This window comes from Bufo gargarizans, chromosome 4 (genome assembly GCF_014858855.1).
Source record: "Bufo gargarizans isolate SCDJY-AF-19 chromosome 4, ASM1485885v1, whole genome shotgun sequence".
Lineage (NCBI taxonomy): Eukaryota > Metazoa > Chordata > Amphibia > Anura > Bufonidae > Bufo > Bufo gargarizans.
Genome location: NC_058083.1, coordinates 324,511,326 through 324,655,504, shown reverse-complemented (window position 1 = coordinate 324,655,504; position 144,179 = coordinate 324,511,326). Strand labels below are relative to the sequence as shown.

Genomic DNA, 144,179 nt, shown 5'->3' with positions numbered 1-144,179 from the left:
AGCATCGTAGTCTAGGGTCGAAACATCCGAGACCTGTTTGCAGGAGATGAGGCAGAACAGGGATACCAGTTTTGCAGGCAGTTTACAAAGCGTGAGGTCCGAGTTGGGAGGCCAGGAAGAGAAAAGAGACAAGACGCAGGAAACATCCCAAATAGCTGAATATCTAGGTCTGGGGGGACACGCTAGGCACAAACCTCTGTGTAAGCGGCACACCACTGGGTGTTGGCCTGCAGGTCGGCCATCAAAACCCTGGTGGGCTGAAGATATAGCTGATCTGAATAGATTAATCGTGCAATACACTCTACCAGCCTCGAACAATGAAGGAAGGCCAACAGTGAGGAATTGGAGTATCGCTGTTACAGGTGCCGAAATGGGATCCAAGTCCCGAGCCAGGCACCAGCGAGACCAAGTTCTCCAGGCTTCCCCATAGTCTCTTCGAGTGCCGGAAGCCCATGCGTCCGCCAAAAGGCATCGAGTTGAGCCCCGTCTAGAAGTAGAGGATGTAGTTTGCCCGATGGACCCAAGAGAAGATCCTGGTGGGCTGGTAGGAGTCTGGGCACATCTATCGCCAGTTCCAGGAGCTGTGGGAACCAAATTTAAAAAACTACACATATTAGGTATCACCGCGTCCGTAACGACAGTCTCTATAAAGATATCACATGATAGACCCCGTCCGATAAACACCATAATTTTTTTAAAATAAAAACTGTGTAAAAAAAAAACTATTTTTGTCACCTTACATCACAAAAAGTGCAACAGCAAGCGATCAAAAAGGCATATGACCCCCAAAATAGTACCAATCAAACTGTCACCTCGTCCCACAAAAAATGATACCCTATTTAAGACGATCGCAATAAAAAGACAATAAAAAAGCTATGGCTCTCAGACTATAAAGACACTAAAACATCATTTCTTTGGTTTCAGAAATGCTATTATTGTGTAAAACTTAAATAAATAAGAAAAAGTATACATATTAGGTATTGCCACGTCTGTAACGATCTTCTCTATAAAACTATCACATGACCTAACTCATCAGATGAACGCTGTAAAAATAAATAAATGAAAACTGTTCCAAAACAGCCAATTTTTGGGTCACCTTGCCCCATAAAGTGTAATAATGAATGATCAAAAAATCCTATGTACCCAAAAATGGTACCAATATAAACCTCCACACTTTCTGCAAAAAACGAGCCCCTGCACAAGACAATCGGCAGAAAAATAAAAAACATATGGCGTTCAGAAAACCAATCCAGCACAATCTGCCTTCCAAAAACCGTATGGCATTCCTTTCATTCTGCGCCCTGCCGTGTGCCCGTACAGCAGTTTACGACCACATGTGGGGTGTTTCTGTAAACCGCGGAATCAGGGTACTAAATATTGAGTTTTGTTTGGCTGTTAACCCTCAATGTGTTAAAGAAAAAAATTTAGAAAATGGAAAATCTGCCAAAAATGTGAAATTTAGAAATTTCCTCTCCATTTTCCTTTAATTCTTGTGGAACGCCTAAAGGGTTAACAAAGTTTGTAAAATCAGTTTTGAGTAACTTGAGAGGTGTACTTTCTACAATGGGGTCATTTATGGGGAGTTTCCACTATGTAAGCCCCACAAAGTGACTTCAGACCTGAACTGGTCCTTAAAAAGTGGGTTTTGGAAATCTTCTTAAAAATTGTAAGAATTGCTTCTAAACTTCTAAGCCTTCTAACGTCCTAAAATAATAAAATGACATTTCAAAAATGATGCCAACATAAAGTAGACATATGGGGAATGTTAAGTAATAAATATTTTATTAGGTATGACTTTCTGTTTTAAAAGCAGAGAAATTGAAATTTGGAAAATTGTAAATTTTTCAAAATTTTGGGTAAATTTGGGATTTTTTCATAAATAAAGGTGAAATATATTGACTCAAATATATGACTATCATGAAGTACAATGTGTCACGAGAAAACATTCTCAGAATAGCATGGATAAGTAAAAGTGTTCCAAAGCTATTACCACATAAAGTGACACATGTCAGATTTGTAAATTTTGACCCGGACATTGGGGCATCAATGACCCTTGGTCATGAAAGGGTTAACAAAGGATTCTCCAAATAAAAAGCCCTGGGCATCCTTGCCCGCCTCAGTGAGGGCAAGGTTGGACAGCGTGGGTTCAATTTTAAAGAGGATGGCTTTACGCCTCTCTATAAAAAGGGAAGTGTTAACAATACCGCAATACAGTACGCAATACAGGCAATACAGATTGCCCTTTGAATCCAGCCCTGGAGCTCTTCCGGGTCAACCTGTTTGTTTTTAGCTCTGGCTATTTCGGCCAGATTAAACAATTTTGCCAACGGACCGAATATGTCCAAAAGTTTGTTCTGGCAAGACTTTCACGTGGAATCCAGACCTTTACGAGTATTCCATCCTAATTTAGACAGAAACTGGGTCATTTTGGGACCCACAATGGGGGTCTCGCAGACCTTGCTGGGGACCAGGGGTCTGGGACATTCTGCCCTGAGTTTATTGCGTGCCGACTTGCTAAGAGGGTGCCGTACCCAATTTTCCAGGTATTTGGTTACATGGTCCACTGGGAACCATTCTGCGGACCTCGGGTGATGGAGAGCGTCTGGGTCAAACATAGGTTCCCCCGTAGGATCTAGCAGGGTGGAGCCCGTAGAAGAGGGAAGGTCATTGCAAAAGCTGCTAATAGCTAAACCCGATAGGGCAGGGGCAAAGGGAATCCTGTCCGCCCTTATCCTCATAGTAGTCACGTATGGTCTCCGCATCAGCCTCCTCACCAGACCCAATTTCTGAGTCGAAGTCGCTCTCCAGTTGTGCTCTAGCACTCTCCAGTTGTGCTCTAGCACATTTCCAAGCTTGTTCTGCTTGGCGCAGAAAGGCTCTTTTGCGTGACATAGGCACGCTGTCATGGGTGGATAAGGTCACACCGATCGTATCATTTCTGAAGGCAGTAGAGCTTGAGAGACTGTGTTGGGCTGGAGCAATAGCAGGGGTACGCCCTGCAGAGTTTAGAGCAGGACACGGTGAGCGTGTTTATGCATTAGAGCCTTTATCGGCCTCAGGGCGTGCCAGCAAGGCATCAGATATAGTCTGGGACAGGGCAGAAGACATAGAGCCCATGGCAGCCAGGATGGCGTCCGAGACTGAGCGCTGTAGCGCCAGAGTTTGGGCATCTAATGGGGCAGCCCTTGGGTCATCTACAGGGGAAGGGGGACCTGAGATGGCCAGGGAATTATCGGACATCTGAGGTAGATCCAAATCCTCAGGGGACAGGGGGAGTGGTAGGCCTTTTTGATTTAGGCATTGCAGTAGGAAGAAACAAAACTATCTGCAGGGAAATGTAAACCAAGGGGGTAAGGAGAGCGCAGGCCAGTAGGGGAGATTCGCCTCCAAGCTAGCCGCCTATATTGTACGGAAAAAACAGGGAGTTCACCAGGGCCCAGAGAAAATGAGGGGAGAGAGAGGAGACAGCGGACAGAAGCAGAAAGATGGCCGCCGAAATCCCGTGAGCGGAACATGCCGAAACAAGAGCGCGAAGGAGAAGACGGCCAAACAGAAGGGATATGGCGGAGAGGCAGGGAGGGCAGAGAGGGAGGTACAATATAGAGTACAGCAGAAGGGGAAAGAGGCGCAACGCGCCGAAGGGGAAAGAAGGGGCAAGGGAGGAAAAGAGCTAATTCCACAAGGACTGGGGCCCTGGAGATAATGGTAGAATGTAATAACAATTACACAAAAGTGTAATACATAATGAACGACAAGGGTTGTACTTATCTGTATGGTAGCAGCAAAGAAAGAGCAATAGTGTGGGGAGGTAATGCCTATTATACTGGGACTTGTGAGGGGAGTGGTCTATCACCATGGTTTCTATTTTTTCCTACTGTTGTATTTTTTTGCTGCTATTGGTGTACAGTAAAGAAAGGGTTAAGCAATATGAGCCTTTGTGTCTTGATATAAAATCCAAGATTATGGATTGTGGATTATGTGGCTGGATCTTTAGTGTTAGCAACCTTTAAAGTGTTTATTACTTGTCAAATATCATCCTTATAAAGATGGTCATATGCACTAGGTATGTAACTGCCTTCTGTCAATTCCCCATAAACATACATTCAAATCATATCAACCATTGTGCATGTCTATTTCAATTATGAGAGGACAGTAAACCATTCCAAGGTGGTGGCTGATCTCCCAGGGAAAAAAAAAGATTCAGACATTAAAATTGAACATGCCCAATTCTTAGTTCACCTTAACTTTGCTGATGGCAACAACTTTTCAGTTGCCTCCATATTCTCATCAGATTTTTTTATACCAATGACATTGGTAGCTCTATCTAATGTCTATGGTCAGTTTAACTCGGAGCCATATTTTAGCCTGAAACAAGATTGTTAATTATGATAAGGATTAAATGCTGTCTTTGCACTATATGTTGCACTCATTTTATTATTTTGTAAATAACATGCTAGACCATGTAGCCATTATAGGGGTTTTCTGATTTGGAATATGTGCTGTGGCTTCTTCAGTGTTTAATTGCATGCTATCTAATTAGTAATGACAGTGCAGGGTATTGCAGATTCCTCCTGTCCTGTTCAGATGGCTAATTATGGCCTATATTAACATGAGCTGCACAGTATTGACTAGATGGACTGTATTTACTAGACATGCAGCAAATTTGCCAGTGTCACACATTTTCTGACAATAGCTACATAAATGCAATCACATTAGTAACTTTGGGCCAACCTTGGCATGAACATTGTCCACTGGTCACGCTTGAATGTTGCCATGTTCTTCTTGGTAAAGTCTCAGTTGAGAAGCACTGGTTAATGCAGTTGTCGTGTAATCCATGCATAGAACATTATCTGTTCATTTTCTTAAATAATCGTTTTTTAAGAACAAATTTTGTCCCTCTAATTGCGGACTAAGTATTAGATAAAGCCAGTTATACAGATTTTGACATCAAAGTCAAGAAACAAACCCACCAGAAAGCGTGTCTGAAATCTGCAATTTATTTTTCTCTTATCAAGCAAAAGGAAATTGCAGTATTTACAAAGATAACATATTTCCCAGATGTAGACTACAGTTTTCTGTGTACATCTCTTTAGATGCACAAATGATATAACAATGGCATATATTTCAAGCAATTGCAGACATTTGTGTGCTTTAATTGAACAGCTTTCTAATATCTTGCAGCCAACTTGTCAAGCATGCACATATAAGTTAATTTATGAACAGCTGATAGCCTGTTATGTATTTGTGAGAGCTCAATGCTAAAAACAGAAGAGTAAAATCAAGAAAAGATCATGAATAAACATAAGACAGGGACACGTAAACTTCTAAGCTGCCAAAAATAAGAAAAACATAATGGAAATATGTTGAAGATCAGACCTGGGTTAGAGAAGACCAGGGTCAGATCCTGCTAGATGTTCTTCCAAACTGTTTGCTTTAAATGCTAATAGTCACTAAAATATATAGCCTAACTATATGAGGGGTCGTGCAGAAGATAGGAGTGGTAGTGGCTCTGAGATGTTGTGTCACAGTGTACTCCCTCAGGCCATAGCTCCCTTGGGATCGGTGCAGTGGAAAGCTGGTATGAAGAAATGATCATAACATGTAGGCTGTCTTGTCATTTTTCCAAATCTTTGTCAGTTCATATTTTTTACCTATGATTTTTCCTTTCTGCCTTTGCTTTTGAGTTATGGAAAAACACAGTGCAAATGTTTTAAGAGGAAAATGATTAATCACATTTTTATAGCTATGCATATAAAGTAATTTGAGCAATCAGTCAGTCGCTGGCCTAGCTGTTTTGCTTGCATTAACTAAATTATAGCTTGCTGTAAACATAAATAATAATTGAAATCTACAGAATCAGACAATAAATGATTTGTTTTATTCAAATAATATATTGAATTTCTTTACAATTGTTCTTAAAGATTAACTCAATTCCAACCACCTTGAAACGAATAAATGAACTATAGAATATCATACTTACCAACATATGTTTTAATTAAACAGATAACGAGATGGAGCTAAGAGTATGAAGTCCAGTCACAAGCAATCACTATAATATTAGTTGCACATAGATATGGCAGCCCCAAACTGGCTGCGACATTCACAATAACCGTTAAAAGTGTCATTAAAGCAACCCTACAATTCATGAAAAGAAAATTCAGGAAAGGAAATTCCGGCACTCTGGGTGGAATGAAATATGTAATAACAGAAACATATGGATCATCAACATGGATAAAAGCTCTCATAATTTTGTTTATGTGTTTCGATACACATGCTTAATCATAGCAAAAAAAAAATCACATTATCTGTAAAACGAACAGTACACTTACCTGGTACCCTCCTTTCCATCTTTTTAGCTGCAGATCTGCCAATTCCTGTCTAATTCCTGTGTTGCTCTTCTGCCATCCATGCTTCTCAGACTGCGTGATGTATATTGTGTAATCACAAATAAATACAAATTATTGCTTATTGTTAACAAAGGAATGGTACAGGGGGGGGGGGCAAAAAGAGTCAGCGCTCTCTCAAATGTTTAAACACAATGGTGGACAGCAGCTCACCTGGTGAATGTACAAATATTAGGCCCAACTCTAATCAATGCATTTTAACTCCAAACTGGGGTCTTTGTCATGTACATAATCCAATTCTGAAAACCTGAAACCTATAGAAAATAATAAATAGTGAAAATCTAATGTGGCAGAAGTATCACCCTAACAGACAGAATCATCTCCTCCAAGTGTCCCCACCTGATCAATAAAGCATTTACTAGTATAAAATACAAATTACACATATTTAAAATAACACTTTATTCATATGCAAGTGCTCTGTAATACAGGATCTGCAGTTATTTTAAAAATTCATGCAATAAATAATACAATACCAATAAATACCAGATATTGTAAAACGTTCTGGAGGTTTACTGCCCGGCTTGCAGATAGCAAGAAGGGCGCAGGCTAGTAAGGTAAATACAAAAATACTAGTGAAATTATGTTTGACTCTTTAGTTTTAGTTTTTCTTTCACAACCATATATTCCTAGCCTTTATTATGACACAATATAATATCAAGTTTTGAAATTAAACCCTTCAAAATATTTATTTCTAACTAAAAACCCACTTATTGGTATCACTCCTGTTCCACGTGTGCAGTGTCCCCTCGTGTACGTGGGTACTGCAAAGTTGTTATATTATATGTTGTATCATGCTGTATTTCACCCTTATGCAAAATCCCTATTAACAGGCTGTCAGGTGCACTACACATATTTCACCACTAGATGAGGATAGCACTAATATATATATAGCTCAGTTCAGGCCTAAAAATAGTAGAACCGCAGCACTCTCTTGTCTCATTAATTCCTTTATTCCATCAAATCCATGCGACGTTTCGACCTGGACGGTCTTTTTCAAGCAAGGACCCTTGCTTGAAAAAGACCGTCCAGGTCGAAACGTCGCATGGATTTGATGGAATAAAGGAATTAATGAGACAAGAGAGTGCTGCGGTTCTACTATTTTTGGTTGCCTGTTTGGAGGGACGCTACGGACTGGCGTTCAACACCGAGTGCACCACCACACCAAGGCCTGTATACCCTTTAGTGCTGCTACACCGTCTATCTTATGTTGTCAGTTCAGGCCTAGTCTTGGAGTAGTAGTTGTAGGAGTGAGAGTGCAGTTGCTAGCAGTGTTAGTGGAAGTCAGCTCAAAGGAGAAAGAGTGGGTAAAGTCACAAAGGACAATAGCCATTTTACCAGGCTTTACGGACCTTTGGATTCAAGGTGAAGGATTTATTAGCTTCGGGCAGCCTCACCATTAATCAGCTGGAGAAAAAGGACCAGATTCAGGACTAAATACCAGTGAGTACACAACCTCCTACCATATCCTGAGATACAGCCACATATATAGCCTGTTACTTGAATTTACAGCATTCAGCCTCCATATACATGGGAGACTGTTTATATCTGGATGTAAATTGCTGTCACGTCCCTGCTTACAGACTACAGTAAAGTTCTTAGTTGGATTCGAACCCTGTCTCATTGTTCCATCTCCATACTGCAACCACTCTCATCTCATTTTGCACCACCGAGGTGCTGGCGTCACGATTCTACCTAATTCAGGGGCCCAGCAGCACAAGCACCCAGAAATCCAATCACCATCAAGGGCACCTCAGTCACCACCTGGCCGGTGTCCCTTGTAGAAGAGTGTCCCCCGGAGAATTTGGTGCTGTTCTCCCCTTCAATGCAGCCCGGTCCAGGGAGCGTCAAAACTGTGAGAAAAGAACTAACTGTTATTATTCCTCGGTACACCGTCACCTCACAAGTTATCCCCTGTGGCCGGAGCTCTGCACGTGTTGTTAATGAAAAGCACACTCCTGGCCCAGCAGCTGCTATTTTTACATTCAGCCACAGAGATCTGCTGTCACTGAATACATTCTGTTTATAGAGGAATAATAAATGATTGCTGGTTAAATCAATACAGTTGCCCAATAAGCCAAAATAATATTCATATGCAAATAAATCTACAATTACAAAGAGGTTTGGAAACATCTGGTCTGTCTAGTCTACGTCTAATGCATCACTGTTGTACTTTTCATCTAGGAGACTGCTTATAATTTGCAAATACAGCAAGTGTTTGACTTCAATGCTTTTGTTGCATGATTGCTTTAGCAATGTAAACTTTCTTAGTAGAAGCTGTGACGCTGTGATGTAATAACTATTCTTATCATTTAAAATTACTGCCAACTTGGCAAAACTTCAGGGATCAGAGATGATTCATCCACAAGAAAAAGGACTGGAGGATGGAGTAGTTCTCCATGTACATATAAATTGTACTTAAAGGGGACCTTTATGGCATATCACTAGATTATACTATAAATGCCTGATAGGTGCGGGTTCCATTTCTGGGATCCATTCCTAGTTCAACAATGGGACCCTGAAGTGAAGGAAGAAAAATATTTGCATGTAGAGGTGTCCACCCGCACCTATCTGACATATATGGCATATGCCATAAATGCTCCAGGTGTAGCAACCACTTTTAAAGGGGTTTGAACCCATTTTCAAATAGGTCAGAATTGAAATCTGAGTTAATAGAGTGGACTATCCAATTCAGTATATTCATCTATTGCAGGGATACTCAACCTGCAGCCCTCTAGCTGTTGCAAAACTACAAATCCCAACATGCCCTGATAGCTATGGGCTGTCCAGTCATGTTGGGAGATGTATTTTTGCAATTTGGGCTTCCCTGATCTATTGTAAGAGTGTCTGCAAAGGGTGCCTAATTAGAATAGCCAGTGGGGAACAGAACACTTGCTGAGGTTAGAGTCCCAGCAGAAGCTACTTCCTCATTCTCTTCTGTCAAGCTGTTGTAAAAATGTTGCATAGCAGCAGGGCCGTCTTTAATATTGATTGGACCCTGGGCAAAAATTTACTTGGGCCCCCTGGATCCCGCCTTCCCACACCTTAGCAGGCAATCACGCCCTCCACCACAACACACACACAAAAAATCCACACATCTGGTAGAGTCCAGTGAATGACTGTAAATACTTCCAGTTCTGAAGACTCCAGCGGCTCAGGATCAGTGCTCTGGGCTCAGGCTGGAAGTGGGCACCGCTCTGCAGGAAGGAGACCAGGGCTCGGCTCACCCTAGTGTTACAGTGCACCCCAGCACCCCACAGTATGCAGTATAGCACCCTGTAGTATACAGCACCACACAGTATGCAGTATAGCACCATACACTATACAGTACCCCACAGTATATAGTAGAGCAGTATAGCAGCCCACAGTATACAGCACCTCACGGTATACAACACCTCACTGTATACAGCACCCCAAACTATACACGATACAGCCCCCCACACTATACAGTACAGCAGTATAGCACTCCCCCCCACTATACAGCCCCCCCCCCCACACTATACAGGCCCCCACAGTATACAGACCACCACACAGTATACAGCCCACCACACAGTATACAGCCCACCACACAATATACAGCCCATTACACAATATATAGCCCACCACACAATATACAGCCCACCACACAATATACAGCCCACCACACAGTATACAGCCCACCACACAGTATGCAGCACCCCACTATACATACAGTAGTTTACAGTATATTAATAACAGCCCCTGTCACCTTTTTCTGATGTAATCTTTACACAAAAAAGCTCCACAGTTAACTTCTGCAACACTCAGTAGGACCTGTGATGACCTCATAGCCATGTGACCAGTAATTGCTAGGTTACTGGTCACATGGTAATGATGTCATTAAGGTCCTAGATCAAAACTCATTAAAGGGGTTGTCCGGGATCAAATTTTTTTTTTTTTAACTGCTTACTCACTGTTAGTAGCCAAATCTATCTTCCTAAGATGTTTTTAGGTAGCTTTTGCACTGCTGCATGGCTCCCACAGTCCCCAGCAGACTGTGTACATATCTGTTTCTGTATGCCATCACTTCCTGCTGCAGTGCATTGTGGCTCTCAGTGCAGATCAGCAGCTCCTGGTTTCTACAGTGTAAGATCACCTCCCTGCACCCGCCCCCCTCATACATATTCAGCCTCCTCCATAGATCCACCCCCTTCATACATATTCAGCCTCCTCCATAGATCCACCCCCTTCATACATATTCAGCCTCCTCCACTCCTCCATAGATCCACCCCCCCTCTTACATATTCCTCCCCCATAAACCCCTCCCTGCTCTGGCTCTTGCACATGTCTTGTGCTCAGTGTTTGCAGACAGTGAACTAACAGGGAGCAGCTCCATCTTTCCACAATGGTAGATCATTTTTAGTTGTGTGTGTACATTCATCATTACAATAACCAATTACTAGTAATATATCTTAGCATTGCTAATGTTTTACAATTTCAATAGTTTTGCTCTGCTACACAGTAAGGCTATTTTCACACTCACGTTTGGTGTGGATCCATCATGGATGGATCCGCACCGATAATACAAACTGCTGCATCCGCTCAGAATAGATCAGTTTGTATTATCTTTACCTTAGCCAATATGGATCCATCTTGAACACCATTAAAAGTCAATGGGAGATGGATCCATTTTCTATGGTGCCAGATTGTCATAAAAAACAGATCTGTCCCCATTGACTTAGGGCTCTTTCATACTGGCGTTTTTGCTTTCCATCCTAGAGTTCCGTCCTCTGGGCTCCAGGACGGAAAGATACTGATCAGGATTATCCCCATGCATTCTGAATGGAGAGAAATCCCTTCAGGATGCATCAGGATGGCTTCCGTTCAGTATGTGAACGTTTTTTGGACGTTGACAAAACCGTATCATGCTGCACATTTGTCTCCGTCCAAAAATCCGGAAGACATGCCATAACGCCGGATCCGGAATTAATGTCCATTGAAGAGCATTAATCCGGACCCGACGTTTACCTTTTATGAATGGTTACCATGGTAGCCAGGACGCTAAAGTCCCGGCTGCCATGGTAAAGTGTAGTGGGGAGGCAGGGGACAAGTATACTTGCCGTCCGTGCGGCTCCCGAGTCCCGGGGCGCTCCACAATGACGTCAGAGCGCCCCATGAGCATGGATCACGTGATCCATGCAAGTGGGGTGCTCTGATGTCATTGTGGAGCGCCCCAGGACCCGCACGGACTGTAATTTTACCGCTCCCTCGCTCCACACTACTTACTATGGCAACCAGGACTTTAATAGCGTCCTGGCTGCCATAGTAACACTGAAAGCATTTTGAAGACTGATCAGTCTTCAAATGCTTTCAGTTGTCTTGCGCTGTGACAGATCCGGCGGGCATTTCCGGCGACGTAAGTGCACGCCGGATCCACACAACACAATTGTGAAAGAGCCCTACATGAGCGCTTGGCAGCTGTAGACATCTCTGTTGGTCCCATGTTCATATGTGCCCGCATTGCTGAGAAAAATGATGTGAAAGAGGCCTAAGGCTACTTTCACACTTGCGTTCAGGTGTCCGCTCGTGAGCTCCGTTTGAAGGGGCTCACGAGCGACCCTGAACGCAGCCGTCTGGCCCTAATGCATTCTCAGTGGAGGCGGATCCACTGAGAATGCATCCGCCTGCCAGCGCTCAGCCTCCGCTCCGCTCAGTGAGCGGACACCTGAACGCTGCAAGCCCCTATAGTGCCCCCCATAACGTGTAAAAAAATAAATAAGCCCCTTTAGAGCCCCCATAGTGCTCCTCTTCCACATGGTTCCCCCCCCATAATGTGCCAGTAAGAAGTGCCACCCAAAAATAAATATACCACCAGATGCCCCATAGTGCCGTTCTCCCCTTTAGTGCACCCATAGTGCCAGCTCCCCCCTCCCAAAAAAAAAAAAAAATACACTGATACTTACCTCCATCAGCAGCGATGCGATGCAGGCCTCTTCCGGACTGTGTCCCTGCTGTGTGCTGCCCGGCTCAGGCGGCGCGATGATGACGTCTTCGCACCGCCTGAGCCGGCCTCTGATAGGCTGCAGGCATTAGTGCTTGCGGCCTATCAGAAGAACAGGGGAGGGACACACCTCTCCCTCCCCTGCTGCAGCACAGGCATCTGTATCGCTGTCCTAAGGACGGCGATACAGATGGATTAGATATGGAGATGAGCTCATCTCCTACTGCCCCCCGCCCCCCCCCCCCACCGCTGCCACAAATGCCCGCATTACATCCAGACCCACTGGACCCCCCCTGTAGGTGCGCCACTGTAGGGATAGCAGACTGCAACAAACTATAAAGGCCACGCTCCCACATCTATCCATAAACATCGCTGACAGCGTCACACTATAAGGGCCACACTCCCACATCTATCCCTAAACATCGCTGACAGCGTCACACTATAAGGGCCACGCTCCCACATCTATCCCTAAACATCGCTGACAGCGTCAAGCTATAAGGGCCACGCTCCCATATAGATCCCTAAACATTTTTGAGAGCTTTAGGTCCCTTTCACACGAGCGAGTTTTCCGCACGGGTGCAATGCGTGACATGAACGCATTGCACCCGCACTGAATCCTGACCCATTCATTTCACTGGGTCTGTGTACATGGGCGTTGTTTTTCATGCACCATTTCTGCGTTGTGTGAAAATCGCAGCATGCTCTATATTTTGCGTTTTTCATGCAGCCCTGGCCCCATAGAAGTGAATGGGGCTGCGTGAAAAAGGCATTGCATCCGCAAGCAAGTGTGGGTGCGATGCGTTTTTCACTGATAGTTGCTAAGAGATGATGTTTGTAAAGATTCAGTTTTTTATCACGCGGGTGGAAAACGCATCAAAACGCATTGCACCCATGCGGAAAAAAGTGAACAACTAAACGCAATTGCAGCCAAAACTGACTGAACTTGCTTGCAAAATGGTGCGAGTTTCACTAAACGCACTCTGAACGCATCTGGAACTAATCCGCAACGCCCGTGTTAAACCAGCCTTACAGAATTATAGCAGCTTTGAAACAAAAAAAATATTGTTTTAGTGTGTCCATAGTCTGAGAGCCACCGTTTTTTTATTTTTTGACCGATTGTGTGGCTACTTTCACACTAGCGTTCGGCTGTCCGCTCGTGAGCTCCGTTTGAAGGGGCTCACGAGCGTCCCCGAACGCTTCCGTCCAGCCCTGATGCAGTCTGAATGGATGCGGATCCGCTCAGACTGCATCAGTCTGGCGGCGTTCAGCCTCCGCTCCGCTCGCCTCCGCACGGACAGGCGGACAGCTGAACGCTGCTTGCAGCGTTCGGGTGTCCACCTGGCCGTGCGGATCCGTCCAGACTTACAATGTAAGTCAATGGGGACGGATCCGCTTGAAGATGCCACAATATGGCTCAATCTTCAAGCGGATCCGTCCCCCATTGACTTTCAATGTAAAAGTCTGGACGGATCCGTCCGAGGCTAATTTCACACTTAGCTTTTTTTTGCCAATTTAATGCAGACGGATCCGTTCTGAACGGAGCCTCCGTCTGCATTAATATGATCGGATCCGTTCAGAACGGATCCGATCGAACGCTAGTGTGAAAGAGTTATTCATTTTTTGCGGGTTGAGGTGACGGTTTGATTAGTACTATTTTGGGGGACATGCGCCTTTTTGAACGCTTGTTGAAGCACTTTATGTGATGTTAGGTAAAAAAAAAATAAGGCTTTTTTTTTAACAGTTTTTATGATATTTTTTAAGGTGTTTTTCGGACATGGTGTGCAATGTGATATATTTATGGGGCCGGTTGTTACGGACAAGGCAATACCAAATATATATATATATTTTTTTTTATTCATTTAATTTTTTTAAGGAATAAATGAACGAATAAAAGACAATTTTTATTTTTTATTAAAATTTATTTGTTACAGTTTGAATTTGTATGCACGTTCCCTTTTTTTCAGTTAAACTTTTTTTTGCTGTCACTTTTACTTTTTTTTCATTACTTTTTTTAATACTTTCACTTTAATACAGTGCATTGCAATAGTCATCTATTTCAATGCACTGTATTGTCAATGCTACTTTTGCACTAAGGCTAATCAGACCCGGTCTGATTAGCCTTAGGTCCATAGCAACCAGGACGCCTTTGTTAGGCGTCCGGTTGCCATGGCAACGGCCGCTACAGGGGCGCAATAGTAGAGAGAGGCAGCTTCACATGGATGCGGCACCAGCAGAGTGTTAGCTGTTATAGTTACAGCTAACGCTCTCTGCTGCCATCAGGAATCAGCTACACAAGGAGCGGAAGGAGCGGACGGATCGAGGGAGGGGGGGGGGGGGCGATCACTCTGCTGCCATCAGGAATCAGCTACACAAGGAGCGGAAGGAGCGGACGGATCGAGGGAGGGGGGGGGGGGCGATCACTCTGCTGCCATCAGGAATCAGCTACACAAGGAGCGGAAGGAGCGGACGGATCGAGGGAGGGGGGGGGGCGATCACTCTGCTGCCATCAGGAATCAGCTACACAAGGAGCGGACGGATCGAGGGAGGGGGCGATCACTCTGCTGCCATCAGGAATCAGGTACACAAGGAGCGGACGGATCGAGGGAGGGAGGGGGCGATCACTCTGCTGCCATCAGGAATCAGCTACACAAGGAGCGGACGGATCGAGGGAGGGGGCGATCACTCTGCTGCCCGCACCAATCAGATACACAAGGAGCGGACGGATCGAGGGAGGGGGGGAGGGGGCGAGGGGGCGATCACTCTGCTGCCATCAGGAATCAGGTACACAAGGAGCGGACGGATCGAGGGAGGGGGGGGGGGGGCGAGGGGGCGATCACTCTGCTGCCATCAGGAATCAGCTACACAAGGAGCGGACGGATCGAGGGAGGGGGGGGAGGGGGCGAGGGGGCGATCACTCTGCTGCCATCAGGAATCAGGTACACAAGGAGCGGACGGATCGAGGGAGGGGGGGGGCGAGGGGGCGATCACTCTGCTGCCATCAGGAATCAGGTACACAAGGAGCGGACGGATCGAGGGAGGGGGGGCGGGGGGGCGATCACTCTGCTGCCATCAGGAATCAGCTACACAAGGAGCGGACGGATCGAGGGGGGGGGGGGGGGCGGGGGTGCGATCACTCTGCTGCCATCAGGAATCAGCTACACAAGGAGCGGACGATCGATCTGCATTTGTCATAGTTCTCTGCTGCCATCACTAAAGGAGCGAACGGATGGGGGGGGGGGGGCGATCGCATTGGGGGAGCATTTTACACATGTCGCATCCATGTGGTTGCGACAACAGCAGGGTGTTAGCGTTAGCTGTCACACTGTCACAGCTCACATGAATGCGACACCAGCAGGAGCAGACGGATCGAGGGGGGACTTACTTGAATTACATTAGACTCTGACTGCAACTGAATGCCGGCAAGGGACTACTCTGATTGGTCCCTTGTCGGCGCCCGGTGACGTCTGGAGGGGCGGAGCTTAGCACAATCTTGGCCTGGAGAGTTACTGCCCCTCCCAGACTTTGCATAATTAATTAGACTGTCAGTGACGTCACCGGGCTCACTGAGCAGCGGAAGAGGAAGCTTTCCTCCCCTGCAAGGGACCCGGTACGTCACTGACTGAAAGGAATCAGTTACTTCCTGCCAGAAAGGTTTTGGATAAAAAGGGTACTTGGAAACATGCTAAAAAGGTAGGACATGGGTGTATGTAACGTGGGTGTATGTGCAATGCTATTAAACAATGGTCCCTAATCCCGGACAACCCCTTTAAGGTCCTAGAATTAAGATCATTAACACAGTACGATCATGATGCCTGTGTAGCCGACAGCCTGACACCCGGGGCAGTAGCTAGCAGGGCTCAAGAGGCAGCTGCCTTGGGCCCCCCAGGAGCAACTGGGCCCAGGGCAGCTGCCCCTTTTGCCCCTTGGTAAAGACAGCCCTGCATAACAGAATTGCAGACCTATTCATCTCTATGGGTCCGCACGATGTGTTGCGGATCCGCAAAACACACACGGATGTGTTAATGGACTCTTAACACTAGGGCTCTCTATGATGATTACTGGTACTTAAAAAAAAAACATGAAAACTATGAGAATCTCTGTAGTTATGCTGCTTTAGTAGCCCCTTACATTAGTGTACCACTTTCACAGTAGTTATGCCACCACAGTAGTTTTGTTACTTTAGTACCCCCACACAGTATTTCTCCCCATTAGTGGCCTCTTAGTGGCCTCAGATAGTAGTGCTCCCTTTTAATGTCCTTCCTAAAGTACCTGTGGTATAAATAAATATAAAAATGTAATACTCACCCAATCCTGTTCCTCCAATAAATGGGGCACATCCCACTCTCACCAGCAGGTGCAATGCAGTGACTAGAGAGTGATGCACTCTTCTTCTTAATTCAGCATTTGCAATGTTATTTGCATCACGCTTGCTGGGGAGAGCACAGGCCAGGGAATGAGGCCTGTGCCATAATGGATGACAGGCCGCCTGATCCTGTGATCCTGTAACAGGCACTATGGCTGCTAATGTGGTAGTTCCACCCTTGCTGATGTTAATGCCAGAGGAGGTTTGGAACTCTGCAGTTACTGAGTCAGCAAAACATTTGGGACACTGTGTAAAATGTAAATAAAAACAGAATGTAATGCAAATCTCATTGACCCATATGTTATTCACAATAGAACACATACAGTGAGACATGAAAAAATAACTTAACTGTTTTAGAACTTGATAGCAGCAGCACATCTCAAAAACTGTTGGGACAGAGGCAACAAAAGGCTGGAAAAGTAAGAGGCATTAAAAGTCACATGACTGGGTATAAAAAAGAGCACTTTAGAAAGGCTGAGTTTCTCAGAAGCAAAGATGGCCAGAAGTTCACCAATCTGAAGAAAGAAAAAACGGCATCTAAGTATTATGGAACAATTTTAGAAAAATGCACCTCAACATAAAATTGTGGAGACTTTGGGGATTATTTATTAATCTGAAATACATCTAAATTAGGTGTATTTATTTGGTATTTCAGGTGTAGATGGCAGCACAATGGTTAGTTGCACCACTATCTGCGACTTTTAACTGCTAACGCCAGGTCTAACGCTGGGTTCAGACCTGAGCGTTCTGAAAGGAGCGCTCTGTATGCGCGATTGTACCGGCGTTTGCAATCGCGCATACAGAGACAAGCGAACGTCTATTGTCACGCGTTCCCGAAAGTCTATGTACTGGAACGCGTGACAAGACGCCCCAAAGAAGCTCATGTACTTCTTGGGGCGTCAGGCGTTTTACAGCGCGATCGTACGCGCTGTAAAACGCCCAGGTGAGAACCATTCCCATAGGGAATCATTGGTTTCTCCTTGTTGAGCGTTTTACAGCGCGTAGGAACGCGCTGTAAAACGCTCAGGTGTGAACCCAGCCTTAAATTGTGGGTGGAGAAGGGGATTGACCACTAGGCCTGTCTTATTCTTCATTTTCTACACCTGTAAGACAGCTCATTTATCATTCTGACATACTCCTTAATTAGGTGTATTTCAGGCATAGATGGCTGCGCAACGGTTAGGTGCGCCACTATCTGTGACTTTTCCCCGCTTCCGCCAGGTCTAAAATTGTGGGCTGGGACGGGGATGGGCAGGTAGGCCCGTCTCATTCATCATTTTCTACGTCTGCAAGACAGACGTTCTACATTTAGAACTTTAGAAGTTATAGAGAGGCCTGCACCTCTTCATAATGGCTATGGGCCTTTATTAGGACCGGCGTCTAAAACACAGTTCTTAATAAATGTGCCCCTTTGAATATTTCACCACCTACAGTACAAAATACCAAGAGAAGATTCAGAGGATCTAGGGAAATCCATGCGCAGAAAGGACAAGGCCAACAGTCAATATAAGATGCTCATGATCTGTAGGCCATCACTGCATTAAAACAGGCATGATTCTGTACTGGAAATCACTGCATGGGCTCAGGAACACTCCCAGAAATCATAATCTATGAACACAGTTCACCATGCAATCCACAAATGCAAGTTAAAGCTGTATCATGCAAACAAGAGAAGCCGCTGTCTTCTCTGGGCAAAAGCCCATTTAAAAAAGGCTGAGGCAAAATGGAAAACTATTCTGTTTTCAGATAAATCTAAATTCTTTTTGGAAACCACAGATGCTGTGTCCCATGGACTCAAGCGGATAGGCATGGGGAGTTCCCAGGAATTTTATCTAGGGGGGTTCCTAAAGGCAAAGAAATTTGGCACGTGTAGTGCGCTGTGCCAATTCTTTTGCCTGCTCATTTTTCAGGCGCGTAGTGTGTTGCGCTGATTCTTTTACCTGGCCATAGGAACAGGATAATGCGGCGCACATTTTTAGCCCCGCCCATTATTAAAAGCACCTCCTACATATAATAGGCCACTCCCAACAAACACTGTACAACTGAAATTCAATTGTTGAGGCATGTCTTTACACATCATATGGAGAGGGGAGGGTCTGTCCTGACTGCACTGCCTGCTTCACATTATACAATAAACAGCAGGGTACAGCCAGGATGCTCCTCCGCTCTCCTGCCTGCCCAGATCCTGCTCAAGGCCTGTGGTTCCCCCCCACCATCTGCCACCCGCCCATGGCCTGCTGCCCTATTTGGCCATCCTCACCCAGCTCTGAATCCTCCTTATGCAAATGGCAGGGGGAGGAGCCGGAGCATCTCCTCTCCTACATAGCACCTCATACCTCTTACATCCAGTGATGTCACCTTTGTTGTAGACGTTCTCTTTCTTTATCTTCTCTATTCAGACCAGACCGCCATGATGATTTTTCAGCCATCTCCCGTCTCTGCAGAGATTGACATTAGTTTCCCACATTTCCATTATCTTCACATCTTCTGAACACCCTTTCCTGCCACCCCCAATACTATACTGCAGAAACAGTCCCCCTGGAAATACTACTACCACACAGTGCCCCCTTCAACAATTATTGGCACACAGTGCTCTAAAACCCAGACACTAATAGTATAAAGATAATGTCCCCCAAAAATGATTGTGCTAAGCTGATACTATGCCAGAGTGCCACCCAAAGTACCAATAATTCTCTGCCAGAGCACACTTAGTAGTAATAATGACCCTATAGTGCCGATACTAGTAATCATGTTCCTCATAGCCCCCCAGTAGTAGTAAAGCTCCCCATAGTACCTTCTAGTAGTAATAATTCTCCCTATAATATGACAGCACATGAAATACCCCCGCTTAGTGCCCGCAGTTGAGCTAATGTCCCCATAATGTATGCCAGTATAAAATACCCCTATATAGTGCCCCAGTAAATGCCCTCATAGTGCTCCTCTCCCCCTTCCCCATAGTGTCCGCCATAATATGCCAGTAAAAAAATTCCCCTTCTTAGTTCCCCCAGCAGATGTCCCTAAAGTGCTCCTCTCCCCCATAATGTGCCAGTAAAAAATGCCCCGTCTAAGTGCCACCATATGCCCCAATAGTGCTCCACCTTCCCATAGTGCCTCCCATAATGTGCGAGTAAAAAATGCCCCCTTAGTGCCACCAGATGCCATAATGCCCCCCATAATGTGCCAATAAGAAAAAAGGCCCCTTTAGAGACCCCACTTCCCTATAGTGCCCCCAAATAATGCCCCTATAGTGCCACCAGAGGCCCCATAGTGCTGTTCTCCCCTATAGTACACCCCATAATGTGTCAATAAAAAAAAAGCCCCTTTAGAGCACCCAGATGCCCACATAGTGCTCCTCTCCCCCATGGTGCCCCCCATAATGTGCCAGTAAGAAATGCCCCCGGAGTGCCACCCCCAAAAAAAAAGGGGCTGTAAGAATTGTCAGATGCCCACATAGTGCCAGCTCCCCCCCCAAAAAACGAACAAAAAGAAAACACATACTTACCTCCATCAGCAGTGATGTGATGCAGGCCTCTACTGGCCTGTGTCACCCGCTGTGTGCTGCCCAGCTCAGGTGGTGCGATGATAATGACGTCATCGCACCGCCTGAGCCGGCCTCTAATAGGCTGCAGGCATTAGTGCCTGCGGTCTATCAGAAGAACAAGGAAGGGAGATGCCTCTCCCTCCCCTGCTCTGCAGCAGCACAGGCATCTGTATCGCTGTCCTGAGGACGGTGATACAGATGAATATGTTGATGAGCGCTTCCACAATGGAAGCGCTCATCTCCTACTTCCCCACCACTACCGCCACAATTGCATCCAGGACCGCGCCGCCTTTGGTGATTGGCGGTGCGCCCCTGAGGGATAAAAAATCTGTAATCTGTAATCAGTGCATACTTCAAAAGCCTGCATCTCTGATGCTATGTGGTTGGATTATTGCCTATAGTGTGGGCAGCTTACATATCTGGAAAGCACCATCAATGCTGAATAGTATAAAGAGATTTTAGAACAACATATGTTTCCATATAACATCTCTTTCGGGGAAGGCCTTGTATATTTCAGCAGGAGAATGCTAAACCACATAATGCATCATCACACCAGCATGGCTTTACAGAACAAGAGGCCAGTATTTTACTGGCAGTCCAGACCTTTCACCAGTAGAAAACATTTAGTGCATTATGAAACTAAAAACCTGGCAAACCATGACTGTTGAGTAGCTAGAAGCCTACATCAGACAAGAATGGGACAACAATCTTCTCCCAAACTCCAGCAATTGGTCTCCTCACTTCCCAGACATTTACAGGAGTGCTACACAATGGTAGATATGGCCCTGTACCAACTTTCTTGAGATGTGTTGCTGCCATCAAGTTCTAAATTAGTTATTTTTTTCATGAAATGGTAAAATGTCTCACTTTCAACATCTGATATGTGTTCTATGATCTACTATGAATAAAATATGGTCTATGAGATTTGTAAATCATTGCAATCTGTCTGTCTCTACATTTATTTACATTTTACAAAACTTTTTTTGGAATTGGATTCGCACTTATATCCTTCATGTACATCAACCAGACTTAAAGGGGTTGTTCGGGTTCAGAACAACCCCTTTATGAACCTGGACATACCTCCATTTTCATCCAAGCAGACCCCCTGACTTGAGCATCGGCGCAGTTCATGCGCCGATGCTCTCCTTTGCCCTGCGCGATTTGGCATCTTTTGAAGATCCGGTGACGTACCGGGCTCTTTATAGGGCTGCCAGGAAGCCCGGCGACATCACCTGCACTGATGGACAGGATTTAGCACTGCCCTAGCCAGTAAAACAGCTAGGGCAGCTCTATAGCCCGCCCATCAGAGACGGTGACGTCACGGAACACACTGCCGGGTGGAATCGTCTGCCCGGCAGTGTGTTAGGATAAACAAAAGAGCCCGTGCCCTGCACGATTTAGCGCAGGGCAAGGGAGCGCATCGGAGCATGAGATGCTCCAATGCTAGCCTCAGGGGGGCTGCCTGGGTGAAAATAAGGGTATGTCCGGGTTCAGCTGTGAACCCGGACAACCCCTTTAAACAGACCAATTCTGTCCACCTCCCACCTACCCTCAGCCATAAATGTAGCATTCAGTGGAATTGTTGCATACAGTGCAGCCATTCATGGACCATCTAATAAATAAAGGGGATTTGTTCTAAATAACCATATAGAAATAGGGCACACTTACCCAGGAAGAAATACTTTAACATGATGTTAAGAATTGAGTCCATTTTCCCAGTCTGGGAGTTAGGTACAATACATACTATGCGGCAACTTCAGATCCAAAGTCAGAGTAAAGTATCGGTATCGAAGTGTTAACAGGCGCTCAGTCGCTGGGAACTGTACCGAAAACCGATATTTTATTTTATTATACCAAGTGTAGGTAAATCAATGCAGACAATAAAAATATCTAAAAAATAGGTAAAAAAAACACATTGGTAGGTATTTACATAAAAATATAAATAAAAACAGATACAAATTAATAACTGTCAGTTGTACGTTCTTCTATGTTAGTCAGATATAAACTGACCACCTGTGGGGGATGGAACTGTGCTGGATATAGGCTGGCACTCAGTTACATATGTGACTAGGCAAGACAGGGGAACATCCTGAACCAATATACACAAGATAATTAGATCCAAAGAATAAACACTAGTAAATCATAAAAAGCAGAAAACACTAGTATATCATAAAGGGCGACTCACTATGATCCTAATGTACCTAGTTCATCCAAAAATCATGCTTATTTGATTAAAAACGTCCTTTTTGTATACAAAAGAGAATCAATGTTCATTAATTGCAAGTAACTGTAAATAATGTCATTTCTTCATGATTCAATTTCATTCTCTAATCAGTGTTCATGATTGTACTCAATAAATGGTTACTTAATCCAGAACTTGTATATAGTTTGATTCATGAATCAGTGCTCATGATATATAATTGTATTCTTATTAGATACACATGATATAGTTAATTCAATTTCATTCATAAATCAATGTTCATAATTATAAACACGGGAAGCTAGCATCCAGATGTTGTTGATCAATGTTCATGATTCATATTATATGTATCTTCTTTTTATTTTTATTTTCAGGTATAGATAATGATATATATATAGTTAATAACTCAAGCAGTTGTTCTCACTATGTTTTGGATACTTTTGTAAATAGTGTAACTTTCTTTTTTACTAATAATTAGACTTTACCGCATAGTTGACTTCTCTGGAGCGGTTCCTCTTTTCGAGCACTTACGCTTTGCTCCTACACCGAGTCTCCTGACTCCCCTTATCACAGCTGGTGCATCACCTATGTTCGGCGTCCCATGTGGCGTCCTACATGCTCGGGCTGTTCGCTAGATCTCCGATGCAGTGTGCTGCTAGCTGATATATCTCGTATCCTTGTATCAAGCGTTCAGATCTTGCACTCCTATATCGTGCTGTGATTACACCGGGGGTATCTTTTGGATTACTGTAATCGTACCATATGCGTTTCGAAGCTACCAGCTCTTTCCTCAGTGGCTCCTACGCATAATCCATAGACTTGCACTATTTATACCCAGTACATGGGTAGAGCGAGCTTCTTTATAGGGTTCAACAGAAAAAGTGATCCTCACATTAACATACATGCATATATACCTCCAGAATTATTAGGATTATTAGAAATAAAATCATCTTATGTAATTATTAATCCTAGTAAACCAATTATAGAGATGCCCATTTTGTTACACCAGTCTTATTCCATTGATAACCAAGAGCACTTTTGCGTTTCCAATATTTTTTTTTGTATAATTTATATGCATTTCTTAAAAGATAAGAAATATAGAAAAAAAAATTGAGATAGAAAGAAAATAGTAACAACATAAAATAAAAACATAAACAGATTTCTCTCTTAAGTACTGTGGACCTACAGTTGCAAGAAAAAAATATGTGAACCCTTTGGAATGATATGGATTTCTGCACAAATTGGTCATAAAATGTGCGTTAATACTTGAAAGCAAGGAATTCCAGCACTTACGTTTTTGGTAGCTAAAATTTCGTCTTTTATTCAGGCAGTAGACAAATTGTACAGGACATCCACCCACAAGTGTAGCAAACTTGACGCGTTTCGAACAAAAGTTCTTATTCTTAACAATGAACTGTGGCTCCCTTGGTGGTTTTATACCATTTGGAAAAGCATTAGATCTCCTTCCACCTGGAGGGCGGGGAATGTAGGAGGAGGGAAACATATTAACCCTCTCTTTTCCAAAGGAAGCCCAGTTCATGTGTTTTACAATATAAGATTACGCATCTCTATAACCTCACTGAGTTTACATGATCATAAATCTAAAGTGAAAATAACCACAAATAAACACAAGTAAAACAGTGAACATAGTTAAAAAGTTGCGATCATATGTCAAAAAATGTTTCTATTTGTAACACTAATTATGGATTAAAGAATTTAATAACTATGAATTCATATGTGTTAAACAATATAAATCTCGACATTTGACCTTTTTTCTCAATTTCTTTTAGGACAGAATGGAACAGAGTCAAAAGCTGAAAATTCGACTGGAAATAAGAGGATACGAAAATAGCTATAAAGATTGAAAATATTGAATGAATTCGTTTTTCATATTGAGACCATTTGGATGTCTGGTATTTAATTTAAAGATCCAAAAGGCCTCTCTAAGTCTGACCATACGTTTGAGATCTCCTCCTCTTTTTGGTAATCTCACATGTTCGATTGCATAGGCTTTAGAATTTCGCACTTGTCGTTCATGTTTGTTAATGAAGTGTTTGGCCGCGTTTGATGTATTCACACTATGCAGATTTTTTATGTAGTTGAGATGCTCCAAAATTCGAACTTTGAATTTTCTGGTGGTACAACCCACATACATCATGTCACAGGTTATGCATTTAATGATATATATTACCCCTGTTGAATTACAATTAATATCAGATTTAATTGGATATGTATGCGAGTTATTAGCATCATGAAAAGTTTTTGTATTAACTGCAAATGAACAAGTGCGGCAGCAGGAGTCTCCGCATTTTGTAAAACCTTTGTATATAAACCAAGGATCACTCCTTTGTTTAACCCTTTGAGTGTATAGGGAAGGGGATAAATCATTACCCAAAGTTTTGGGTCTTCTTGACACAATTTTACAACCTTGTTTTAGCATACAGTGCAATTGCTCGTCATCATAAAGAATAGGCAGATATTTCAGAATTGTTTGTTGAATTATTTTAAACTGTTTACTGTATGTCGAAACAAGTGTAGGTATATTTTTGAAGGTATCATTTTTCTCATTTTTGGCCCTTTGTTTATAGCGGTTTATCTTTTAATTTGCTTTCGATTTTATTTTTATTTTCATTTTATCGTTTCTATCTTGTCCGAATTGAGGGATAGTTGTTGAAAAGAGTAGATCCTCTCTACTCTTTTTCTTCGTTATGGCCGAACCTCTTGCTATCATCCATTTGGGGTATGCTCTCTGAATCAGCCTGTTTTCAATGATCTGAACTTCTTTTTCGAAAGCCGCAGCAGTGCTGCAGTTTCTATACGCACGTGTGAATTCTCCCACAGGGATCGATTTTATCGTGTGAGCAGGATGGTGGCTAACTGCACGCAACAATGTGTTTCCTGTAATTTCCTTGCGAAAGGTTTTTGTTTGTATAGTTTGATCGGGTATTCCCGAAAGTGTTAGATCGAGAAAATTTATATTTTCGGAATGTTCTGTATATGTAAATTTTAAGTTATACTGATTATTTCCAAGATAGTGCATGAAGTGTTGTATGGCAGGCACATCGCCACTCCATATTAGGAGCATATCGTCGATGTACCTGCCATACCACACCACATGCTCTGCAAATGGATTTTTGATGTTGTACACATATGCTTCCTCCCAGTAGGACATGGTTACATTGGCCAGGGACGGTGAATATTTGGCCCCCATCGAAACCCCTGAGATTTGGACATAACATGTAGAATTAACCGAAAAATAGTTGTGAGACATAAGGAACTGGGTAACGGCCAGAGTATAATCGATAAAATCATCGGAAAAAACACTATATTTATGCAGATGAAATTCGAGTGCTAACATCGCCACATGGTGTGGTATCGATGGATATAATGACACCACATCGATAGTTAGCCACCTATAGTTCTGAGCCCAAGTCATATCGAAAAAAGACTTTGAAACCGTTGAAGTGTCTTTAATATAGCCAGGGATTCTTTTAACAAGGGGCTGAAGGCTACAATCTAGCCAATTCGAACAAGATAGAAACGATAAAATGAAAATAAAAATAAAATCGAAAGCAAATTAAAAGATAAACCGCTATAAACAAAGGGCCAAAAATGAGAAAAATTATACCTTCAAAAATATACCTACACTTTTTTTGACATACAGTAAACAGTTTAAAATAATTCAACAAACAATTCAGAAATATCTGCTTATTCTTTATGATGACGAGCAATTGCACTGTATGCTATAACAAGGTTGTAAAATTGTGTCAAGAAGACCAAAAATGATTTATCCCCTTCCCTATACACTCAAAGGGTTAAACAAAGGAGTGATCCTTGGTTTATATACAAAGGTTTTACAAAATGCGGAGGCTCCTGCTGCCGCACTTGTTCATTTGAAGTTAATACAAAAACTAATAATTCGCATACATATCCAATTAAATCTTATATTAATTGCAATTCAACAGGGGTAATATATATCATTAAATGCATAACCTGTGACATGATGTATGTGGGTTGTACCACCAGAAAATTCAAAGTTCGAATTTTGGAGCATCTCAACTACTTAAAAAATCTGCATAGTGTGAATACATCGAACGCGGCCAAACACTTCATTAACAAACATGAACGACAAGTGCGAAATTTTAAAGCCTATGTAATCGAACAAGTGAGATTACCAAAAAGAGGAGGAGATCTCAAATGTATGGTGAGACTTAGAGAGGCCTTTTGGATCTTTAAATTAAATACCAGACATCCAAATGGTCTCAATATGAAAAACGAATTCATGCATTTTTTCTAAGTCGTAATAATCGAAGAAAATCCGATTTTTCTAAGATAAAATAATCGAAGAAAATCCGATTTTTCTATTTTCAATCTTTATAGCTATTTTCGTATCCTCTTATTTCCAGTCGAATTTTCAACTTTCGACTCTGTTCCATTCTGTCCTAAAAGAAATTGAGAAAAAAGGTCAAATGTCGAGATTCATATTGTTTAACACATATGAATTCATAGTTATTAAATTCTTTAATCCATAATTAGTGTTACAAATATAAAAAAATTCGACATATGATCGCAACTTTTTAACTATGTTCACTGTTTTACTTGTGTTTATTTGTGGTTATTTTCACTTTAGATTTATGATCATGTAAACCCAGTGAGGTTATAGAGATGCGTAATCTTATATTGTAAAACACATGAACTGGGCTTCCTTTGGAAAAGAGAGGGTTAATATGTTTCCCTCCTCCTACATTCCCCGCCCTTCAGGTGGAAGGTTCGAAACGCGTCAAGTTTGCTACACTTGTGGGTGGATGTCCTGTACAATTTGTCTACTGCCTGAATAAAAGACGAAATTTTAGCTACCAAAAACGTAAGTGCTGGAATTCCTTGCTTTCAAGTATTAACGCTACAGAGGCTTACCAGCCATTTTCCGTGCACGCAGGTGTTCTTGGATTGTGGGTGAGCTGGACTTTCTTTGTACACGTCATAAAATGTGATCTGATCTTCATCTAAGTCACAACAATAGACAATCACAGTCTGCTTAAACTAATAACACACAAAGAATTAAATGTTACCATGTTTTTATTGAACACACCATGTAAACATTCACAGTGCAGGTGGAAAAAGTATGTGAACCCCTAGACTAATGACACCTCCAAGAGCTAAATGGAGTGAGGTGTCAGCCAACTGGAGTCCAATCAATGAGATGAGATTGGAGGTGTTGGTTACAGCTGCCCTATAAAAAACACACACCAGTTCTGGGTTTGCTTTTCACAAGAAGCATTGCCTGATGTGAATGATTCCTCGCACAAAAGAGCTCTCAGAAGATCTACGATTAAGAATTTTTGACTTGCATAAAGCTGCAAAGGGTTATAAAAGTATCTCCAAAAGCCTTGCTGTTCATCAGTCCACGGTAAGACAAATTGTCTGTAAATGGAGAAAGTTCAGCACTGCTGCTACTCTCCCTAGGAGTGGCCATCCTGTAAAGATCACTGCAAGAGCACAGCGCAGACTGCTCAATGAGGTGAAGAAGAATCCTAGAGTGTCAGCTAAAGACTTACAAAAGTCTCTGGCATATGCCAACATTCCTGTTAGCAAATCTACGATACATAAAACACTAAACAAGAATGGATCTCATGGGAGGATACCACAGAGGAAGCCACTGCTGTCCAAAAAAAACATTGCTGCATGTTTACAGTTTGCACAAGAGCACCTGGATGTTCCACAGCAGTACTGGCAAAATATTCTGTGGACAGATGAAACTGTATATTGTTCCTCATGTTTCCATTCTATCTTCCGTACTCTTTTCTTTTTCATTATTTCTATTTTATTTTAGATGGACCATGTTGGAAGAAGACCATATTGGAAGACGAAGAAGAAGACTACAAGGGATGGGGGTCTTCCACAGAAGCGAGATCGAGGTGCTGGTAAACAACCGGACCTCGATGTCGCGTCCATGAAGGGCACCCATCCCGGTTCTACAAAAACCCAAAGAGCTCCATTTTTTCATTTAAACTATTTGGAATTAAGGTATCAAACTTAAAAATTCTCCTAGATTCCCTTCTTGACATGAATGCTATGTGATCTCCTCCCCTCCATTGTTTCGGGGGATGACATGTTGACGTAGACATCCTGCATTGCGTCCTCCGCCCCTCCTCCTACCTCACCACCCTGCGTGTGGAGCAAGCGAAGCTCTCCAGCTGTGCTTTGCAGTCGACCAATAGATACCACCCGGGAGACTGCATCATAATAACGGGTCCCTGACCGGTCCTTCGTTGGCGTCCGTGGTTCCTTTGGGGTTCTCCTAGCGTCTCTGTTCTAGGCTATCGCTGGATCTCCAGGTGCCCTAGCCTCGTGCCCTCCACTGGTGAGATAAGCTGTGACTGTGCCTAAATTACTTTTTTTTTTTCTTTCTTTTTTTTTGGCTTCCTGCTCCCAGTGATTGCTCCCTTTATTAGATATCTCTCTCCTGGTGCCATGTTTGCTCCAAACAATAAAAAAAAAAAAATAGGAGTGAGAAGAAAAAGAGGAATAGAGGAAAGGAGGGAGAGGGAAGGAGGGAGTGAAGAACGAAAAGAAAGGAGAATCAAGGGCCCTAAGCAAAATAGGCGATCAGGGGACTACTCAAAAATGGGGCAGAAGCCCACAAAATTAGCTAAAATTGATCAGTTTATGAAATCTCCAAATGTGATGATAAGAGCAGGAGCTGGACACAAAGAGATGTCTGATCCCAATGTAAAATAAAAAAGCTGCACCTAGAGTGGATGATCTTGCAGATGATTACCTTCAGGAGGAGGGGAAGGAGAGAGTGGATACCAATGATGCGCTGTATATTGAATCCGCCCTGTTAAAATAAATTTTGGCAGCGGTTAAAAAAAATGGAGAACTAATACAAGATATCTCCATGCAACTTGGGGTAATCCAGACTGACGTGATGTTGATAAGGGAGGATGTCTCAAAGATATAGGACAGAGTTACAACTATAGAAAAATCTGTGGGGGCCCTGGAGATTGAAGCGGAAACGTTTAAATCAGAAATTTCCACTCTTCTTTTAATAGTATTCACTTCCATACTCAGAGTGGTGGATTTGGGGAACAGATCGAGGCGATGCAATGTTAGAATTATATGTTTATCCAAGGGCGCAGAAGGGAAAAGCCCAACGGAAAAGATACAGACTTTAATGTTGGAGAAATGTGGAAAGGAACATTTTTCACCATTGTTTCTGGTTGAAAGAGCACACCGGGTCCCAATGGGGAAACCTATCCCGGGAAGGCAGCCACTGGTATTTTTGGTAAAGATATTGGCTTCATGGGACAGGGACACCATTTTGAGAAGAGCTAGGAAATGTCCCCCCATCCTATACAATGGAAGTAAAGTCTCCTTTTTCTCCAATTTTTCCAAAGAGATTCAAGAAAAGAGATGAAGTCTTGCTGTGGTTAAAACATGGCTACAAGAAAGGGACATAAAGTATTTATTTTGAATAATTTTCAATGGGGAAACTCATTTTTTTATACCCCGGGTCCCGTGACAGACTGGCTGGATCGGATCAATACTTAGGCATATGCTTGCTAAATATGTATTTAACCTTTTTTTTTGTTTTTCTCTTTTTTTGTCATAGTGGTGGGCTGGAGGAGGCAGGGAGGAGTGGTCTTGGGTAAGAGATCTGGTGCAGTAATGTGGCGGATCAAGTGCTTTGGGGGGGTTCATGGGATGGATTGCAGTGCGTCTCTTTGGAGGAGGGGATGGGAGGTTGGGAGCTTGGAGTCTCTTCTTTTCTGGGAATTTATTGATTGATGTCAATAAAAATCTTAACATGGAATGTTCGGGGTTTGGGGGATAACTTAAAAAGACTGGCTTTTTTTTATTTAGTACAGAGACATCTACCAGCTATTTTTTGCCTAGTTGAAACTCATCTCACTGAGGAAACGGTCAGGCGGATCAATAGGGAATGGGCCAGAGAGATAAGAGATATATCACTGAACTTTTTCTAGTTGTTCTAGAGGAGTGACAATATTAGTCCACAATTAGATTGACTTTGTCTGCTGGGCATCCTCTATCGATAAGCAAGGTAGATTTGTAATTCTCTATGGAAAACCTGCTGGTACTTTATGTATTCTGGCTTTTATTTATATTCCGCCACCATTTTCCTTTGATATACCTATAATGGCCTGAATGTCACTCAATAGTTAATGGGTACTTTAATTCTGTCATCAATCCAGAAACCGATAGGATCTCAATGGGAGAAGTTATCCATAGTCAGGTACAAGGATTCCCCCTGACACGATTCTGTTTGGAATCAGGCTTTATAGATGTATGGGGTTGCTTAGGGAAGTGAAAAAGGGCCTATTCTTGTGTAAGCAAATCTGGAAACTCCACGTCTAGGATAGATTTGGCCTTAATAAATAAAAAACTATTTTAGACGTATAAAGCGAATGAATTACGAGGCCAGGGCTCTATCGGACCATGTACCATTCACATTGGAAGTATCTATGACTAATAATATATATCGGTCAAGACCCCCATTTAGACTAAATCCCCATTCAATCTCCCTAATGGATAACCATAAAATTATGGAACAGGAGATTAATTGTTTTTGGGACATTAATTATAGTTCTGTGAAAACTTAACTGGTATGGGTATGTCCTTAAAGGGGTTCTGCACTTTCAATTAACTGATGATCTATCCTCTGGATAGATCATCAGCTTCTGATCGGTCGGGGTCCGACACCCGGGACCCCCGCCGATCAGCTGTTTGAGAAGGCAGCGGCGCTCCAGCAGCGCCGCGGCCTTCTCACTGTTTACCGCCGGGCCGCCCGCCCACTGACGTCACGACTTGTATCAACTAGAGTGGGCGCGGCTAAGCTCCATTCAAGTGAACAGAGCTTAGCCGCGCCCACTCTAGTTGATACAAGTCGTGACGTCAGTGGGCGGGCGGCCCGGCGGTAAACAGTGAGAAGGCCGCGGCGCTGCTGGAGCGCCGCTGCCTTCTCAAACAGCTGATCGGCGGGGGTCCCGGGTGTCGGACCCCCGCCGATCAGAAGCTGATGATCTATCCAGAGGATAGATCATCAGTTAATTGAAAGTGCAGAACCCCTTTAAGTCCTTCATGAGGGGCCTATTCATTAGTAATATATCCAATTTGAGAAAGGGCTATGGTATGAGAGAGAGGGAACTAAAAGAGTTAGCTCTAGTTGCTATGACTTCTCCAGAAATAAAACAGAAACAAATAGGGATCTTATGGATAACCCCAGTTAGGCATACTCAGATTTTTATCTGAATAACGCACAGCAGAAGTTTTTCTTTAAAGGGAACCTGTCACCGGGATTTTATGTATAGAGCTGAGGACATGGGTTGCTAGATGGCCGCTAGCACATCCGCAATATCCAGTCCCCTTAGCTCTGTGTGCTTTTATTGTGTAAAAAAAAACAATTTGATACATATGCAAATTAACCTGAGATGAGTCCTGTACATGAGATGAGTCAGGGACAGGACTCATCTCAGGTTAATTTGCATATGTATTGAATCCGTTTTTTTACACAATGAAAGCACACAGAGCTATGGGGACTGGGTATTGCGGATGTGCTAGCGGCCATCTAGCAACCCATGTCCTCAGCGCTATACACAAAATCCCGGTGACAGGTTCCCTTTAAAGGACAGAAATATTTTGCCGAATCGGGCCGCCCAGGGAAATTGTTGGCCAGGTTGGTTTTGAAAAACAACAAATATCAAGTATTCGTTCCTCAGAAGGTTTAATTACAGATTATCAAGAACTTATAAAAGAAATTGTTGTCAAGTACTTTGCGGAGCTATATAAATCAGACAAGATAATCTCAGATGAAATTATGGATTCATACCTGGACTCCTGGTGATCTCCCTGGTGATCTCCCTACCAGTCCTAACGGCTACTCAAAGATATTTTCTTGATCATGAACTCTCTTTGCAGGAGTTGGAGGCTGAAATAAAGGCCTGCTCAGGAAACTCCTCTCCTGGCTATCCTCCCTTGTTTATTGAAGGTATTCATGGAATCACTGAAGGACGGTACCCTTCCTGAATCAATGCCAGAAGCTGCAATAATATTAATAAATAAAAAAAGCCAAAGACCCTTTAGATATTGAGGCATATAGGTCAATTTCTTTATTGAACACTGATGTAAAGCTTCTTTCAAGGATTCTCGCTACCAGGCTTGCTAAGGTTATTACATCAGTTATACATTCGGATCAGAATGGCTTCATCCCTAATAAGGGTGTGCATTACAATCTACACCGGTTATTTGTGAATATACAATCTTCGGGGGGGGGGGGGGGAGTCTCTCGCTCCATCCTGTCTCTTGATGCCTCTAAGGCCTTTGATGGGGTGGAGTATAGATTCCTCTAGAAGGTGTTGAATAAAATGGGATTTGGAGCTAGGTTTATAAACATGATTAAGCTTTTGTATAAGTCTCCGAAGGCTAGGTTGAATATTAATGGGGGCTTCTGCGATTGAAGGGTTTGGAATACTGGGAAGGGAGGATCGTATCTCTCTATATGCAGATGATGTTTTTTTTTGTTTTTTTTTATTACAAAATACTAATACTACACTCCCAAGAATTATTTAAATAGTTATTCCTTTGGTGAAGTATCAGGCTTAGGTATTAATTGGTCAAAAACGTGCCATTAGATAGTTTCTAGTTGTTCAATGGGGGGCTCTTGAATACTTTGAAGATCTCTGGTTCATATGAATATTTGGGTATCTTGATATCTCCTAGTATTGAAGATGTTTTGCTTCTAATCTGATTCCACTGATAACTAAAACGAGAGCCAAAATTGCGACATGGCTCAGACTTCCTCTATCTAGAGCGGGTAGAATATCCCTTATTAAGATGGTGATTCTACCTCAGTTCCTGTGTATTCTGAGGAACTCCCCAATATGGATTGTGGATAAATTCTTTAAATTAACCTAAAGAATTATTAATGACCTAATCTGGGGCAGAAAGCATTTGAGACTTAAAATGGAACATTTTTATAAACCGATAAAAAAGGGAGGGCTGAACCTTCCATACTTTAAGGGTTATTAATTTTTTTTTTCTTCAGCAGGACCTGTGATGACATCACCGCGCTTACCACGTGGTGAGCGTGGTGACATCATCGCAGATCCTTTTTCAGGTTCTGAACAAAAGAAGAGGATACCGGCTGCGTGATGAAGTGGATGAGGTGAGTTTTTTTATTTTTAACCCTTCAATGGCCATTTTATTTAGCATTCTATCTTAAGAATTCTATTATTGTCTGTTATAACCATGTTATAACAGAAAATAATAAAGTGAAGTTCAGGTCCCCATTGACCTGAACCCGAACTTCCCCATTGAACTGACCAGAAGTTCGGCTGAACCCGGCGAACCTGAACTTCTCCGGGTTCGCTCATCCCTATTTATCTACACTTGGTATAATAAAAAAAATATCAGTTTTCGGTACAGTTCCCGGGGACTAAGTGCCTGTTAACACTTTCAAATATAATTTTGTACTGATAGACTGTGGGGCAGTCTGATAACAGTGCACCTAGATCCAGAAATCGAATAGGGTGAGCCACTATATTTCTTCTTTATAAAGTATCGGTTTGTCTACCACTATAAGTGATGTATACAGATTACTGACATCAAATCCTCAGCTTCCAAAATGTGATTGCATAGCTAAATTGTCTTTTTGTTAACTCAGAAATATTATAGATCATATTGTGTCGCTAATTGTCATTTTGGAAATAGAAGTACATTTTGGATGAGATTAAGGAGAGCAGCAGACATAAAGCAATAGTTTGAATAAACAAAGCTTTGAAAATAGACAGGAACATTTTGGAAAAAATGCATGAAGATTCCAAACGATTATAATGTTTAACAAGCGGCTCTTACTTTCTATTTTTTAACTTTGCAAATTGCAACAGATTGTTATTATATCGTCACAATGGAATGATACTAAGCTCGGTGCCAGATTTAACATCGCATATTCCTTAAAGAGGCATCTGAATGGTAAAGCCAAGAACTTTGATTGGCTCATAGTCTGCATTTGCTTCTAATAATGCAACCCTAAATAGCTCTCACAATGAAGCCATGTTTTGAAGGACTTCGGTTCTCTTAGTCAGTTTGCTGTGTAAATCACGTGCCAGAATAAAATGGAAGAGTGCTGGAAAGTCAAATAGGTAATTTACACTCAGTAATAGCCAAGACCTAACGTTCTGAAACAAAGATTGACAATGCAATGGAGTGATATCTACCCTGATGAAGATTGCCATGAGTTACCCTCTCTCACTTAGAATGCTAAATGAAATTTCTTTATTGAAAGATTTCATTAACTCAACCATCTGGTCAGATCTCTGAGCATAGACTGTATGAAAAGAATCCTTCATGTAATGTAAAGAAAGCACCATGCCACTGTTCTGTAATCAATGTTTATAGCTTGGGATTGGGAAAGCTTCCCTAACATAATGTCCATTTTTCTTAGTGTACGGTACTTCAGTATTTCATTAACTGCAATATAGAAAATAAAAAGATATATCATTTTCCAAAAGTATAAAAAATAAATCATTATAGCTAGAGATGAATGAATCGAAGTTGACAAAGTGGAATTCAATTTGAATTTCAGGAAAAATTCAATTTGCACCGAATCTCACCTGAATTTCCTCACGCTTCATGGTAACGAATCACAATGGCTGAGGCACCTATGAGGACATGAAGCAAGGAACTTTGGGAAGGAGGGATCACCCATAATGCCATGCATGCAGCCAATAAGCAGCCAGCCAGCCCTGTGATGTCACAGCCCTATAAATAGTCTCAGCCATCTTGGATTCTGCTATTTTCCAGTGTACTTAGTGCAGGGAGAGACGTCAGCAGGCGCTAGTCACAGTGCTAGAAAAAACTTCATTGTGCTAAAAAAAAATAAAAGATTTACAAGTGCAGGGAAAGATTATTCAAGGTGTAGGGAAAGAATAGGGAGGAATTATTCCACAGCATTTATGTTGAACAGGGTTCAGTAGGGGAGGTTACATCCTGGGTAATAGGAACAATCCTATTACACCTTGCTGCACTGACTGGGGGCCCAAATTGCCATTATAAAGCTAATTCAAGCAAACCTTTCTTGTTATTGGGGTGTTACAGTCATTAACAGGCTTTATTACAAGGGAAATATTTATACGTCTTAGTTACCCTGGTGCGGAGCAGTTATATGTTCTAAAGCATTTATTGGCTAGTATTAGTGGGAAAAATGGGTTATTAGTCGCGTGGTGAAGTGCTAAAATTACAGCACTTTTTGTTGTGTATTTATGGCAAAAGAAAAATATATTTGCCGTTCAGCGGTGCAGTTATATGTTCTAAAGCCTTTTGTGGCATGCATTAGTGGCAAAAGAAAAATATATTTGCCGTTCAGTGGTGCAGTTATATGTTCTAAAGCATTTTGTGGCGTGTATTAGTGGCAAAAGAAAAAATATTTGCCATTCAGTGGTGCAGTAAAATGTTCTAAAGCCTTTTGTGGCATGTATTAGTGGCAAAAGTAAAATATATTTGCCATTCAGCGGTGCAGTTATGTGTTATAAAGCCTTTTGTGGCGTGTATTAGTGCCAAAAGAAAAATATATTTGCCGTTCAGCGGTGCAGTTATATGTTCTAAAGCCCTTTTTGTCGTGTAATAGTGGCAAAATAAAAACATATGTTCTAAAGCATTTTGTGGCGTGTATTAGTGGCAAAAGAAAAAATATTTGCCGTTCAGTGGTGCAGTAAAATGTTCTAAAACCTTTTGTGGCGTGTATTAGTGGCAAAAGTAAAATATATTTGCCTATTCAGCGGTGCAGTTATGTGTTATAAAGTCTTTTGTGGCGTGTATTAGTGCCAAAAGAAAAATATATTTGCCGTTCAGCGGTGCAGTTATATGTTTTAAAGCCCTTTTTGTGCGTATTAGTGTGGAAAAAAGGGCTTATTAGCCATTGTGTGGTGAAGTAAGACTTTTTGGAGTGTTTTAATCGCCTTTTAATGTATTTATTTGATCTAACAGTATGTCAGACAGAGAACTGCACAGGGGAGTGGCAGAGGCCTAAATGTTTCTGGCGCAGGCAGAGGTCGCAGCAGAGTAAGGGCCCGTGGCAGCAGGGGTCACTTCGAGAGGCCTGCGCTCCCAGTGTCAGCTAGCAGTCATATCTTGACCAGCAACTCAGCGGTTCTTGAAAGGTTGACTCGATCTTTGACTTTGTCGCAAGTGACATCACACACCCCCAGCCAAGAGTCAGTGGGTTCGTCAGACACAACCCTTAGTTGGCATGACCCGGGAGCAGGCCCTGTGCCCTCACCTGTCCTCAACCTGCCTCTGTCCTTTTCTGTTCCCTCAGCCAGAGAAGTATTGTATTCTGTGAGCTCAGCTTCACTGTACAGTGAGGACGAGCTACTAGAAGACAGTCAGCAGCTACTGGCAAGCCAAGATGTGGAGGATCCATCCCCCACTTCCTCCACTAGGCGGGCAAGTAGTGATGAGGCTCCTGACCCAGAGACGGTTGAGGAGGACATCAGTGATGTGCAGACAGTACATGATGATGATGTTGTAGCTGATCACTACTTGGGAGCTGGGTGACAAAGGGGATTCATAATCATCGGGACAAGAGGGTGGCATCTTGCCCTGAGGCAGCAGCGGAGCCAGCAAGTAGCTAGTGACGCCGGGAGTCAGCAGGGTGGACCGCTTTGCAGGAGCCTTCCTGCCTGGGAAGTAGCAGTGCACGGGTTCAGAGAGGCAGCAGCGGTAGCAGTCAGTCAGTCAGTGCATAGTGTTGGGGATAAAATCACCTACTCGGCGGTGTGGCAGTTTTTTGTTAAGCCGCCGATGGAGGTGAACATGGCCATATGTAGAATCTGTGAGCAGAAAGTGAACCATGGCCAGGGTGTCAAAGTTGGCACCACGGCCCTGCATCAACATATGCAGCTTCACCATGAAGTCGTCTGGGAGAACCGTGGCTCTGTGGTGGTCCAGCCTGCCACAGCAATTGCTGCATCACCCAGTGGCACGCAGCCGATTTCAGGCAGTCAAGGCTCCACCACCTCAGCGGAAGGGAGCTGTCTGTCCTTTCCATCATCTGCCGGTCCTAATGTTTCCTGCTCCTTGCCCTCCTACTCCTCGTCAGTCATTCCGTCAGCAATAGATCACCGAAGCGATTGCCAAGAGACAACAGTATGCGTGCGCTCATCCAGCGCCGCAGAAGCTGAACGTGCTCCTGTCCAAGTTGCTGGGGCTGCAGTCCCTCCTTTTCCAAGTGGTGAACACGACGTTTTAACCCCTTAGGGACTTAGGACGTACCGTACACTGCGTTTGCTGAGTCCTTAAGGACTCAGGATGTACTGGTACGTCCTAACTTTAAAACGCGATTACGGCGTGGGGGTTAATCAGAACAGGATGTCTGCTGAAATCATTCAGCGGGCATCCTGTCACAACGCTGGTTTGCTGTGTTTCCGGTCCATTTGGGTCTCCGGTATCCCGTAGTTTCCTAGATGGGGTCACTTTTATGGAGTTTCTACTCTAGGGGTGCATCAGGGGGCTTGAAACGGTACATGGTGTAAATAAACCAGTCCAGCAAAATCTGCCTTCCAAAAACCATATGGCGTTCCCCTTCTTCTATGTCCTGCCGTTTAGTCAAATAGTAGTTTGCGACCACATATGGGGTGTTAATGCAAAGTGCAGAATCAGGACAACCCATATTGGGTTTTGTTTGGCTGTTAACCCATTTTTCCAGTAATAAAGTAAGGGTTAAAATTAACTCTTGTGGAACACCTAAAGGGTTAGCAAAGTTTGTAAACACAGTTTTGAATACCTTGAGGGGTGTACTTTCTTAGATGTAGTCACTTTTTTGCCATTTTCTATTCTAGGGGTGCAACGGGGGGGGGACTTGAAATGGGACATGGTATAAACAAAACCAGTCCTGCTAAATCTGCCTTCCAAAACCCATATGGCGTTCCCCTCCTTCTATGTCCTCCCGTGTGGCCAAACAGTAGTTTAGGACCACATATGGGGTGTTTTGGCAAAGTACAGAATCAGGGCAAGCCATATTGAGTTTTGTTTGGCAGTTAACCCTTACTTTATTACTGGAAGAAATGGCTTAAAATTTAAAATTTTCCAAAAAATTGAAATTCCAAAATTGTTTCTCCATCTGCCATTAACTGTTGTGGAACACCTAAAGGGTTAACAAAGTTTGTAAACTTTAGTTTTGAATACCTTGAGGGGTATACTTTCTTAGATGTAGTCACTTTTTTGGAATTTCTATTCTACGGGTGCAACGGTGGGCTTGAAATGGGACATGGTATAAACAAAACCAGACCTGCAAAATCTGCCTTGCAAAAACCATATGGCGTTCCCCTCCTTCTATGTACTCCTGTTTGGCCAAACTGTAGTTTAGGACCACATATGGGGTGTTTCTGCAAACTACAGAATCAGGGCAACCCATATTGAGTTGTGTTTGGCAGTTAACCCTTGCTTTGTTCCTGGAAAAAATGGATTATATTGGAAAATTTTCCAAAAAATCGAAATTCTTAAATTTTATGTCCATTTGCCATGAAGTCTTGTGGAAGACCTAAAGGGTTAACAAAGTTTGTAAAATCAGTTTTGAATACCTTGAGGGGTGTGGTTTCTAAAATGAAGTCATTTTTGGGTGGTTTCTTTTACGTAAGCCTCACAAAGTGACTTCAGACCTGGACTGGTCCATAAAAAGTGGGATTTGGAAAATTTCAGAAAAGTTTCAAAATTTGCTTCTAAACTTCTAAGCTATTGCCACCACCAGACATCTGAGAAGCTCTGACAGACGTCCTTCAGAACCTCCTCCTTGAGGTTCCTTTTGTTTTGCTTTCGTTTTCTCATCGCGTTAGCCTCTCTAAGCTGTCATGTAGTTGCACTGATTGCATCCCTTTAAATCCCTTCCCATACTGCATCACTTTGCGGTTTATACAACTTCCTGGAGTGTATGCATGCTGGATGCTACTACTGAGTCTTCTACAGATAAGTTTTGTTCATTTATTTGTGTTTTCCTGTTTGCTGGATCCCAGGTGACCCTGATTCCCTCCGTATCAAGTGTAGGGAGCCGGTGGTCGTGTCCCCTCACTATTATAGGTTGTTCAGGTGGTATACAGTCGAGGTACGAGGATATGCGATCATCTACCATTGAGATTTTTGCATAGGCTGAGCAGTTAGGGAGAGAGCCAGGTCTGTTGCAGGGCTCTCCCTTTTGTTCCTTAGTTTTGGATCCAGTCAGTCGGATCTTCATTTTGTGTCTTCTAGTTTTCTGTACACCTTCCGTGACAGCTATGTAACATCCACAAAACATAAAATGGCATTCCCAAAATGATACGAACATGAAGTAGACATATGGGGAATGTAAAGTTATCACAATTTTTGGGGGTATTACTATGCATTACAGAAGTAGAGTAACTGAAACTTACTTTTCACATTTTTGGTAAATTTTGCATTTTTTTATGCAAAAAAAATTAACTTTTTTGACCCAATTTTAGCAGTGTCATGAAGTACAATATGTGACGAAAAAAATCAGAACAGCCTGGGTAAGTCAAAGCATTTTAAAGTTATCAGCACTTAAAGTGACACTGATCAGATTTGCAAAAGATGGCCAAGTCCTTAAGGTGAAATAGGGCTGAGTCCTTAAGGGGTTAAAGGGAACCTGGCATATGGATTTTAGGTTTAGAGCTGAGGACATGGGTTGCTAGCTGGCTGCTAGCACATCCGCAATACCCAGTCCCCATAGCTCTGTGTGCTTTTAATGTGTAAAAAAAAAAGATTTGATACATACCGATGTAACATGGATAGCACTCCTTTTTTCTGAGATTTCTGAGTTTGGTTATCTAATCTAAGCAAACATCTTCAATTGCTATTCAATGGCTTTTGTCTCAAGATAATGAAATGAGTTAAGAAATTTGAGTTAACAGCGGGAGTGCTAACCATGGTACATCTGTATGCAAATTTACCTGAGATGAGTCAGAGCTTGAAAATATGACTCTTCTCTGGTCACACAAGTAAGATATGACTCTTTTATGATAATTTGCATAAAAGGTGGGAAGTACAAAAAATGCATAATACTTATTGAATTTGTCTGCAAATGAAATTAAAAGTGTAATTTATATCTTTAGGGTAACACAATGAACATTTAGAAGCGCTTAGTGAGGGTAGCATAGTAGAGGTGCAGGTTCCCTTTAAGAAATTTGAGTTAAGAGTTTGAGTGCTAATCCTGCTACATCTGTAGGCTGATATGCAACGTTTCCGCCTGTTGGAATTCAATCCTCCATATGTTGGACTGACTACGAACAGAGAAAGGCCATAAACGATTTCTCGATGATCCAAGCAGATGAATGATGTCATTCCACTGCTTCATGTCCTGGAACAGATGCTGGTAAATCTGGCTGGTCAGGGGACTGGAGACGTGGCGGCTACATCTCATGGCCACATGAGCCCTGTGGGGGCTGAACTGGAGGAGGACATTGGAGCACAAGCAATGTGTAGCAAAGTGGGTGGTCTACACAGGTGACAGGAGAGGAGAAGCAGGAGCAGACAGAAAAGCTACAGGGTAATGAGGAAGACGAGGACCCAGAAACACCGTGGCATTATGCAGTGGAGATGGAGGCAGGGAGTCACTTGCACAAATGGCCCGATGCATGCTCACTTGCTTGCGTAGTGACAACCGAATTGTCACCATTCGGCAGAGGACGAACTGAACTACTATAGAGACATCTTATGTAGTCAGTTGGCCGCTGCCTATCTGCGCCATCGCCCATGCTCTCGCAGGTCTGGCCAGGGGGGCCCTCTGCACTCACGTTCCACTGCCATGGCTGCTAGGGAGGGGTGGGATGGCAGAAGCAGTACCAGCTCCATCAGCAGCAGCCCGAGTCTAGAGTCACTGATGAGCAGCTTTCTTCACCTGCATAGTGAAGAAACTATTTACCAGCAGCAGCAGGTAGACCTGGAGCAGTACCTGAACCAGCAGGTGGTGGCATACTTGGACAGCACCTTGCCACCCCACATTGAAGATCCGTTAGACTACTACTGGGCAGCCAAACTGGATTTGTGGCCTCAACTGGCCAAGTTTGCTCTGGAAAAGCTGTCCTGCCTGGCCAGTAGTGTGGCATCAGAGCGGGTGTTTAGTGCGGCAGATAGAGTGCTCCAATACATTTGCTGCAATTAATAATGTGCATACTTTTGCGCAATACGTGCAACTTTACATTTTAGCAGGTCTGACTACATATTACTGATTGGTGCACTAAGTATTGTGAACCTGTGACCTCATAGCACTATGTAGCATGTATGTATGGACAGCAGAACCTATCACACTACCTAACACCCTGCACTGGATCCAGGCTCAGACTGGCCCACTAGGGAGCCGGGGAAATCCCCGGTGGGCCCCTGGGATTTACAGTTAATGACTAGTGCAGCAGGCATCTCCAGAGACGCTGCCTGCCACTTCACTAAGCATTCACACTTAACGTTAGCAAGTGGCGAGATGACTGATTGACGATCACTTCACTTGCCATCAGTCCAGTGAGCTGAGGCAGCCATACATGAAGGGGCCTGCCCCAGGGGCTGTCATATCAGTAACTATGCCATGAATGTAACATCAGCTCCAAACACTGCGAGAAGCTGGCGGAGCAGCCACATCTCACACAGATCTGACAAGCAGCCTGCATTACCCCAGTCTGCAGGAGGGGAATGGCTCCATCTCTGGGGCACCTCACTATTGACATGATGCTCCCGATGCATGCATGGCTGCTGTCCTGGAGTAGTGTGGGGGGGGGGATTCTGTTTTTGGGGGTGAGGGGGACATCCAGGCTGTGTTCAGTAAAAATTTGGAGGCAGTCAGCCATTAACAGTTCTTTGCCTTTCTCCAGCAGCTACTTACTCCTACATAGTAACATAATAACATATTACATAAGGCCGAAAAAAGACATTTGTCCATCCAGTTCGGCCTGTCATCCTGCAAGTTGATCCAGAGGAAGGCAAAAAAAAACTGTGAGGTAGAAGCCAATTTTCCTCACTTTAGGGGAATAAAAATTCCTTCCCGACTCCAATCAGGCAATCAGAATAAATCCCTGGATCAACGATATCTCTCTAGTAGCTATAGCCTGTAATATTATTAAGCTCCAGAAATACATCCAGGCCCCTCTTGAATTCCTTTATCGTACTCACCATCACCACCTCCTCAGGCAGAGAGTTCCATAGTCTCACTGCTCTTACCGTAAAGAATCCTCTTCTATGTTTGTGTACAAACCTTCTTTCCTCCAGACGCATAGGATGTCCCCTCGTCACAGTCACCATCCTGGGAATAAATAGATGATGGGAGAGATCTCTGTACTGACCCCTGATATATTTATACATATTAATTAGATCTCCTCTCAGTCGTCTTTTTTCTAAAGTGAATAACCCTAATTTTGATAATCTTTCAGGGTACTGTAGTTGCCCCATTCCAGTTATTACTTTAGTTGCCCTCCTCTGGACCCTCTCCAGCTCTGCTATGTCTGCTTTGTTCACTGGAGCCCAGAACTGTACACAGTACTCAATGTGTGGTCTGACTAATGATTTGTAAAGTGGTAGGACTATGTTCTCATCACGGGCATCTATGCCCCTTTTGATGCAACTCATTATCTTATTGGCCTTGGCAGCAGCTAGAATTCACAGACTGAACATACAACCCTGTTCACGGGATTATGGTAGAATTAGGTCAAATTCACAAATGGGTGTCACAGAAAAAACCATTTAATTCTAAAGCTTCACTTTTAATATTTATATTTAAAATTAACGACCCATAATGTATAAGAAATATATAAACAAGAAAAAGAAATAAAGCAAATATAAATCTATCCCACTTGACCTCTTGGATGTAGGAGATCAAGTGAATGATGAATAGGGGCAGTGTCCCTAATGTATTCCCCTACAATTATGGCCCTGCCTGAAAACGGAATGGCCGCCCCGATAGGGGCGATCCCGTATCTCGTACCTCCTGTAATGCCCTGGAGGACCCTGATACAGGTGACCGATGATAGTAGTCCTATGGGGAGACCAGTACTAGTCTACAGGTGTGCCAAAAATAAGAAATGCTTTATTTGTACAAATAACACCCCAACCCCCATATAGTGGAGGTAAAAATGACAAAGACAATGTGTGATTGTGATATGTTTGTATAGAACGTCCCTCTATACAATGGGACGTTCTATACAAACATATCACAATCACACATTGTCTTTGTCATTTTTACCTCCACTATATGGGGGTTGGGGTGTTATTTGTACAAATAAAGCATTTCTTATTTTTGGCACACCTGTAGACTAGTACTGGTCTCCCCATAGGACTACTATCATCGGTCACCTGTATCAGGGTCCTCCAGGGCATTACAGGAGGTACGAGATACGGGATCGCCCCTATCGGGGCGGCCATTCCGTTTTCAGGCAGGGCCATAATTGTAGGGGAATACATTAGGGACACTGCCCCTATTCATCATTCACTTGATCTCCTACATCCAAGAGGTCAAGTGGGATAGATTTATATTTGCTTTATTTCTTTTTCTTGTTTATATATTTCTTATACATTATGGGTCGTTAATTTTAAATATAAATATTAAAAGTGAAGCTTTAGAATTAAATGGTTTTTTCTGTGACACCCCCTTGGCAGCAGCTGCCTGACACTGTTTTTTGCAGCTTAGTTTGCTGTTTATTAAAATTCCTAGATCTTTTTCCATGTCAGTGTTACCGAGTGTTTTACCATTTAATAAGTACGGGTGACTTGCATTATTCCTTCCCATGTGCATAACTTTACATTTGTCAGTGTTAAACCTCATCTGCCACTTATCTGCCCAAGCCTCCAATCTATCCAGATCGCTCTGTAGTAGTATACTGTCCTCTTCAGTGTTAATTACTTTACACAGTTTAGTGTCATCTGCAAAAATTGATATGATATGATATGAAAAATTGATACCTAAGGATGAGGCTCATCCTTAGGTACAGTACAAACTTTTTTGGGGGTAATTATTTGCATATTGGTTACATTATTTCAAAAAAAGTTTATATAAACGGGTTCATGCTGTCATTGAGTAGCTAGGTCTCAGCGGCAGATTTGCATTGCAGATGTGGCAAGAAGCATAGACGTCCATTGTCATCATTAGAAATTAGCGAATCGACTTCGGATAAAACATCCGAAGTCGATTCACATAAAACTTCGGTCCAATACTGTACAGAGCGAGAGCTCCATACAGTATTAGAATGTATTGACTCAGATGATCCGAAATTATTACTTCAAAGTCTTGCGTGACTTTGCGTAATACCTTCATAGATACATTTTTACTGTAAAAAAACATTTCCTGAACTCGAGTTCGGTTCCAATGTACCACTTTTTTTGTGTAATTTTTTAGAGTAAAAATTAATCTATGAAGTAATTACGCAAAGTCACACGTGACTTAGCGAAGTAATAGCTTCGGCTCATCTGAGCCAATACATTCTAATACTGTATGGAGCGCTTGCTCTGTACAGTATTGGACCAAAGTTTTATGCAAATCGGCTTTGGATGTTTTATCTGAAGTCGATTCGCTTATCTCTAGTCATCATCGGACTTGACTCATATCCATGATTAAAATCTGGATGGCAGAGATGGTATGGGCAGACCTCCTAAGTGTCTGTCTTTTGGAGGGACAGTCCCTCTTTTTGACCCAAGTCCCTCTTTGCTCCATAAGTGTTCATTTTTTTGATCTGAGGTATAGATTTTCACTATTGCATTTACAATCAGGATTGGACTGGCCCACCGGGGAGGTGGGGGATTCCTGACCTCCCTGCTGTCAGAAAACTGGCTGCTGGAGAGAAGGACTCTTCTGCGGTGATGGGATGATTTCTCAGGTGTGTGACAGTAGGAGACTAAGGGGTAAATAGGGGATTTGTTTATAGCAGACACAGATCTATGAATGAGTGCTGCTCTGTGCACAGTTCAGAGTGGCATTGGGGGTCTCTGCCCTAGGTCCCACCAATGCCTCTGCTTTAGGTGCACCCTCATAAGTGCCCCAGCTCCAGATGCTCCCCAATGCCCTCACTCTAAGTGCACCTCTAATATTGCATCTTTTCCAGTAGCCCCCCTAATACCTCTGCTCCAGGATCACCACTATTACCCTGCCTCAGGCGACCCTAATGCCTCTGCTTTAGGTGCACCCCCATTAGTGCCCCAGCTCCAGATGCCCCCACTCTAAATTCACCACTAATGTTCCTCTTCTCCAGTTACCCCTGTTCCAGGATCCCCACTATTACCCTGCCTCAGGTGACCCTAATGTCTCTGTTTCAGTTATGACCCTCTGTTTGTGCCCTTTGCTCACGTTGCTCCTCTAGCACCTTTGCTTGGGCTTTGTTAAAGGTTGTGACCTGCAAAGGGGGTTGAACTTATGACTGAAAAATTCTGCACAGTGCGTAACATTCTCCAGTATTGAGACATATGGTTTACATGGCGGCAGTGATGATATTCCATATTTACAGGCATCACTGCTGCCATGTAAAGAGACACTGGTGATGGAGGATTTAAAGGGGCTGTCTAGGATTTCAAGTTATCCTCTCCACACCATAGCGCATAACTATATGATTTGTGGGGTCCGATTCTACGACCCCCACTGATTCCAGGAATGGGTCCTGTTCCCCCTTTTTGATGGTGTGGCAGGCAACACATATACCCTGCTTCTCCATTTATTCTCTTTGGGACCAATAGAAATAGCCAGCGCTGTACTCTGCCATCTCCAGCGACCCCATAGAGAATGGATGTAGAGGCAGGGCTTTTGCTTGACCTGCCACTCAATCAAGAAGGGGCATCAGTGGGGGCTCCAGCATTTAGACCCCTATGGATCACTTAGTTATCACCAATCCTGTGGATAGAGGAGAACCAGAAAAGTGGACACATGCCCTTTAACAGGTGAGCATTTCTATTTTAGTTTGGGCCAGATTTTTTATTTTTATTTTATTTATTTATTTTTACACCCAAAGAAAACCTTTAAAGATAGGACATGTGAAAAGGTCCAACAGTTATGACAAAACAGGCGATAAGTGTCTGATTGGTGGGGGTCTGACTGCTGGGACCTCCATGATCAAGGGAATGTGGTCTTAAGACCCTTGGGTACATAGATTGGCGGTAATGTAATTGAATGTATCAGGACCCCTTTTTTCATGATCATTGGGGGTTCCAGCAGTCAGACCCCAGCAATCTGATATTTATCACCTATCCTGTAGATAGGCAATAGATCATTATGGTGGGACAACCCTTTTAAATATACTGTAGATTATGTGCAAGGTTACGATTTGGTAAATTTCATGCCAGACATTTATGGTTAAAGGGGTTAAAGGGTTTGTTTCACTTCAGTAAATGGCATTTATCATGTAGAGAAAGTTAATACAAGGCACTTACTAATGTATTGTGATTGTCCGTATTTCCTCCTTTCCATCACATTATACATAGCACGTATCCGTGGTTATTACCACCGTGTAATCAAGCAGTGGTGGCCGTGCTTACACACTATAGGGAAAGGCTGGAAGTGCTCATAGGCCAACACCTTTACCTATAGTGTGTAAGCACAGCCACCGCTGCTGGATTGCAGAGTGGTAATAACCATGGACACGTGCTGTGTATAATATGATGGAAAAGAGTCAATATGGACAATCACAATACATTAGTAAGTACCTTGTATTAACTTTCTCTACATGATAAATGCCAATTGCTGAAGTGAGAGAACCCCTTTAACCCCTTTAAATGTGCTACACTTAATAGGGTTAGACATAAATGTCTTGGTGTGTGCATTGCGTGTTTCCTATGTGTGATTGATGTGTGCTATATATGATCCATGTATCAGTGGTGTATGTGCAGCATGTGACGTATGCACCAGTGGCATGTGAGCCATGTATAAGTGTCTTGTGTCCCACATCTGGCCAATGAGTGATTGGTGTGCGCTGCATGTGTCTTGTTTCTGACTGACAAGTGCAGGATATCCATATATGTGTAAATTCTGCCACATGTATGTTTGTGCATTTTGCTGTGAATGTCATACTTCATCTTTAATATTTCTGTTATCACTGTAAGTGCTCATGAACATGATTGTCGGATGTTTTGCAGTCCGCAAATTGCGGATCCGCAAAACATGGATACTGGGTGTGTGCATTCCACATTATGCAGAACAGCCGGCCTCTAATAGAACAGTCCTATCCTTGTCTGTAATGTGGACAATAATAGGACATGTTCTATCATTTAGCAGACTGGCCATGCGGACATACAGGCACAGAATGCACACAGAGTCATTTTTTTTCGCAGCCCCATTGAAGTGAAGGGAATGGTACGGACATGGAAAAAAAATAGGTTTGTGTGCAGGAGCCCTAAGGTGGGCCCCCAAAATCAATTACACTGGTGGGCCCTTAGTACCCCAGTCCGACACTGACTGGAACCTAATAGCTACACTATATCACTATCTAACCTACACTGACTATCTCCCACTAACTATCTGTAATATATATATAACTAACTATCTATCTAATGTAATGACACAGCAAAGCACAGAGCACAGCAATGACACTGCTGTCTCTCTCAGAACTGTATAAGACTACAGGAAATTGCTGCTGGGAAGGTTCTTATATAGTAAGGGGTAGGCAACTTTCCTATTGGTTGCTAGGGATGTTGCTAAGCTCAGACAAATACCGTACATTGCAGCCATTTCATTGGCCCAGAAGCAAGAAGGGAGCTTACTGATGAAAAAAAATCTAGAATATTCGTAAATCCGAATATATAGCACTATATTCGAAATCTTCACGAATTCTCGAAGTGGCGATACTCGCGATTAAAATTCACAATAAAAATATTCGTGCCCAACACTACCACCCACCTCCCCAATCTGTCACTGGATCACTCTGTGGACTCCTTATGCTGCTGCCACCTCCACACTATGTTACCTTGCCACTCTGTGGTCTCCTTTGCTGCTGCCACCTCCACACTGTGTCACTGGGCCATTCTGTGGTCTGCTGATGCTGCCACCACCTCCACACTGTCATTGTGCCACTCTGTGGCCTCCTGATGCTGCCGCCACCTTTACACTCTGTCATTGGACCACTCTGTGGTCTCCTCATGCTGCTTCCACCTCACCACTATGTCATAGGGCCACTCTGTGAACTTCTCATGCTGTTCCCACCCTCCCCACTTCATGACTGGGCCACTATTTTGCCTTTCGGCCTGGCTGACATCATCATTTATTTGACCTTTCTTCTGATCTGTCAGAAGGAAGGAAAAATGAGATGTACAACGGATCTTGTCTGTGAAGCAGCTGTAAGGCCTGTATAGTCCCATCAGAATTGGCATGTGATTTGGTAGCCTAAAGCAGGAGTGGGTACAAAACACAGAAGACATGCAAATATTCCATTCACGTGTCATCTCTGTTTTGGATCCACTCCTGTGTTTTTTTGGCTTTAGCAATACTGATGGATTACCGACCAAATGCTGACCGAGTGAATGGCGGATGCTCCACAGACAGAAGACTTTTGTTGGGGATTATTGTTCTGACGGATCAGAGGAAGGGCATAATAATCAGTGACGTCAACACAAACTTACTGCTGACACCCTCTCCACTCAGAGAGGGGGCTCTACTTGTATAAGCGTTTAATATAACAGGTTCTGTAGACATCTATGTGGAATCAGCTGATGATGGTGTAAAAGGAGTACGCTTCTTCTTGATGCTAACATCGTCCTGTAAGGCTGAGTTCATACTTGAGTTATTTGGTCAGTTTTGGCCCCATGACTGCCCAAATAAGTGAAGTGTGCAGTGATTCTAAGAGCGACTCGTGTCATCTGCATGTCATACTGACTCACAGTATTGTTTCACTACCAAAGCAGACTCCTTATGTGTGTTACTTTAAGACACAGTGCCAGCGTGGAAATAGTCGGGGTTTTTTTTACCCGATTCGCCGCGAATAAATTCAGATCGAATCGAATTTTTCTAAAATTTGCTCATCTCTAATTATAGCACCAATAAGAGGCTATGTCTATTTTTAACCCAATGCCATCAATAAAACCACAAAAATCACCCGTCACAACTGATCCTTCTTTGTAAAAAAAAAAAAAAAAAGACAAAGACCATAAAAGAACTGATAAAAACTGAAGCAAAAAATTAAAAGATATGTATTACTGTTATCAACACCTGGGCAATTAAACGCCGTCTCCCATGGCCTCTTAGTATGGTGTTATAATAATAACAAACATTTTACACACATTGTAAATCATTTCACACTAGTGGTGTCACCGAGACAAAGGAGTCTGTCAACAACAGTACAGATTTGATGATATACTGTATATTTGTTTTAGTTATATTGCGAAAGATATTTTCATATGCATTATTGTTATTGCCATGTTCCTTTATGTAGCATAAAAACAATATCTTACACACAATATATTAAAAACAATAACAAGAACACAATTGTTATTTTACCTTTCTTTTTACCAAAATAGTAGATGATAAAGGGTATAGCAGGGGCCCTTGGTTATTTTTAGAAGTAGGGTGAACAAAATATTTATATATTCCATGTGGTAAATATACTTAGTATTTTTTGTACAAGGAAATTATTACTGAGGGCACTATAGGGTACATTATTAATACAGGGAGCACAGTAAACACTTTTTAAAATAGGGGCTATTATTGCTGGAGGGACTGTAGGGGCATTTCTATTACAGGGGCATATTAGGGGAGAATTATTTCTAGGGACACTATGCAACCATTATGGGAGCTCAATGTGGGGCATTATTATTACTAGGGGCATTTTAGGAGACATTATTACTGGGAGACAGTTTATCGGCCATTATTATTGCTGGGGAGCTATAGGGGCATTATTATTGCTGGAGGAACTATATAGGACTACTGGGGACAATATATAGGCAGGCATTATTATTAATGGAGGCATTTTAGGGGGCATTATTACTACTGGGGCACAATTTTTTCAGCAGTATATTATTTGGGCGCATTGGGGAGCACAGGAGCACAGCAGGCACAGTATTGGTGGTGGCAGCAGGATTACACAGTTGGAGCATCAGAATGGGTAGTTTGTGTCGGAAAGGTGAGGAGGTGATGCACAAGTAAGGAATCTAACATGTCTGTGTAACAAACTCTGCAGAGACAGGACACAGCTGAAATAATTTTTTCATGGTGGTCTGGGCCGAACTGAGAAGATGAGAAAATAGAATGTCTACATCACAGTAGATGTCACGGGATGTAACAGGTATGTGGTGCTGTTTTCTCCTGTATGTCTGATAGTGCTGGCAGCAATGGTGGATTATAATAGGGGCGTTTGGGTCGACAGCCCCTTGGCCCGGCATTGCTGGGGGGCCAGAATCCGACCCAAACGCCCACATACTGCGGCGGGGCACTGGTCACCACCATAGGCTTCAGGCCTAGAAGGCCTGAGGCCTAAGCGTTAGTGAAATCCCCACACAGGCGGGTGTGTTGACATCATCTTGCGCCTGGACATAGGTGGGTATTTAGCTTTTAGGTTTTGTTTTTGTTTTTTTATTTGTTATTACGGGGTTGGGGCACAAGAGGACATATTACTATATTAGGGCTGGCTGTGTGGGGACATGTTACTTTATTGGGGCTGCCTGTGTGGGGACATATTAACTATATTGAGGCTGGCTGTGTGGGGGCAAATTACTACATGGCGGCTGTGTGGGGGCAAATTACTATATTGAGGCTGGCTGTGTGGGGGCAAATTACTGTGTGTGGGGAAATTACTATGTGAGGGCAGTGTGAGGGGAAATTACTATGTGGGGGCTGTGTGGGGGCAAATTATTATGGGAGGGATTACTATGTAGGGGAAGTTGGGGAAATTACTATGTGGGGGAAGTGTGGGGGAAATTACTATATGGGGTAGTGTGGGGGGAATTACTGTGTGGGGGCAGTATTGTGGAAATTACTATGTAGGGGCAGTGTGGGGGAAATTACTATATGGGGCAGTGTAGGGGAAATTACTGTTTGGGGCAAATTTGTATGGAGGGGATTACTATGTAGGGCTATGTGGGGGCAAATTACTATGTAGGGGCAAATTACTATGGGAGGATTACTATGTAGGGCAGCATGGGGGAAATTACTGTGTGGGGGCAGTGTGGTGGAAATTACTCTGTGGTGGCAAATTACTACGGTATATGGGGGACGTGTGGGGGAAATTACTGTGGGGGGGGAATTATTATAGGGGGATTACTATATGGGGCATTGTGGGGGAAATTACTGTGTGGGGGGAAATTACTATATGGGGCAGTATGAGGGCATTGCTATTGGGGAGGCACTGTGGGGGTATTTCTATCACAAGGACATATTAGGGGACATTATTTTTGTGGACACTATACAGGGATTACTACCTTGAGCACAATATAGAGTGTTATTATGATTACTGGTAGCACTCTAGGGGACATTATAGCTGCTGTGGACACTATAGGGACACGGGGTCATTTATCAAACTGGTGTTAAATAGCTTCCTCCCGTACCCCCTGCCGTGGCAGTAGTTTTTACAGCTCCTTTGGAAATCCAGTTCTACTTTACACCAGTTTGATAAATTACCCCAATTATGTCTATTAGGGTAACTCATTTTTCAGCAGTATAGTACCTGGGGCATTGGGGAGTGGCAGCAGGATGACATTGTCAGGACACCAGAATGGGGAGGTTGATTGAAAAATTGAGAAATCTAACGTGTCTGTGTAACAAACTTTGTAGAGACGAGATGCAAAAGAATTTATCATGGCGGTCTGGGTCAAACGGAGGAGAAGAGGAAAGGGAAGGTCTACATGATGTAAGAGGTATGTGGTGCTGTATTCTCCACTAAGTCTTTTTTTATTATAATTAGATGTATTTAAAATTTGGTGACCCAAAATTTTATTTGGCTCCTAACTTTTTCAGTTTAGGAGCCAATTTGGGTATTTTTTTTTTTGTCTGGTGTCCTAGATGAATGCGATGTCATATGACCTAGGAAGGGACTGTAGTGCTCACGAAGCACAGCAGCCTCTTCATACAAAAAAAATAAAATAATGGAGGGAGGGGCCCAAACTTAAATTGGCCCTAACTAAAAGTGGCCCCATGTTGTAGCAGTGTCCAAATTGAAAGAAGGTGGAGCAACATAAATAGGCAGGACCAGTTCAAAATACTGCCATTTTATGTCGTCCTCCAGTTGTCTCTGATTAAGATATGGAGCAGGGGGCTTAGGAGGTGAGATGTGAGCCAGAGCAGTTGAATTCAGAGTGCATGTCGTGGGGGCGGCTGAGGCACCAACTTCGCCTCAGCCCATTGCGATCCGGCCGTGGTCGGCCAGGCCGCCGGCGCGCTCCAGCCCCTAGACTTTCCAACCCCCACGGGCTCAGCGCCATATACGAAGCCCCTCCAGGGACCCTCCACACCGGGGGTCAGCAGGTACAGCTTCCTCCCGTACCACCCGCCATGGGAGGAATACAGTATGTAGGCGGAGCCTGCGAGGTGGCCGGACCCGGTCACCTCGGTCTTCTGTGAGGAGCAGTGTGGGAGCAGGACCAGGTACGAAGGACACCTTCCCAGAACCGGGGGAGTAAGGTGCCCCCCCAGTTTGAGCAGGTCATTGGGAGGAACGGGGCTGCTGCGAGTCCAGTGGTGGCATGCAGCAGGCCCCCATCACCATCATCCAGGCAGCTCCCCTCTGAGCAAGCCCGAGAAGAGAGCAGATCTAACGTCCTTGGCTTGTGCCCAGCCAGGGGACTGGATGGAGATGCAGTGTCTGAAGCCAGAGGGTCATCGCAGAGGAACAGTCAACTGGATTCAGGATCTTCAGCTGATGGGGTCACAGCACTCAGGCAGCCAGGTGAGACCTCGTGGGGACCTTTAGCGCAGTTAGCAGCAGGTACTGGGGGTGGCGGGGGGCCCCCGTTGGATTTAGTCAGGGGCCTAGGGCAGTTAATGGGGGTGTTAGCGGGCTTGTGAGCGGGCTGGGGTATGGGGAGACGTCCCCGTTGCCGGCTTGGGGGGTGTCGGAGCCCCCAGGAGGATCTAGCATGGTGGGGGAGGCAGGTTAGGGATAGGATCCACGGTGGCGTCAGTACAAACACAGGCGGAGGGTGTGGCGGAGGAGGAAACGGTGCGGCTGGATGACAAGGTTGAGAGGGGAGGTTTATGTTTGCTTTGAGGGGGGCGCATTTAAAGCAGAAGGTGAGGGAGCAGATTTGGAAAGGGGAATACGTGGAGATTTTTTCCTTGCTCCCGTTGGATAAGTTTAATCTGTATAGGGTACGGAGGGAAGAGGGTAAGAAGGAGGAGGAAGAGAAGCAGAGATATCGGTCCCATTAGGTGTTTGCGATCCCATTGGCAAAGGATAAGACAGTAGGGCTGGTTACTGAGTTGAGTTTTTTAGGAATAGTAATTGACACGATTAAGATGGAATGTAGATTGCCTTTGGACAAGTTGCCGGATTTAAAGGGGGAAGTAGCGAGGGCAAGTCGGTTAAAGTTAAAGTTGAGTGAGCTTCAGTCACTTCTGGGAAAACTAAATTTTGTTCCGGATTATGCCCATGGGGAGAGTATTTAGTAGATGGTTAGTGGTGGGCGACGGCGGGGGTAGTTTCGCCACATCACTACATTTGTTTAGGAAAGGAATTGAGAGCGGACTTGAAAGTGTGGTGTTCATTTTTGGAAAGTTATTTGCTCGCTATTCACGGGTGATGTGGTGAACTCTTTTGATTTTGAGTTATTTTCAGACGCGGCGGGTAGTGGAGGTTTTGGCGTTTACTGTGGGGGTCAATGGTGAGCTGGGGTATGGCCAGATAGTTGGGTGGAAAAGGGCTGGGTTAAAAATTTTGCATTGTTGGAGCTTTTTCCCATAGTAGTGGCAGTTATGTTGTGGGGAGAAGTTTTTCGGAATAAAAACGTTTGGTTCCACTGTGATAATCTTGGAGTGGTTCAGGCGATAAATGGGTTGTCGGCCTCATCATCTTTAGTGGTGCGGCTGCTACAGCGGTTGGTATTAGAGTGTTTGTCGCTCAATACGTGGGTGGTGGCTGTGCATGTACAGGGGGTTGACAACTGCATTGCTGACACTCTTTCTCTTTCACAGTGGGATCGTTTCCGGCAGCTGGCCCCAGAGGCAGAAGAGTTTGGCAGGGAGTGCCCGAGTTGTCTGTGGGAGCTACTGGAGGGCTCATTCAGGCATCATTGGTGCCCGATACGTGGACAACATACTTAAAAGCGTGGCAGTACTGGGAGGATGGGTGTGGTAGGTTGGGTGTTGGGGAAGACGAGTTGGAAGTTCCCCTGTTATTGTTGGTGGGTAATTGTAGAACGAAGGGTTGGTCGGTGGCAAAGATGAATAGTTGCATAGCTGGGTTGGCTTTTGGGTTCAAATTGAGGAAGTTGGCAGATGTTACAAAGTCCTTTTTGGTGGTGCGGGCATTAAAAGGGTGGCACCGGTTACGGGCAGAGGAAGATAGTAGGAGACCAGTGTCATTTGAGTTGCTGTCGAAGTTTGGGGAACAGTTAAGGCTACTTTCACACTAGCGTTCGGGTGTCCGCTTGTGAGCTCCGTTTGAAGGGGCTCACAAGCGGCCCTGAAAGCATCCGTCCAGCACTTATGCATTCTGAGTGGACGTGGATCCGCTCAGAATGCATCAGTCTGGCAGCGTTCAGCCTCCGCCCCGCTCAGCAGGCGGACACCTGAACGCTGCTTGCAGCGTTTGGGTGTTCGCCTGGCCGTGCGGAGGCGTGCAGATCCGTCCAGACTTACAATGTAAGTCAATGGGGACGGATCCGTTTGAAGATGACACACTATGGCTCAATCTTCAAACGGATCCGTCCCCCATTGACTTTCAATGTAAAAGTCTGGACGGATCCGTTCAGGCTACTTTCACACTTAGAAAATTTTTAACAGTATAATGCAGACGGATCCGTTCTGAACGGAGCCACCGTCTGCATTATATGAGCGGATCCGTCTCAGACGGATCCGCTCTGAACGCTAGTGTGAAAGTAGCCTAAGGGAGGTTTGTAGTTCGGATTCAGAGGAGCGGTTATTTAGATTGGCGTTTTTATTGCTGTTTTTTGGGGCATTACGCTTGGGGGAGTTGGTTTGTCCGACGGTTAGTCGGTTGGGGGGGTTGCTTAAGGAAGACATGGAGTTGTTCCACGATAGGGTGGAATTCATCATCCGATGTTCGAAGACGGATGTAGAGGGTAGAGGGCGTAGAGTGGTACTGTTCTGCATTCCGTGCTGTGCTATGTGTCCAGTGCAATGTATGCGAGATTTTGGAGCTGACAGAGTGGGGTTTTACCGTTGTTAGTACACATTATCGTTTTTTTTCTGTCCTGTTTTCAGTTCACAGCGTTTTTTTTTCCAAAATGTTTGGATCGTTTAGGGTTGGGCCATGTGGGGTATTCGAGTCATTCCTTCAGGATCGGATCGGAGGCGGCTAGGTGGGCGTTGGGCAATGAGATTATAAAGCGGATCGGTCGTTGGAAGTCTATTAGTTTTAAATCTAACATGTGATTAAATAGTTTGTAATGGAAATAGTCAAGGTCATGGGGAGGGCGGTATTGGGTTAGTTGGGTTTCTTATAGCAGGATTGTTCTTTGCTTCTCTTTCCAGTTGCGGTAAACGCCCTAGTGTGGATCCTTGGACATTCTCATGTCTTTTGGGGGGCTGTCTGGGCCGCGGTTCGGCCAGACGGTCAGCAATTGGGGTTTCCACAGTCGACGGCGACGGTTTGAGCTGGGGTGTCAAATACATTGGTTTGTTAGGCAGGATAGGCCACCCGATGTGTTAGTGCTGCACATGGGCGGCAATGATTTGGCAGCACGTCCTTTTCGTGAGCTTCTTCGGGAAATTAAGTTTGACCTGCTGAGCCTATGGGCGCTGCTTGCTAAAATGGTGACAGTATGGTCGGATATAGTCCCGAGGATGTTTTGGAGGGGTGCCAGATCTGTGGAGGGTGTGAACAGGGCGAGATTTAAGGTGAACCGGACAATGGGTCGTTTCATGGCCAGGAATGGGGCTGTGGCAGTGAGGCTTATGGAACTCGAGAAAGGTATTGGGGGGTTTTGGAGGTCTAACGGGGTGCATTTAAATGCAGTCGGTTTGGATATGTGGAGTCTGGCAGTACAAGACGGCATCGAGATGGCTTTGAATTTATGGAGGGAAGTGCAGACTTAAGGGGTCAAGTCTTGGTGTTGGTGGCGGGGGGAGGTCCTTGAAGTTAGTTATATTCACATGGGAGGATGATGGGAGGGCTCCATGGTTAGGGCTGGACTCCCAGTTGTGGCGAAATTAAAAGAGGCCATTCTGTAGTGCTTCCGAGCTGGTGGGCAACGGCGGGAGGCAAGATGGCTCACCCCAGTGGGGTAATTGCAGTTGTATGGGGCTTCAAGGAGGGAATTATTATTTAAAAGTGTTTATGGTTTATATGTTTTATGTTAATAAAAACAGCTGCTGTGACCGATTCATTCCAACCTGGTGTCTGAGTTTTATTATGGTTTAAGGGGGACCGAACACTGGGTGGGAAAGGGGGCAGATGAGTAGCAGGAGAGGATTAGAGGGGTTGGACGGAAGGTAACCAATACCTCCGTCATGCACTTAATCCGCCCCTGGCTGGCAGGCAGTATCCTGTTAGGAGAGCTGGCTCAATACTGTAACCTGTGTCTCACCTCCTCAGCCTCCTCTTCCAAATCTTAATTAGAGACAACTGAAGGAGGGGGAGAGAATGTGACATTGATGCAGACAACCACACAGGGGAAGCTTCTAGGGAGGTATTTTGTGCTGCTGGGGCAGTATATTGTGCTGCACTGTGGTATTTGGTCCTGGAAAACCCCTAACTATAAATTTTTCTTTTAATCTAAAAAAATAAAAGTGATAAATCTGTAAGGCGGTGGTTGAGGGTTGCTGTTTAACCCCATAGGGACACAGCCTCCTTTCACCTTAAGGACCAGGCCATTTTTTGCAAATCTGACCACTGTCACTTTAAGTGCTGATAACTTTAAAACGCTTTGACTTATCCAGGCCGTTCTGAGATTGTTTTTTCGTCACATATTGTACTTCATGACACTGGTAAAATGAAGTAAAAAAAAAAATTTTTTTTTGCACAAAATAATACATAATTTACCAAAAAATTGGAAGAATTTGCAAATTTCAAAGTTTCAGTTTCTCTACTTCTGTAATACATATTAATACCCCAAAAAATTGTGATGACTTTACATTCCCCATATGTCTACTTCATGTTTGAATTATTTGGGGAATGATATTTTATTTTTTGGGGATGTTACAAGGCTTAGAAGTTTAGAAGCAAATCTTGACATTTTTCTGAAATTTACAAAAACCCAATTTTTAGGGACCAGTTCAAGTCTGAAGTCACTTTGCGAGGCTTACATAATAGAAACCACCCCAAAATGACCCCATCTAAGAAACTACACCCCTCAAGGTATTCAAAACTGATTTTACATACGTTGTTAACCCTTTAGGTGTTGCACAAGAGTTATTGGCAAATGGGGATGAAATTTGAGAATTTAATTTTTTTGTCTAATTTTCTATTTTAACCAATCTTTTCCACTAACAAAGCAAGGGTTAACAGACAAACAAGACTGTATCTTTATTGCCCTGACTCTGCCGTTTACAGAAACACCCAATATGTGGCCGTAAACTACTGTACGGCCACACAGCGGGGAGTAGAGTGAAAGGTGCGCCGTTTGGTTTTTGGAGGGCTGATTTTTATGGACCGGTTTATTTACACCGTGTCCTGTTTCAACCCCCCTGATGCACCCCTGGAGTAGAAACTCCCTAAAAGTTACCCCATTTTGGAAACTACGGGATAAAGTGGCATTTTTGGGGGGGAATATTTTTAGGGTACATATGATTTTTGGTTGCTCTATATTACATTTTTGTGAGGCAAGGTTACCAAAAATGGAAATTCTGAAATTTCATCTCCATTTGCCATTAACCGTTGAGGAACACCTAAAGGGTTAATAAAGTTTGTATAATCAGTTTTGAATACCTTGAGGGGTGTAGTTTCTTAGATGGGGTCACTTTTAGGGAGTTTTTACTCTAGGGGGGCATCAGGGGGGCTTCAAAAGGGACATGGTGTCAATAAAAAAGGCCATCAAAATCGGCCTTCCAGAAACCATGTTGGTCCTTTCCTTTTGCGGCCTCCCTTTTACTGATACAGCAGTTTACGACCACAAATGTGGCATTTCTGCAAACTGCAGTATCAGGGTAATAAATGTAAACTTTTGTTTGGTTGTTAACCCTTGTTTTGTTACCGAAAAAAACGGATTGAAATGGAAAAGTGCCAAAAATTGCGTTTTTGGCACCGTATTTCTTATTTTTATTTTTAACCGTGTTAATCTGGGGGGTTAGGTCATGGGATATTTTTATAGAGGAGATTCTTACAGACGCGGCGATACCTACGGACCGTCGTCTAAGTGTCATTTTTTTAATCAATTTTTTGTCCGATTATCTTATGTGGGGGCTCATTTTTTGTGGGTCGAGCGGACGGTTTTATTGGCACTATTTTGGGGGCTATATGACTTTTTGATTGCTTGTTATTAAACTTTTTGTTATGTTTGGTGACCCAAAAATTCTTTTTTTGCACCTTTTTTTTTTACCGTGTTAATCTGGGGGGTTGGGTCATGGGGTATTTTTATAGAGGAGATTCTTACGGACGCGGAAATACCTAATATGTCTACTTTTAATAAATTATTTTAGTTTTTTTGGGTGTCTCAAGTCTGAGAACCAGTTTTTTTTATCCGATGTCAGTGCTAAATTGGGATATTTCACTGGTATAGCTGATATATGGTATACGTTCCACCTATCAAAATCAAATCACTGTCGTTTGGAACGCTACATTTCTGTTAAAACTGTTACTTTATTAATCAGAAAAACAAAAGGGAAGGGGGACTAACCTATATTAAAATTCTAGGACACCATCCATTCAGTATAGGGTCGATATGAGGACCTATAAGCCGCATACACGGTAAATGCAGCTGCGGATGGGGTCACTAGAAATGCCGCAGGCTAGTGCTATACTGCAAGTGAAAGCAGAGGGCCATGGGGCCGTGCTAATTGATTCCACAGAAGTAAGCACTAAGGTGCGGTCAGTGTGCTCTGAATCACTACCAGCTCATGGATCCCTCGACTAAAGTTATGGATAGACTAATCCAGTGATAAACATCTGCCTGCAGAAGCCGATCTCAATTGAATCCATCCGTTCATGTGAAACGGATGTCTAAGAATCGGCCCTGCAGACACGAATCACTGGATCTAAGCTAAGCTGGGTGAAACAGGCAGATCTGGATTGCTGTTGCTCATCTAACTGCAGAGGGCTAAGAACCGCAGACCTCAACTGCAGTGTGAGCGCAAAGCAGATACAAATGAACATTGATTCATCCCCACACCACACTCAACGCGTTTCGCCATAAGGCTCGTCAGGAGCGTGTATCTGTGGTTCGCAGGATAAATATTCAAAGCTGCTGAGCCTCCATTACAGAGGCTGCAGCTGTAAGTACGAGGTGGCCGAACGCGGCCGCTCAGGTGCACAGAATATGAGGAGAGTTCTCCTCCCCTCAACTGAGCCCCGCCTGCAGAACGGCCAATGAGGACGCAGGAGGCACGGCATCGCCGCATCATCCATCCCGCCCCCATTGTGCCGCCCCCTCGATGAGACCGGCCCAGATGAATGTAATAACATTCTACATTAAAGTTAGAGTAAATATATACGGCGACTTACTACCCTGGCAACGTTTGTATAGCTCCGATCGGGACAGGGATCATGAAGTGGTATGAACTACATTGTATTTTATTTAATTTTTAAAATTTTTTTTTTTTTTTTTTTATTATTTTTTTATTTTATTTAATTAGTTGAGGACATCAATCGGTGGTGGTGGAGACAATACAGGAGGGTCAGGAAGGACCCAGCAGCATTTTTACTAGACGGCAATACTGTGATCAGGCTGATTTAAAGGGGCAGTGTATGGTATAATGTGGTATAAGTAATCCACAACCAATAATTACACTATCACACCCCTGGTATCTCCTAGCCCCCTCAATTGCCTAGGTGATCTAATGACATAGAGTCATTAGTAGTCCATGCCGCTGAGACACACGGATCGTGGGCAGTATGTCATCACCCCTAATGTTCCCCCGTTGCACCTCAGCTCCAGGGATCTAGAGAAAACACACAAAGGAATTATACTCATTTAGTCCCTGGGGCTGGAGCGCACATAGGCGGTAAATCCACTGTGTCTCTTTTTGCAATAACCGCCTATCAAAGTCGCCTCCTCTTGGCGCTCTTCTGACCACCTCCCTAAATTGGGATATAAATTTAGTACTCCATGGAAGTGTGATACTCCCTGAAGCAACCAATAATGCAGAGGCCCGGATGATCGGGGCACATGTCACATTGAGTTGTGGTGTCCTTCCGTATCCCCCTCCTGTGGCACACTCTGCACCTTTTTTGGGTTCGTCGCCTCCTTCCTGCTCTTTCCCGGTCCGAAAAGATCAGGGCCTTGAGGACTGCCTCATAGAACTGGAGGAATGTCCCTGTGCTGCCAGCGCTTTGGGATAGTACAAAAGAGTTGTACATGGCAACCTGTACCAAGTAGACCTCAACTTTTTTGTACCATGCCCGGGTTTTGCGCATGGCGTTATATGGCTTGAGGACTTGATCAGAGAGATCAACTCCTCTCATATACCGATTGTAGGTGACGATACAATCGGGCTTGAGGACCGTTGCCGCGGTACCTCGCACAGGGACAGGGGTGATGCCGTTACCATGAATTGTGGACAGCATAAGGACAACCCTCTTGTCCTTATACCTGACCAGCAACAGGTTTCCAGTGGTAAGGGCACGGGTCTCACCCCTGGGGATAGGTAGCTGGAGGGGGAGGGCAGGGAGGCCACGTTTTTCCGCACGGTCCCACAAGCGAATGTGGATCTGGCGGCAAGGGACTGGAACAAGGGGATACTGGTATAAAAGTTATCCACGTACAGGTGGTAACCCTTATCCAGCAGTGGGTACATAAGGTCCCACACAAATTTCCTGGTAACACCCAGAGTGGGGGGACATTCTGGGGGTTGAATCCGGGAATCTCGCCCCTCGTATATGCGAAATTTGTAAGTGTACCCTGAGGTACTCTCACAAATTTTGTATAGCTTCACGCCATACCTCGCCCGCTTGGGGGGCACATACTGGCGGAAAATGAGTCTCCCCTTGAAAGCAATGAGAGACTCATCAACCGCGACCTCCCTTCCAGGTACATAGGCCTCCATGAATTTGGCCCCAAAGTGATCGATGACCGGCCGTATCTTATACAGACGGTCATGGGCAGGATCACCTCGGGGGGGACATGCTGCATTATCGGAATAATGCAGACATTTCCGGATGGCCTCAAACCGGGAGCGTGTCATGGCCGTACTGTAAGGTGGGGTCTGGTATAGGACGTCCCCACTCCAGTACAGCCTGACACAGGGTTTCTTGACCAGGCCCATATGCAGCACTAGGCCCCAAAATGTCCTAATTTCGGCTGCACTGACCGGCGTCCAGCCACCAGGCCTGGCCAAAAAGGAGCCTGTGTGTTGAGCGACGAACTGTTGGGCGTACAGATTCGTCTGCTCCACCATCAGATTTACCAGTGGTTCACTGAAAAAAATGACAAAAAAAGTCATATTCAGTGTGGAAATCTGGATTCCTGATTGGCCTACAAAATCAGGAATCACGGGCTCATATCGCTCTGGGCTACACCAGACAAGTTCACCGGCAGGGTGCTCCAGTGGATTTAACTGGTGGGACGGGAAACCAGTACGAGCCCCAGAGCTGCTCGTACTAGGCTGGGCCACAGGGTCCCTAACATGGTGGTCCCCTTGCTCCGCCGCCTTGGGGGCTCATCATCATCGCTAGATGATGAGGAGGACGCGGATGATAACAGGAATGTGGGGTCATCCTCGTCCTCACTGGGACTCTCGGAGTCTGAGGCAAGCTGGGCGTATGCCTCCTCAGCCGAGAACGTCCGGCAGGCCATAGGGGAGTGTGTGTCTGCGTGTGTATGTGCGCGTGTTGAAATCTTTATTTTGTGTGCAAGTGTGTGGGGGCACGGGTGTTTGCGGATTTAACCCTAAAACTAACAGAAAAAAAAAACGAACTAAAAAAAGGCCAAAAAATGTGAAAAAAAAATCTAAACCGCTGATTAACCGTCCGAAGTTGATCAGCGGTGGGGTGTGCGATGCGCTAACAGTGTGACGGGTTATCGGGTCTTCAGAGACCCGAATAACCCGGAAACGCAGAAAACCGCAGGTCTGAATTGACCTGCGGTTTTCTGCGATCGCCGACATGGGGGGGTCACAGGACCCCCCGGCGCATTTAGCCTAGGTGCCTGCTCAATGATTTGAGCAGGCACCGGGTTCCGATCACCGCCCGCCACGCGGCGGTGATCGGAACCATACATGACGTACCGGTACGTCATGTGTCCTTAAGTACAAGGACATCATGACGTACCGGTACGTCATGTGTCCTTAAGAGGTTAAAGAAACAATAGCAGATGATATTGGTTCTATGGAATATTAAAAAAAATTCTTTGTTTACACTTCAGTGGCACAGCAATTTTTAATGGTTAAAATTTTTATACAGGGCACAGAAGCTTACTAGTTTCTATGTTTTGTAATTGGTGTTATTACACTTTTGTTATTCATTCCTAGTGATGCAGAATACTTGGAGATTCTAGAATATAACTTGAATAATTCTATGAACAATTACACTGCAACTTCAAACGGGTCAGTGTTGACTCTACATAGGACTTACAACAGTGTTATCAACACTGATCTTTAGATTTTTGTGTTTTTATGTAAGTGCCATAATGTCATTAAACCAGTGTAGATCCCGTTTTTTTATTGGTAGTAATCAATAAGGTACTATGTTTCCTCTTGCAAGCTCCAACATCACTGAGCATTGTATTGAGTAGATTCCAGTGCTCAACTTGCCCTGGAGATGTTTAAGTACTGATTTAGCAAAATGACTAGGTCAGCTCAAATAACTGAACCAACATTTTAATAAGGTACTCTGGAGCCTTCATGTTGGCCACTATGAAAATGGTGACAGATTCACTTTAACAGAGGTACTACCGAGGTACTATTGAAAGGCGTTGCTAGCAAACACTGATATTGAGGCGGCATTTAGGTTACTGCCAGTGCATAAGGATCATTCACCACTTGGATGATTTCCTTTGTATTGCCTCCCGGATTCTAGGGTGTGTGCACTGTTGTTACACACTTTGGGTAGCTGTTTGGGGTATCATTGGCAAAAGATAAGACAGTAGGGCCAGTTACTGAGTTGAGTTTTTTAGGAATAGTGATTGACACGATTAGGATAAATATGGATTGCATATGGACAAGTTGGCGGATTTAAAGGGGGAAGTAGTGAGGGCAAGTCGGTTAAAAAAGTTAATGTTGCGTGAGCTTCAGTCACTTCTGGGAAAACTGTTCACAGGAAACTAATTTTCCTCATTACATTTTGAATTTTGCATAGAGACCATCATGGGCACTTTATAAAATAAGGCTCCTGTGGGTGGATGGCCAGCCAATTGAAATATATAAAGAATAATAACATATTTTGTTAACCAGACTTTCAAGAATGAATCTCTGAGTCGGTGACTCGCTTAAATCTATGCTTAAACTGAGTAAAGATTCTACCATGCTGATGGCATCAAATAGGCCCATATTATTTCTAATGACCAATATTAAGTTGTTGGCAAAGGTGTTGGTGTTGAGACTTATTAATGTACGGTAATAACAACAAATAGGCTTTATGGCCTTCTAAGCAACTAATATGTAGAGATTGTTTCATCATTTTCAGTTTCAAACGGACATTATTAGGGGTCAAATAATGCTTTTACACGACACTGCATAAACCTTCAACAGCATTCAGTTGAAGTACCTGTGGCAAGATTTGAGGTGTATGAGTTTTGGAGCTACTTACCTTTTGTTGGTGCAATTTCTTTTATTCAAGTCCTACAGCTAGAATTAGAGCAAATTTTGCCTAAATAGGAGATCAAGGCAGGGGTGCCCTTAGTCTCCTTTCCTGTTCACCGAAGCCATAGCTCTTGGTGGAGATATTGAGGTCCTTATTGGACACAAATCAATTGAAATATGGGTCAGTATTCACTGTAAAAATATGTAGATGCTATCTTGACGTAAGGGGAGCTGGTCACCGCTGAGGCCAGTGTTCTTTTATTCTTTGTGTACCAAGGAGTATCGCCAACACTGGAAAGCTGAGGTGCACTAAGGGGTGATGTCCCTGCATTCAGTTCACCAAAACCCTCATTTACATAAAGAATAAAAAGCTGTTTCTTGGGAATGCCAGAACATATCCTTACCAGACAGGTTTAATAAGCAGGATCAACCATACTAGGCAGTATGCCCAGTTTAAGGCCCCTTTCACACGAGCGTGACGGATTGGCTCAGGATGCGTTCAGTTAAAAACGCGCAATTTTGGTACCAAAATAAGTCAGTTTTGACTGCGATTGCGTTCAGTGTTAGCGTTTTTTCAGAGCATGAAAAAAAACGCAACCATCTTCTATAGTCACGTTCAATGGATAAACATCTAAAAACCCCAAGCATGCTCTTCTGTTTGGGGAAGCTCCATTTTGTGTGGATCTAAAGTGTGTGGAGTGTTTTTGAAGTTGTTCCTTTTAGCAGGATGTCCTCTTTGCCCGTATCAACTCCTGACCTTGTGCTTTTGCACTTGCTGGTGTACCGATGCTTCGGAGAGCGGAGAGAAATGCTTGAGGAGGAACCGTGGAGGAAGAGGATGTGGGTTCACCCTATTATTGTGCAAAGGGCTTGCAAAGGTCTGTTTACAAGTCTGGATGCAGACCTATGTAAGCAACCTGCAAAATTTTACAATTATTGTAGAATGTCGATCTCTACTTTTGATCAGCCTTTGGGAGAGTTTTCGACCTGGCTTGACCAACATGCGGCGTTGTTTTTCAGCTGAGGAACGGCCAATTATAACTCTGAGGTATGTAAATTTTTGTGCAGTTATAAAAACAGAAATGTAGTTTATTTCCAATATATAGATGATATAAAGTTGCATAATATCAAAATAAATGATATGTGCCAAATTACAATGTTTTACACATCAGGTGAACTCATTCCAACGCAATTAATAATTCATCAAAATAAACAGTGTTGTATAATCAAAATAAACATAATTTCACATAAAATCCATTTGTGATTACAGAATATAATCATATACATACATTGACACATGATTGATATTATTAGCTATACCAAGTTTAAAAACTTTATTAAATTAACACCTTATTAATTAATCACAGTTGGTACAGCTAATAATATCAATCATGTGTCAATGTATGTATATGATTATATTCTGTAATCACAAATGGATTTTATGTGAAATTATCAGTATTTTGATTATACAACACTGTTTGTTTGTGTTACATTCTTCTTATACATTTGTAATGCACTGTTTATTTTGATGATTTATTAATTGCGTTGGAATGAGTTCACCTGATGTGTAAAACATTGTAATTTGGCACAACACTATATATGTTCGGCATTTGGTTTGTACACACTGCTTGAGGAAGGCTCCTGTGTAGAGCCGAAACGTCGCATGACCTTTGTGGGTAAATAAAGTATTTTTCTATTTTTTTATCCGTTGGAGTGCTATCCATATTGGGCTGGTGCACCCTTTATCCATTTTTCATTCAAGACTGTGCTGCCAATCCTTTTTCTTTATATATATATATATATATATATATATATACACTCACCTAAAGAATTATTAGGAACACTATACTAATACAGTGTTGGACCCCCTTTTGCCTACAGAACTGCCTTAATTCTACGTGGCATTGATTCAACAAGGTGCTGATAGCATTCTTTAGAAATGTTGGCCCATATTGATAGGATAGCATCTTGCAGTTGATGGAGATTTGAGGGATGCACATCCAGGGCACGAAGTTCCTGTTCCACCACATCCCAAAGATGCTCTATTGGGTTGAGGTCTGGTGACTGTGGGGGCCATTTTAGTACAGTGAACTCATTGTCATGTTCAAGAAACCAATTTGAAATGATTCGAGCTTTGTGACATGGTGCATTATCCTGCTGGAAGTAGCCATCAGAGGATGGGTACATGGAGGTCATGAAGGGATGGACAAGGTCAGAAACAATGCTCAGGTAGCCTGTGGCATTTAAACTATGGCCAATTGACACTAAGGGGCCTAAAGTGTGCCCAGAAAACATCCCCCACACCATTACACCACCACCAGCCTGCACAGTGGTAACAAGGCATGATGGATACATGTTCTCATTCTGTTTAGGCCAAATTCGGACTCTACCATTTGAACGTCTCAACAGAAATCGAGACTCATCACACCAGGCAACATTTTTCCAGTCTTCAACAGTCCAATTTTGGTGAGCTCGTGCAAATTGTAGCCTCTTTTTCCTATTTGTAGTGGAGATGAGTGGAACCCAGTGGGGTCTTCTTCTGTTGTAGCCCATCCGCCTCAAGGTTGTGCGTGTTGTGGCTTCACAAATGCTTTGCTGCATACCTCGGTTGTAACGAGTGGTTATTTCAGTCAACGTTGCTCTTCTATCAGCTTGAATCAGTCAACCCATTCTCCTCTGACCTCTAGCATCAACAAGGCATTTTCGCCTACAGGACTGCCGCATACTGGATGTTTTTCCCTTTTCACACCATTCTTTGTAAACCCTAGAAATGGTTGTGCTTGAAAATCCCAGTAACTGAGCAGATTGTGAAATACTCAGACCGGCCCGTCTGGCACCAACAACCATGCCACGCTCAAAATTGCTTAAATCACCTTTCTTTCCCATTCTGACATTCAGTTTGGAGTTCAGGAGATTGTCTTGACCAGGACCACAACCCTACATGCACTGAAGCAACTGCCATGTGATTGATTGACTAGATAATCGCATTAATGAGAAGTAGAACAGGTGTTCCTAATAATTCTTTAGGTGAGTGTGTGTATATATATATATATATATATATATATATATACAGTACAGACCAAAAGTTTGGACACACCTTCTCATTCAAACAGTTTTCTTTATTTTTATGACTATGAAAATTGTAGATTCACACTGAAGGCATCAAAACTATGAATTAACACATGTGGAATTATAGACATAACAAAAAAGTGAGAAACAACTGAAAATATGTCATATTCTAGGTTCTTCAAAGTAGCCACCTTTTGCTTTGATTACTGATTTGCACACTCTTGGCATTCTCTTGATGAGCTTCAAGAGGTAGTCACCTGAAATGGTCTTCCAGCAGTCTTGAAGGAGTTCCTAGAGATGCTTAGCACTTGTTGGCCCTTTTGCCTTCACTCTGCGTTCCAGCTCACCCCAAACCATCTTGATTGGGTTCAGGTCCGGTGACTGTGGAGGCCAGGTCATCTGGCGCAAGATGCTGTAGTAGCCATGCTGGTTCAGTATGCCTTCAATTTTGAATAAATCCCCAACAGTGTCACCAGCAAAGCACCCCCACACCATCACACCTCCTCCTCCATGCTTCACGGTGGGAACCAGGCATGTAGAGTCAATCCGTTCACCTTTTCTGTGTCGCACAAAGACACGGTGGTTGGAACCAAATATCTCAAATTTGGACTCATCAGACCAAAGCACAGATTTCCACTGGTCTATTGTCCATTCCTTGTGTTCTTTAGCCCAAACAAGTCTCTTCTGCTTGTTGCCTGTCCTTAGCAGTGGTTTCCTAGCAGATATTCTACCATGAAGGCCTGATTCACACAGTCTCCTCTTAACAGTTGTTCTAGAGATGTGTCTGCTGCTAGAACTCTGTGTGGCATTGACCTGGTCTCTAATCTGAGCTGCTGTTAACCTGCGATTTCTGAGGCTGGTGACTCGGATGAACTTATCCTCCGCAGCAGATGTGACTCTTGGTCTTCCTTTCCTGGGGCGGTCCACATGTGAGCCAGTTTCTTTGTAGCGCTTGATGGTTTTTGTGACTGCACTTGGGGACACTTTCAAAGTTTTCCCAATTTTTCAGACTGACTGACCTTAATTTCTTAAAGTAATGATGGCCACTCGTTTTTCTTTACTTAGCTGCTTTTTTCCTGCCATAATACAAATTCTAACAGTCTATTCAGTAGGACTATCAGCTGTGTATCCACCTGACTTCTCCACACTGCAACTGATGGTCCCAACCCCATTTATAAGGCAAGAAATCCCACTTATTAAACCTGACAGGGCACACCTGTGAAGTGAAAACCATTTCAGGTGACTACCTCTTGAAGCTCATCAAGAGAATGCCAAGAGTGTGCAAAGCAGTAATCAAAGCAAAAGGTGGCTACTTTGAAGAACCTAGAATATGACATGTTTTCAGTTGTTTCACATTATTTTATGTATATAATTCCACATGTGTTAATTCATAGTTTTGATGCCTTTCAGTGTGACTCTACAATTTTCATAGTCATGAAAATAAAGAAAACTCTTTGAATGAGCAGGTGTGTCCAAACTTTTGGTCTGTACTGTATAGGGACAGTGCACTTAAAGCTTTGGTTCAGAGGTTTTGGACCAAACACTGGCGAACACCTCCTATGATACTTCCTCCAGGCGGCATCCTTCTTAAGTCGGTCAAGGTAGTCCCAAGCCTGCTGTCCCCAAGGGAATCTTGCCTGGAGCTCAGCAAGGGCAGCAATACCTCCAAGAAACCAGCTCTGCACAGGCAGTATGAGGCAGTCACTGAAATGCTCACTTCCTGTGGAATCTACCTTAAACTGTTGCTAAGTAACATGCGTTAAAAACGGAACGCAACGCATTGCATCCAGATGCAATGCGATTTTCACGCAACGCAGAAGTGATGCGTGAAAAACAATGCTCATGTGCAAAAACCCATTTAAATTAATGGGTCAGAATTCAGTGCGGGTGCAATGCGTTCATGTCACACATTACACCCGCGCAGAAAACTCGCTTGTGTGAAAGGGACCTAATAGGCTTGACCTTACTGACGGGTGCTCTTGAAGTAATTGTATTAAATATGTTTAATATGTGCTAAGTAAGAAATTTCTAACCAGCCTAACTGGATGGTTATATTGCTGTTGAAAGTTGTATGCAGCATGACATTAGATTAAGTTTGGCTCTTGTAAGCCACTATATTACAAAGTGACATCATAAGGTATCAGCAAGTATTAAATTTTTTTCATGTGGGATCCCTACTGGCCTGGCCATTCCCAATCATCCGTCAGTGAATTTAAAGGAAATGTGTCACCAAAATATTTATCTGCCAGTTAAAACCAGATAGCAACACTTATCCTTTGTTTTCTAATCAATTTTAAGGCAGGATTACAATGATAGGTAAGACAGGGTCCATTATTCACAATAAATTATCTATTCTCTCGTGATCTCTGCACAGGTCACAGAGCATGTCTAGAAAACTCTCCCATAGAAGTGTCAGAGTGTAGTTCACTGTGTGACCGGTTGCCGACGGCACTTGCTTTGGCTGCGGTGGATTCCATGTAGGCTGGTTGCAATGACCTACGTGTAGTTGCGGCAGCCTGTGTGTGAACTGCTATTTGTGTATGCATGCTCCCCTCCCTTTTCTCTGGGTTCTGGTGGGGTTAATGGTCTGGTCTGGGTGTGTCTGCTAAGGTCAGATGACCTCATTACCCTGCTATAGTATTCTGTGTGCTGTGGGTTTGAGGTCAGTCTGTCTCCAGCTTTGCTGGGTGCAGGAGCTATGCACCTGACCTGGGATTATTGAAAGTGCTCTGTCTGTGTGGTCACCTAGTGAGACATCAAGGTCACCTTGCCTGGTTCCATGTTTTGGGGTGCAGCTGTCTGTTCACCCATGGACAAACTCTGCATGTCTTGTGAGCAGTAGTGATGAGCAGCAGGGGTCATAATCGAATTCGTGATATTTAGCTAATATTTTGTAGAGTATTTGCTAATTTGAATATTTGTTTATTTCTACATTCTTTTTTTAACCAAAAAATCGTCAAGGTAATGATCGCATAATATGCGAATATTATGCGATAAATACAGGCGTGGGTCAAAAACGACTATATAGCACTATAGAATATTCGTCAAGTTGTCAAGCAACTTAAGCAGGGAGAAATTTTGACTTTAGATGGAAAAAAATGACCAATATTCTAAAAAACGAATATATATATAGCACTATATTGAATATAGTGCTATATATTAGTTTTTTAGAATATTCGTCATTTTTTTCCATCTGAAGTCATGATTCCTCCCTGCTCAAGTTGCTTGTGGGCCAATGACTCATTGGCCCACAAGCAAGAAGCAGGGAGGAATCATGTGTTCAGATGGAAAAAATGCTGAATACTCGAAAAACAAATATATAGCACTATATTTGAAATATTCGCAATTTCTAGAAGTTGCGATATATTTGTGATTAAAATTCGTAATTCGATTATTCGCGCTCAACACTAGTGAGCAGCACTGTCTGTTTGCCAATGGACTAACTCCGTATGGGAAAAAGGCGTCTGCTAGTCGGACTGCAAAGAAAAAAAGGGGGTCAGTCAGCACATCCCAATGCGCAGATGTATGTTGCTATGACTGAAAACACAAAGAAAAAAATACAATGCAACAATTTGAGATTCTTCACGTCAAGGCGATCACAAATTGATTTAGTAAGCATAGCATTAGCATTAAAATACTTTTTGGTACTTTATTTGGTTTGCAGAGTGCTGTTGCATTGTATTTTTTTTTCTTTGTGTTTCCAGCCATAGCAACGTGCACCTGCGCATTGGGATGTGCTGACTGACCCCAATTTTTTCTTTGCAGTTTGTACCGGAGGTGTGGCTGACACCTCAGTCGTGCACTCCTGACCAGCCTGTCTGCCCCATAGGCTAATTTTAATTAGTGTAAGTATAAAGCTTAGCCTGCTCTCCCTCACACACTGGAAGCCTTTTGGCACCAGAAGAGGTATAGAGTGGACTCTCATTGCATTCGTTGGGGCCATCTGGCCCCAGGAGAGGTGTGGAGTGGTCTCGGCATGCATGTTGGTACCTGCATTCCCTGAATTTTATGGTAGCCGTTATGGCACATAGCAGGTAGAATTTAGTGTTAGGTTCCCGTCTTACAGAGATCGCCTTGACGTGTGGCAGACGGGCCCAAATAATTTTGTACAAAATGTAATTGCCAAGAATCTCCTGGTTTCTTCCGGAGTGAGTATATCTAGTCTGTGTGCAACTTTGCCTGTGACCGCCATGTGTCATTCTGCATGGGGTCCAGGTATCTGCTTGTCTGCCTGCTTGGGCAGCTCTGCCTGAGACGGCCATGTACCATTCTGCTCGGGGTCCAGGCATCTACTTGTCTGCCTGCCTTGGCAGCTTGCCTGAGACCCCATGTGTCATTCTGCATTAGGTCCAGGCATCTGCTTGTCTGCCTGTGTGGGCAGCTCTGCCTGTGACTGCCTTGTGGTGATACTTAAATTATATATATATATTGGCACGTCCATAGTGCAAATACTACAGTGAAACCTTCTGGAGACAGCCAAGCAACATTGCACTGAAAAGTATTTTTATGGAGCTGGTATTCTCAAGAAGATGGCTAGTTTCCAGAATATGTGGTGGAAATAAAAATCTGTCACAGGAAAACTAGTCTGTATATGAGGATAGCCTTCTCAAAGAAGGTCATTTGCAGAGGTTTCACTGTATATATTTTTCCTGGAGGAACTTTTGGCAGGTTAGTGCTGGTGTGCACTAGTAAAGTTTGGATTCTGCGCATTTAGTTTTAAACAATATAGAAATAGAGCAGGCTTGTGCAGCGTTGGACTGTATTACCAGAATACTAGAAGATCCTCCAGTGGGCCCAGACTCTGATATCATAGCGGGCCGCAACAGTCCAGAAAGAAAAACAATTTGCAACTTTGCTACTGTCAGTATTGGGCCCTATTCTTTTACATATTTTTTATTAATGATCTTGTAGAAGGCTTGCACAGAAAAATATCAAGATTTGCAGATGACACTGAACTGTGTAAAGTAATTAACATGAAAGAGGACAGTATACTACTACAGAGGGATCTGGATAGATTAGAGTCTTGGGCAGAGAAGTGGCAGATGAGGTTTAACACTGACAAATGCAAGGTTATGCACATGGGAAGGAATAATGCAAGTCACCAGTACATACTAAATGGTAAAACACTGAGTAACACTGACATGGAAAAGGACCTAGGAATTTTAGTGAACAGTAAACTAAACTGTAGAAACCAGTGTCAGGCGGCTGCTGCTAAGGCCAATAAAATTATGCGGTGCATCAAAATGTGCATAGATTCCTGTGATGACAACATAGTCCTGCCACTTTACAAAGCACTAGTCAGACCACACATGGAGTACTGTGTATGGTTCTGGGCTCCTGTGAACAAGGCAGACATAGCAGAGCTGGAGAGGGTTCAGAGGAGGGAAACACGAGTAATAACTGGAATGGGGGGACTACAGTACCATGAAAAATTATCAAAATTAGGGTTATTCACTATAGAAAAATATATCAAATATATCAGGGGTCAGTACAGAGAGCTCTCCCATCATCTATTTATCCCCAGGACTGTGACTGTGACAAGGGGACATTCTCAGCGTCTGGAGGAAAGGAGGTTTGTACACAAACATAGAAGAGGATTCTTTACGGTAAGAGCAGTGAGACTATGGAACTCTCTGCCTGAGGAGGTGGTGATGGTGAGTACAATAAAGGAATTCAAGAGGGGCCTGGATGTATTTCTGGAGTGTAATAATATTACAAACTATAGCTACTAGAGAGGGGTCGTTGATCCAGGGAGTTATTCTGATTGCCTGGAGTTGGGAAGGATTTTTTTCCCCCTAAAATTGGAAAATTGGCTTCTACCTCACAGGGACTTTTTTCCCCTTTCTCTGCATCAACTTACAAGATAACAGGCTGAACTGAATGGACAGATGTCTTTTTTTCAGCCTTACAAACGATGTTACTATGTTACCTTTGGAGATAATAAATTACTGCTAGGTCTATTACTTTGAATCAAAACCTATTACACTTTATTAATTATATGGGGGTGGGGTCCCAACAATAATTTCCTCTAGTGGGTTTAAGGAACCTCAGTCCGACCCTGGGCTTGTGGTATTTTACACATATCAGATAACTGAAATATTCTGCTAAAATATTTTGTGTGAGCTAGGTAAAGTTTCCCTTAGGTCCATTTCACACAGCCATCATATAGTAACATTTTATAGGTCTTGTTATTCTGCATACAGTTGTACTGTATTGACCCAAACTTATCTACAATATTTTTAGTAGAACTACTCTTGGGCTGGATTCTGCAGAATAATAGGTTGCCGTAATATGTCCATTTGAAATGGGCCTCAACAGGTTTTCACAATATATGTTGGGCACCTTTTCTCAATTTGACAAAAAAAAATGTGTCTGACAAATATAATTCCAATGTCTGACCAATGTATGATCCCTAAATGTAATCATAGGCAGGGGGTGAATGATATATGATATATTACAGACACTGAGGCGGAAACATAAATGTTCATGTGATTTTTCTGTCTGTGACAGGTTGATCACATTAGTCTTCTTTTTAGTAAAACAGAGAACTACGCTCTATGAAAACTGTGATGTAAAAATGGCAACCACTAGATATTAGCAACCACACACTTAAAAGGGTTTTCTGAGACATAAATACTATGACTTATCCTCTGGATAGGTCATCAGTATCTGATTGGTGGGGGTGTGACACCTGAGACCCCCCTCCCCTCCACCCAATGAGCTCTTCAAGAAGGCAGCAGCGTCATGGCCTTCTCAGCTTTTTTTCTAGGCCAAGAGATGACACGTTCATCTGTCACATGGCCTGTACATGAATGGGGCTGAGCTGCGATACCAAGCACAGCCACTATACACTGTACGGCGCTGTGCTTGGTGAGCACTGAGAAGGCCGTGGCGCTCACAGGAGGTGATGAATCCCCATAATGATATACTGATGCCCTATCCTCATTATCCTCAGTATTTAAATCTCAGATAACCGTTTTAATTACTGAACATGGTCAATGGAGCTGTGCACTGCTGTACACCAAAGTTCTGGTAAAACCGTCGGATGCTAGAAGTTTAAATGCTGAGCTAGTAGACCAGAGGGACCAACCACTACCAGATCTAGCAGGTGTTAAAGTAAATCCTGGTGCATTAACACACAAGCATTATCCCATGGGTGTTGGCGCTTGCTACATATGTAAATTACAGGTCATCTATTGGAGATTGTGGCACTCAACCACCAGATATGTATACCCAGGATAGGTGACTAAACCGCTGAAATATAGTTTTAGGCTATGTTCACACCTCTGGCTGGTAAGTCTGGTAGTGTATTCCGGCAGAGGAACATTCAGCGGTATTTGTCTGGCAGAATGCCAGCGTTTGTGCTGGAAACCTGCTGGATCCCTGTCAGGTTCTCTTATAGGCAATGGGGATCTAGCGGTGCCTGGAAGTGTTTGGCAATGTTCAGCTATGCCAGATATGGTAACTCTGGTAATCTGTTCCTCTGCAGGGATGTGAATGTAGCCTTGAGTATATATCATTTTATTTAGGGTTCATAGACATTTTGTACTACTGTTTTTAAATGGTGCACAGGTCACACATAATTATGAATTAAAGGAATTAGAAAAGAGAATGCCATACAGTCGTAATTTTTGCAAATATTTAATTTGAAAGAATGCATACATACTTTTATGCTAAAAGGAACTTTAGTCTTTTACCAGATTTTGATTGAAAATATATATTACATTTGAGTCCTTAGATACAATTTTACTGGTTCTAAACATAAGGTTTGGAAACCAGCATTCGTATTTTTCAACTTTCTAGTGTCAGACTGCATTTGAGAACATCTGTTCTTCAGATTTTACCAATAAATATAGGTTTACATTTCATTTATCTTCACATAATTCAGTACATTTACTAGAACTCTATGGTACAAACAATAAATAAGATTTATCTTTTTTTACAGTTTAAGAAAGTACACATCTTACAAGGCGTAAATCATTGTAGTGCAGTAATGCATCATAGTTCAGTGCACAATAGTCACTTGAGTCAAGTGGTTGTAAGAGTATATTATTTTAAACACTTGTGAATAATTTTATATGGTCATTCCTTCCAATAAAATAAACTATGGGGGAGATTTAGCATTGCCTGTGTCCCAGAAAAGTGTTGTTAAAAAGTCACAACTGTGACTTTTTAACTGTGACATTTAAAAAAATTGTCACATCTCCCCTTTCTTGCAGTCCTCGACACTTTTCTAAAATAGGGAGTGGCGAAGGCTGGGAAAAGGCGTGGTTAGTCACCACAACAAATTTATCTTCATTTTCCCCAGTTTTCTGGAGTAAATGAAGCCAGAAATCTACGGCAGCTCTGAGCTGTCATAGATTTCTGGTTAGGCGCACAGACTGTAGGAGGATGCACCTAATTCATGATAAATCATGCGCCTCGTCATAAATTAGGGGCATCCTCGGGCACCACAGGGGATATCAAGACAGTTGCAGAAAGCACCAGTCTTGATAAATCTCCCCCTATGTGTCTACTTCAATATAGTCTTGTACAAAATACAGAGACCTCGATTGTTTTACCTGTAAGAAACAAGTGCAATTTTATATTGTTATTCTTATAGAAGAAAATCTTCATTACCATTAAAAATACATCTTCATAAAAACATAGATTATGATAATTACATAGATTCATCTGGTAAATTCATTAACCCCTTCAAGACACAGACACTTTTCACCTTCCTAACCAGGCCTAATTTTGAAAATCTGACATGTATCACTTTATGTGGTAATAACTATGGAATGCTTTGCTTATCCATGCCATTCTGATACAATATTTTGGCACATTGTACTTTATGTTAGTGATACATTTGAGTCAATATGTTTAACCTTTATATAAAAAATCTAAAATTAACAGAAAATTTTGAAACATTTTCTAAATTTGAATTTACAATAATTATACCTAAAAATTGTTACTTAAAATTCCCCATATGTCTACTTTATGTTAGCATGATTTTGTAAATGTCTTTTCATTTTTTAGGACGTTCGAAGTCTTAAAATTTCCATAACCTACTTTTTTAAGGACCAGTTCAGTTTTGAAGTGACTTTGAGGAGCTTACATAATAGAAACTGTCCATAAATGACCACACTTTAGAAACGAAAGCCCTCAAATTATTCTAAATTAATTTATGAACTTTGTTAACCTTTAGATGTTCCACAGGAGTTAAAGCAAAATTGAGGTGAGATATATTTGCAGATTTTCCAATTTAATTATATTTTTTCTGTAACACAGCAAGGGTTAACAGCAAAACAAACCACAATATTTATTACCCTGATTTAACAGTTTACAGAAATACCCCATATGTTGTCGTAAACTACTCTATGGGCACACTGCAGGGCTCAGAAGGGAAGGAGCGCCATATGGCTTTTGGAGTTCAGATTTAGCTGGAAAGGTTTTTGGGCACTATGTCACATTTGAAAAGATCGTGATGTACCCCTACAAAGGAAACAAAAAAAACCTATTTTGGAAACTACACCCTCAAGGGCTGTAGTGAACACTTTGACCCCACAGGTGTTTCGTAGAATTTAGAAATACTTGGCTGTGAAAATGAAAAATTACATTCCTTCCAAACAAATATTGTTTTAGCCCCAGATTTATTTTTTTCACAAAGGGTAACAGGAGAATATGGACCCCACATTTTGTTACGCATTTTCTCCTGGATATGGAAACTCCCTATATGTGGTTATTAACTGCTGTATGGACACACAGCAGGGTTCAGATAAAAAAAAGAGCACCTGTATACCTGTATTATCCACTGAAGACGCTGGTTCTCCAGCAAAACATGTTGGGAAGCAGGGCATCTGTCTGTGTGTGGTTTTAGATTCAGTGGTGAGCAGGATATCTAGGAGAGAAAAAAGTAATTCGAATGACAGCAGAGTAAAATGTAGCCAGCCCAAGTGCACAGGGCTGAACAGCTACAGTGTTTCCAATCACTCAGTGCTGCTGTGAAAGATAATAACAGCAGCAATAGATTACAACTAGCTAAGAATCACCTATAATCCAGCTCAAACACTGAGATTTTTAAATAGTGTGACATAAAAGTTGTTTTAATTAGCAGCACATAAAAAGGACTTTTGTTTTGAGTGTGGCTATGAAAGTATACGTCCTACATATGCTGAGAGGTCCTATTATTTTTCTATAATTGAAACATTTTAGAAACCACACCAATCACAGAATTTCCCAAGGATTATAATGAGCATTTTTGATCCCGCATGTGTTTTGCAAAAAAAAATTTCACAGACAATGGTGCAAAGTGGAAAAAAAAATATAATTCTGCCTGGACATACAACAGGACTCAGGAGTAAAAGGAGAACTATGCGCATTTGAGGCCTAATCTGGTTATTTAGACATCTTAAGTGACCCCATTTTGCAAACTACACACCCTAGGGTATTTATTGAGGGGTGGAGTGAGCATTTTGACCCCACAAGTGTTTTGCCAACATTAATGCACAGCAGATGATGCAAAGTGAAAATTGCTAATTTTCCACAGATACTGTATGCCATTTCAGAACCCGATATGTTGTGTCTACTGTGTGCCAGTATAAACAGTCATCCCTCTTATTATGCTGTTTCCTGGTTTTAGAAACACCCTACATGTGGCTCTAATCTTTTGTATGAACGTTTGAAAGGGCTCAAGAGTAAAATAGCACCGTGTGCATTTGATGCCCAATGTGGTGAATTACGCATCTTGTGCTGACAACTGTAGAAGATCTGAGGTGAAATAATAAATGGAACCTTCAAAGTCATTTGGGAAAATCATAAAGGTATTTATTGAGTGGAGTGAGCATTTTGACTCCACTGGTACTTTGCTGAAATTAATGCGCAGCAAACCGTGCAAAGTGAAAATTGCAAGTTTTCCAAAGATATGCCTAGACTACTACACTACACTACTTGCATTGCCAGGCAGATTGTACTGGGTACGGAAATGCCATAAATGTGGACGTAAACTACTGTTTGGTTATGCTGCAGGGTTCAAAAGGGAAAGACCACTTTTTGGCTTTTGCAATGCAGATTTTGATAGTTTACAGGTGCCATGTTACTGTCAGACTCTGACAGCATTTTCAGAGAACCATACCATTTTTATTTTTATCTCAATGGAGCTGTTTGAAGTCTTATTTTTTTCCCGGATGAGTTGCCATTGGTTCTATTTTGCAGCACATACAACTTTTTTATCACTTTTTATTTAGCTTTTTGGGAAGCAGGATTAAGAAAAGGCAGCAACTGCCGTTGCTATATATGTATATGTATATATATATCTATATCTATATATATATATATATATATATATATATACACACACATTTTACCGCTTTTACACAAAGTATTTTTTGAAAAAAATTTGTTTTTGGGTCGCCATTTTTTTTTCTGACATTGGTCTTGTGTGTGAGTTTTTTTTTGTGGGATGAGGTAATGTTTTCATTAGTGCCATTTTGTGGTACATATACATTTTTGGGAGGTAAGGTAACCAAAAATGGCTGTTCTGGAATTTTTATTTTTTTATGCCGTTGACAAGACGGAATAGATCATGTGGTATTTTTATAGAGTCAGATGTTATGGACGCAGGGACACCTAATATGTTTTATTTTTTGTTATTAGTATATAGGTTGATGCATTTTTGCAACTTTAAATTTTTGGGGTCATTTATCAAACTGGTGTAAAGTAAAATTGGCTTAGTTGCCTATAGCAACCAATTTAATTTTACCTTTCATTTTCTAAAGGAGCAGTTAAAAATGGAGGGTAGAATTTAATTGGTTGCTATGGGAAACTAAGCCAATTCTACTTTACACAGTTTCATAAATGACCCCATTTAGAAACATAGAAACATAGAATGTGTCGGCAGATAAGAACCATTAAGAACCATTTGGCCCATCTAGTCTGCCCAATAATTTTTTAATTTTAGAAAACACTTTTCAACTTTTTTCTTGTATTGCAGGAAGCCAATGGGTTGAGAGAGGGAGCTCCCTATTAATATCCAAATAAGAATACCCCTTTAAAATGTTATCTAAATTCTATTAAATTAATAAAAGAGAGGAAACACACACACACACACACACACACTATAATTATCACTTAAAGGGAACCTGGTGCCCTAACTAAGGGCAACATAAATAAGTGAATGATTCTCTTAGCAAAATGCTGGGTCACTTTCTTTAATTGACCCAGTCAATCTGCCAACATCCTGTATTGAAAAGCTCCAGCTGATAATGATAAGTCCTGAATATTCATGAGCTCCTGACTCTCCTCACCCACCTGCTGCTGAATGGCAGTTTGTTTCCATATGAACCAGCAGCAGGTGGGCAGGGGAGTGGCTATAGCTCTGAATTAAATATACACTGGACTCCATGACATCACGCCGGACTCCAATCAGCTCATTAGCATGTGGCATGCGGCATCTTTGTGTGTATATTATGAGGTAACCATCTGTCACACCAGTAAGTGAATACATCTAAGGTACTTTTTAGTAGTAAATTATTGTATATAATTAGTTAGATTATAATCAAATATCCACATGACAGGTTCCCTTTAAATAGGTTGACTAGAAACGGCAGCACTTTTGACAATGAGGTGTGTGTGGTATTGCTGCTTATCCAGGGGCATTGCTGGGCATTTAGATCCGGGGCCTGTACCTCAGATTACAAGCATCATGCCCCCAAACCTCCAGCCAGCACCTAAGTGAGGAAATCTTCAATTTTTTTCATTGCCATACTCTGCTGCTGAGAACATAAGGACTCTTCCTCTCAGGGCTACAGGCTACAATGCCAAACCCTTACCCCAACTACTTTTGATTGGGCCCTGTTCACATCAGCTTCACTAAAGGAAGCAGCCACTTCTGCTCACAACAGAGGCACCACCCACCAGTCTCGAGTCTCCTGTAGAGCTGCTGCTCTATGCTAGTAAGTCTGCACTACACAGTGGCTTACACTAGTATGGCTGAGTCCTCCCACAGCCCCCCATCACTCTTCCTGATAAAGACCCTGCAGCTCCATGCCTCTTTTGCCCTTGCAGCTCACAGTAGTAGTCGGGCAGACAGAGGAGGGGAGAGTCAGCAGACAGTGGAGATAGCAGCAAAGGACCAATACAAGAAACTTTAAAGACCTGCCCTGCGCTTCCCTCCTAAATTGCTCACCATTCCCTATAAAGTGTAGGGACCGAAAGCTTTACTGCTTGCATGACAGATTTCCATACATCTACATAAAGGGTAAGCGTGATGTGTGTATTATGTTTGTTTTATATATATGTGTAATGTGTATCTATATACCTGTAATAATTGTTTTGTCATGTGTATGTATTTATACATGTGTAATGTGAATGCTAAAAGTCACACAAAAGTGAAGAAAAAAATCCAATAAATCCGGATAAACTGTTAGTTTTCATGGCCATTTTGAATAAGTGTGTGTATCCATTTTCTGTTCACCTATCTGTTTTTAATGACCGTTTTGCATCCATTTTTTACAGCTGTTAAAAATGGATGAATTCTATTGGCTGTTTTTAACCCCACCCCCTTCAGTGCCCTTGGTATATATTATGTCCCTCCCCCACAGTGCCCTGTTACCACTATAACAGCACCCATAGTGCCCCAGCCTAAAGGTATTGCCCCATATTGATCCCAGTATAACTATTTGCCCCTGTAGTGATCCCAGTATAATTATTTCCCCCTCATAGTGTCCCCAGTATTAATACATTGCCCTCAGCATATATAGTGTCCCCAAAGTGTGCCACTTTTTAGACAGATTCTAGTTTTAGACAGTTGTAAATCTCTTCAAGGTGGATTAACATGGCCCGATTTTCGGGAATGACTGTTCCTGCAAACGCTCGTTGCCTACAATCTGCCCATCTAAATATGCTGGCAATCACCCAATGAACGAGTGAAAAGCTCATTCATCGGGTGATCCTGTAGTTCGTGCAAGCACATCAATCATCATTTATGGGCAGCAGATCGTGCTGTCTAAACAGCAATCTGCTGCCCAGCAATAATGATTCTGTATAGGGACAAGGGATCTAAGTAGTGATCCTTTGTCCTTATACTGTGAAGGAGATCAATGCAAGCAAATGCAGCAGTCTCCTTCACGGAACAAGCCTCCAACTGTTGGAAAGGAACTGTTCCTTCCCGACAATCGGTTGTAACATTGTGCAGTGTTAACCCGCCTTACTTATGACTTTTATGAAGCTTGGTTCGTCAAAACCATTGTCTGTATACACTGGTATCTGAGGAATACCTGTTACCTAAAATTGATAGGGCATGTTAATAATTTTTACTAGCCAGTGGTGCCTCATGATGGATAATTGGTTAAACACTGGTGTAGTCACTGGTAAACACAGAGAGTGGTTGGATATATATATTAGGCGGTTCCAGAGGTCACAAGGTAGGGCAATATTATGGCCAGTAATAGGTTAATTTCACAATTTTTGTGCTGTGTGCCTATAATTGATTTATGATGTGACATGGTGATCGCCACTGTTTGGCACTAGCATTCTAGTGTCTACATGTGGTTACAATTTTTTGGGGAGGGGAGGAGGTTCAGCATATGCATCATATGCATTGAGGCTTGTGTCCCTGATCTTTTTAGAAGCTAGCAATGCCTCTCAGCTTGTCATTATTCAAATAAATTGGGCTGAGCTGCAATATTAGACACCAATGGTACTCTTTTGAAGCCAAAACCAGGAGTAGATTCAAAAAAGAGTAGTATCTGTCTTTTAGGATGCCTGCACACAGTTCAGATTAAGCACTTTTGTGTGGTTTTCCTGCAGATTTGATGCGGCTCTGCCGCAAATATTTGCCTTCCATTAAAAATTGTGAAATCCGCGGGGGAAAAAATTACTTTGACACTACAGGGAGCCATTATTACTGGGGGCACTATAGGGGTATTATATTTACTGGGGGTACTAGAGTGAGCACTATAACTATTGGGAGCCCTATAGGGGGCATTATAACTACTGGGGGCTCTACAAGGGGCCTTATGGAGAGGCCTTATTACTAATGGGGGCACTTTTAGATGCTTTATTATTACTGGGGGCACTATACAGGCATTATTACTTCTGGGGGGTTCTGTGGCATTATTATTATTGCGCATAATATGGAGGGAACATCCACTAACAGGGGCTCTCTCAAGGACCATTATTACTGTAACAGTAATTACTGTAACTGTACAAATGAGGGAACTCTAGGAGACGGTATTATTCTTACTAGTAGGACTTTTGGGAGAATATCTGTATGGCACTGTGTAACGGTATCTACCGTTGGCGACGTCCTTCTCCCCTGGTCAGTGTGGTGCTGTAGAGCTGCTCCAGAGACTTCCAAGTCGGGTTGCGATTTCCAGTAGCTGTGCAGCTCTTACAAGCTTGTAGTGATATGAGTCATAATTCATGACTTATGAACAGCACCCTCTATTAGTTGCATAGTGTTATGACAAAACTATTCGCTGAGATCATATTCGCTATATTGCTCTATATTCGGAATATTCTAAAAAACTAATCTATAGCAATGTAGCGAACATTATGTAATAATTATGTAGTAAGTCAGTGATAATATCTGACACTGGAAAAGCTGGGTAATAACTCAGTGTAGATCGCAAGGTATTACCCAGCTTTCCCAGTGTCAGATTTTATCACTGAGTTATTACCCAGCTGTTCCCAGTGTCAGATATCATCCTAGTGTAGATCGCGAATATTCTAATCACAAATTTTCCATACAAAAGGTTACACTAATAAGCTTGTCATAAGACTCAGCCTAATATTCTTGTCAGAAGACAATGAAACCAATAGATGGTGCTATTGAATTATCAACAGAACCCTCTATTGGTTTCATAATCTTCTGACAAGAATATTAGACTTGTCATAAGACTGTGAAACCAATAGAGGGTGCTGTTCATTACTCAATAGCGCCATCTATTGTTTTTCATAGTCTTATGACAGCTGAAAAACAAGGCAGATTTTGCTCATTTGCCCATGTTTATGCAAATTAGTTTTTACATGACAAAACTGTATAGAAAGGTTATTGAATATTATGTTAGGACAATCAGAATTTTTTTTGTCGCCCTAATGATATTGATCTAGGTGTACAGGTCTACCCAAGCCATCCAACAGATGCAAAATAACTTTGAGGTTTACTGGTTCTCAGTCAGATGAGAGCTGGTTTGGAATATCTAATGGTGCACAAGCCTGCCATTGTAAGGTATGCTGACTAAGCCTGTCATCTGCCTCATGGATATATTAATGGCTTGCACATACATGGCTTTTGGTATATAGCCTTTGTGTGGTTGTCTATTGTATGTCATACATAATAGGAGTCTAAGATGCATCCAGCCATCCTCTTAATGCTGTTTCCAAACCATTTTGATGGGGTTTACATCAATTTCTAACCTTTTTTTTATGAACCAGACACCCTCTTCTCTTCCGAGCAGGGGGTGCCTGGTTGTCTCCCAATGACTTCCATTATACTCGAGTGCTCGGCCAAGCACACGAATATAGCAAGGAGTTCGGGCCAAATACTTTGGTGCTTGCTCGTCACTAGTAACCACCACTATATTCAAACTCCTCCTCACTGCAGTAGCACAGCAAGAAAGAATAGGTGGGGACTTGGGTTACAGAGACACTAGGCAGAAAAATATCAAGGATATTCACAATTCATAGGGGCCTGAATTGAATTTTGAATTCTGATCATCTTCGTTGTATGCAACAAAGGTATAAATTAATGTGTAACTATATGCAGCGGTTAAAGTTGCACAGGGGTCTTGGTGCCACATAGGAAAATAACAGCAGCAAAAATGTGATGGAACACCTCTGGAACATAGGAATTATGGATAATGTCAGAATCCTTATTAAACCCTTTTTAGTGAATGCAGTGCATTGTTTAAGTTAATAAACCATATAGATATATGGTATAGTAATAGCAAAAGTGAAAACTGAACATAGCCACTTCATGATGTTATATTGGCTACCTTAAAAAAGTTATTTTATACCAAACCTTTATCTAAGTGCCAGGTTGAAGAAACTACTGTGAGGTTAATTTTGGCATGGTCATGAGGCAAGATATATAAATAAATAATATTTCTTATAGGTAAAACTAAATATTTTCTTAATATATTAACATACTACATATACTGTGTGTGTATATATATATATATATGTATATATATATACACTCACCTAAAGAATTATTAGGAACATCTGTTCTATTTCTCATTAATGTGATTATCTAGTCAACCAATCACATGGCAGTTGCTTCAATGCATGTAGGGTTGTGGTCCTGGTCAAGATAATCTCCTGAACTCCAAACTGAATGTCAGAATGGGAAAGAAAGGTGGGCTACAACAGAAGAAGACCCCACCGGGTACCACTCATCTCCACTACAAATAGGAAAAAGAGGCTACAAATTGCACAAGCTCACCAAAATTGGACTGTTGAAGACTGGAAAAATGTTGCCTGGTCTGATGAGTCTCGATTTCTGTTGAGACATTCAAATGGTAGAGTCCGAATTTGGCATAAACCGAATGAGAACATGTATCCATCATGCCTTGTTACCACTGTGCAGGCTGGTGGTGGTGGTGTAATGGTGTGGGGGATGTTTTCTGGGCACACTTTAGACCCCTTAGTGCCAATTGGCCATCGTTTAAATGCCACGGGCTACCTGAGCATTGTTTCTGACCATGTCCATCTCTTCATGACCACCATGTATCCATCCTCTGATGGCTACTTCCAGCAGGATAATGCACCATGTCACAAAGCTTGAATCATTTAAAATTGGTTTCTTGAACATGACAATGAGTTCACTGTACTAAAATGGCCCCCAAAGTCACCAGATCTCAACCCAATAGAGCATCTTTGGGATGTGGTGGAACGGGAGCTTCGTGCCCTGTATGTGCATCCCTCAAATCTCCATCAACTGCAAGATGCTATCCTATCAATATGGGACAACATTTCTAAAGAATGCTATCAGCACCTTGTTGAATCAATGCCACGTAGAATTAAGGCAGTTCTGAAGGCAAAAGGGGGTCTAACACCGTATTAGTATGGTGTTCCTAATTCTTTAGGTGAGTGTATATATATATATCTGGGACCTGCACCTATCTCCTGAACGAACCCCCCAAAGTGAAGTAGAGTGTATTGTGCAAGCACGGCCGCTGCTATAAGAATTCCGAAAATAGCCGAACCCTGGCTTGGCTATTCCCGGCAGTCCCATAGAGTTGAATGGAGAGGTGGCCATGCATGCGTGGTGTTCTCTCCTTTCACTGCTATGGGAGCTCTGAAAATAGCCGACTGAACATGGTGTGCTCACAAGCACTGTGTGCTCTCCTTCACTTCGGTGGCCTCTTTGGAGATAGTGGTTCAAAGTCTGAGATGAGGGGCTATCTGCTTTTTACTATTGATGACTTATCCTAAGGATAGGTAATCAATATCAGATCGGTGGAGGTCCAAATCCCAGCACCCCTGCCAATCAGCTGTTTGAAGAGAAAACAGCGCCTCCTTCTCTGCTCTGCTTACATGCTTGCCGCAAAAATTGCAGTGGTGAGCAGGTGTAATTACAAGTATGGCATCCCCATTCTATGGAACAGCTCTGTAGTATTCACTTGAACAGACAGAGATGTCCCAAGAAAGTGAATGGAGACGCCATACTTGTAATTACACCTTCTCTCCACTGCAATGAGCAGGTAAGCAGAGCAGAGAAGGAATCGCTGTTATGAGCACTGCCTTCTCTTCTGCCAGTGGTAAGAAACCCTCTGATCTGATACTGAGGATAGGTTATCAATAGTAACAAGCAGACAACCCCTTTAAGTCATGAATGTAAAAAAGTAACAAGTATCCTCTGGTTAAACTTATCCTATCCCATATATTACTTAGAAGATGCATACACATTGTTTCTAATTTTGTCTCAGTATGAAGACTAATGTACATAAAAATGATGTATTCAAATATAATAGTCTCTTTTACAGGTGGAAATGACCTTAAAAATGTGTGTGAAATGTATATTTGTCTTTAACTGAAAGTGTGCCAACATTTCTGCATGATATTTTTCTCATTCCTTCTGACTGAATATAAAATCTCAGTTCCATGATTACCATAATGTAGGTAAATGTAATTGTTAAGGACTAGGAAGCTCCTCATTTTCTATAAGGTAATCCTTCTTTAAAAATCTAGTACCCCTGACCATCCTCCATACTCCAAGATAAGCATCTTTTAACGGACTACTGCCGTCTTCATCAGAAGTCTTAGCTGGGCCATGTGATTGCAAAACTGCAGCCAATGTGCTTCCTTTCTTTTCTTCAGTGGGATTCTCAGTTTCAGCCACTGACTTTTCTGGTGCATTTCCTTCAGAACTATTGTCCTGTAAAATTTCTTCCATGACAAAAGGTGGAGGCTGTCCAGCTTGAGGCTCCTTTTCATCTTTAATTGCTTCCTTTTCCAGATCTTCATAGTTGATCTGTCTCCTCATCTCAAAATATTTGGCCACACAGTAGATTAAGGACCCAAATGTGTTGACGACGACACCGGCTATGAAAAGGGAAGTCGGTGCCACATCATCAAAGGCAAGCATGCCTACTGTAATGGTGACAATGCTCTTTACTACTCCAACAAAACTTGTTGTGACGGCTGAATTGATATATGTACAATGTAGTGTGGTAAAATTCATGGCGCAACCAATAAGAGTACATGCAATGAAAGTACAAACCATGGCTGGGTCTTTCCAACCTGAAAAAGACCATGCCTTGATCATGTCCAAACTGGCAAAGGAGAATATTATGAGCAGAGGAGTTGAAGTAATGGCAACTATGTACTGTGCAGTCAAAGCCCCATGTTCACTATCTGTACTTGTCTTTTGGATAATTACAAGATAAGCAGAATGAACTAATACAGCCAGCACTCCCGTTATGTATCCTACAACTTCTCCGCTCAGGTCACCGGCCCCTGTTTGAAATATAAGATAAAACCATTTAGTTCAAACACAAAACTAAATATGTTTAAGAACAATATCTTATTTCACAATGAATAATGGAACTAAGGCAAAATAATATAATAAATAACAATATAATAAATAACCATTGCAAAACGTTAATTTAACCTCTATATGTTAAAGCATGTTTCCAGAGATCTACACAACATGAAAACCTCATGGGCTATATAGCTCAGTGTGTCATTTCAAATTTCTAATCTAGTATTAAACGATCAGTGTATTATACTGTATATTAGCATCATTTACTTGCAATCTATACTCTCCATATATTTCAATATAAGGCAGAATGGGAGAGATGTGAATCACTAAAGCTCTACACTTTGTTGAGAAAGAGATGGCTAAGTAATAGAGAATAATCAATATAACTTCAATATCTTGCGTATCTTACCCAAGGGATTTATAAGCTGTGTGCCTATAGTGGAAATCTGTTACATTCGTGTTCACTACAAAATTGACAATATACAAGAAGGCAGTGTCTCCCTCTGCAGTGTGAGCAGGGGTTAGAGAGGAGAAAGAATTATAATAGACTTGAAGAATCAGAGATCGGTGACTAGGCTGTATCTTCACTGAATCTGTAACATGCAGGCTATGATAACTACTTCCTGTTGAATAAAGAAGAATTAGGTCTACATAAAAAGTAATTTTTGAAGGCAAATACTTCACAAAAGATCATACCGGAAGATCAAAAAGCACTGTGAAGTTTTGTTTTGTTTTTCACTTGGGGAGCATTCTCCAATTACCTGCACAGATTTTTAGAGCTGGACAACATTTGTGATCATGCAAGTCGCTCACAAATTACAAATAACTTCAATCAAAATGAAGGTTTAGCATTGGTAGCTCTCTATGAATAGCCCCTTAATCTATTTACTACTAATGAGACGAGCCACGATTAATAAGAGGCACACACATCTTAATTGTAGCACACCTCTACAGGTCCATGCACCAATCCTGAAATCTATGCCATCAAGGCAGTGCAGGGCACAAAAGGCAAAAAAAAGTTGCAAAAATGTTGTATAAGCTGGGCATTCCCTAATCTTTGCAAAATTTGCAATATTGCAGTGCATCTTATAAAATACTAGTTAGTGCTTCCATTATGGGGGGAGTGAAGCACTGTCGGTACTCACCTCTCCATGATTGATCTTCTCTGGGAGCAGCACAGCACTGTCCTGACTAAGTACAGATACAGTCAGTCAGATGACAATGCAGCGCAGGCCCATAGCAGATCAGGGAGCAAAGAATGCACAAGGTGGTGGTGCAGGAGAAGTAAGTTATATATTTATACTGATACTTTGGGGGTCTTACACAGAGGTCTAATGGGGGGGTTAAATTGGGGTAGTGGGGTCTGACATGGAGTCCTGATCTGAGGTTGGATGTGGGTGTCATGGTCTAAAGAGGGTCTGATTTGAGGCCTGATATGGGGGTCTGACATGAAGGTGTAAAGGTGGTCTGATCTGAGGGCTGATATGGAAGTCTGACATGAAGGTCTAAAGCGGATCTGATATGGGGGGTCTAACATGAATGTCTTATGGGGGTCTGATTTGAGTATCTGATATGGGGCACTGATCTAAGGTGCGATATGGGAGTCCGATCTGAGGAACTAATATGGGGGTCTGATCTGAAGATCTAATATGGGGGAATCTGAAATGGAGTCCTGATGTGAGGTCTGATGTGGGTATCATGGAGATCTAAAGGGAGTCTGATTTGAGGCCTGATATGGGGGTTTCAAATGAAGGTCTAAAGGTGGTCTGATATGGGGGTCTAACATTAATGTCTGATGGGAATCTAATCTGAGGACCTGATATGGGGTCTGATCTGAGGATCTGATATGGGGTCTGATTTGAGGTTCTAATATTGGGGTCTTATTTAAGGATCTGATATGGGGGACTGATCTGAGGTGCGATATGGGAGTCTAATCTGATATGGGGATCTGATCTTAAAGGTAAGGGGGTATTTTTTGTACTGGTGCACAATATAAGGGGGTATTGAGGGCACTGTTAATACTATGCACTCTGGGAGATAATTATTTCTACTGGTGGGACTTTGGTGAGCACTATTTCTGTGGAGGGCACCCTGGCACAGTTTCAGCTTTGCACAATTATTTTTTGGGGGACGTTCTGTGTAGACTATTAGTGCCAGGGACACCATTTGCTTAAGTTATTTTTAGGGCACTATGTGCCAACAACTATCTGCGTGTTACTAGTGTTTTCAGAGCGATTAACTGTTTCTGCAGTAGAGTATTGGGGGTCACAGCAGGCACAGTATTGGGGGTGGCAGGTAGGGGTGTTCAGGTGGTGGAAAAGTAGGAAACTAAGATATTTGCTAAACTCTACAGAGACAAGAGATGGATGAGGAAAGAGAATATATACATATATCAGATGAGATGTCACTGCATGTAAAAGGTATGCGGCGCTGTATTCTCCTGCATGTTTTGTAGCGCTGTATGTAATGTTTTTCAAGAATGTCTTTGACAGTAGTGCAAGTGGGAAGAGGTTAGGTTGATAATTTGGCATGGGTGGAGGGTTCCGTTTAAATTTTTGCCTCAGTGCACCTCTATCCCTTGCCACAAAGCACTGAGTGAAAACGGGGTCCTAAGCTGAACTCTTGCAAGAGGGCCATGAGCTTTTAGCTACACCCCTGTTGATAAATGTCCTCCTACATGTAAAAAATGACTAACATTTCAGCACATTTCTCTTTTATTCAACAGGGGTCCATAAATTAGGAAACAGGCTTAAAAGTCCCATTGATATAGTGACCTATAAAGATCCAACTTGGACATTGAAATGGTTTATATAAAAAAAATATTGGATATATTGAAAATGGAAATTCATAAAACTTCGGACATTCATTTCTGGACCTCACCTTCTGCATTTGTTCAGGCACAGGTATGGAGCTAGTAATACTTAGTTTAGCTTTCTGAGCAGATCTCAATGTGGTATAGCTATAGTATATTGAATATATGATATATACTTGCTAGCACACAGCTCTGCTCTCAGCATGTCTAGCCCTGTTAATCAAGTGGAGAGAGAATATGCAGAGCACAAAGGGTTTTACAAAGCAGTGCTCAAAGGATTCAGCCCCGCCACCTAGTGCTAGAAATTCTCATTTGCATATGACAAAAAACACAGATTTCTCTGCAGCTGTTTATAGTACACACAAAACAAAGCTATCATTTTAATCAGCATGATGAGCCCTACCAGGCAGTATGTCTGGTTTACTAGGGTTGATCTTGGTAACAGAGCCACTTTAATAGAGTTGAGCAGACACTTGGATGTTCGGGTTCGACGGGTTCGGCTGAACTTTACAAAAAAGTTCGAGTTCGGTACCCGAACGTGACCCGAACTTGACCCCAAACCTCATTGAAGTCAATAGGGACCCGAACTTTTGAGCACTAAGATGGCTGTAAAAATCTCATGGAAAGGGCTAGAGGGCTGCAAATGGCATCAGCATGTGGCTAAGAGCATGGCAAGTTCTCTGCAAACAAATGTGGATAGGGAAATGACTTTAAATAACATAAAATACGTAAAAATAAAAAATAATAATCTTTATCTAGGAGAACGAGGTCCATATGGAGTAGGAGGTTTACGAGGCGGTGGATGTGGCGGTGTAGGTTGAAGCGGCGGTGGAGGAAGAGGAGGTAGCCTACACTGCTTTTTTGTTTTAAATGTATTTTTGTTTTTTTAAATTGGGGTACACCCCAAAACATTGGGAAATATAACCTTTGATAACTCCCTCTAGTCGTGCTAAATACACGTTCAGACAATACACTGGCTGCAGGACAGGCCAGCACCTCCAAGGTGTAAAGGGCAAGCTCAGGCCATGTGCCCAATTTGAAGACCCAGAAGTTGCAGGGGCAGACCCATCAGTCAGTTCATGTAGGCGTGTGCACACATACTGCCCCACCAAATCGCACATCCCCGTGATGTTCACAATTGGATATCTTCTCTATCAACTTTGGATGTTCTTTTCTGCGCCTACCATGTTGATTACGGTTAGCAGCAAATCAGGGTTCAACACCGAAGAGGGAGCGTGAGAAAGAGAGACCACATCCGAGGGAGATCAATGGATGAAATGTAATTGTGATTGAGCGGAAATGTGGGGCAAATTGTTAAAGCAGAAGAATTGAAGGAAAGGAGGGGGCACGCGGCAATTACCCACTCCCGACTCGAGGAGGTAGTGACGATAAATAACAATACAGGACTCTTAAGATGCCCTGTTATTGGAATAATTAATAAAAAATGTCACCGGGGTATTTTGGATTTAGAAACGTTAGCCAGGTGAGGCCCTGCTGCCGCTTTGTTGACTCTAGATAACTTCTGCCTGATCGCACGTCTCCGTGACAGCCACGATCCATTTGGATATTTTCTCTATCAACTTTCGATGTTCTTTTCTGAGCCTACCATGTTGATCATGGTTATCGGCGAATCAGCGTTCCACGCCAGAGAGGAAGCATGAGAAAGGGATACCACATCCAAGGAGGTCAATGGCTGCAATGTGATCTAGCTAAAATGTGGGACAAGTTATTAAGGCAGAAGGATCGAATGAAAGGGCCAATTAAAGACGAGTTTAAAAAATTTCATTTCCTGTCACCTATGCAGAGCAGGGGATTTTATAGCCAGAAATGGGTTAATGTCACCCACCAATGGAACAGATGATTCTTAAAAAAGTAAATTCCAAATTTACCAAAAATTTGGAAAAATTAGCAAATTTCCAAATTTCTATTTCTCTACTTTTATAATAAATAGTAATACCTCCAAAAATAGTTATTACTTTACATTCCCCATATGTCTACTTCATGTTTGGATCATTTTGGGAATGACATTTTATTTTGGGGGGATGTTACAAGGCTTAGAAGTTTAGAAGCAACTCTTGAAATTTCTCTGAAATTTCTAAAACCCAGTTTTTCAGGACCAGTTCAGGTCTGAAGTCACTTTGTGAGGCTTACATAGTAAAAACCACCCAAAAATGACCCCATTTTGCAAACTACACCCCTCAAGGTATTCAAAACTGATTTTACAAACTTTGTTTACCCTTTAGGTGTTCCACAAGAATTAATGGAATATAAAGATGAAATTTCAGAATTTCACTTTTTTTGCAGATTTTCCATTTTTATCAACTTTTTCCAGTTATAAAGCAAGGGTTAACAGCCAAATAAAACTCAAGATTTATGGCACTGATTCTGTAGTTTACAGAAACACCCCATATGTGGTTGTAAACTGCTGTACGGGCACATGGCATTGCACAAAAGGAAAGGTACGCCATATGGTTTTTTGGAAAGCAGATTTCACTGGGCTAATTTTAAGCTGCCATGTCACATTTGAAGACCCCCTGATGCACCCCTAGAGAAGTATGAAACTACAAGAAAGTGACACCATTTTAGAAACTACACCCCTCAAGGTATACAAAACTGATTTTTACAAACTAAGCTAACCCTTTAGGTGTTCCACAAGAATCTATGGATAATAAAGATGAAATTTCAGAATTTCACTTTCTTGGCAGATTTTCAATTTTAATCTATTTTTCCCAGTTACAAAGCAAGGGTTAACAGCCCCAAAAAACCTCAATATTTATGGCCCTGATTCTGTAGTTTACAGAAACACCCCATATCTGGTCGTAACCTGCTGTACGGGTACACGGCAGGCCACAGAAGGAAAGGAATGCAATACGGTTTTTGGAAGGCAGATTTTGCTAGACTGTTTTTTTGACACCATGTCCCAATTGAAGCCCCCCTGATGCACCCCTAGAGTAGAAACTCCAAAAAAGTGACCCCATTTTGGAAACTATGGAATAAGGTGCCAGTTTTGTTGGTACTATTTTAGGGAACATATGCTCTATATTACACTTTTTGTGAGACAAGGTAACAAGAAATAGCTGTTTTGGCACCGTTTTTATTTTTTGTTATTTACAAAATTCATCTGACAGGTTAGATCATGTAGTATTTTTAAAGAGCAGGTTGTCACGGATGCGACAATACCAAATATGACCACAGGTTTTTTGTTGTTTGTTTCAGTTTTACATAACAAATTATTTTTTTGTGTCTTCACATTCTGAAAGCCGTAGTTTTACCATATTTTTCACCCTATAAGACGCACCTAGGTTTTTGAGGAGGAAAATAAGAAAAAATATATTTTTAACCAAAAGGTGTGCTTTTGGTGGGTTGTGAACTAATTGTGGTCTGTATAAGAATAACATCTGGGCACTCACTGACATGTGTGTCAATTGAAAGCAATTTATTGATACAAATGGATAGTATATAATACAAATAAGATACAATGGGGATAATATGTGCAATTTCAAGAATATGCAAAACTAAAGGTAGCCGCAATCCTATATCATAAAATCCTCCAATGGTCAGGAAAAGGGTTTCTTACAAACCATGCAGTGTATCTCTAAGTGCATAAGATCGTATGTCTTATACTATAAAACTTCTCCAAAGGTACATAGAGGCAGTCCATAAAGGGTAAGAGTACACCAATTATTCATATATGGCCATACATACAGATGCAGTTCATGCCAGACCCGTGTAGTTGTTGGTATAATAGATATGCTGGAAACTGTTCGTGTAAGTGAGCGGCGTCCCTGAAAACGCCGCTCACTTACACGAACACTGAAAATAGTATATAGAGCTCTTATTGCTGTTTTTTTTTTTTTTATACAGCATAAGGTAAAGTCTTTACCAAGATTTCATTCAATTTCTGTTTTGTGAGACGTGTTACACCTTGGTATAACTGTTATAACCCACGGTTTGGCGTCCTCACCACTTTTCTCTACCACGCTGGCTAGCACTGCACTCGGATCTCCGTCTGTGTTCCGGTGCCGGTTCACTATGTGACCGATGCTGTCTTGCGCACAGGTGAATCTGTATTAAGCGGTTGGAATGGCTCTCAATGACTTTAATTGCAAATGTTTTTTTTTGTGCTGTATTAGTAGTCCAGCAATACTTAGTGAAGGGTCTTCTTAGTCTTTCATGGGAGATTGATATTACTGCTACCTTTTAGTTTAGCATACTCTTCTAATTGCACATATTATCCCCATTGTTTTTAATTGTATTTTATTTGTATTATATACTATCTATTTGTAACAATACATTGCTTTCAATTGACACACGTCAGTGAGTGCCCAGATGTTATTCTTATACGCAATTTTTATGTAGAATGGGTGGAACTATTCATCTGTGAGCACCACGTTTCTGACACATTGGTGCAGCTTCACACATTACTTTTTATCTAATGGTGGTCTGTGCATGACACTATTATGGGGGATCTGTGGATGGCACTGTCATGTGGGGGATCTGTGGATGTCACTGTTATGGGGGATCTGTGGATGTCACTGTTATGGGGGATCTGTGGATGGCACTGTTATGGGGGATCTGTGGATAGCACTGTTATGGGGGATCTGTGGATAGCACTGTTATGGGGGATCTGTGGATAGCACTATTATGGGGGCTCTGTAGATGACATTGCTCTATATGTGTCATCCACAGATCCCCCTCATAACAATGTCCCCCAATACACCGGGCTGCCGCAGTATTTATAAATATTAATCCTTAAACTGTTAATAAGTTTAACTAAAGCTGCGCTCTCACCTGTATCAGTACAGTACTTATTAACAAGCTTCCATAGCAGGCAGAGCGGACGGCAGCAGTAATGTCACTCACTGCCTGCTCTGCCTGCAAAGTGGGAGGAGCAGGCGCGTGACGTCAGTGAGTGACATTACTGCTGCCGTACGCTCTGCCTGCTATGGAAGCTTGTTAGTAAGTACAGTACTGATACAGGGAGAGCACAGCTTTAGTTAACCTTATTAACAGGTTAAGGATTAATATTTATAAATACTGCGGTGAGCAGCGGGGCCCGGTGTAAGAGTACAGTGACCGCCCCTAGTTCCAGAATCCAGCCCCTCCTCTCTCCCCGCTCATACATCGCAGGCTGCAATGTAAAATGGAAGCATTCGCCCCATAAGACACAGGGGTAATTTCCCCTAACTTTTGAGGGGGAAAAATGCGTCTTATGGGGCGAGAAATGCGGTATTTATTTTTTGAGCGACTGTCTTGTGTAGGGGCTCATTTTTGTTCGGGGTGAGATGACGGTTTGATTGGTACTATTATAGGGGGCATATGACTTTTTGATCGCTTGCTATTACACTTTTTGTGATGTAAGGTGGTATTCATCTGAGGGGTTAGGTCATGTGATATTTTTATAGAGCAGGTTATTACGGACGTGGCGATACCTAATATGTCAACTTTTTTTTCTTTATGTACGTTTTACACAATGATTTCATTTTTTAAACAAAAAAAATCATGTTTTAGTGTCTCCATAGTCTGAGAGCCATAGTTTTTTCAGTTTTTGGGCGATTATCTTAGGTAGGGTACCATTTTTGCAAAATGAGATGACGATTTGATTGGCGCTATTTTGGGGTACGTTTGACTTTTTGATCGCTTGCTATTACACTTTTTTGCGATGTAAGGTGAAAAAAAATGGCTTATTTTTACAGTTTTTATTTTAATTTTTTAGGTGTTCATCTGAGGGGTTAGGTCATGTGGTATTTTTATATAACCGTTCGTTACGGACGCGGCGATACCTAATATGTATACTTTTTCTATTTATTTAAGTTTTACACAATAATATAGTAACATAGTACATAAGACATTTGTACATCCAGTTCGGCTTGTCATCCTGCAAGTTGACCCAGAGGAAGGCAAAAAAAAACTGTGAGGTAGAAGCCAATTTTCCCCACTTTAGGGGAATAAAGAATTCCTTCCCGACTCCAATCAGGCAATCAGACTAACTTCCTGGATCAACGACCCCTCTCTAGTAGCTATAGCCTGTAATATTATTAAGCTCCAAAAATACATCCAGGCCCCTCTTGAATTTCTTTATTGTACTCACCATCACCACCTCCTCAGGCAGAGAATTCCATAGTCTCACTGCTCTTACCGTAAAGAATCCTTTTCTATGTTTGTGTACAAGCCTTCTTTCCTCCAGACGTAGAGGATGTCCCCTCGTCACAGTCACAGTCCTGGGGATAAATAGCTGATGGGATAGATCTCTGTACTGACCCCTGATATATTTATACATATTAATTATATCTCCCCTCAGTCGTCTTTTTTATAAGGTGAATAACCCTAATTTTGATAATCTTTCAGGGTACTGTAGTTGCCCCATTCCAGTTATTACTTTAGTTGCCCTCCTCTGGACCCTCTCCAGCTCTGCTATGTCTGCCTTGTTCACAGGAACCCAGAACTGTACACAGTACTCCATGTGTGGTCTGACTAGCGATTTGTAAAGGGGTAGGACTATGTTCTTAACACTGGCATCTATGCTCCTTTTGATGCAACCCATTATTTTATTGGCCTTGGCAGCAGCTGCCTGACACTGTTTTTTGCAGCTTAGTTTGCTGTTTATTAAAATTCCTAGATCCTTTTCCATGTCAGTGTTACTGAGTGTTTTACCATTTAGTATGTACGGGTGACTTGCATTATTCCTTCCTATGTGCATAACTTAACATTTGTCAGTGTTAAACCTCATCTGCCACTTATCTGCCCAAGCCTCCAATCTATCCAGATACCTCTGTAGTAGTATACTGTCCTCTTCAGTGTTAATTACTTTACACAGTTTAAAACAAAAAAAAACAATGTTTTAGTGTCTCCATATTCTGAGCCATAGTTTTTTTATTTTTTGGGCAATTGTCTTAGGTAGGGGCTCATTTTTGTGGGATGAGGTGATGTTAGATTGGTACTCTTTTGGCAGGCATACACCTTTTTGATCGCTTGGTGTTGTTTTAGTGATGTAAGGTGACAAAAAAATGGTTTATTTAGCACAGTTTTAAATTTTTATGGTGTTCATCTGAGGCGTTAGGTCATGTGATATGTTTATAGAGGCAGTCGATTCGGATGCAGCGATACCTAATATTTCTTTTTTTACTTTATTTTGTGAAAAATTAAGTTGTTGTTTTTACTAGAATTTTAGGGGGGAAAACGTTATTTTTTTCCCTTAATTTTTTGTCCCACTTTGGGACTTCAACTTTTGGGGGTCTGATCCCCTTTACAATGCATCCCAATACTTCTGTATTCAGGGGGCTGGATCTCACAGGCTCTCCACCAGAAGGCAGCCCCGATGCCTAAGGAAGGCACCGGGCTGCCTTCCATGCCATTGGGTCCCTGTCACAGCAGCACGGTAACCGAATGTCGGCACCAATCCCCGCCCGAGATCACACGTTCCGTGGTCAGTGCTGACTGCGGCACATGAAGGGTTAATGCACCGGCATCTGTGATTTCAACGATGCCAGCGCATGCAGCAGGGGTAAGGCTATCAGTGACAGCTGGACCCCTGCCGCTGGCACAGGCACAGCTCCTGCACCCGCCCGATCCCCATGAAGTACATGTAAGTCATGGGTATTTAAGTCCCGCAAAGAAATGACGTACATGTACATCATGGGTCCTTAAGGGGTTAAACTTAAAGCCCAGCGTAAATAAAAAAAAACTTAGACCCCAAATAAATACAGACCCCAGACCAGACATCAGTCCAGGGTTGACAACCTATTTTTTTTTTTTTCCGGGCAACAGAACCAAAAATCATGGACAGCCTGATATTTTTTACAGTCATATACTCTGACCCCACATCACACCATAAACATAATGCCCTTGAATCACAAACACCCCAAATTAAACAGGCTGTCATGTATTAGAAAAAAAATGGCAGCAACAAGCGAAATAAACTCCTTAACAGTCCCTTTACTTCAAGTCCCTTTTTTAAATGCTTGTGTCCATATTCAAGCATTGTGTCCAGATACGGAGAATTACAGACAGTATACAAGACAAGAGAAGTGGTAGAGTTCAGTGTCCATATATACAAAATAAGAGCAGATACTAAGGATTACACCCAGTATACAGGACAGGAGAATCGATACTGTGCAGTGTATATATATATATATATATATAATAGAGAGAGAGAGAGAGAGAGAGAGAGAGAGAATAAGAGCAGATACAGAGAATTACACCTAGTAAACAGGACAAGAGAAGTGGTACTGTACAGTGCCCATATATACCGAATAAGACTAGATACTGAGAATTACACCCAGTATACAGGACAGGAGAAGCGATACTGTGCAGTGTACATATATATACAGAATAAGCGCACATACAGAGAATTACACCCAGTGGCGTCACCAGGGGGGGCCCAGAGGGGGCCACGCCCCCCCCTACAACATACTGTGCCCCCCCCCCATGTGCCCCCCCCAACAAAAATGCCCCCCTCTCAAGTGAGCCGCCGCCGGGCACAGGGAGATGAGCGCTTCCATTGCGCTCATCTCCATTGTAATCTGCCTGTGCTGCGGCGGTGCAGGGGAGGGAGAGGTGTGTCCCTTCCCCTTCCTCTGATAGGCTGCCGGCCTAGTGCCTGCAGCCTATCAGAGGCCGGCGCAGGCGACGCAATGACGTTATCGCGCCACCTGAGCCTTACAGCGCGGGACACAGGCCGGAAGAGGCCTGTATCGCATCGCTGCCACTGAGGTAAGTATAAGTGTTTTTGTTTTGTTTTGTTATTTTACAATAGTGTTACTGGCACATTGGGGGGGCTTATTACAATACTGGCACATGATGGGGGACTTAATACTGGCACATGATGGGGGGACTTAATACTGGCACATGATGATGGGGGGACTTAATACTGGCACATGATGGGGGGACTTAATACTAGCACATGATGATAGGGGGACTTAATACTAGCACATGATGATGGGGGGACTTAATACTGGCACATGATGATGGGGGGACCTAATACTGGCACATGATGATGGGGGGGACTTATTACTGCCACATGATGATGGGGGGACTTAATACTGGCACATGATGATGGGGGGATTTAATACTGGCACATGATGATGGGGGGACTTAATACTGGCACATGATGATGGGGGGACTTAATACTGGCACATGATGATGGGGGAGACTTAATACTGGCACATGATGATGGGGGGACTTAATACTGGCACATGATGATGGGGGGACTTAATACTGGCACATGATGATGGGGGGACTTAATACTGGCACATGATGATGGGGGACTTAACACTGGCACATGATGATGGGGGGACTTAATACTGGCACATGATGATGGGGGGACTTAATACTGGCACATGATGATGGGGGGACTTAATACTGGCACATGATGGGGGACTTAATACTGGCACATGATGGGGGGCTTAATACTGGCACATGATGGGGGGCTTAATACTGGCACATGATGGGGGCTTAATACTGGAACATGGGGGGCTTAATATTGGCACATGATGGGGGGCTTATTACTGGCACGTAATGGGGGCTTATTACTGGCACGTAATGGGGGGCTTATTACTGGCACGTAATGGGGGGCTTATTACTGGCACGTAATGGGGGGCTTATTACTGGCACGTAATCGGGGGCTTATTACTGGCACGTAATGGGGGGGCTTATTACTGGCACGTAATGGGGGGCTTATTACTGGCACGTGATGGGGGCTTATTACTGGCACATGATGGGGGCTCTGGTTACTGGAACGTGATGGGGGGCTCTTGTTACTGGCAATAGCACGTTATTGAGGGCACTTATTACTGGCATATTATTGGTGGGCACTATAGGGGCATCTACTGAGGCCATAAAGAAGGGGTGTTTTATATGGGGGGTTCTGTACAGTAGCATTTTATACTGGGACACATTATGGTGGGTACTATGGGGAAGGGTGGAGAGAAGTACTATGGAGTCATCTACGGGGGGCACTAAGAAGGGGCAAGGACAAGAGAAGTGGTACTGCGTAGTGTCCTTATAAACAGAATAATGGCAGATACAGAGAATTACCCCCAGTATACAGGACAAGAGAAGTGGTACTGTGCAGTGTATATATATAAACAGAATAAGAGCAGATACTGAGAATTACACCCACTATACAGGACAAGAGAAGTGGTACTGGGCAGTGTCCATATATACAGAATAAGAGCAGATAGTGTAGATTTGCTTACCGAGGAGTTGCAGCACCTTAATAATCACTTGTCTGTCAAAGGCTGAATCTCAAACACCATATATGTAACGCCCCCGAGTGGTGTTACCACTCCTATGCCCTGCTTCTATCTGTGTATGCTAATTTCATGTCATCTATGCATTTATTTCAGGTCCTATACACTGTGCATTTCTAATGTTTTGCAACTGTCATGTTCAAATGTAATATGCCTGGTTCACCAGCAGGTGGCATAAAATACGGCAGAGCTACAGTTAGATTTGCTGGACGTGCCCAGGCCAAGCCAAGCCAGCCAGAGGACCTTCACCTCTGCTGTATGTGGAGGCCACAGCTTAGAGCCTCAGAAGCCAGGAGGAGAGTTCCCTGGAATAATTAAGAGACAGACTACAAAGAGAGAAGTTGCAGCATAAATAAGAAGCAGGGTCATACAGTCAGCCTGTCAGTACAGCAGAGCCACAGAGCAACAGATGTAGCAGAGACCAGTTTTTTTTCCTGCCAGAGTTTTAATGCCAAAGCCTGCTGGGACCAAGACAAAGTTGGTAGATTGTGTCTGATAAAAGTTTATCAAAGTAAAGCTGCTATTCAACTTCATCACAAGGTCTGGACTCAATTATTTCTTCAGATTCCTCAACTATTCCTTCCTATTTGTCTGCTTCTGAGCCAAAGCCTGGGGTCTAACCGTATCCAGGCAGGAACACCATGACATTCACTCATACAACATAAAGGGACATTTTAGGCCACCCTATTCCACTCGGCCATTCCTACACCTGGGTACCCCCACCATTACAAAAGGGGCCCTGGCATTTGGTGCTTCATTGCAGATACATCCAGCTTGTACTGTTTTGTTAAGGTGCAAGGAGAAGACCATGTAGCAGCCCTGCATATTTGATCCAATGCCACTTTTTTTCCCCCTCACCCAAGCGACTGAGTGGATCGAGTTAAGTGTGCTGTAACTCCACCTGGTAACTGGAGTACTTGAGATTGAGAAGCAGATATAATTGTATTCTCATCCGAGCAGTGTAGGCTTGCTGACTTTTTTGCCTCTCTATAAACAGCAGGTCAGTCGACCTGATAAACCCCCATCCTTTAATGACCAGTAGATGAAGTTTGTATTGCTCAGCTGCTTGAGGATTCTGATAGATAGAAGATTCATCTCCCAAATTACATTCATGTCAGATGAGACCTTTGGTAGGAAATAGGGCATCAACCTTAAAATCAAAACTTCTTGATGTACTTTCAGATAAGGCCCTTTACATGATAGAACTCGCAAAGTTTCACACTTTCTTGACTGATGCAATTGCCACCAGAAATAAAACCTTCCTTGATTCGGCTGATTCAAAAAAATTACTTAGTAGCGGGTGCAATGACAGGGAGCTGCAATAGCACCGCCCCCATCATTGTACCCCTCAGATGCCGTGTTCATACATGATCGTGGTATCTGAGTGTAAAAAAAAACAGTGTGAAATTAACATGAAAAAAATTCATCCAAACTTACCGCCTCCATTTGCTCGTGACAGGTCGGTAGCCGTCCTCTTGCTTGAAGATCTAGAGCGAAATCTCGCGCAGCGCAAGATTACATCATCACTCTAGCCGGCGTGGTGACATCATATGTCACCATGCACAGGATTTTGCCTGAGATCTTCAATCAAGATGGTGGCAGACGGCCCTTTGTGAGGAAATGGAGAAGGTAAGTATGAATTTTTTGTTTTTAAACTATTTCAGGTTAAATCGATTCGCTAAAACGAAGCATGAGGAAATTCGGCTTTGAGGCATATCTAATTTATCCTGAAATTCGGATCGAATTCCACTTTGTGGGATTCGATTCGCTCATCTCTAATCTCTAATACGAACCTTTGTAGTCCTTCTGTAAGATGCTCAAATGGAGATTCAACCAGGGTCTTAAGGAGAACAGTACAATCCTAGGCTGAGGGAGTAACCTTTCTGAATACAAGATTTTATCCAGGCGTCTGACGTAATCTTTGCACAATTTAAGAAAAGGTTCTGTAATCATGCTCCTAGCGGAAGCCTGGTGTCCTAAATATGATGTTTTCCTGTTTCAAATGTCTACTTTCTAGTGCTTTGGAGAACCGGAACACTAAATCTCCTCTGCCCGGCCCCTCTGAACACCTCTTGGTGTTCTTCGGAATGATAATGACAAGAAAGAATCTAGACCTAGAGATATATTGTGGAAAGGAGACCCTTTAGTAATAAAGATTGATTCTAAATAGTAATAATTTGGGGAAAAAACCTCCTACACAGATGAAATAGTAAGGAACAAAACAGTTCTTAACCAGACTGTCCCTCTGCACGAAGAGTGTCTATTTGGATCACATGAAACTCAGGAACATTCAGTGCCCATTAGCACGACTGTAATTTTTTCTTTCTGCACAAGGCCAGCAATTTTGCAGATCTGATGTGGACACATTGATTTCAATGAAACGGGAGATATGGACAGCATAAGGTGTGCCATCCGCATCTGCACTTCCATTCCGTGGCCCCGCAAAAAAATATATAGAAAATGTTTCACCCTTGTCCGTTTTGCACACAAGAATAGGCAGTGCCATTAAAAGGCACGATGTTCTAATCAACAAAATCAGCATTTGTGGAAACGGCCTGTATTCGTGTTTTGCGGACCTGCAATTTGTGGTTTGCATAAACAGATATGGTTCTGCGAATGGACCCCGAATCTTAGTGGCTAAGCAAACCTTCCTAGCGAAGCTATCCTATATGTACCTAGACAACCGAGGCTAAAAGCTGCTTTGGAAGGGGACGGGGTTCACGAGGGTCAGGATACGTGAATACTTCCTCCTCCTCACCTCCCTCTGGCTATTCCAACACCCAAATTCATACTCAGACTCAACCTCAGCCTTCATCCACCTCTTTTTTAGACAAAAATACGATGCCGTATCCACTGCGCGGTCGCCTGGACAAGGGTCAGTGATGGACCTCCAAATCATCAATTTGTCCAAGCGGTGTCTTACTCCGGACGAGGTGGAGGTCCTTAAAAGAGGCCTGTCATTTGTGCCAACATCCAACTTTAGTCTTTTTTCTTGGACTAAGGACCTCCACCTCTTCTGCAGGAGACTCCGTTGGCACAAGTTCTTCAAGGTCTCAAATAGAGACACCTGTAACAGGCTTGGTCTTGGTGAGGAAGACTTCGATGATCTCCAAACCCTTACTGAATTAAATAGGGACCACACTCGAACTGTCGGTTCAGGTCCCTTTACAACACTGAGACCAAAAAGTAAGAAAATGCCACCACCGGCGAATTACGAACATGTAGACATTTTTCTACAGATGGTGATAAGGGACCTTGAAGAGCTTGACCAACTAGGCCCAAAATTCTATAATCTGTCCATCTCAGAGATGAATGCACTACGTTCCCTGGAGAAGGATCACAGTATCGTAATAAAATCTTCAGATAAAGGCGGGAATCTAGTGGTACTTGAAAACGAGGCATACATGCATATGTGCCTGGAACTGCTAAAGGACAAGGAGGGATATAGAATCTTACCGTCCAACCCGACTCAGACGTTTTTAACCGAGCTTAAAGACATCTTATTGCTCGGTTTGGAGGATAAGGTGATTGGAACATCAGAATTCGAATTTCTCCTACCTAGTAAACCCATGATAGCGACCTTCTATGGACTCCCGAAAGTCCACAAGGGGACTAATCCACTTAAAGGTCGCCCCATAGTGTCAGGTGTAAATTCGCTTACCCAGAACTGCGGGGTGTATTTGGATAAGGTGCTGAGGGAGTTCGTTGTGTCCCTCCCAGCATATACGAGGGACACAATGGACTTCCTCAACAAAATTGATGCCCTTACCCTTGACCCTGAATGTATGTTGTGTAGTATTGACGTGGAATCACTATACAGCTCCATTCCACATCAACATGGGATCAAGGCCATTGAATATTTTCTATGTGCCAGGGGCATTCAATTTGACTTACATAATGCCTTTATTGTTAGGTTGCTTGAGTACACTCTTACTCACAATTTCTTTTTGTTCAACTCTAAATTCTACCACCAGCTCAGGGGGACGGCAATGGGCAGTCCCTGTGCCCCGACCTATGCAAACCTCTTCCTGGGCTGGTGGGAGGATACCCATGTCTTCCCAGATCGTGATGTCTGGTGGTCCAAGAATATCCAGCTATGGACCCGCTATATAGACGACGTTTTCGTCGTCTGGAAAGGTGATTCTTGTCAATTTAAACGTTTTGTGTCCGATCTTAACGTGAACGAAATCGGACTCCACTTTACCTTCGAATACCATCCATCTAGTATTACCTTTCTTGACGTCAAGGTAACAATAGTGGGAGACCGACTTTCTACTAACATACATAGGAAAACAACTGCAACTAACTCTCTTCTTCACTGGAGCAGTTACCACCCTACCCCCCTGAAACGGGGTATCCCTAGGGGACAATATCTCCGAGTTCGGAGGAACTGCTCCAGTGACGAAGCATTCTTTAAGGAGGCGAGGGCTCTCCAGGATAGATTTTTAGCAAGGGGGTATCCACAATCGGTGCTTGGGGAAGCCTTTAAGCACGCATCAACCAGTAAACGTAATGACCTATTAAGTCCTAAAAAGAGGATCACGGATAGCCCCCAACCATTGAGGATTGTTTCAAACTTCGACACCGCTAACCCGGTTGTCAAAAAAATACTCAATAAATATTGGCCTATCCTGAGGATGGACCAGGACCTTTATCAGGTCGTTACGGAACGTCCATCTGTGTCCTATCGACGGGGCAGGAGTCTCAAAGACAGGTTGGTAGCTAGTCATTTCACACCACCTGCCAGGGCAGGTACCTGGCTGGACCGTAGACCAGTAGGCATTTATAAATGTGGCAGTTGTAAAGCCTGCCCTTTCCTGAATACGGCCAAAACTATTGTAGGATCCACTTCTGGTCAGACGTTCCAGGTACGCGATTTCATCAACTGTAGATCTAGGGGGCTGGTGTATCTGTGCCAATGCACATGCCCTCTGGACTATGTTGGGAAAACTACTAGAGAGTTCAGAAGGCGTATTCTGGAACATATCAATGATGTCAAAAACAAGGAAATTACTCCGATAGCTGTACATGTTAACGATCATCATGGTGGGGATCCAGGTTGCCTTCGATTCACGGCGCTTGAATTAATACATCCATCGCCACGCGGAGGGGACTGGGACAGGAGGATCCTACAAAAAGAAAGCGAATGGATCCATAGACTCCGGTCTCAATCCCCCCTTGGCCTAAATGAAAGATTGACCTTTTCCTGCTTCTTATAATCTGTTTTACTTACTGGCCTCTGGCCTATGCTAGCTATATCCATATTTTTCCCCCCCTCCCTCTCTCCCCCCCCTTCCCGTTCCCCTTTTCCTTATGTCCCTCCCCTGTCCTTTCCCTTTATCCTTGCAGCATATGGGCTCGGTTGGACATTTCTATCCTTTTGGACTGAGCCGGGTGCGTGAAGTACCCAAAAAATTGTTTGAATACCACAAACGGTGAATAGTAAATGTTTCACCGTCACTTTTATCATCTCTCTATATATTCTATATCTATTATTACAATAACCCCTTGTCCTCATTATGGCCCTTTATTTAATCATCTGCCATCTTGATATCCTCTTTATCTATAGATTTATATATACTCCCCTCTGACCATCAATCCTAAATAACAAAGTTACCTTCTATTATTCAGATAGTTGATTTCTATATTACTTATCTCCATGTATCCATCTTAATGGACTTACAAAGCGGCTTTAAATTATCATTGACACATTGTGGCCATGCACTTATGCCACTCAATGTTGTTATATATATGTTATTGGGAGGATTTCACGCTCCCTTATTCGATTTGGCCCTTTGCGCTCCAGTCTGGAACGCAGGGCTCAGTCTGGTCATGCCGCATTTAGACGCCGGGATCGCCATGCGTTCCACGCTGGAACGCAAGACCCGATGACGTCAGATCCGGACGGCTGAACCGGATATCCTGCGGCGTGCGTTCCACAATGGAGCGCACGCCGTCACTAGTTCAGGCGTGCGAATCATACACCGGAGGGGGTCACCTATGAACAGGTGATTATATTTCTAATTAGAGGCCCAGTATAAATCAAGGGCTACTTGGATCTGACCAAGTATTGGACCCTGGGAGGCTTCATAGGAGCTGAGGGACTCATCTTCATAAGTAAGTACCCCTATTTTATTACAGCTAGCCAGGAGATGATACTTTTTGGGCATGCCTGACATATATATACTCCTTTGTCATTAAGTGTACTTCAATTAGTGGACGGCCAGACCCTGAGGGGCCGGACTACACTATCCAGATCACCGTTAAAGGTAACTAGTCTATCAGGTGTTACTTTATATGGGTATTGGATATTCCGCTGTGATCTTACCTATTACTATTTTTCTAGTATCCCATCACACTGGATGTGAGTCAAACAGACTGTGGACAACATTAACACAACCTGTTGTCTAGAGCACCACTATCTAGAAGACTGTCATATGTATGTTTTGGCATCAACCACGATCACGTATGTGCTCTATATGTTGCCTTACTCTAGTGAGTGTTCTCCTATAATCTGATAGATGTTGGTGGAGGCGTCTCACAATAGTGGGTGTGTAACCTGTGCACACTTGAACGCATATATATAGCGTGTGTTATCTTTTTCTCTACAGATATCCACGGTTGATGGCCATATGTGAGGTGCACATGCCCGCTATATCAAGATGCCCGATCTTGCACCTATCCCTCTAGACCTCCCAGAAATACTATCTGGTCCAATTCCCTTTCTTTTTTAACTATATATGTCGTGTGACACCGCCTGCTAGACGGCTATTTTATAGGGATGCCAACATTGTTTGGGTCTCCACCCGTCTGACATGGTCTTTGCTTTATCCTTATTGGTGATTTATCTTATATGTATCCACCCCCTGATGATCCCATACGGTGGGGGAAACGCGTCGGGGCTTTACACAGACTAGTTCTGTGACATGATTGATTATCCTTCATTCGGTGTCCTTTTGTAATTGTAGTTTAGTTTATTGCACCGTGTACCCGTTGGTCCTCTGCATCAACAGGGCTGTATACACCGTGCATTGCGTGTTATTGATCCTCCTTGTCCACGCCCACACCAGCCCGCCACATTTTGACCCTGACTCTTAACCACCTTACTTGTTAGGGCACATCAGGAGTGTCCAGTTAGGTTCGAGGACAGGGGGCCTCCACCATCAGGAGTCGCCCCTGGGCTCAGGGCCTAGTATTAGGGATTATAGCCTAGGGCTCTCTCCAACATCCCCAAAAGCTTGGTTATCTGGGTGGTCTGGTGTGGGCCTGGACATTATGTGGACAATGTGTTTGTTATAAGTAATATTAAACTTTAATCATTTATATTTTTGTTAGGGTTAGGCCTTAGCTGGACTTGACAAAAGCTGCTTTGGACTCTGCTGTAGCCAAGGAATTACTATGTTTCAGCAGGAAAACAATCCTCTGGACTAGTAAAAATCAAAAAGTATTCCTAACCAGAATGTCCACTTTAGTGGGGTTTCCCTAGAGAACTGAGACTGCAGGATCTGTAATACACACTGCTGTAATCTAGCTCCCCCATCACGTTTCCTATCTGGCTGTGACCACACTCCTGACATACATCCCTTTAATATAGTATCATCAGGCAATATGCTAGTGTTTTTTTTTTGTTTTTTTTTACCATCCCTTTTGGGCTTAGCTTCTCTAGATGCAACCATTTCAAGTTGAGCTAACAGCTTTTAATAATAAAAGTAAATGAAGGTATGCAGTCATTATGAATCACAATCTTCCTGATCACAAACACAGAGTCCAATCCAGATGAGACGAGACAGGAGATAAGGTAAAAGAAGTTGTAGATAAACAAAGTCTTAGGCTGGGTTCACACGGGTGTTGCGGGAAAAGATGCGGGTGCGTTGCCGGAACATGTGTGATTTTCCCCTGCGAGTGCAAAGCATTTTAATGCATTTTGCACGCGCTTGACAAAAATCGGCATGTTTGGTACCCAGACCCGAACTCACACAGAAGTTCGGGTTTGGGTTCAGTATTCTGTAAAAAATAAATATTTTCCCGCTCTCCTGTTCTTTCTTCAGGACCTGTCAAAGGACCTGTGGTGACATCACTAAGCTCATCACATAGTCCAATCACCATGTTGATGGATCATGTGATGTATTATGTGATGAGCACAGTGATGTCACCACAGGTCCTTTGACAGGTCCTGAAGAAAGAACAGGAGACCGGCAGCTACGCGATCATTTTGAGTAGGTGAGTAAATTTTTTTATTATTTTTTAACCCTCAATTGACCTTCTACTAAGCATTCTGTATTAAAGAATGCTATTATTTTCCCTTATATCCATGTTATAAGGGAAAATAATACAGTGAATAGACTTTCATCTTAGCAACCATGAGTGAAAATCGCACCGCATCCGCACTTGCCTGCGGATGCTTGCCATTTTCACGCAGCTCCATTCACTTCTATGGGGCCTGCGTTGCCTAAAAAACGCACAGTACAGAGCATGCAGCGATTTTCATGCGTGAAAATCACCGCTCATATGCACATCCCTATAGAAATGAATGGGTCCGGATTCAGTGCGCAAATCCTGCCCGTGTGAACCCGCGCGCAAATCCTGCCCGTGTGAACCCAGCCTTAGGCACCTTTCATACGAGCGAGTTTTCCGCGCGGGTGCAATCATGCGTGACGTGAACGCACTGCAACCGCACTGAATCCTGACCCATTAATTTCAATGGGTCTGTGTACATAAGAGTTGTTTTTCACGCATCACTTCTGCGTTGCGTGAAAATCGCTGCATGTTCTATATTCTGCGTTGTTAACACAGCCCTGGCTCCATAGAAGTGAATGGGGCTGCGTGAAAAACACATTGCATCCGCAAGCAAATGCGGATACGATGCGTTTTTCACTGATGGTTGCTAAGAGATGTTTGTAAACCTTGAGTTTTTTATCACGCGCGTGAAAAAAGCACCAAAACACACTGCACTTGCGCCGGAAAATACTGAACAACTGAACGCAATCGCAAACAAAACTGACTGAACTTGCTTACGAAATGGTGCGAGTTTCACTGAATGCACCCTGAACGCATCCGGAGCCAATCCGTCATGCTCGTGTGAAAGAGGCTTTATATTTATGAACAGCACTCACCGAGCGCTGTGTATACAGTGCAGGAAGCACTATGCGCTTCCTGTTCCGGCCCGGCGGTCATGTGACAGCCGGGGCCAGGAGAGTGCAGGAGCTGTCAGGTCTATCATAGACCATGATCAGCCCTGCACTGAGGCTGTACAGCACAGTATATCGCTGTACAGCCTCTCTGGGGGGTGTATTTCCACTGTAACTGGGGCTACTATGTCAGTAGGGGGGAAAAAAAAGCGAAGCAAAGATAAATGTCCCCCAGAGGTCTTGTATGGCCTCATAGGGGATGCAAAGTGTAAAATAAAAAAATAGTGTTCAAAAAAAAATTTGAAAAAATAAAATAAATATATTTGGTATTGCCGCGTCCATGACTGTCAGCTCTATAAATATATCACATGATCCACCCAGTCCGATAAACACCATAAAAAAACTGTGTCAAATAAAGCCATTTTTGTCACCTAGCATCACAAAATGGTACCAATAAAACCGTGCTATTATTGTGTTAAAGTGAAATAAATTTTAAAAAGTATACATATTAGGTATCGCCACGTCCGTAACAACCAGCTATATAAAAATGTCACATGACCTAACCCTGCAGGTGAACACCATAAAAAAAAAGCAATTTTTGTCATCTTACATCACAAAAAGTGCAACACCAAGTGATCAAAAAGGCCTGTGTCCCACAAAATGATACCAATAAAACCGTCACCTCATTCTGCAAAAAATGAGCCCCCACATAAGAAAATCGTTCAAAAAATAAATAAAAACTATAGCTCTCAGAACATGGACACATTAAAACATCATTTTTTTGTTTCAAAAATGCTATTATTGTGTAAAACTTAAATAAATAAGAAAAAGTATACATATTAGGTATTGCCACGTCCGTAACAATCTGCTCTATAAAAATGTCACATGACCTAACCCCTCAGGTGAATGCTGTAAAAATAAATAAATAAAAACTGTGCTAAAACAACCACAATCACCTTGCCCCATAAAGTGTTATAATGAATTATCAAAATATCATGTACCCAAAAATAGTACCAATAAAACTGGCAATTTATCCCCTAGTTTCCAAAATGGGGTCACTTTTTGGGAGTTTCTACTGTAAGGGTGCATCAGGGGGGCTTCAAATGGGACATGGCATCTCAGTTCCGCAAAATCTGCCTCCCAAAAACCATGTGGCGCTCCTTTTCTCCTGCTCTGCCGTGTGCCCATGCAGCAGTTTATGACCACATGTAGGGTGTTTCTGTTATTGAGTTTTGTGGCTGTTAACCCTCGATGTATTAAAGATTTTTTTATTAAAATGGAAAATCTGCCAAAAAATGTCAAATTTAAAAATTTGATCTCCATTTTCCTTTAATTCTTGTGGAATGCCTAAAGGGCTAACAAAATTTGTAGAATCAGTTTTAAGTAACTTGACAGGTGTAGTTTCTACAAGGGGTCATTTATGGGGGTATCCACTATGTAAGCCCCACAAAGTAGCTTTAGACCTGAACTAGTCCTTAAAAAGTGTGTTTTGGCAATTTTCTTAAAAATTGTAAGAATTGCTTCTAAAATGTTAAGCCTTCTAACATCCTAAAAAAATAAAATGACATTTCCAAAATGATGGAGAATAGGAGAAATGAGGGGGCACACTCAAGAGGGATCACTGGATAAAGTGTAGATAATTGTGTTTATTAATATTTTAAGAACATACCCTTAAAAACATTAAAACATACATAAAACAAAAACAAAAAGTGCAAGATTTCACTAGTAGTAATAATCTCAGTGAGAGTTCTTTCCACAGAGGTGTAGGATTAAGGCCTGTGACGTTAGAGCAATAGTATCAGCCCTATGGCTCAGTCCTAGTGGAGCGCTGATGATGTTAATGTCTCTTTATCCAGTATGCTGAGTATGCAGCAGTATATATCAAATTGGAGACTATGCTCCCGTACTTGACAAGATGTATGGCAAGTTGGAGACTATGCTCCCGTACTTACAGTCTCTTGTCGCTTGCGGTATTTCCGATCACCCCTCCTGGCTGAATCCTCACAGCATTGATGTTTCAGGTTGCCATACACTCACAGCGTCCCGTATGGTGTGTTCGGTCAAGACGTGGCGTCCCACGTGACCTAGTGGTCTGGGGTGCCGGCTAAACGCTGAGCTGACGTCACTGGATTGACGTTGCACTGACGTCAGTAATGTGCGACTCGTGCTCCGGTTTGATGCAGGAGAAAGATCTCGTATAGCGATGTCTTTAAAGTATAGATGTTTCTTGTTTTTTCCTGGAATCCACGCTCACTCTGTCTCTGCCAGACGCGTTTCTGGGTCATACACCCCTTCCTCAGTGGCCAACTGAGTGAGTGGATTCTCACTCCTTATATATGGGTTTTGATTTTTCCCACAATCCTACTTTTTAGGGTTTCTCCCAATATGTGGGATGGATTACATTGTTACTTGCTTATATCGCTGTTTACAGCATAAAACATGAATTAAATGAAAATTAAAACCATAAATAACATCCCCTATATTTAATAGCAATAAAAACAGATTCATGGTGGAGACTCCATGGTTAAAATGACATTTTAGAGAAAACCGCATCAAAAACGCATCAAAAACGCATCCAATATAGGCTGCGTTTTTTGTGCGGTGCAGGGTCTTGAATTGGAACTTGGCCATATGTGTTTGTTTTGGCATGTATTGTTTGATAGTTTTCTTTAGTTGTATCTGGGAGGAGCCTTCCAGTGGGGAGGGGAGATCACAGCGCCGATAATCGGCAAACTGCGATGTCCTATCTCCACTGGACGGCCCCCCTGCATTCACAAAAATCCAAACATCTCCATCTCGGCATTGAGGCCTCTGGGAACAATGGTGTCATATTCGAAGATTCGGCGGGATTCTTGTCTAGACATGTGAGCAATATGGTTACCCCCTCTCCACAATTTTTTGACCTTTTCTATAGCTGTAAATCTAAGGCCTGTTGGGTCACAATTGTGTTGAGTTTTAAAATGTTTCGATAGGGGGTGTGTCTCTTGGCCTTTTTTAATATTAGCCACATGTTCCGCTACCCTCTTCTTCAATGTTCTTTTTGTTCTACCTATGTACTGTTTTCTACATCCACATTCCAATAGATATATAACATCAGTAGAGTCACAAGTTAGACATTCTCGAATTTCTAGACTAAAAGAGTTTACTGTTGATGTTACTGTAGTTGTTTTTTTGGGAAAATTAGTAATTTTACAATTTGCACACCTGCCACACCTGAAAAACCCATTTTTTTTTTATATATATATATATATATACATACATTGATGATATTTTGTTTATTTGGCAAGACACAGCCGAATCTCTTGATCTATTTCTAAACAATATCAACAACAATGATAAAAACTTGGTATTCAGTCCCACCACCAGTAAAGAAAAAGTAGAATTTCTTGACTTGTAAATATGGATCAAGGAAGACCATCTACAATGTAACACATTTTTTAAGCCAGTAGCCAAAAACAGCTTCATCAGGTTTGCTAGCTGCCACCTTCCACGGTGGCTGATCAACATACCAACCAGTCAGTTCCGCAGACTTAAGCGGAACTGCACGGTTGATAGCAAATTTGATGAAGAGGCGTCTGTCTTGAAACAGCAACTGCTGGATAGAGATTATCCAGTTCAGATTCTAGACAAATCATTGGACAAAGTAAAAAAGATGGAAAGGGAACAATTCTTTGTGACAAGCGAGCCACAACCACAAGATGAAACAATAAGGATTATCCTTCCATTTAGCTCTCAATACAGAGTGGTGGAAAGGAGTATCCGAAAACATTGGGGACACCTGCTGAATGACAAACTAGTTGGGCCCCTTTTGAGTGATACACCAAAAATAACATACACAAGGGCCAATAGTCTAGCAGGAAAAGTAGCCCCAACTGTTAAAGCCAACAAAGATAACCAGAAACAATCAAGAACTAATTGGCTAACAACAAATGGGTTTTTCAGGTGTGGCAGGTGTGCAAATTGTAAAATTACTAATTTTCCCAAAAAAACAACTACAGTAACATCAACAGTAAACTCTTTTAGTCTAGAAATTCGAGAATGTCTAACTTGTGACTCTACTGATGTTATATATCTATTGGAATGTGGATGTAGAAAACAGTACATAGGTAGAACAAAAAGAACATTGAAGAAGAGGGTAGCGGAACATGTGGCTAATATTAAAAAAGGCCAAGAGACACACCCCCTATCGAAACATTTTAAAACTCAACACAATTGTGACCCAACAGGCCTTAGATTTACAGCTATAGAAAAGGTCAAAAAATTGTGGAGAGGGGGTAACCATATTGCTCACATGTCTAGACAAGAATCCCGCCGAATCTTCGAATATGACACCATTGTTCCCAGAGGCCTCAATGCCGAGATGGAGATGTTTGGATTTTTGTGAATGCAGGGGGGCCGTCCAGTGGAGATAGGACATCGCAGTTTGCCGATTATCGGCGCTGTGATCTCCCCTCCCCACTGGAAGGCTCCTCCCAGATACAACTAAAGAAAACTATCAAACAATACATGCCAAAACAAACACATATGGCCAAGTTCCAATTCAAGACCCTGCACCGCACAAAAAACGCAGCCTATATTGGATGCGTTTTTGATGCGTTTTTGATGCGGTTTTCTCTAAAATGTCATTTAACCATGGAGTCTCCACCATGAATCTGTTTTTATTGCTATTAAATGTAGGGGATGTTATTTATGGTTTTAATTTTCATTTAATTCATGTTTTATGCTGTAAACAGCGATATAAGCAAGTAACAATGTAATCCATCCCACATATTGGGAGAAACCCTAAAAAGTAGGATTGTGGGAAAAATCAAACCCATATATAAGGAGTGAGAATCCACTCACTCAGTTGGCCACTGAGGAAGGGGTGTATGACCCAGAAACGCGTCTGGCAGAGACAGAGTGAGCGTGGATTCCAGGAAAAAACAAGAAACATCTATACTTAAAGACATCGCTATACGAGATCTTTCTCCTGCATCAAACCGGAGCACGAGTCGCACATTACTGACGTCAGTGCAACGTCAATCCAGTGACGTCAGCTCAGCGTTTAGCCGGCACCCCAGACTACTAGGTCACGTGGGACGCCACGTCTTGACCGAACACACCATACGGGACGCTGTGAGTGTACGGCAACCTGAAACATCAATGCTGTGAGGATTCAGCCAGGAGGGGTGATCGGAAATACCGCAAGCGACAAGAGACTGTAAGTACGGGAGCATAGTCTCCAACTTGCCATACATCTTGTCAAGTACGGGAGCATAGTCTCCAATTTGATATATACTGCTGCATACTCAGCATACTGGATAAAGAGACATTAACATCATCAGCGCTCCACTAGGACTGAGCCATAGGGCTGATACTATTGCTCTAACGTCACAGGCCTTAATCCTACACCTCTGTGGAAAGAACTCTCACTGAGATTATTACTACTAGTGAAATCTTGCACTTTTTGTTTTTGTTTTATGTATGTTTTAATGTTTTTAAGGGTATGTTCTTAAAATATTAATAAACACAATTATCTACACTTTATCCAGTGATCCCTCTTGAGTGTGCCCCCTCATTTCTCCTATTCTCCATTATTTCTTCTGGGTCCTGAGGGTAGGACCTGAGGGTGAGCACCTACCCATACGCAACAGGGGTGAGCCGCTGTACGTCATACGTTCTTCCTATTTCCAAAATGATGCCAACATAAAGTAGACATATGGGGAATGTTAAGTAATAAATATTTTATGAGGTATCACTTTCTGTTTTAAAAGGAGAGAAATTGACATTTTGAAAATTGCTAATTTTTGAACATTTTTGGTAAATTTGGGATTTTTTCATAGATAAAGATGAACTATATTGACTCAAATTTACGACTATCATGAAGTACAATGTGTCATGAGAAAACAATCTCAGAATGGCTTTGATAAGTAAAAGTGTTCCAAAGTTATTACCACATAAAGTGAGATATCTCAGATTTGCAAAATTAGGCCTGGTCAGGAGTTTAATGTACCGCAAAAAAGGTCTCAGGTATTTACACTGCTGTGCAAGAGCTTCCCCTCAATACTCTTCTCACAGGAGACGCATTTTAAGGCCCACAAAATCCACAAACTTCAGTACTCTTTTTGGTTGGTTCAGCAGCTGTTATATGGGTTCAGGCATCCAGGGGCACCAGTTTTGCTCTTAAAAAAGGAGTAGCATTTACCTGCCTACAATCTAAATCATACCTCGGTGGCAGATTTATCTTTGTAAAGGGGAAATTAGATGATATACCTATCACTTTGGTGAGTGTGTATAACCCCAAAACAGGTTAGGTAAAATGACCCTTAATACTTTACTGGATTCCTCCTCCTCTCGCTCTATTTCCTTCGCAAATCTGAGTAAGCTGAAAACCTCACTCGAAAGTCTCCACTTAGTAGATGCTTGAAGAACACTATACCCTGATGCTAAAGAATTCTCCTTCTTTTCACATGTACACCATTCCTATCAACGTATTGATTATTTTTTTATTTCTCAGGCTTCGCTGTCTGGGGTCAGATCCCCAGGTATAGAGTCAATCTCGGTTTCAGACCATGTGCCGATCAATATTGTTATACAACTGCCGATGCCCTGCCGTAAAGCTTGGACATGGAGGCTCAATGAAACCCTGCTGAGGGATGACTCCACAATGTCATCATTGGGTGAGAAATTATCTGATTACTTTACATCCAATATCACTCCGGATATCCCATTCCCTACGGTGTGGGAGGCTCATAAAGCCTATAACAGGGGAGAATTGATAGCCTTAGGCTAGCCTCTTTGTTCTGTGCATGAAGACTTTGATTTAGGCAATAAGACAATACCCTCTATATAAGACGATTGCAAGCTCAATCGGGAACTCGCACTGTAGCCGCCTATGTGGATGATTTACTTATATTCATTATAAACCCAACTTAAGCTTTCGTCATGTTTTATCCCTACTCCAGGATTTTGGACAGCTGTCTAATTTCAAAATCTTGGAAAGTCTGAGGTCCTCAACATCACTTTAGACAGGGAGGAAGCAGCACTGCTGAAAGCTACTACCCCTTTCGTTTAGCAGACTTCCTCCCTGACTTACTTGAGTTTGAAAGTGCTTGATGATCTTTCCAAGGTTTATGAGCTGAACTAGCGCCCTCTACGCAACCAATTGCTTTCGTGGATAGGGAGGAAACATTATCTTACTACATATATACTTCCTAAGTTTCTATACTTGATGTAAATTGCTCCTATATACTTATTAGACTCCTTCTTCCAAAAGGTCAGAAGATTATTCTCCAGATTTATATGGAAGAATGCCCATCCTAGATTGAGCTATGGATTCCTCTCTCTCCCGAAGCACTGGGGAGGTATTGGTATTGTACAATATTCCCATTTCCGTCAAGTTTGTCAGCAGTTTCTTGCCTCTAGCCCTGCCAATCGACAAGTAACGGACTATGAGAAGGCTCTTTTTGATACTCAACCATTATATAAGCTACTATTAATTCCGTCCTCCCCTGCAGTCCATGTGTTCTTGACGGAATGGGAAGAGGAATTGCACATCAACTTTTCTGACATAGAAGCTCAACAGATCTTATCTGTAGGTCTCACGGTTTCTCTAGGTGTGTTCGTTTGCAGGAAAATTTGTATAAGACCACATTTAGATGGTATAGAACACCTGCATACTTATATGAGGGGTAGTGGACAGAAATAAATGCTGGAGATGTAACTCTGATTCAGGGACAATATCACATATATGGTGGGTTTTGTGATGGGATCCGGCTTTTTGGGGATAAAGTAGAAGAGACAATCAACTTGGTTTGCCCTGATCCCTTCTCACTAACTCCAAATATAGTTCTCATTTGGCAGGACACCCCTACCTTCAGCCCCTGTAAAACAGCACTAGCCACATTTCTCATCTTGTCAACTAAACTGTTAATACCTTTACATTGGATGAGTCCCTCCCCTCCCTCTCATCAAGAGTGGCTAAATAGGGTTGACCAAATATGTAGGCTTGAGAAACTTACCTCTTGGATTGAATGCAGACATGAATACTTATTGCAGGTCTGGTTGCCCTGGAAGGTTTATCGCAAGCTGTGATGACGTCCTTCTGTAACTTCCCAGCTCAGTATACCTGATGGCACTGCCTTCTCAACTTATATTATTTGCATACTCACCTTTTCTTTATATAGATCACAACTCTTTCTCTGCGTAAGCGTGTCCAACTCCTCCTCCCGCCACCCGGGGGTCCCTGCAATGGCGTCTTTTTTTGTGCCGTTGTTTTGGTTTAAATGTAGTGAGCATGTCACGCTAATTTGTCATGCTTGATTGTCCTTACTCCCGCAATGGAGACAAATCTTCTCTTTGAATGTCCTAATCATCAAGTGTCATTACCTTCAAATGGACTTCTTTTAACTGCGGGACTGGGGGTGCTTTGTTATTTTTTGTATTTATTGTGTTCAAATATACAGAATAAGATCAGATACTGAGAAGTTACACCCAGTACACAGGACAAGAGAAGTGGTACTATGCAGTGTACATAGATACAGAATAAGAGCTGATACTGAGAAATGAATTACACCCACTATACAGGACAAAATAAGTGGTACTGTGCAGTGTCCATATATACAGAATAAGAGCAGATACTGAGAATTACACCCATTACAAAGGACAAGAGAAGCGATACTGTGCAGTGTCCATATATACACAATAAGAGCTGATACTGAGGATTATACCCACTATACAGGACAGGAGAAGTGGTACTGTGCAGTGCTCATATATACACAATAAGAGCTGATACTGAGGAACTCTTTTTAATTTTATACAAAAATACAAAAATTTTGACATAAAATTTCCAAACAAGATATAAAACAAGTATATACACTTACCCTACTGGCCCAGCTCCATGCATACTATCTCATTCATACATACTAAAAAGAGAAAATGAAACCTAGCCTAACGTAAACATCCGATCTGGCTGAACCCCGACTATATACAAATTTATACAAATTGTTTCTAACAGAAAATAACAACTTGTCACAATAAATAATATATTATATATATATATATATATATTTTTTTTTATATATATATCCATTTTTTGTATTTTTGTTTTGTTTTGTTATACACACACATATACGAGAAAAAACAAACCTATACTAACCCTACTAATCTATCTATCCCATCACCTTCACCCAGGGCCAACCTCCGCCTCTTGTCCCTCCATGAGGCCAGCCCTTCCTCCACCACCCACACCCAGCCCCTCGCCTCATGTCCTCCTATGTCCGCATAGTCCAGGGCTGGATGCAGGCCTCCCCACACGAAAAAATATATATATGAACCCCCCCCCCCACCCTATCCCACCCAACCTAACTACACCCCACTTACCCTATCATACAATATATACATCTTATAACAACCATATCAATCTATACAAACCAATATTAAAATCCACCCGAAAGCCCAAGTTCAGTCATTTGCAAACCTTTCTTCAAAAACTCATCTTAAATACAAAACAAAAACTAAATGTGAAAGCCTCAGCCCAACACCAGGAAAAGTGCTACTGAGACTAAGGCACATCAAAGGTGAAGCCTCTCCAGAGGTAAGAGACCCCATCCGTACCCACCTTCTCGCACTCAAGAGAGCGAACCTTCGCCAGGTCACCTAGAATGTTCCTACACACCTCTTCCACAGGGAGGACTTTCTGCTGGGTTGAAACTAAACACTGTGTGTTCCATGTGAAGTACCTGACCACTATGCTAACTACAAAAGCTGTGCATGGGTCCCTTCTTCCCAAACCTTTGAATGCTCCATAAGCCCATTCCGCATAGGAGAGGTTGGCTAGCCTAGGCCAGCCAATGGATGCGCCCATCCGTTTATATACCTCTGTATTAAAGGGACACTGAAGCAGGAAGTGTTCCATACTTTCCAGTATGTCGCCACACTCCTCCCGGGGACAACCCCTTTCATCAGAGTTCCTATACCTCAAGTTGCCCCTTACATACAGCTTCCCGTGAAAGCAGCGCCAAGCCAAGTCCCAAAACTTCAAGGGGATCCTTGCCGAATTTAACAACTGTAAACCCCTGTCTAGATCCCGGCTTGGGCAATCCTTAAGGGCCAGGGGCTTTTGGAAGTGGGTCAACAAGACCCTCTCGTCAAGGGATCTCCTTGACTGGGCCTTGATTTCCCTCACTCCCAAACCCCACTGGCAGATCACCTTCAGAATCATGGTGACATAAGCCGGAAGATATCCGTGAGGTGTACGCAAATCCTTCACTTGCCCTCCTGTCTCCCACTCCTGGAAGAAAGGCCGAAACCAACCCCTGCAAGAGACTACCCACGGAGGAGCCCTCTCTTTCCAGAGGTTTGCCAGGTTGATCTTAACAAAGGTGTTCACAAGGAACACCACTGGGTTGACCATACCCAACCCCCCTAATCTCCTCGTACGGTATGTCACCTCTCTCTTGACTAGGTTCAGCCTATTCCCCCATAACAGTTGAAAGAACAGACTGTAAACCCGAGTCCAGAGAGGTTCTGGCAAGACACATACACTGGCCAAATAGATAAGCAAAGGGAGAAGGTACTCACACTTATCCCGGTTAATCACGGACCCGGAGACTTACGAGTAGCGTTCTACCTCCGACATCACGTATTCCGCCTCCCCTCCCAAGGACACGAAAACAGTGACATCATCGGCATACGCCACCACCCTCAGAGTGGCTTCTGGCTCCTCCAGACTCATCCTGACTCCCACTAACGGTCCTCGATCAATCCTCCTAATAAAAGGATCAATCGCAAACACGTATAAGAGCAGGCTCAATGGACAACCCTGGCGGACTCCAGACCCAACCTCAAAAGGGCTGCCAGACCAACCGTTCACCAGCTGGAAACTCTCTGCCCCTGCATACAAGATCTTTAACCAATCGACAAAGCCCCCCGGCAGGCCATATTTCAGAAGGACTGCCCAGAGGTACTCGTGGTTAACCCGATCAAAAGCCTTTGCCTGATCTATATCCAGCATGTACCCCTTCCAGTTACCCGCCCTACTCTGCTCCACTGCCTCTCGGACACCGAGCACAGCACTAAACATGCTTCGGCCTGGAACTGAGCAATGTTGGGTCTCCAAAAGGAGCCGGGGCGCAAACTGCACCAACCGATTAAACAGTATCTTGGCCAGGATCTTTCTGTCCCTATTGAGAAGCGCTATGGGACGCCAATTCTCAATAAGGCTCGGATCTTTACCCTTTGATATAAGGATCAGAGCTGACCTCCTCATTGACTTTGGCAGAGCAGCCGAGGAAAGGCACTCATTGAATACCTTAGTCAAGAGGGGAACCAAGGAGTCCTTAAAGGTCTTATAAAACTCGGATGTTAAGCCACCTGGGCCTGGCGACTTCTTTAATGGCAAGCCCTTCGATCGCCAGGCTGACTTCCTCTTCTCTGATTTCTTCTATCAAAACGCCAAGAGAGTGGTCTACTCTTGACTCAGGGATGGTTTCAGCCAGGAAAGCCGAAATCCTGTCCAGATTCAGATCCTTCTTCCTCAAGAGGCACAAGTAGAAGGACTTGACGATTTCCAAGATCCCTGATCTGGACCTATCCAGAGATCCCGTACCATCGACCAGTCCCATCACCAACTTACTTTTCACTGACATCTTACAGTTTCTGTAAGGGTCAGACGAGCGGTACTTCCCGAAATCCCTCTCAAAAACCAAAGATGCGTGCCTATCGTACTGGCACCTCTTAAGCAAAGATTTCACCCTGGAGATAGCCTCTCGGCTACCTCCAGTCAAGATCGGTTGTTCGAGTTTCCTCCTCAGACCCTGATACAAGCGGTACTTGTCCAGGGACCTGAGGCTCGAGAGCTGGCGGAAGAATTTCACCACCCGATCTTTGAATATCTCCCACCACTCAGACTTAGTGTCACAAAGATCCAGCAACTCTACCTGACTCTGAAGGAAGTCCTTAAAGGATTGTCTCACCTCTGCTTCCTCCAGGAGGGCCGAATTTAGCTTCCAATAGCCTCTTCCCATTTGGGGGGATTCTGCAACATTCAAAGATAACATAATTAGACAGTGATCAGAGAATTCCACCTCTACCACCTCTAAAGGTGAAAAAGTAGTCTCCTCCTTTAAATAAAACCTGTCTATTCTAGACCTAATCTGACTACCTCTATAATAAGTGAAACCACCGTGGCCTGGGGTGTGCCTAATGTGGACATCCACCAGGCGAGCCTCGCTAGCTATGCTATTCAGGGATACACTATCATAAGCCAGTCGGTTTCTGGCGCCTCCCCGGTCTTGGGACCTTGTGACTGTATTAAAGTCCCCGCCAAAGACCACCTGCCGACTCGTAAAAAGGAAAGGTTTGATCCTCATAAAGAGAAGCTTCCGATCCCACCTGGTTTGGAGACCATAGATGTTTATCAGGAGAAGCTCTTGACCCTTCATGAGGACATCTAAAATCAAACACCTCCCCATTTCTAACTCAATCACTCGTTGGCTTTCTACTGGTGCGGTAAAAAGAACCGCCACTCCGCTATACGGCTTAGCCACAAGAGACCAATATGATGGACCACACCTCCACTCCTTTTTTGCTTTTTACACAGCTGCCAAATCTGGTAGCCTGGTCTCTTGCAAAAATAAAATGTCAGCTTCAACCCGGCTGAGAAAATCAAAGGCTGCAAACCTAGCCACATCCGATTTAATACTGGAGACATTAATGGTCGCCAGCGTCAACGGAGAGAGTGCCGCCATATAGAGTGATTAAATTAGATGGCCTTCTTCCTTCCCTTCCCCTTCTTGTTCTTCTTCTTACTCCTCTTGGGGCTACCCCCTAAGGTGGCACGATCTCTTTTGAGAGAGACAGTGGTGTCCATCTCATTAACCACCGCCTCCCCCTTCGCACCACCCTTGTCATTCCCATTACCAGCGTCTGGACCCGCCCCACCTCCCGAGGACCTTGCATCCTCACCGGAGGGAGGCGCGGGCCCTTCCAGAGGCTCCTTCTCTTGCCCCTCCGGCTCACCACCTTCAACCTCCTCCCCGGAAGAAGAGGAGACAGAGATCTCATCCAAGGTGAGGTACTGGTTGGAAAGATCCAGGGGAAGAGAGTCAGGATTAGAGAGGTCCAGGGGGGAGCTGGCTTTGCCTTCCACAGGCACTCTAGTCGGGCTAGATCTTTTTTTGGTCAGACGTTTCCTTCTTGTTCTTTTGGACTCTGTCTCACTCTCCGCTGTTGCACTATCGTAGCAAGAGGACACAGCTTAGGCTTCCCCCTGTAGAACACCATGATCCTATCCGGACCAAGGAAAGCAGATGACGGTATGTGGGAAACCGACCCCCCTGAATGTTTCAACTTAGTCAGAAACGTCCAGGCACCCAACCAGATGCCAAACTCATCCAGGTTCTTGCTAGGAAGACCCTGGACGTCCCCGTACCTGCTCAACCAGGTCAAGATATCAACACAAGAAAGTGACTCATTACGGGTCAGAACGGTCACTTTCTTGACCTCATTCTGGCGGGTTATTGCTTGCACACAAAAAAACCTGCCAGTCCGGCTGGTCTTTTGCCAGTTCATTCCCAGACCAGAAAAGTTAAAGACCCTCTGGCCAGGCAAAACTGACATCAAACTCCCGGGTGCCATACGGATGTATCAGGGCAAAGATGTCACATGCCCTGATGCCCATCTGAAAGAGAATCTCTGCCACCCTCTTCCTGGTAGGGCACGCTTCATTGCCTCTCTATTTCAGACAGACAACATTCCGTCTTGTTGACCCGGGGCCGGTTGTGGGTGAGGACCAGGTGGTCTCGCCCCCGCCTTGCTCTCAGAAGGCACGCAGGTCATGCCTGTCTATCCAGAAGGATAGATCCACCTACTGCCCCCCTACTGTAATGGAATTCTCCCCTCTCCTAAGAGCCTCTAGAATTTGCCGCTGCAAGTTACCGTCACCAAACACTGGTAATGGGGAGGACAATGGGAACCACCCCTCCCCTCCTGCGCCGGCGACCACACCAGCATAACTTCTGCCAGGCATAACCGACACAGGAGGGGCAGCCGGACTGGGCCCACCCCCACCCCCCCCCCAGACCTATCTACAGCAGGTGTCACTCCAGACCCCTCTGAAGGGGCTACATGAGGCGCAACGGCCACTTGTACAGTGGCCGGCCGACCTCCAACATTCACCCCTCCATGAGGGCCCGGGGCAACACCACTAACATAAACTGTATTTACACAAGTGACCACTTCTTCAGTGGCCACTACCGCACTCTCCCCTCCCCCCACACACACTGATGGGCCAGAGGGGACAGAGGTCACTTTATTCGTTTCGTCCAGCATTTCCTTGATGGACACATTTTTAACAGTCTTTCCTGCCTTATCCACTTTATGAACAATGCAGGAGGGAGGGGCGGTACGCACCACTCTCGCATCAGGACCGTCCCCTCCCTCTCTGCCTACAGACACACTGCTTTGAGCTCCTTTGTGAATATCCGAAGCCCCACCTCCTCCACCCCTGACCACTCCCACTGTGCCTCCACTCCCCGCCGCCACAACAATACCAGCGGAAGGGACCGAAGCAGAGCAGACTGGGGCAGAGGAGACTGGAACCCTGGCAAGGACTTGGGCATATAAATTTGGAGGGGCGGAGGCAGCCACCTCGTACCCTCCCCCTGCAACTCCGGATCGGGACACTGCTGTACCCGTGGCCGCACCCCCCCCCCACAGCCACCCTCACCACCCCCGCCCCCCGTCCCCCGCTGCTATCCAAAACCGGCAGGGGGGACTGCAGGGCGCACGGGAGCGGCGAAGCAGACCGGGGCAGAGAATGCAGACCCCAGGACAGGGATCCCGGCAACAACCTCTGCAAGGGGGACAGTGGCAGCCAAATCGCCCCGCCACACCTCCACCCGGCACTTGTCCAGTGCCCCAGCAGAGACGGGCGGAGCCACCCAACCACCAACCATGTCCCCCTCGCCACCCGCCCCGGGAGCCTTCCTGTCTGGCCCCTCCTGCTTCTCCTCACCGCCCCTGTTACCGCAAACAGGGACGGCGTCCTGCGCCATCTTTGCCATGTCTTTCTCCCCACTCCTACACACCGGTCCCACAGCAGAGACCGGGCCAGGGAGGATGGTGGGGTTCGTGCCCTGAGCTGGCTTTTCAGCTGACCCAGGGCACGCAGGGTGGGTCACATAGACCTCACCTCTGGCTTTAATATCTTTGTCTTTCTCCTCTTTCCTATTGGTTTATCTTCAGGTAATTCATTACCAAAGCAAATGTCTTCACAAATTTTGGGGGACTCCAGGTGGCGTATCTCGGCCATAAGCTGCCCCCCAACTCCGCTGCTCTCACTGTAGTCTATTTCCTCATTGGAACTAGTGGGGGGCAGGCATACCTGCTCTGCGGTGATACCAGTTTCCGCAGGTTGCCCCCCCCCCCCCAAGTCCGACTCTTCCTCCTCACTAGAGGAGTCATCTTCCTTCTGTTTTTGGTTTCCAGCCATTTCATTGAATCTTTCGTCATTTATGAGCTTTTCCTTAAAGGGACCACTGTTTTCCAAAATGGCCTCCCTTCTTTCTTGCAGCTCTTTAATAATTTCTTTTAAGCCTTTTATTTTTGTTTATATTTCTGGCCTGTTTTTTCTTGTCGCTTTATCCACCTTCCCCCTCTCAAGCTTTAGGTTCTCCCTCACCTTCTTGAGGGTCCTATTCGCTTCCTCGTACTCCCGGAGGTAGGCCGTGATCCGGGAGCTGTAAACGGCGATTAGTATCTTGGGCTTCATGCTGCCCCAGTCAGCCTCCATATATACAGAATAAGAGCAGATACTGAGGATTACACACAGTATACAGGGCAGGAGAAGTGGTACTATGCAGTGTTCATATATACAGAATAAGAGCAGATACTGAGCATTACACCCACTATACAGGACAAGAGAAGTGGTACTATGCAGTGTCCATATATACAGAATAAGAGCAGATACTGAGGATTACACCCAGTATACAGGACAGGATAAGTGGTACTGTGTAGTGTCCATATATACAGAATAAGAGCAGATACTGAGGATTACACCCAGTATACAGGACAGGAGACTTGGTACTATGCAGTGTACATATATACAGAATAAGACCAGATACTGAGAATTACACCCACTATACAGGTCAAGACAAGTGGTACTGTGTAGTGTCCAAATATACTGAATAGAAGCAGATATTGAGAATTACACCCAGTATAAAGGACAAGAGCAGTGGTACTCTTCAGTGTCCATTGTGAGGGGTAGCTTTCTTTCTGGGGCTCATCCTCACAAATACCTTCACAGACAACAGGTTTTCATGTCGCAATTTGTGCTTTATTGTGACACAAGCACAAACAAACGATACAAAACAAAATGAAAGCCTGCCCAGCTACACACTACCTAAACACAGTATATCACTGACACACCTAAGTCACTGTTCACACACACGTGAACCCATGCAACTTTCCCCAGCCTAATGTCCACCAGCCTCCTAGCTGTTACCACACCGGTATCTTTTGGGGGATTGTGGTCTAGTCATCCGCCCGACGCTGACCATGCAACCCTTATCCCTAGGCGTCACGAGACCCCCCAAACCTCAGGTTAATCCCAGCCTCGTGGTCTCTCAGCGCTCCCAGCTCAGACCACACACAGAACCACTCCAGGCTTCTGTACAACACAATTTTTTATTATTTTTTTAATACTGGACATATCTAGACTGCACTCAAATATGGTACATGAGGGGAATAGAGAAAGAAATTGAAAAGGGGCGCACAATAGGGTAGTATGTTCAGTATCATTACGACAGGAAGTGAGAAATCTGGAAACTCACCTTATGGGGTTTTGTTTTTTTTTTTTTTCCTTTTTTTTTTTTTTTTTTTCAAGCATTCTATTATGCATATATTAATGTATGAGGAGCACTCACTATCATATGGTTATGTATATATCATCTATTTTTTTTTTTCTTTTATTATACTTTATTGTTATAGTACAAAACTTTATATCAATATTACTTTGCGATATTATAAAATTCATAAACCCATCAATTATATTAAATGACATTAATTTCCCTTCGCCAATCCCCCACCCGACCCCACTTTGCAGGAAAAAAAAAAAAAAAAAAAAAAAAAAAAATTTCTTCATGGAGAGCCTAAGGGGGAAAAAGGTTCTAATTAATTAACCCTATTCCAATCTTTCCAGAGTTTTTCCCATTTCAAGTAAGATCCTCTTTGTTTGTGCAGAATCTTTTCATAAGTTTTCACTTTCTTGACCAGGCCCAACCATTTGTTGTACTCTGGTGCAGAAGGGGAAAACCATAATCTAGTGATCAGGAGCCTAGCTAAAAACATAACCTTGATCAGCATTTGGCGTTTTATAGGCTGACAATTAAGCTCCGATAAATCTCCCAGGACCCATATCCTTGGTGACAAAGGGATAGAAATGTTGAGTTTGTGAGCCAGATTGTTTTGGACCAGGCTCCAGTATCTGCTCACCATGGGGCAGTCCCAGAACAGATGTAAATGGTCTGCCCCGGGATCGCCACAGCGTGGGCAATCAGAAGAGGCCCTAAGGCCTCTTTTATATAACCATGTGGGTGTCACATAAATTTTGTGCAAAATATTAAATTGTACAACAATGTGATTGAAATTGTGTGAAACCAACTTTAAACTATCCCCCATGTTCTCCCAACTTGGAGAACCCACCTCTGAAAGTAAGAAAGACCAGGCTCTCTGTCCTGGAGAAAGAACATCCGAACAAAAATTATTCATTAAGTGTTTATAGCAATGTGATATTTTAATTCTCGTGACAGTTTTCTTACAAATTAAATCGTGTAGAAATAAAGGGGTATCAATAAAAAATTGGCTATCCGGTATGCAAGATAGTGCTGACCTCAGTTGGAAATATGGAAACCAAACCACCTCACCTAAATTTGCCCTTTGTTTTAGTTCCATGAGGGGCAATATTTGTCCCTCACTGACCACTTGGTGTAGATACTGAACATTTTTGTTCCTCCAATACTGGCAACAATTTAAGTCATTTAAATTAAGGAGCTTAGAGTTGTGCCACAATGGGGTACAAATAAGTGAAGCCTTAACTCCACACCATCTCCTTATGGCCAACCAAGTCCTCATAGCCATTCTGCAGAACAGTGTATACCCACTCAGTATGTTTACTAGATAATCAGACTCCAATACAGTGAAGAAATCCGAGAATCCTGAGTCTTTCACCACTCTACTGCAGAGAGGGCTATTTTCCCAGTCCTTAAAAAGACATAATTGGGAGGCCATAAAGTAACCCCTAAAATAGGGGAGGTTGAGACCTCCCCGCTCATAGGGCATAGAGAAATAGAGTACCTTTAGTCTCACCCGCTTCCTCCCCCATATTAAATCATTGAGCATTCGGTCTATCAGTCTGAAGTACTTATCTGCAATCCATACAGGCGAGTTGCGCAGAATATAAAGAACCTGGGGCAGCACTACCATTTTTATTAATGAAATTCTATCCGCTCTAGAGAGCAAGATTTTTTGCCATACCTTAATTTTAGCCCTCACCTTCATTAACAGCGGAATCAGATTTAATTGTAGATATTCATGCGGTTTGGCAGAAACTGTTATCCCCAGGTATTTTATTGACTCAGAGATCGTCAGCTGATTATCCCGTTCGCCACGCAGCTCGTCTATAGGAAGGAGGACGGTCTTATCCCAGTTGATCTCCAAGCCGGATGGATCAGAGAAGAGACCAACCAGCTCCATTATACGAGGGAGAGTAATGTCTGTTTGATGCATAAAAACCAGGATGTCATCTGCATAAAGTGAAACACGATCATACTCCCCATTTATGCCGAAACCGGCCACCTTTGAGTCCTGCCTTATACTAGTTGCTAAAGGTTCGATGTAAATATTAAATAGCAGGGGAGAGAGGGGACAGCCTTGGCGGGTACCTCTTTCCAGGATGAAACTCTCTGTCACTGTCCCATTAATCCTAATCCTGGCAACCGGGGAATTGTATAACAGCTGAATCATTGCCATAAATTTTGGTCCAAAACGCATTTTCTTCATTACCTCCCAGAGAAAAGTCCACTCCACCCTGTCGAAGGCTTTGGTAGCGTCCAACGACAGGATGGAGCGGGCACCACCTCCCGGGGACTGAATATTCATAAATAATCTATGCAAGTTGTGCTGAGTACCCCTTTTTGGCATAAAGCCATTTTGATCTGGATGGATAATGGTGGATATGACCCGCGACAGCCTTCTAGCCAGAGCTTTGGATAGTATCTTAGCATCCGTGTTTAATAAGGAGATTGGTCTATAAGAGCTCAGTTCTGCCGGGTCCTTATCCTTTTTTAGGATTAAAGCAATGAGAGCCTCCATCATGGAGTTTGGTAGTCCCCCTCCCTGTGTTGCTTGGGAAAAAACCTCGAGCAATTGAGGAAGAATCACGTCACTATACTTACGATAAACCTCGTATGGCAGGCCATCCAAGCCTGGCGATGAGTTCCCCGAAATAGACCCCAGGGCCTCCTGCAGCTCTGAGAGAGACAATTCCTCTTCCAGATATTTTATTTGAGCTTCATTTAAGGTGCGGAGTGGAATTTTCTCCAAGAACCGCATCGCCAGTTCAGATGTCAAGCCAGGGGAGGATTTGTATATCTGAGCAAAGTAATACAGAAAGCTATTCCTGATTCCTTCTAAATCTGTTATAATTTCCCCCTCTGTATTCCGAATCAGGGTAATAGATAGATTTTTCTTATCTTGTTGTGAGATTATTCTGGCTAGAAGCTTGCCCGGTCGTCCAGACTCGGAGAAGTAATTTAACCCCTTAAAAAATACCCTGTGGTTTGCCTTCTCTATTACACAATTCTCCAGGAGGCAGCTAGCCTTCTGCATCTCTTCCCTGTTTTGCTCCGTGGGTTGCCTGGTGAATCGCTCAGCTGTAGATGCCGCAGTCTTAGCCAATTCCTCCTCCTTTCTTTTAAATGTTCTCTTTAATGCAGCAATCTCACTTATAAAAGTCCCCCTCAGGTATGCTTTCAAGGCATCCCATACCATATTGATATTTGCAGAGGGCAGATTCACCTCCCAAAAGGAAGAAATCAGCAGTTTAATAGCTTGATGACTTTCCATAATAGTGAGCCAGTATGGATTCAGCTTAAATCCCAGCCCCCTAATATCCTTGTTCTCCCCAGTGCAAACCTCAATCAAAACGGGCGAATGGTCTGAGATTGTTCTTACTCCGTATCGCACCCTGCGGATGTTACTCAAGTTACACTCATTGGTGAGTGCTAAATCGATCCTAGACATTGCTCTACCGCCCCTGCTGACACAGGAATACACTCTCTTTCCTCCGCCAAGATGTTCCCATATATCAACCAGCCCTACTTCCAAGCAAAACTGAGGCAGCGGGGAGTTACAAGAATTCCTCCGCCTTTCTGTGTCTGATGAAAATCTATCTCTATTGGGGTCCATAACCGCATTAAAGTCTCCCATCAAGATCAGCCGAGACTCTGGTCTCCCTTCAGAGAAGAGCATCAACTGGATCAGTGGATACATTGAAAATGGCGGGGGTATATAAAAAAAAGCGAGGATATAGCTGCATCCAGATAGCTCGCCATGAAGGAAGACGAATCTGCCCTGGTCATCTACATGGGATTTTATAAGGGTAAAATCTATGGAATTATGGATAAGAACTGAAACCCCCCTAGCAGAACTGCTAAAAGTAGAATGGTAAGATTGAGAATACCATCCCGTTGTCAAACGAGAGACGGTTTCTTTAGTTAAATGGGTTTCTACTATGCAGATAATTGCTGGGAGATATCTTTTTACTGCATCCATAATGGCCTGTCTTTTTACCTTTTCCCCCAGCCCTCTAACATTCCAAGATACCATTCTAATAGACATCAATTACAGAAGAAGAGAAAAAAAAAAAAAAAAAAAAAAAACCCCGCCTGCAAAGTGGGTAATCATCCCCCCCTTCCCTCACCTTATGGGGTTGAACTAGTAATAGGCACAACTCTATTGTGAGCTTGTGTAAATAAGACCTTTTCACCAGGACTGCAGCTGCAAACAAAGTTTCTTTTGGATAGGATGTCCAGTTCCCCAAAGAATACTTGCAACGAAAGAGGTTCTGCTTTGGCGCAAAATCACTGGTGGAGACAGTCTTAAATGCTGCAGTCAATATTTGAGAAGCAGACAACTCTAATCAGAGAAAATGTGACTTCTGCTGCGGAGCCCAAACTGAATTTTTGCATTAGGGGCTAATAACAATGACATTAATTTGAAACCTAACCGATTTGAAACCTAACCGATCGTCTACACAATTTTACAACTTCGACACTGTCATTATAAAACAAAACTAGTCAGTATGACATTATCAATAAACTGAATGCTATGCTAAAAGATGATAAATTCTTGAAATTACAAAATAATTCTTATATTCTATTTTATTTTGTCATGTACCATATTTCCCACACAGAAATGTAGCGAGTCTTATAATGTGTAAACTTTCCTCAATGTACCCACTGCAGTCTCCACCTACACTGTAGGGTAAGTGGTAATACAGTATTAGAAGCCAGCTGAACCACCTAGGAGCCAATAACAGAATTCTAGGCACATTAGCTATGTGGATTCTGGAATAAGTGGAAAACAACTTTCACAAATGATTGGAACCCTGTCGTACAGTGTTCATTTTAGGACAATGCTTTAAGCTAAAGTATTATAACAGTAGATGAAGGCATAGCTCAGTGGTTAGGTAGCTGGTTTATAAACTGGAATTTTTGGACCCAATAGAAACCTTAAAACGACAAGTTAATGTTTTTAAACATTAGATAAGAAACAAAGTGATGTGTGACTTTGATGTCTGACTTTATTTACTTGTCATTGTTGTAGTGACTTTTTGCTTTACTGTGTATTTGTATGCTGATTCACATAGATGAAGAAAATCCCAAGCTGATACTAGGCAAGCCTATAGCTCAGTGGTAAAGTAGTAGTAGCCTCATATGTAGTATTCCTGGGTTCAAAATCCCTGTCATTCTTTAAAGAGCAACTAAATGTTTGAATAAAATTTTATTAAGATGTTCCTAATGGCATAGTAAAACTTTTTCTAATACACTTTAAGGCTTTTTGTATTTTTATTACAGTTTTACACCTAAAGTGCACCATTCTCTGTGCGCTTAAAATTCACTTCTCTGTACACCGCTGACTGCTCGGCGGTGTACGGGTATGGACATTACATTTTATGAATGGCGCCACAGAAGCAGTGCGCACAGGCAAGAGCGCATATTTCTGACCCCAGGAGGTTTACTAACTCTTGGCATAGCACATTGGTACCCTGTACCCATGTTCGATGCCAGGATTAGCTGAGCAAAGTGGGCTCCTGCCTTCTTCGCTAAGCTAATTGCTGATATGCAGGACGCTTAGCTTAGCGAAGCAGGCAGAGGTAGGAGCCCACTCCGCTCAGCTAATCCTGGCATAGCACATGGGTACAGGGTACGCATGTGCTAAGCCAAGAGTTAGTAATCCTCCGGGGGACACAGACAGAAGCAGCAATGTGCGCTCTTGCTTGTACTCAATGCGCTGCGGCCCCATTCATAAAATGTCATATTAACTTTATTATCAATACATTTCTGTGAACAGAACAAAAAAAAGGAAAAAACAATTATGTGATCAAACCAAATCACTGATAAAGCAACAAGCCATGTAATCTTCATGAATTAATGGAAGTTCTGTTCCTTTCAATTGCACAAATTGCTTTGGAAATAATCTGGAAGTCCTCCCGCAGATTGTGTACATTACAGTGTATAATGTGAAAGAAGGCACAAAATAAATGAGTGCTCTCTGAAAACACTGCAGTGTTTATTTTAAATAACAAAATGTCACTGATCTACTTATTGTAGCTTACCAGATCCTAGATTAGTATCAGGGAAGTAAATCATTTGCAGAACCTAAGTCTAATGGCAGGTTTACATGGCCCTAAAGTCGGGGGACTAACGTTCCTACACTTGTTCCCAATAATTTGCTCGTCTAAAGGTGCAGCCGATCACCTGATGAATGAGAATACATACAAGTAAATTATAATTTCTGGGCAGCAGATCGTGCACTCTAAGCGGCGATCTGCTGCCCATAAACATTGCAGCTGTATGAGGACGAGACATAGCAGTAGCCATCACTAGTTCTCATACTGTATAGGTGACTGCAGCATGTAAATTCAATGCTTCACCCCCACTGAACGAGCAGCCAATTATCGAGATGTTACACTTCCTTCCCAATAATGGACTTCTCTTCAAAGCATGCAAAATTAAGCTTTGTTAAAATGAATGCTAGGCAGCTAGAAGAACACCTACATTTTGCTTTCTTTTGGGTTAGGGCTTCATTCAACCTTAAAGGGGTTGTCCGGGTTTTTATATTGATAACCTATCTGTGACGAAACCAACCTCGCCACGGTGTTTTGGAGGGGGCTGGTTGCCAGCCTCCTGCCTCAGGATTATGGCCCATACTAACTTTAAAGAAGACAGGCCGGCCGCACAGCTTAAATCTGTCTTTAGAATTCTATTTTATGTTATTATGCGTTCGGGTAAATTGTATGTTATGTGAGGGCACCCAGATAGCTAATATTATTGTATTCGTGTATTCTGAGTGCCATTCACCTAATGATATGCACTCAGACTTGAGCTATCTGGGGATATGTTAAATGTCTGTGTTTGCTGTGGGGGTGTGACATTGTGTGTTTGGGTGGTGATTCCTGTCCTGTTGTCTCCACGTGTGTATTGGTGTTTTCCCTTTGTCCTGAGACATAATTGGATTGCTCCTTGGGTGTCGCCAGGCAGAGAGGAGGAAACCATGATGCATTGTGGGGATGTGTTGTGTCTGTGTATCCTGAATTTCTGCATATCTGTCCTGTGTCACAGTCTCCCTTCTGGTCCCCTAAGGGCGTGGCCACCAGATGGGGACCTGGATAAATACGGGCGAGTAGCCCTCAATAAAGTGTTCCTGTTTTATCCTTCATCATGTTGAGACTGGTGTTTGGATAACTGATCAAAACTGGGGGATTGCTATATGCTGAAGATTTGCTATACTCCCCTGACATAACTACTAGCTCTTGTAAGAGCTGTTCCTGCTCTCTGGCTGTAGGAGAGGTTCACCCACTGGAGCCTGGAGCCTTGTCGTAGGTCCAGCGTGGGTGGAGGACGGTGAGACCCCAACCAAGCTGCGGCGGTTCGTGGGGTCTGCAGTGCGTACGGTGTCAAGTGGAGTGCTTGGAGTCCTCGGAAAGCACTAGGAGCATCTATCGACAGAGGTACCCGGTCGGGGTGCTAGGAGATCCGTTACATTGGTGGCAAGCAGTGGGATGGCGTCCTAGTGTGAGGAGAAGCAGCTCGGAGACACCGTTCGTGGAGTATATTGAGGGCAACGCTAGTATCCGTACAGCACCCCTGGCTACAGCAGGATGGAATCGGCTAGTCTTCGAACAGCGTTCCACTACGAGGAGGATGATGACCCGGACTGGAGGGATGCAGACAGAAAGGAAGTCTGGTATGATGCCCTGGAAAATGCCCAGCGGCGGCGAGGTGAGAGTCTCCCCAGTTATGAGCAGCGGCTACAAAAGCGTGTGGCGATGCGGATGGGTCTCTTGGGAGAGCAGCCCCTGGATGACTGGGTAACAGAGCTCCAGAACCTGGTATGTAAGGAGCTTTGGCTAGAGGACGCTTACCAGGCCCTAAGGTGGCATGTCATTCAACATTCCCCCTGGATGGCTGAGCACGACAGACCCGAGGGTGAGGATTATGATGGACCTGGGTTACTATGGGATGCCTTGGAGGAGGACATTGATCTTGGCAGCACGGAGGAGTCTAGGTTTTGGGACATCTACGACTACCGGATGGGCATGCATGATTATGCTGACGGAAGGGAGGTGAGCAAAGACATGATCCACCTGGTAACAAGGGAGTGGGAGCTGGAGCAGACCTACCAACACCTGCTCAGCTCTGTTCATCCCCAACCTACTCGACAAGTAGAGCCATATCTGCCCTCCTACAACTGGGAAGACTTGCCGGCGATACCCCCTGCTTCCCTACCAACTCCCAAAGTAGGGAACTTCATTGACTGGTTCTGGGAAGACGTCCCGACGGCAGGTAGAGATGGGACCGAAGTCTCTCCACCGGCCCTACAGGGATGCTGGGTAGCCGGCCCAGATCCCCAACTACAGCCAGCATTACCTGGAGTCCAGACAGTCGGTCTGACTTCCCATCGACAGCTTAACTTACAGGGAGAGATGACAACCGGTCTCTCTCCCCAGCGGCAGACAGGATCACAGGGAGAGGAGATTGTCAGTCCCCCGTCCCTGCAGCAACCAGCATTACTAGGAGTGGAGATGGTCGCACCCACTACCCAGCACCAGGCAGCGTTACAGAGAGTTGAGACAGTCGGTCTGACTCCCCAGCAGCAGTGTGTTGTAAAGAGAGAAGAGACAACCGGTCTCTATCCCCAACCACAGGGGGACAGCACCCCTAACTTCGATGGTGCAGATGGGACCGCGGTCTCTGCACCAGGCCTACCAGGATACTGGACGGCCGGTTCAGATCCCCCACCAACCCTGCAGGAATGCCTGGAGGAGGAGGTAAGCGATTCCTCCTCTCCACAGCCGATCTGCAACAAGGTCCTGGGGATAGGATTTCCTGATCCCATCCCAGCGGAAGAGCTGGCATCTGGGCAGAGCGCAGTCGGCCTCTGCCCTCCCCTATCCTCTACTCCAGAGCCGGACTTCCCACAGGCTACCCCAGCGGAAGAGCTGGCCTCTGGGCAGAGCGCAGTCGGCCTCTGCCCTCCCCTATCCTCTTCTCCACAGCCGGACTTCCCACAGGCTACCCCAGCGGAAGTTCTGGCATCTGGGCAGAGTGCAGTCGGCCTCTGCCCTCCCTTATCCTCTTCTCCAGAGCCGGACTCCCCACCGGCTACCCCAGCGGAAGAGCTGGCATCTGGGCAGAGCGCAGTCAGCCTCTGCCCTCCCCTATCCTCTTCTTCAGAGCCGGACTTTCCACAGGCTACCCCCGCGGAAGAGCTGGCATCTGGGCAGAGCGCAGTCGGCCTCTGCCCACCAAGTACCTACAGCTCCAAGCTGGAGAACCACAAGGCAGCAAGGAGTCGCAGATGCCCACTCAACAGCTGGGGACATACAGAACAGAGCCAGGCCCCAAAATTCAACAGGTCCAGTATGGGGTTGTGGTTGGACTGCCAGAATAACTCAGGTACTGACCGTGAGGTCAGGTATCTGGTTAGTCTTCCCTGGAAGGGGGAGATGTGTGACGAAACCAACCTCGCCACGGTGTTTTGGAGGGGGCTGGTTGCCAGCCTCCTGCCTCAGGATTATGGCCCATACTAACTTTAAAGAAGACAGGCCGGCCGCACAGCTTAAATCTGTCTTTAGAATTCTATTTTATGTTATTATGCGTTCGGGTAAATTGTATGTTATGTGAGGGCACCCAGATAGCTAATATTATTGTATTTGTGTATTCTGAGTGCCATTCACCTAATGATATGCACTCAGACTTGAGCTATCTGGGGATATGTTAAATGTCTGTGTTTGCTGTGGGGGTGTGACATTGTGTGTTTGGGTGGTGATTCCTGTCCTGTTGTCTCCACGTGTGTATTGGTGTTTTCCCTTTGTCCTGAGACATAATTGGATTGCTCCTCGGGTGTCGCCAGGCAGAGAGGAGGAAACCATGATGCATTGTGGGGATGTGTTGTGTCTGTGTATCCTGAATTTCTGCATATCTGTCCTGTGTCACAGTCTCCCTTCTGGTCCCCTAAGGGCGTGGCCACCAGATGGGGACCTGCATAAATACGGGCGAGTAGTCCTCAATAAAGTGTTCCTGTTTTATCCTTCATCATGTTGAGACTGGTGTTTGGATAACTGATCAAAACTGGGGGATTGCTATATGCTGAAGATTTGCTATACTCCCCTGACATAACTACTAGCTCTTGTAAGAGCTGTTCCTGCTCTCTGGCTGTAGGAGAGGTTCACCCACTGGAGCCTGGAGCCTTGTCGTAGGTCCAGCGTGGGTGGAGGACGGTGAGACCCCAACCAAGCTGCGGTGGTTCGTGGGGTCTGCAGTGCGTACGGTGTCAAGTGGAGTGCTTGGAGTCCTCGGAAAGCACTAGGAGCATCTATCGACAGAGGTACCCGGTCGGGGTGCTAGGAGATCCGTTACACTATCCTCATGATAAGTCAACAATATCAGAACTACAGGTTCCTGGCTGTTGAAGAGGCGAAGGCACTCACCGGGTGTCGGACCCCCACCAATCTGATATTGATAATCTATCCTTTTGATATATACTTGATGAACCACTTTCCGTCCGCCCATAGGATATAAACGTCCTATGGGTGGATCCCTATTTCTGAATGGACGTTTCTGAACGTCCATTCAGAAGCTGCAGCTGCACGCTAATCGTGCAGCTGCTGATCGGGTTGCCCGCTGTCAGTGACAGCAGGGCAACCCTTAGAGAAGGCAGGGACAGTGCCCAGGTGTCCCTGCCTTCTGGATCGCTGCATACACAGCGCTCACTGAGCGCTGTGTATGCAGAGCAGGAAGCGCTAATCGCTTCCTGTTCTGGCCCGGCGGTCATGAGAGAGTGCAGGAGCTGTGTGAGGTCTTTCACAGACCTCGATTAGCCCTGCACTGAGGCTGTACAGCTCTGTATTGCGCTGTACAGCCTCTCTGGGGGGTGCATTTTTCCTGTAACTGGGGCTACTATGTCAGCCCCAGTTACAGGAGAAATCAACAGTGAAAAAAAAAAGAAAAAGTGAAGTAAATGTCCCCCAGAGGTCTTGTATGACCTTATGGGGGACGAAAAGTGTAAAATAAAAAAATAAATAAAGGGTTGAAAAAATAAAATAAAAAAAGTTTCACATGTAAAAAAAAAAAAGTCCCCAAGTAAGGAATAAAAAAAATGTTCAAAATAGAAAAAATAAAATAGACGTATTGCCGCGTCCGTAAAAACCAGCTCTATAAAAACATCACATGACCTAACCCCTCGGGTGAACAGCGTAAAAAAAAACAAAAAAAACGGTGTCAAAACAAGCAATTTTTGTCACCTTACATCACAGATGCAACACCAAGTGATCAAAAACACGTATGTCCCACAAAATGGTACCAATAAAACCGTCACCTCATTCCGCAAAAAATGAGCCCCTACATAAGAAAATCTCTCAAAAAATAAAAAAAACTATAGCTCTTAGAACATGGAGACACTAAAACATCATTTTTTTTGTTTCAAAAATTCTATTATTGTGTTAAAGTAAAACAAATAAAAAATATATACATATTAGGTATGCCGCGTCCGTAAAAAACAGCTCTACAGGTGAACGCTGTAAAAAAAAATGTGTCAAAACAAGCAAAGTTAAAGAAAAAATTTGATTAAAATGGAAAATCTGCCAAAAAAGTGAAATTTTAAAATTTCATCTCCATTTTCCTTTAATTCTTGTGGAACGCCTAAAGGGTTAACAAAGTTTGTAAAATCGGTTTTGAATACCTTGAGGGGGTGTAGTTTCTACAATGGGGTCATTTATGGGGGTATCCACTATGAAAGCCCCACAAAGTGACTTCAGACCTGAACTGGTCCTTAAAAAGTGGGTTTTGGCAATTTTCTTAAAAATTTGAAGAATTGCTTCTAAACTTCTAAGCCTTCTAACATTCTAAAAAAATAAAATGACATTTCCAAAATGATGCCAACATAAAGTAGACATATGGGGAATGTTAAGTAATAAATAGTTTATGGGGTATCACTTTCTGTTTTAAAAGCAGAGAAATTGAAATTTTGAAAATTGCTAATTTTTCTAATTTTGGGGTAAATTTTGGATTTTTTCATAAATAAAGGTGAAATATTTTGACTCAAATTTATGACTATCATGAAGTGCAATGTGTCACGAGAAAACAATCTCTGAATGACTTGGATAAATAAAGGCGTTCCAAAGTTATTACCACATAAAGTGAGATATGTCAGTTTTGCAAAATTAGGCCTGGTCAGGAAGGGGGCAAATGGCTCAGATGGGAAGTGGTTAAGATACTTACTCCATAGAGGAAAGCAATGAGTTAAAAGTATGTAATAGATCTTTTAGTCCTGTTGATAATATTTTTATACTAGGAAGCCTCTTTAAAGGTACACTTTTGTCAAAAAAGGGATTTTTTTAAAAAACATTCATCAAAACAAATTTTTTGAATTTTGGGCTGTTTTTCTTCAGCAGTACTATACCATTGAAAACTAAATACAAAATATAGTCCTTCTATAGCAGTAAGCAAAGAGAGAGAAAACCCTATATAGATAGGTAAACCACTATATAGTTTACTGCTGCTGAGAAGGGAAGATGCTATCTGCTAGTATAATAGCAGGTGTAGAATTTAGAGAACAGTATGACAGCTCTATTGTTGGCTTGATAGGCCTAGAGAAAGATGCTCTCAGAAGGGTACTGCACTTATCAGTATAATATTTGAGTCAATCCTCCCTCCTTCCCTCTCTGGTTGCAGTGAATGGTCTGACTGAGAAAGTCAAGTGAGGCTGTTTTCTGTGCTGAAAATCCAAACTTAGGTGGAAGTTAAGAGCCAGGGCAGGAAGTAGATACCATGGGGTGGACCAGATATTATGTCCAGAAACCCATCCACTTGTTAAAAAAAAAAATATATAATAATAATACATACATAGAATATTCACAGTAGGCTGTTATTATGTGAGATAAAATTGGATGGTAGTGTCCCTTTAACGGCCTGCTATCCCAAGGTGCTCTTAAATTTTTTATAATGCTGATTTTGTAATGTTCATACATTTTAACCATTCCATGTGTATGTCAATGAAAACTTGATCACCTACTCTAATTCTCCAAGCCATGACGTGAGTTAAGGTACATCAAGCTGATTTTAAATTGTGGTTATATGTAGTTGATACATACAAGTTGCCCGTGTAGGACTGAAATGGAAAGTGCTGATATTCCTTCAGTAGTTTTAGGTATATAGAAAAGAAAATGTGCACTAAGTAATGCTAATAATACTACTTATTTTTAGATATATGAACAAAACAAGACTCTGGAGATGTCTTCTTCATGCTTTTTAAATTAGCATGATAATGTAAGAGAAAATCCAGGATGTTAAATACAGTACAATCTGACATAATAAATATAACCCTAGACTGAATAGGTTTATAACAAGACAGGTTAATGGGGGACTTTATGCTAGTTGCGGGGGTGACTACAAAAACATTAGACATGACACAAATGTATTATGTCACATTTAACATCTTATTCAAAGTCTTGTTAAATACGGAAGCGTACACTGAGTCCAGTATCACTATTGTTCTATGATACGATGAAATTTAATATATCACACAACAGGTCAACTGACATCATTTTCTACTGCATGCTGAATGTCTATGTCTAGGCATGGTTGGGCAGGGAAGTCACCTACTTCTTTTGGGAGGATCCTCCTAGTGATATTGTGCACTGAAGACTTAAAGCAACTTGTTACATAGTTACTGTGATTTGGGTTTTTGTGATGAAATGGGACTGATATTGATTTGATTTTGCCATTTTGAGTTTGTGGGGCAAGTATGGGTATAACTTTGTCTAGAATCTTGCACATGTCCAAAGTCTTATTTCCAGTAAAATCACCACAGTCATTCTGAAATGAAAGCCGGTCATTTAAAAAAATAATGCAATGGTACAGTAAGCAAACATGACAAGGGCTGCAAAACTTGGGAGCGAGGAACTGAAAAAGAAAAAAAACCTCAGCGTGATATTAAAAAGAGCTGCTAATAGCCTACAAGCAGAGGCCCTGGAGATAGGCAAGGCATGGGTGTCCTGCAAGTCATTGAGATGAAGACCACTACAGTTACCTTCTCCATAGTCTGAAGTGGCACAGAAATAAGGCAGACATTGGGTTTACTGCTTATGAAAGTCCAAAGTATTTGACACCCTGCTCTCCAGGTAACATGAGGCAGCATGAAAGCATTGAATGGTTAGTGATGGTGTACTTACCTGCTAAGGCAGCACCACAAGTGGTGATTAATACTGCAATGATCACCCCTACAGAGGGCAGCCCGTTCCTAAGCACCAGTACCCCCAGTAATACAGTCACCAGGGGCAGACATCGCTTGAACACAACGTACATGGGAAGACTAAGTCCTCTCAGGGACCACAGGGTCAGGGTGGACTGCAGAGTGGAGAAAATGGTCACTCCTACAAACGTCCTGGCGAGCTTGAGCCCATATGGAGGCACTGAGATCTTCCCGCAGCGCCGGAGCACCTCCAGGGTGACAGCTGCAGTAAAGCTGGTGGTGCACTGCACTAGGGTCAGGAAGGTGAAGTGGCAGTTGCTTATCAGGAACTTCAGCAGGATGTTCAGGGAGCCAGAGAACACCCCATGTGCTATAGCAACAAAGATCCCCAGCACACGTCCCTGGCAGAGCTGCATCCTGAGCACCAAGAAGACTTTCCGCACACGAGGGAATCCCCTGATGTCTTGGAGCCTGCCTGAGACTAACTGCACCCTCTGAATTCCCTTCTAGATACTGTGCGCTCAGCCTATGGACAGCAGCTGGAGCAGCAGCATCACCTCCCTATTGGTGAGAGGAAAAAGTGACTCCCAGGATGATGAAGAAGACGACGATCAATAGGGGAACAAAAACTAAGTGTCTGGAATGCCTCACCCCTCCTCCAAGCAGGACCTGTGTCTGACGCACACGGACAAGGTGCCTATGCAGAGTCCGATTAGTCCATTCTTTGTGAGTAGTCTGGTGGCTTTTCTTATGTCTCATTTCTAAATGAAAACCATTGGAAAGAATTATTTATGGAAATAAAACTAGAGTGTGTAGAATATTCTGATAGAGAATGGAAAGATAAGATTAGATAATGGATTGGATAGGTATTGTACAGATAGATAATAGAAACATAGATTGAATGGATAAGATAGATAGATAGATAGATGATGGGAAGATAGCTAATGGGAAGATAGATTAGATAGAAAATGGGAAGATAGATAATGAGAAGATAGATATATAGATAATGGGTAGATAGATATATAGATAGATAGATAGATAGATAGATAGATGGATAATGGGAAGATAGATAGATAGAGATAATGGGAAGATAGATAGATAATGGGAAGATAGATTGGATAATGGATTGGATAGGTATTGTACAGATACATAATAGAAACATAGATTGAATGGATAAGATAGGTAAGTGATAGATAGATAGATAGATAGATAGATAGATAGATAGATAGATAGATAGATAATGGGAAGATAGCTAATGGGAAGATAGATTAGATAGAAAATGGGAAGATAGATAATGAGAAGATAGATATATAGATAATGGGTAGATAGATATATAGATAGATAGATAGATAGATAGATAGATAGATAGATGGATAATGGGAAGATAGATAGATAGAGATAATGGGAAGATAGATAGATAATGGGAAGATAGATTGGATAATGGATTGGATAGGTATTGTACAGATACATAATAGAAACATAGATTGAATGGATAAGATAGGTAAGTGGAAGATAGATAGATAATGGGAAGATAGATAGATAATGGGAAGATAGATATAAAGATAGATAATAGGAAGATAGATAGATAATGGGAAGATAGATAGATACAGTAGATAGATATGTATTTTCTGTGGATCAGTGAGTTCCCCCTAATCGATTGGTGACAGGTCCCACTACAGTAGCACTGTGATAAACACACCAATAATTATGGATTCTAACCTCCAGGTCTCACTAATGGAAGGGACTATACACCAGACTACTCCCTGGCTCCTCTTGTTGCTCTATTAGACAATGTAACATGTTCTATTTGTGAAAATAAATATTAGTGACACATACCCCACCACATGTTCCAGCCTGGGGCAGGGGTAAAGGATTAGGTCACTGTGCTGCAGCAGTTTGGAAAACTTTTACAATTTGGAGAAGAGATCTGTACTGTTTCTTTCAGATATATTACATGTCATTATAGAGCCCTGGCATGAAGAAACCTTCCCACAGCTTTGGACCTGTGATAAACCTGCTGTGGACTCTCCTCAGCATGCTGCAGCTCCTTGGTGGATTGGATGGGCAGTGAAAGAGTTAACTGCTTGTTGCTTTGGGAGGCAGTGTTGCAGAAGAATCCATGCCCGGGGGTAGCCTTCAGTGTGAAGGTGTTGGCAGGGGGACACCCAGTCTGAGGTCTTGTGTGGAGTGGGTGAAGCTGCTGTGGAGCTGGCAGAGCTCTCTGATGAGGCGTTCCTGGCATGGTGCTGAAAGACAGCTCCCCATTACTTCACAGCATTGCGGCAACTGCTGGAGGCCTGACAATTGTTGCTACATGTGAGATTAATGAAAGGGTCAAATTCAGGAGTCAAATTCTTATAATACTATCTTTTACTATATAGCTTAAAGGAAGATACAGTCCTATAGGTGCACAAGACAGGTAAAACTCGAAAAATTTGAATATCGTGCAAAGTTCATTTATTTCAGTAATGCAACTTAGGCTACTTTCACACTGGCGTTTGGTGCGGAGCCGTCATGGATCTGCACAGACGGATCCGTACAGATAATACAACCATCTGCATCTGTTCTGAACGGATCCGTTTGTATTATCTTTAACATAGTCAAGACGGATCCGTCTTGAACACCATTGAAAGTCAATGGAGGACGGATCCGTTTTCTATTGTGCCAGATTGTGTCCCCCTTGACTTACATTGTGTGGCTCAGTTTCATCAGACGGACACCAAAACGCTGCAAGCAGTGTTTTGGTGTCCGCCTTTAAAGCGGAATGGAGACTGAACTGATGCAAACTGATGCATTCTGAGCAGACCTTTATCCATTCAGAATGCATTAGAATGCAAACTGATCCATTTTGGACCACTTGTGAGAGCCCTGAACAGATCTCACAAACGGAAAGCCAAAACGCCAGTGTGAAAGTAGCCTTAAAAGGTGAAACTAACATATGAGATAGACTCATTACATGCAAAGAGAGATATTTCAAGCCTTTATTTGTTATAATTTTGATGATTATGGCTTACAGCTTATGAAACCCCAAAGTCACAATTTTGAGGTACCCTTTGCTCAGGGGATATGGATTAATTAGCGGACTAGAGTGCGACACTTTGAGCCTAGAATATTGAACCTTTTCACAAAATTCAAATTTTAAGCTGCATTAATGCAATTCCTTTTAATTTGCATTACTGAAATAAATGGATTTTTGCGCGATATTCTAATTTTTCTAGTTTTACCTGTAGCTAACACTTTTGGCTTTATATCAGGTATAAGCTCATAGCTATAAAGGTAATGTTATCCAGCTCACCTGGTCAGCGTGTAATATCCCGTGTGCACGGAGTCAAGCCAGCAAGTTCCTGGGCGTAGACAAAGTGAAATAGAAAAAACGATTCCGGCACCTAATTTTTCTTCCCATAAAATCTTCCTCTTTATTCAATCACATCATATGCGGGACAGTATCACAAACAAGCTGTTTACGCGTTTCGGAGACCTTCTCCTTAGTGTAACAAAGTGGTCTGCGAGTCTAAAGAAATGT

The 144,179-nt window shown here is 43.1% G+C and overlaps 1 protein-coding gene across 1 annotated transcript; it reads right to left on the bottom strand.

The window, feature by feature from the left end:
- Window positions 1-86,603: 86,603 nt before the first annotated feature.
- On the bottom strand, window positions 86,604-141,072 carry SLC35D3 (solute carrier family 35 member D3). The gene is made up of 2 exons (XM_044292584.1): window positions 140,637-141,072; window positions 86,604-87,427 (listed from the first exon to the last, which is right to left on the bottom strand). Exons 1-2 carry the CDS (start codon window positions 141,070-141,072, stop codon window positions 86,604-86,606), a joined length of 1,260 nt encoding a protein of 419 aa, XP_044148519.1.
- Window positions 141,073-144,179: the final 3,107 nt, after the last annotated feature.

Excerpts from the sequence above, each read along its gene's own strand:
- SLC35D3 (XM_044292584.1), bottom strand. The coding sequence starts at position 141,072 with ATGCAGCTCTGCCAGGGACGTGTGCTGGGGATCTTTGTTGCTATAGCA. Across the intron at positions 87,428-140,636 it reads TTGTGGTGCTGCCTTAGCAG|GGGCCGGTGACCTGAGCGGA; the intron begins GTAAGTACACCA and ends TATTTCAAACAG.